General features: G+C 41.0%; 11 protein-coding genes across 12 annotated transcripts in view; 4 read left to right on the top strand and 7 right to left on the bottom strand.

Annotated features, from left to right (window-relative positions):
• Positions 1-5,701, bottom strand: part of LOC141015983 (double C2-like domain-containing protein alpha) — a 22,867-nt gene extending 17,166 nt beyond the window's left edge. The window contains exons 1-3 of the mRNA XM_073490210.1: positions 5,670-5,701; positions 603-952; positions 124-203 (exon numbers count right to left, since the gene is read on the bottom strand). Of these exons, the coding sequence (XP_073346311.1) occupies positions 124-203; positions 603-952; positions 5,670-5,701 (462 nt within the window). The remainder of the gene's footprint in view (positions 1-123; positions 204-602; positions 953-5,669) is intronic.
• An 18,433-nt stretch (positions 5,702-24,134) lies between these two features.
• adprh (ADP-ribosylarginine hydrolase) lies at positions 24,135-32,623 on the top strand. Its single transcript, XM_073489632.1, has 8 exons — positions 24,135-24,379; positions 25,674-25,791; positions 25,960-26,068; positions 26,426-26,524; positions 26,596-26,701; positions 29,528-29,794; positions 30,154-30,368; positions 31,908-32,623. The coding sequence occupies exons 1-8, from the start codon at positions 24,372-24,374 to the stop codon at positions 32,054-32,056; spliced, it is 1,071 nt and encodes a 356-aa protein (XP_073345733.1). The 5' UTR covers positions 24,135-24,371; the 3' UTR covers positions 32,057-32,623.
• A 9-nt stretch (positions 32,624-32,632) lies between these two features.
• Positions 32,633-44,400, bottom strand: LOC141015520 (ataxin-2-like protein). Its single transcript, XM_073489631.1, has 23 exons — positions 43,689-44,400; positions 42,565-42,604; positions 42,058-42,114; positions 41,551-41,622; positions 41,213-41,372; positions 40,726-40,847; positions 40,358-40,449; positions 39,971-40,219; positions 39,261-39,712; positions 39,088-39,174; positions 38,889-39,002; positions 38,659-38,739; positions 38,432-38,493; positions 37,502-37,848; positions 37,340-37,409; positions 36,820-36,954; positions 36,283-36,346; positions 35,831-36,012; positions 35,469-35,610; positions 35,097-35,206; positions 33,801-33,980; positions 33,472-33,643; positions 32,633-33,367 (listed from the first exon to the last, which is right to left on the bottom strand). The coding sequence occupies exons 1-23, from the start codon at positions 43,811-43,813 to the stop codon at positions 33,318-33,320; spliced, it is 3,165 nt and encodes a 1,054-aa protein (XP_073345732.1). The 5' UTR covers positions 43,814-44,400; the 3' UTR covers positions 32,633-33,317.
• A 411-nt stretch (positions 44,401-44,811) lies between these two features.
• mto1 (mitochondrial tRNA translation optimization 1) lies at positions 44,812-49,450 on the top strand. The gene is made up of 13 exons (XM_073490065.1): positions 44,812-44,971; positions 45,709-45,911; positions 46,014-46,213; positions 46,303-46,420; positions 46,762-47,060; positions 47,148-47,260; positions 47,338-47,528; positions 47,621-47,751; positions 48,033-48,237; positions 48,449-48,620; positions 48,707-48,816; positions 48,916-49,073; positions 49,206-49,450. Exons 2-13 carry the CDS (start codon positions 45,722-45,724, stop codon positions 49,365-49,367), a joined length of 2,049 nt encoding a protein of 682 aa, XP_073346166.1. The 5' UTR covers positions 44,812-44,971; positions 45,709-45,721; the 3' UTR covers positions 49,368-49,450.
• On the bottom strand, positions 49,387-53,825 carry LOC141015850 (tectonic-3-like). Its single transcript, XM_073490066.1, has 14 exons — positions 53,246-53,825; positions 52,702-52,816; positions 52,522-52,619; positions 52,215-52,327; positions 52,018-52,126; positions 51,770-51,882; positions 51,637-51,675; positions 51,060-51,134; positions 50,866-50,985; positions 50,685-50,783; positions 50,482-50,585; positions 50,242-50,389; positions 49,927-50,061; positions 49,387-49,820 (listed from the first exon to the last, which is right to left on the bottom strand). The coding sequence occupies exons 1-14, from the start codon at positions 53,559-53,561 to the stop codon at positions 49,575-49,577; spliced, it is 1,830 nt and encodes a 609-aa protein (XP_073346167.1). The 5' UTR covers positions 53,562-53,825; the 3' UTR covers positions 49,387-49,574.
• A 4,419-nt stretch (positions 53,826-58,244) lies between these two features.
• sult1st6 (sulfotransferase family 1, cytosolic sulfotransferase 6) lies at positions 58,245-63,895 on the top strand. The gene is made up of 7 exons (XM_073490028.1): positions 58,245-58,898; positions 59,647-59,775; positions 60,643-60,740; positions 60,902-61,028; positions 61,820-61,914; positions 62,002-62,182; positions 63,546-63,895. Exons 1-7 carry the CDS (start codon positions 58,712-58,714, stop codon positions 63,656-63,658), a joined length of 930 nt encoding a protein of 309 aa, XP_073346129.1. The 5' UTR covers positions 58,245-58,711; the 3' UTR covers positions 63,659-63,895.
• A 4-nt stretch (positions 63,896-63,899) lies between these two features.
• Positions 63,900-75,298, bottom strand: atp2a1l (ATPase sarcoplasmic/endoplasmic reticulum Ca2+ transporting 1, like). 2 transcript variants are annotated; one of them, XM_073490027.1, is made up of 23 exons: positions 74,976-75,298; positions 73,983-74,000; positions 73,580-73,662; positions 72,513-72,617; positions 71,664-71,802; positions 70,925-71,005; positions 70,742-70,827; positions 70,335-70,632; positions 70,083-70,249; positions 69,901-69,989; positions 69,705-69,807; positions 69,476-69,607; positions 69,257-69,373; positions 68,945-69,163; positions 68,734-68,845; positions 68,213-68,436; positions 67,692-68,115; positions 67,516-67,601; positions 67,299-67,432; positions 66,622-66,739; positions 66,375-66,492; positions 66,015-66,060; positions 63,900-64,559 (listed from the first exon to the last, which is right to left on the bottom strand). In XM_073490027.1, the coding sequence occupies exons 1-22, from the start codon at positions 75,091-75,093 to the stop codon at positions 66,056-66,058; spliced, it is 2,976 nt and encodes a 991-aa protein (XP_073346128.1). In that variant the 5' UTR covers positions 75,094-75,298; the 3' UTR covers positions 63,900-64,559; positions 66,015-66,055. The 2 variants fall into 2 exon arrangements, with proteins under 2 accessions (XP_073346128.1, XP_073346127.1); XM_073490026.1 differs by lacking the exon at positions 66,015-66,060 and having other exon boundaries at positions 74,976-75,249.
• An 8,780-nt stretch (positions 75,299-84,078) lies between these two features.
• ppp1cab (protein phosphatase 1, catalytic subunit, alpha isozyme b) lies at positions 84,079-91,413 on the bottom strand. Its single transcript, XM_073489144.1, has 7 exons — positions 90,983-91,413; positions 89,715-89,846; positions 88,771-89,001; positions 87,268-87,372; positions 85,710-85,933; positions 85,049-85,183; positions 84,079-84,929 (listed from the first exon to the last, which is right to left on the bottom strand). The coding sequence occupies exons 1-7, from the start codon at positions 91,035-91,037 to the stop codon at positions 84,834-84,836; spliced, it is 978 nt and encodes a 325-aa protein (XP_073345245.1). The 5' UTR covers positions 91,038-91,413; the 3' UTR covers positions 84,079-84,833.
• A 346-nt stretch (positions 91,414-91,759) lies between these two features.
• Positions 91,760-97,820, top strand: pelo (pelota mRNA surveillance and ribosome rescue factor). The gene is made up of 13 exons (XM_073489143.1): positions 91,760-91,964; positions 92,461-92,553; positions 93,242-93,392; positions 93,890-93,980; positions 94,737-94,900; positions 95,164-95,224; positions 95,506-95,667; positions 95,754-95,800; positions 95,897-95,970; positions 96,083-96,154; positions 96,491-96,565; positions 96,663-96,694; positions 97,296-97,820. The coding sequence occupies exons 1-13, from the start codon at positions 91,924-91,926 to the stop codon at positions 97,388-97,390; spliced, it is 1,158 nt and encodes a 385-aa protein (XP_073345244.1). The 5' UTR covers positions 91,760-91,923; the 3' UTR covers positions 97,391-97,820.
• Positions 97,821-98,259: 439 nt separating this feature from the next.
• paqr4b (progestin and adipoQ receptor family member IVb) lies at positions 98,260-100,668 on the bottom strand. The gene is made up of 3 exons (XM_073490376.1): positions 100,503-100,668; positions 99,426-99,644; positions 98,260-98,693 (listed from the first exon to the last, which is right to left on the bottom strand). Exons 1-3 carry the CDS (start codon positions 100,666-100,668, stop codon positions 98,260-98,262), a joined length of 819 nt encoding a protein of 272 aa, XP_073346477.1.
• A 1,272-nt stretch (positions 100,669-101,940) lies between these two features.
• Positions 101,941-117,151, bottom strand: cmn (calymmin). The gene is made up of 52 exons (XM_073490211.1): positions 117,133-117,151; positions 116,992-117,051; positions 116,800-116,844; positions 116,626-116,709; positions 116,472-116,522; positions 115,269-115,319; positions 115,033-115,086; positions 114,705-114,755; positions 114,225-114,275; positions 113,934-113,984; positions 113,800-113,850; positions 113,621-113,680; positions 113,460-113,531; positions 113,335-113,382; positions 113,161-113,241; positions 113,002-113,052; positions 112,721-112,765; positions 112,381-112,422; positions 112,228-112,269; positions 112,098-112,145; positions 111,323-111,415; positions 111,144-111,200; positions 110,644-111,060; positions 109,263-109,553; positions 108,473-108,529; positions 107,866-107,919; positions 107,542-107,586; positions 107,403-107,453; positions 107,177-107,236; positions 106,958-107,011; positions 106,800-106,838; positions 106,638-106,694; positions 106,418-106,459; positions 106,258-106,308; positions 106,124-106,162; positions 105,912-105,968; positions 105,303-105,371; positions 105,069-105,137; positions 104,815-104,880; positions 104,598-104,654; positions 104,194-104,241; positions 104,005-104,070; positions 103,819-103,890; positions 103,505-103,576; positions 103,337-103,408; positions 103,181-103,249; positions 103,031-103,093; positions 102,913-102,951; positions 102,766-102,804; positions 102,365-102,652; positions 102,149-102,205; positions 101,941-102,067 (listed from the first exon to the last, which is right to left on the bottom strand). The coding sequence occupies exons 1-52, from the start codon at positions 117,149-117,151 to the stop codon at positions 102,063-102,065; spliced, it is 3,672 nt and encodes a 1,223-aa protein (XP_073346312.1). The 3' UTR covers positions 101,941-102,062.
• Positions 117,152-123,382: the final 6,231 nt, after the last annotated feature.

The following is a 123,382-nucleotide window of genomic DNA, read 5'->3' on the forward strand; positions in this document are numbered from 1 at the left end:
GACTGTATAAGACTAAAAATCTACAGCCATGCTCGCAGTGACAATGCTAATGGCTAATGGTACAATTTGGAAACCAGCGCTTTCTATCAACCGACTTCAAGACAGATAACCAGTGTAATTTACCTTTGCTCTCAGGACTGTGCAGTGTAGGGAGCTGGTGGCTCTCTCATACAGTAGGTCGAACTCTAACGTCCCCAAGGAGGCTGTAAGGCAGTGGATAGAAACAATTTAAATGTGACACACACAAATATCGACTATCTGGGAAAAACTGTCGAGACTTCTATTAGAGAAGAGACTGAGATTGTCACTCATTTTGTAGAAAATAACCTTATTCACTTCATTGCTGAGAGTTCGATGAGATAATTGAAGCCACTCTCAAAGACAAAGTCAACAGTCAACAAAGACCCATTGTTTAAAAACAGTTGTAAACTGCACATGTGCTGCTGTGTGCTGTGTGATAACAGAAAGCTGGACGGGCGTAGCACCTTAGCAAAACCTCATTTTGATTTCCCTTCACCCGAATCCACATCTGCGTTGAGTTGATTTTAATTCTGTCGCAAGCAGCTTTAGTGAAACCAAGTCATTACTTTCAGGTGACTCACTGTTATCATCGCTGTCACAGCTGTCGATCTCGATGGAGGTGTCCATGCTGCTCATGGCCGACAGTGAGCCCCCTCCACCTGCCGCCCCTGGTAACAGCGGTGACAACAGGCTGCTATTCACTCCTCCGCCAGCGGCCCCTTCACCTTGACCCGCGCTGCTGGGGCAGAGTGTGGTGGGAGCTGCCACCTGATTGGGTGAGAGCGGCTCGGAGAAGGAGGAAGTGGGTGATAGGCGAGGGAAGTAGGCAGAGATTTGGCGTATTGGGCGGATGGGCCCCGGACATACGTCGATGGCCATGTGCTCCTGGATGGAGATGCCTAAACGTTTTCCTTTTCGCACAGTCATAGGGCTACAGGGAAAGAGTAGAATGACGAAGGAACAGTTAGAAAGTTTTCAGCAATACAACAATATATTCATATTTGGGAATGCATTCATACGGAACAAGAGCGAAGACTTTGATCCACAGATTTGAGTTGTTGTTTTCAATTTCACCTCTGCTTTTCCAAGCGAAACCAGGCGAGCTTAGTACGATGATTGGTGATGAAGAAGATCTATTCCTGTATCTGGCTATCTCTGATATCTCATTTGCTGTAGAGTCAAGAAGAAGAACTTGTGATAGGAAGCGTTTATCTCAATCTGCTCTCACAGTGAAACCTCCTTCAACATAATTAGAACTCTTAGAAAGAAAGACATTACTCATAAGATGACAAAATACAGCAGAGGGTGTGCGCAAATTTGCATTTCAATTGAATACATCTGAATAAACTCAAGCCTATCAGGGAGGATAAAGGATAATAGACAATTGGGGTCTCCCCCGAATCCTAATAATCCTTGATGAGATCGCAGCGTGTGTGAGCCGCCGAGCCACGCATGTTATCTAAAGTGCTTAACAATCCTCCGTAGACAGACAGGTAATTATGAAGCCTTTACAGGCTGGAACGGCTCTCCAGTACAACTCAGACTGGGAGAAGTGTCTTGATGATTATATAAAGTTGTTGGAAGCAGGGAACAGAGTTGACCACAAGGCTGATGTGTCTGCTCTCTTCCCGAAATAAAAACGAGGGGGGTGGATTACAAAAATCTCACAGCTTTTGTTTTCTAAAGACAGCAGGCCTTGAGGGGGCGTTCTGTCCTCAATACTGAACAGATCCCCCCCTTCTGCTCGCTCTGCATTAATCGATTGAAACTGAGAAGTGAGTATTTGCACTGTGAATATTTGCACTTCCTCTGTGATGTCTGTAAGTTGAACGTCTGTGGAGTTTAGAAATATAAAAAATGAGGAGAATCTCTAGTCGGGAATTGAGCTTTGAGTAGATAGTTGGGAATTATGTGCCGTCTTGACTTTATTCTGATGACAGAACGGCAGGAAATGAATCCCCACAAACAGAAGTACATAAGTGGAACATCAAGAATAAGGTATGTGAATGATCTCAAACCTGCACCTGTATTAAAGGGGCAGTTCAGCATGTAGGAATGATGTCCCTCTCAGTGTAGCTGTACCGTTATACCTATACTTATAACTATACTTAGTCTTACCCATGTCACACTGGACAAAAGACACACCAACATCTGGCTATTGTCTTCAATGTGATAGAGGATAATCTGCATTTACTGCGGCGTCAATTGACTCTTCAGTGGTCACGAGTGTTTATCGACTCTGGCTTCAATGTGCTGTGATGAAAAAACAACAACGGGGTGAACACGTTCAGTTTCTCCCCTTGTCAGCCATGATGATATGATGTGTGATGAAGTTACGGAGGCTGGCTTGTTGATACTTTCCCATCAGTCACTGTTAAGGCAACGCTTGAACGTCATTCAGTCAAGACTGAGGCTGAAAGAGAGAAATTAACCACCATGTGGCTGTCAGCTGCTTGATCTGTACTGCACATGTGCAACTCAGAGCAGAGATGAGAAAGGAGCAAGATGTCTGACTCCTTGGCATCTTCTGTTATGAGCTCCAGAAAGAAACGACACGTCTAATTCAGAATTGTATTAATTAAGACTTTTCAAAACAAGTTTTTTGTTATGAAAGTAGTAGAAAGCCAATCTCTCATCTATGAGTCACTGTAAGAAACTGCTCACAACGAGGTGCCTAGATTATCTCGAGTGACGTCATGATTTCTGGCAAGAGACGTTGCTGTTGAGTTTTTTTCAAATGTGTTTTTTGGCGCCATAAGCCGAGTGCCATCTAGTCCCATTATGTGTGAGAGAAGGCAGACACCTCTGCAGCCAATATCTCTAAAACTCTGCAACTCAAATCAAAACAATCTAGATGGATGAATGGTGCTACAGGTAAGAGGAAAAATATGTATTTTTGATTTTGGGGTGAAGGAATAGTTCAACATGCACTCATTTGCTTTGAGAGTTAAATGAGAAGATTGATACTTCATGAATGTCTGACAGGTCATTACAGCCCACTAATTAAGAAAGTTACTGCGCCAGCCAAGAATTACTCCAGAGTCGTCTTTTGACTTTGATGTAACGTGTTAATTAGAGAGATTTAGCCTATTGTTTTCCCATTTCCATTCTGTGTGCTCAGTAAAGATAACTGACCGCTGGTCGTAGCTTGTATAAACCTCACAGATTGCTCAAAATCGAACTCGCTTTTTCATGAATGCAGGTTTTTAATTGATCTCCTCCTCTAAAAACTGTATAAAACTGTAATTATTCCTCATTTCCCTCTTACCTCTGTTTATGTGGTCAAACCTGTAAACAAATTAACTCCGGGCCCTTCAGTCATCAGGATAAAGTCAGTGACCAATGACTCTCTGGCTCTGAAATTGTTGCCTCTGACTGTTGACCTTCAGCAGAATTACAGGAGGCAGTGAGGGTCATTCGTCATGTGTGGTCCAGGCTCTCTGCTGTGAGCACAACAGTGGGTGATACACACCGCAGCTCATCCAGCTTTTTCTTGGCTCCAGATGAAACAAAACTTCTGCAAACATGCAGCAGTGTGCCAGCATGCAAACTTCCTCCACTCATTTGACTGAAAGGACTTTGACAGAGCGCTGGCTCCGGGTTGGAACATGATGGACATTGTGCCTTTTTGAAAATCAGCAGCAGCCATTTTGGTGCCATTGAGGACCACAGTAGCAAAATTAATCACTTCTTACGCACTGAACAACTGGTCAGAGTTCATCACTGCTCAATTAAGGAGCACAGAGATAACCTCAGACTTCAGGAAAAGACACTGTGACTCTTCTTCTTCAAATGTGAGATGGAGTGTTGGTAGAAGATAAACAGCTACTGTGCTGTGAATCACTTCAGTGGCAGAACAATAAAAAAGAAATAATCTGAAATTAAGTGGACTGCGAGACATTAAGGGAAAGGTGAAAACAAGTTAATGAAACTCCCTGTGATGATGAGGATTTGGGCCAGAATTGATTAAAAGATTAATTTACTTGGATGAGCTGATAATAACGATTGTTCCTGTGAATAATACATAATCCTTCAAAACACACACACACACACACACACACACACACACACACACACACACACACACACACACACACACACACACAAACACATCAATACATCCACACAAGCATGCCAGCAAACATACAGATACACTTCCGTCAGATCATTAATTCATCTCTCCGCAGCTGTTGCAGGCTTGTGAGCGACTGTTTGTTGATATAATGTGCGCAGTCAGTCGCCTCCCAGTCCTGGCAGATGTGGCCGTGAGCTGGAGCACCAGCATCATCACCAGCAGCAGCAGTGGCGGTGATTGCACACGTACAGCAGGGCATGGTGGCTTGCAGCTCGTGGGGGGAGCAGAAGCTCCCAGCGAGATCATGATTGATCGCTCTCATGCTGCCAGCTGGAATCTCTCTCTCATCTTCTCTTTTCATCATCATCTCAACGCTCAGAATTGTTGCTGATGCACACTCGAAAAATAACTAGGTGCGGATTTCACTTCACACTTGGCAGATTTTTACGTGCTATCCCTCGTTTACATACATGACTCTTCTTCGCCTTGAAGCACATGGCTGAACAACTTTACATAATTCCTATAAGCCTCAAGACAATGGCACAACTTGTCCACAGCAGCTACACACAGAAGCCCTGCAGCTCTTACTTATGCAACCACATACAGTACAGTATATCCTACATGGCCCCTTTGCACATATATTTGTGAGGTTACATATGTTTCCAGCTTAGAGATGAGAGCATGAAGCTCCCAGAAGCCGGCAGTCAGGAATATCTTTGTGCAACATGCGACCCCCTCCTCCTCCACATCCTCCTCTTTCAGCTCCTTCACTTTAAATTAGAGTCACATCACAGCACGGACGCCGTCTCCCACAATCCCCCTCCTCTACCTTCCCATCTCCACCTTAATAATCCACCATCTCCCCTCTTTATCTCTGTGATTATCACTCCGTCAGTCTTTCCCAGGCACTGTGTTGCTCCACCTGTGGGTATGCGATGCTCTCTCTCTCTTCCTTATCTCTTCCTTGACTGATTCTCTTCTTCTTCTCTTGTGTCCTACATACAATGGGGCCCCTGCGGCGGGCTCCGTTCACCTTTAAATAACAAGCTGCTGGCTGACAGGCAGATGGTATAGTACAGTGGCGCCCACTGTAGCTACTCATTAGAGCTTGACAGTCAGCACGTCATTTATTGCCAGCCACAGTGACAGCGAGCACTTGTCAATTAGAGTCAAGTTATTTTCAGGCAGCCAGGGATGAGTTAACTTCAGTGTCTGTGGCTGTCAGCGTGCATGTGTCTGAAGGTGTGAAAGTAAAGTGAAAGAGCAGGTGAAAAGATCCAAGAACAGACTGACACATGTTGCACCTTCCAGCTGTGTGAGGATGGTGCTGAGTAAATGTGAGCGTCTCGCGCTCTGGCTGCTGCTTCATTAGTTTTTATCTCTCTCATCAAGAAAAAAAACACACAGACAAAGAAAAGTGGAGATAGGGTGAGGGAGAAGGGGAGGAAAGATGTTTTTAAAAAGAAGAGATGTGAAACATAAAAGATGCATTCATGCAGAGAAATCAGTGTGAAAAATACATTCCCAATCTGTCTGCATTTCAGAATAAAAGAATAAATAAATGCGGACTTACCTCAGTGATAGCACAAGTGTGAAACTCCTCATATAAAAAGAGGGGATTCCAGTGCGGAGAGGAGAGGGAGACTAACTAACAGGTGGCGGAGAGAGGAGCAGAAACTAGAGAGAGAGAGAGAGAGAGAGAGAGAGAGAGAGAGAGGAAGGGAGAGAGAGGGGGTGGACAAAGTGAGCTCTATGCATATCATTAAAAATTAAATGCACCAATAGTTCAAGTTGAGATGAAAACGAGGAGCTAGAGGAGAAGAGAGGAGGAGGAGAGCAGCATGCTGGAGGAGGAGGATGGAGGAGGAGGATGGAGGGAGTCTAGAGGAAGAGAGAGAGTGAGGGGGGGATGAGGCAGTGGAGAGTTATTCCTTGACATTCTGTTGTGCATGTGACGCTTCGCCTCCCTCCCCCCCTGAACATCCCCCCACCGTCACCCTACACACACACACACACACACACGTTTTTTAATTTTTTTTTTCACTTCGGAGGACAATGCATCGGCTTCATTCATTCCCCACCCACTTAAACCAACCTTGAAGGATAAGACTGATGATATTTGACATTTTTCTTCATATCAACAAATCCAACCAACCATGGATTTATCCTACGATAAAGTATACAGGTAACACTTAATGATAAGGGTGCAATCATTAAGTCATGCAGTAGTAATAATAAGCACTTAGTAACTGTTAACATTAATTAAAGGTTTACATGTTGATTAAGCGGTATAATATCAGTATTTGGCTGATAAAGATGTTATTTTTCTCTACAACATGTTATTTAGATTTATCGAGATACAGTATACACTTCAACAAAACAAAGACCCACAATCTTAATGACATAATGAAGACAAACAAAGCACAAATAACACACATTTAAACCACACATCAAAGAAATGAGCTCAACTCAACCTCAACATGCCATATCTGGTTATGTGTTACATAAACGTACATCATGTATAACTCAATTTTCTCCATCGTGTCTCCATCTCATTGTGTTTCTTTCACCAACTAAAAATCAACGTGATACAATCCTTTGGTTGGTAAGGATGTTAATTAAAATGTGTGTCATAAGGTCAAGCAGCTGAGTCATTTGTTGTTTTTAAATAAAAACTAATTAATTTTGGCAAAATAATTCATTCCCCACTTCTAGCTAAGAGGTGAGCGAGGTGTAACTTCACCAAGCATGCAGAATTAGACCTATATCTGTCAAAACAAAAAACGTGAAAGGGGCTCTATGTAACAATTTGTTGCTTTTAACACGTATTAATCTATTTTCTTTTGGCCATATTTCAGCGGATTGTAACGTTACGTGAAAAATGAGACCGCCCCTGTCTCTCTCGGTTGCCTATACAAGCCTGTGGATGGTTTGTTTAAGTTGTTTAATGCTGCTGGACTGTGGATTTCTTTGCGAAGGACTCAGATTGGATTTTCTGCGACAGTCCAAAGGATGTGACTTTATGCACGTTCTCGAGTGCCTCTTCTCAGTGCCTCTCTCACCTCCACTTATAGAGAGCAACAGCAGCTGACGTTAGTTTAGAAATGGAGTCCAGAAACATAAACTAACAACCTGCTTACACACACTACACTGAAGCTCCACAGAGCCCCTTTAATGAAACCACAGTTTTAGGCTGAGTCGTGAGCTATATCTATTTCTTGGCAGACAGCAGCTTGGGGGAGTGACTGTGGCCAGTTTCCTGACGGCTTGTTGTCACAATCAAGCTGCTAGTTTTGATACCATTGTGTGTAAAACCTGCGCTCAGCCGTCATATCTGGCATCCTGTGCTATAGCTGAGGCATAAAGGAGCTGAGGGGATGAATAAATTGTTGTTCAAGTCGAGAAGTAGTTCCAGCCCATACCTCCTTTTACAGCCCCAGTGTCCCTTGGAATCCGGCCATAATGGATGAATGTTGCACAGAACATGTAGCAGAGGGTTAGCAGCGTTCAGAATATTAACATCCTTGTCTGGCAATAGGGTAGACAGGTCTTTATGTTACTTACCGTATAACCATAACCCTAATTCTGCAAATTCAACAGTTTATCTTGCATGGACCTGGTTTGTGTCCCTGAGTGAGAGAATTGGATTTGTGTTAATTTAAAGGGTGAAAAAAAAAGACATCTAATTAAATCTCACCATCTTTCTGTCCATGTTCATTCCAAAACTAATACACTGTGTCTAAATCTCTCCCTCTCTGTCTCCCTCTCGCACAGTCTCTTCAGTCTCAGTTCCTCCATATAATTAAGCTAATGGTTCTTGAGTCAGTGATAGACAAGGGGAAACATGCTGTTTCCCCCTTGTGCCTATTGAAGGGACAAAATTGGTGTTCTCTCTGTGTCTCTATCTGTTTATATCTGACTTGACCCTGTCCCTTTTTTCTTCTCTTTTTTTTGGCTTCTTCATTTCAGTGTCAAGTCCACACTCTCTGAAACTCTCTAAACTGTCTATCAACAAGAGGAGCCAGGAGGCTGACACACAGCGCAGGCTGTTGAATAGACTCACTGCTGCTTCTTTTGTGTTTTCTTCAAAACCTCCCCAATGTCTTCGCTCAGTGGTGTTCTTCATGTCTGTCCTCTTTCTTATCTCATGTCCCTTCACCCAGTTCTCTCTCTCTAGTTCTGTCACACACACACACACACACACACACACACACACACACACACACACACACACACACACACACACACACACACACACGTATGTTCTGCTTCCATTAAATTGATTCCATGGCACAGACATGCATGGATGCATTAACACGGCAATATAACGAACACAAGCCTCCAGAGAAAGATGACTCCCACTCCTTCATGCTAACAGCTCATGCCACACACATTTACCAGTGACACACACACACACACACACACACACACACACATACACACACACACACTGCAATTTAAAGCCATCACTCTGCCAACTCTGGCAAAAGACCCTTCAATCCCTATTTCACATTTTTGGGCTTTATTCCACCTCCCTCCCTCTGCCCCTTCTCTTCCTCCTCCTCGTCATATCTCTACTCTCCTGCCTCCTGTTTATGAGAACTGAAAATCCTCCTCATTATAAATGCATAGTCGTTACGTGCTCTCTCCACACCAATTATGTCGGGGGACGGGTGCAAGTGCTTCAGTGAAAACAGCTGACCAGAACAGAGTCCACAATAGCCCTGACAAGAACAAATGACATCAGCCAAGCAGTTGGCCTGGCTACACACAGATGACAAATCCTGACAGGAATGGTTTCTCCAACTAGTCAGACAATGGGAGTCATGTATACTGTACAACTAGACAATATATGCATTCTGTAAAATATAAATATGTATTGCATTGTTTCATATTTTTATTAGATAGCCAATTTCATACAGATTTCATACATACAATTGCATTCCTTTTGCAAGATGTTCTTAAACCAGTGAACAGGCTTAGAAATACAAACATACAATAAGACATTTAAACGACAACAATAGCAAAAACATAACCCAGCATGCTCAAGGTAGCGCACAAATCACAACAGGAAGCAGGAAAACATTGATGCAATATAGTAACTATAACATCCAGTATTTGGCTTAGGTGCAGATTCCAGGGGGGATGCAGGGGACGCAATCTTTTCATGTGCATCTGTACAACCTCAATAAAAACATGAAAAGTAGCAGGGGACTTTTATTTTGACGAACCACTAGACACAACTGAAGTATTTGTACCTAAATATTACAGTACTGATTTGGACTGATGTATTTTCCTTCACATAATAAAAGAGTTTTCCACTATCGATGGTGTACACATTGGTGCATACAATTCACTAGAATAAAGGAAAGTATAATGGTTTAGATCTTATCTTATTTATTTCCAGTTTTATTTTGTAGTTTTTATCCTCATGTGTCATGTTTCGCTTTCCACTTCCTCCCTTTGTCTGTTTCCCCGCCCTTTTTCTGTGTAGACCTGTGTCTCATTAGTTAATCACCCCCTGTGTATTTAAGCCAGTGTTTTCCCCTCACTCTTCATTGGTTCGTCTCGTATTGCCTCTGTGTTTCAGGCGTCTCTCTGTCACATCTTCCCATCTTGTGTTTCCTGCTTTTGCTGCCTGAGTTTGTTCTTTGTTTTGTTTTGTTTTGTTTTGTTTCTAGCTTTTTTATTTATCACAAACTCGCCTTTTTATGTGAACCTGCCTGCCCCTGCGTCTGCCTTTGGGTCCTGTTTTTGTAAAACACTCTTATTTTTTTTTTTTACAAGCACACCATAGAACATGCAGTTTGGCTGGCTGATGAGCTGAGTCAGTTTTAGCTGAAGCTAGTTTAGCCGAACAACTTATTCTTGTTTCCTGTATTTGAAAATTCACTTTTGATTAAAGTCCAGTTGCCTACAATATAGCACTTAGAATCACTGGTAATCTAGTTTCTCACCACCATAAATAAGGCAGTCGCTAAATCTAATAAAGAAGAAATTAACACCAATAAGCTACAGCTATTAAAAGCTAACTAGCCTAGCTTAGCAAAGTAGCGACTGCCTCTCTCTTACCTCTCTCACTCCAGAAGAATTCCACTGATTTTATGTATTTAATTCACATATTTATGTAAATATTAACTTATTAAACTAGCTCATTGTTTCAAATGGAGGATAAAACTGAAACATAAACAATAACATTATTTTGTTAGTAGATACTGCATTTTCTCTGAGCCTTTCTGGTTGTCAAGCAGATTCATTTTAGGGGATTAACTAGTAACTGAACCTCCACTAATAATAAAATAATGCCAAACAGAGCCGAGTCGAATGAAAGAAACGATCGTGGAACTCCAAGGTCCTCTTTTGTCTGACTCGCAGCCATGTACCTACAAGGTCATTGTGTAGCGGATGGAACAAAAGGACTCAAGCTTCTCACTGCACTCTACGACACTGCTCCTTCTGTATTATCACTCCTTGACATGAGCTACCCTGATGTATCGCATGACTCACCGGCCTATGAACGTGTGAAATGGAAATGCTAGCATGCCTTTATGTTAGAAATGAAAAGGCAAGAGCTGAAAGAGACATTAAAGAAAGCTATACAGCCGCTGCTGTGATGCCTGGAGCGCGGGGGAATGGAGAATGACAGTCAGGAGAGAAAACTGCATCCAAACAACAAAGACTAAAGTTGGAGAAGAGGGAAGGAGGACATGGGGATTAAAATCTTGATTCCAGTGCTGTTGTGTTTATGCTTTTGCAGAGCCCATATCTGCAGAAGTAATTAATAAACCTCACGAAAGTGCATCGTTGACAATTCCCGAAAAAATTAAAAACTCATTCAGCCAAACACTTCACAAGAACGTTTTCGCCTGAGTTGATCCAGTCAATATGTAAGAAGATGAGGGAAAAACACCAGGGAAGCAACAATAAACTCTTGGCTACCCAAGGAACTGTCTTTGTTCCTTTCAGCTAATGACTGGGTAGTACATAAAGATCCAGAGGAAGCAACAGCTTGAGGCAAAAGAAATATGAGCACTTTTATTATATTACTTTATAATAGTCAAGAGAGTGTGAAACAATAAATGGAAACAGTGCCACAAATTTTTGCCTAAAGCATGTGCTTGAAAAAGAGCTTTATATCACATTACTGCCTTTACACACTGCATATCATCCTGGGTGCTGCCCCAGTTACCTATTCTATTTTTCCAACTCATCCCCTATAGAGCTTTACATCCAGAGACAAGACAGGCTCTGACTAAGTGAGGCATTATTAGACGTCCACTCATGCAGGTGAAAAAAAATGTTCCGATGCAAGGACAGGAAGAAATGTAAAACGTATCTCAGAGCTGTCTCATTTAAAGTTGTCTTTGTTGGAGTTTTTCTCAAGGAAAACAACATGCGTGGTGACGAACAGAAAGACACTGAAGAGATGTTTGACGCATTCAGCGAGCGGCCTTGGTTGCCAGATGGAGACAAGCAGCTGGAAGAGTCATGGAGGGCAGGGAACAAGTTTACATCAGTGCATGACCGACTGTGACATGTGCAGATGAGTGTGTGCAGCAGCTTATGAACCCCGCAGCCTAACGTGCACATCCACACAACAGGCATGTGTCTGTGGCCATGTGCTTACATTGGCTCATGATAAAGGGATGTGAATATGTGTATGTAGTGTGTGTTCACAGTACGACAACAGCTCCCTCTGCCTCATAATCTCTAATATATACATATATAGTCCACAGGCTGTGACAGATAACGTAACCTTTTAATGGAAAAAGCAGGAATGAATATAACCGCACAGGTTGTTTCAGCTCGCTTATTTTCTTATTGAACTAAATGAGAAAATTACTGAGGAGAGGCAGCCTTTAAAGATTATTGCCTCTGCCCCCGCCTTAGTGGACATTAATGGCTTCTCACCTTCTCTGGATGACTGGAGTTCGAACCATTACATAGTCAGACTCCTACATTCAGACTGTTATCTATCATGTAATGGCGTAAAAACACTGTTAATGCTGAAGTTTGAGACTCACCAACAGGTCACAATAGAGACCTATATAGATAATGGAGACATATATAGATAATGTGCCCTCTATGGTGGCCCAGTGTGCAAGTAAACATTTTGCAGTGCGCTAATCGGAGCCCTTAAAATGGAGAAAACGTAGTGCCCATAGGGAGTCCTCCCAGGGAAGAAAACGTGATGCATTGCTGTGTAGACTGCCCAACATGCTAGAAAAGGATTTGGATTTGTGTCCACCATAAATGCTTCGTGACTTTCTGCTATTTTTTGCCTGCCCCTCAGACAACCTGAGCCAGCCCATTATTTAAAGTGTTTGAGGGTTGCTTGGTGCCCTCTCATAACTCAGGGCCCGGGACGACTGGCCTGGTGTCCCCTTCCTGTCAGCGGCCCTGGAGACCCAGGAGACTCAATAGCTGCTGTTACATGAACCAAATTTCTTCAGACTCATTAAAATCATTCTGATTTTAGTCCAACTTAACTGTTTGCATGGCCTCTACATAAAGTCACCTGACAAGCTGAGCAATTACACCCCCCTAATCTTTTTTGACATGTGCAAAGTGGTTGAGCCAACTGTAAAGCATCTAATCACCTTAAAACATGATGACAACTTATTAAGCAACAATACAACATATACAATACAACTTTGTAGTTGTCATTTTCACTTTCATTCATACATACATACTTAAGCTTGTATCCATGTGATGAGAGTGGAAGCTAGTTAGCAAAGCTCGTCCGGCATCATAGAGAGGAGGGAGTTTAGCTAGCATCAGCTGTGTCTCTACATTTGGGTTCAGTTGTGGTGATGGAATCACATCATGTAAAATATTTTCTTCACTCATAACTTAGACTAGAGAACAAGATTTTTTAACATCTCTCAAACAGTTATTACTATTGTGAGTCACTGGACAGTTACTGTCTTTAAAGCTTTTACACATTTGAATACAACAATGTCAAAATGTAAGATCAATTTGGTTCAGCTGCTAACAACTCATATTAAACCTGTGACAATGGATTATACGGAAATGTAGTTTTGTTTTAATGGGACACAAGCCAAACAGGCAGCTTTATATAAAAGTATTTGTTTTTTTGTTGATTTTTTTTCAACAATTGTTAATTCCAGGTCATCTTCCACCACTAGATGTTTAAAATGCACTTTTAAACTGTAATGGAGTGAGCGTAAATGCACTTAATTGATAAAAATGTTCACTGAACCACCTCTTTATTTCATGTTGGGAGCCTATTTCATTCAAATCATAGATGTTTTATCACAAGTGGCCTCAGGCTGCAGTTGTGGAGGCGTCTGTGTCATGCTTTTTCAATCTGATTTAATCGCTGTTATAATAAATCACTATAAAATTAGTATTTACTGCTTCATATAAGGTATAGAGCATTGTGCAATATTTATTAGAAGTCCTGCATCATTTAAATCTCTGGCAGCTTTGTATGCATTCGCTTACAAAATTCAGGCTGACAAGCTGTTATGTCAGCAACGTCTAAATCTGAGCTAAAGTGTAAAGGGCTGAAATGCTCTCTGCAAACCGGAGCATTCCATCGACTTGGTGTTTCCCCCCCTCAAAAGTGCATACATCCAGCCTCAGGTGAGTGCAGCCAGCCGCATTCAAAACTGAATTCTATTAAAAGTACATTGATATGCAAAAAGGCTTGAAAGGGCATTTGGAAATGAAGATTTTTAAGCCTGATGTTGCACACAAAGTCATTGTACAGTAGGAGCGCTCGGCAAGAAAAGAAAAATGAATGTTTTAATGTTTATTTTATAAAAAAAAGTGGCTTTCTGTCACGGCCAAGCAAGAAACGGTCTGCATTTCAAGCTGTATCATTTCACAGGACACTGAAAAGAGAAAATTGATTCAAAATTTTAAATGAGGTAATCATGGCCAAACACCAGGTTTTATAAATTTTTCAGCAGTACAAGAAATATGTCACTGCAAGTGGCTTTTATATGGTGAGTTTAGTTTGAACCAATTTAATCAACTTTTATCTGCAGATTAAAAAATATGTGAATTGCGATAACAAGTTGGATTTAAAGAGAGTTCAGTTTGAAGCTCTAATCAGAGGGTGATATCTGATGAGATTGATTTTTGCTAATTTTAGATGGTGACAGACAGGCAGCAGAGAAACACGCATGAAACAAGGCTTTAATTATGTCAAACCTGATTAATAAACATAAACAAAATGATATTTTGACATGAGATGTTCTGTTTTTTCATAATTATTTGATTGCCTTATTACACGACACACGCTTGAGGCTGCAATCAGCAAGTCTGTTGAAGTGTTTGAGCGTGTTGGTGAATTATGGATCTGAAAGAGAGGAAAGAACAGAAGAAATAGGAGGCGGCAGAAAGATAAAAAGAGGAGGAAGGAGATGAAAAGATGGGCTGTCAGATAAACGTTTCAGAAGCAGAGAGTCATCACGATCATTTCAGAGAATTTAAATTGTCTTTTTATTATCTCCCGGGTAGAAGAACAAGAGTGTCAAAAAATCATTTCATCTGGAAAATGCATCACTGAGGAGACTGAAGGTATTCCGCTTCTGTTGAGATATTGATTTTACATATCAGGGACACCTCCTTCACTCTCACGATGCTTTTGAAATTCCTCAAGGATTCAGGATTTATTGGAAAAAACATATCAGAGTGATGTGCCTCTGTTGAGGAGAGACAGGTCTTTAATGTGTCAGGTTGTTTACCGCAAAACATTTTGCTTCATGAAGACAACACATGAATATTCCGAACAGCCATACAAACATTTACGATCCCTCCATTCAGAGATTACTTTCCAAATTGCACAATCTGCATTCCTTTGCATCTTCGCCTCACCCTCATCTATTATTAACCCATTGTGAGACGTTAAATAACAGTTTAAGAGGGTAATTTAACAGATTAGAGGTTAGAAAACAAGACAAATGAGAGTAAGTAGAGTATGATAAAGCAAAACACTATCTACATTTTCCAATCTGAATTCTCCAGTCCGTGGTGTAATGGCTCTCCAGAAACAACTATATTAAGTCTGTCAGATTACAACCAAGTCAAGTGATGCCTGGAACATTATATCTTCAAGAGTGACCTTTCATTATCCAGTAGTGCACTTATGCTCTCACAGGAAAAATCTCTGATCCAGGCTGACATAAAGAGCTTCCCTGATAAATTAAAATATTAATATTTATGTCAGAGTACACAGTAAGAAGAAAGTTGGAGGCTCTGAAAACAAAAGTTCTTTGCAGTGTAGATGTGTGTGTTTGACATTTTGGGGTAAAACACTTTTTTGCTTTAAGGCACAGACTCAGTTAAGAAGATTGAATCAACTCTCATATCTGTCTGTTAAATATCAGCTGCAGCCGGTAGCTTTGCTTCGCACAAAGTTTCCAAATTTCTCCAACCAGCATGTCTGAAGTTCGATAATAAACTTCTTATATTGAGTTTGTTTAAATGCACAATATATCATTTGCCACCAGGAGTCTCCCTATCAAAACAAAAGACTTTTGCCAAGTGTTTGTGGGGAGTGCTGGGCAGAGCGGGGCGACATCGCCGCTGCTCAGCTGCGCAGACTGGCCAGCTCTGGAGGAGAGAGTTGGGTGCAGAGCCAGACCTTCTGGAGGAATAAACACCTGGAGTCACATCGGACTCTCCTCCAATCCAGAGCTGTTTACTGACGGGAAAACTCAGAGATTACTTTTTAACTTTTGGGATTAAAAGTGTATTTATCTTCACTCCTGTTTATTAATCTGACTGCAGCAGCCGCCTCCATTGTCGGTTGTTTACGTTCTGTAATGCTGACTGCCGACTGAAGCTGGAGGACAAATGTACTTTACTTCTTTAACATTACAGAGAGGAGAGGGGGAGAGAAGAGAGAGAACTGGAGTCTGTGGTGAGTGCTGAGTTTAGTGAGACTTGACCTGAATTTAAACACACGGACATACACACCCTCAGTGCGTGCCATTGTGTTGCTTGCTAGTTTACAGTCAATGTACAGTAAAGTAATCTGGCTGTTTTGGGCAAACATGCTTTGTTGGATGTGAATACACAATTAAACAACTTAACAATGCTGATGAAAAGCTGTTTCCTGCTGTCTCCTGTCTTTATGCTAAGCTAGGCTAACTGTCTCTCGGCTGTAGCTTCATAAACCAGCGAACAAATATGAGAGCGGTATCAATTTTCTCATCTAATTGTTAAGTATGAACTCAAGCCAGCAGCTGTTAAACTGTCCAAACATTTACAAGACAGACACCTGGTGATATATTCTGTTATCACCACTGGGAGGCAAAGTTTACTGTATACTGCCTGCAGGCGACAAGGGAAACAAGGCACTGATGGCACATCCACACACACTCATGTCAGTCATTACGGATTCACATATTCACACACACACACACACACACACACACACACACACTAGCTCCCTTTGCCCCCGAACACACACAAATGCATGCACACACACACACACGTATGCACACACTGACACCCCCATAAACAGTGTTAAATCTCCACCACGTTCAGCCCCAATTGTAATCCGCCAGCCAGTTGCTAGGCAACACTGGAACTTGTAATAGCACTCGAGTATCATGGCCCGCCACCGGTGGTGTGGGGGTGGGGGTGGGGGTGTGGATGGGAGATGCCGGGGTGAAGAGGTTGCGAGGGTTTTTTTTTTGGAGAGGTACCCTCTGGGGTGGAGGGGGTGACGGTCACTCCAACTGGTGCTTTGATGGAGACTTATTTGCTCCTCCTCAGACCACCCAATCGTCTCTGTAACCGTCATGGGACCCAACAGTCAACACTAATGCTATTTCTGACAAGAGCAGTTTAACAAGAGGGGTTATGATGTTAGATGGAGGGCAGAACAGCAGGGAGATGTGACAAGATGTCTCCTCCGATTATTTTCCCAGTGTGTTCTGACAGAATCAGGGGTGGGTGTAAGGATGGGGGATATTAAAAAGAATAATATCACAAAACTGGGCTGCAACTAACGATTTATTTGATTATTTTATGTAATGTTTTATTCATTTTTAAAATATAAACAGAAATATAGTGGGTTAGAATGACAGCATTAATATCAAAACTGCACTGAAAATAGCACTTACAACAACATTAAATGAATAAAGAGAATGATAACACTTCATTTTACAGGTCCACAAAGTTAATGGTAAGTAGGTGGTAATTATTATGTAACATGAAATTACCACAATAACTACCTTCATAAACTTATCTAAAACTATCAACAGAATGGGAAGACATAACAGGTTTAACATTATGTCTATTTATTGCCAACATTGCACCTTTAAACTGCAACAGTTCACTTTAATTTAGTGGCCTGCTGAGGGGAAGTTGGATTTGACTGCAAAGCTGCATCGCCGATCCTCCTTTCCAACATGTCACACCAGCACCCATGTGATATACCCTCCACTCCATCCCTCATCCCTAAGAGGCAACCTGGGAGCAAGTTTGTCAGGCTTAGTCAAGCTTACTGCACCTTCTGCCTGTCGCCAAGCAGAACCAAACTAACCCCCCCAGTGGAGAAGCAGCGCTGCATACTGGAGCTCAACTATGCCAAAGGGGGCAATTTAAAAAACATTATAATCACATGAGGGGAAATGTCTCTGGCTCGATAATTAGCAGTGGAGAATGGGGGGGATATCTTTGATGCTGTTTGGTTTGGCTACTTTACAACAGCATAATGGTTTCCTTCATTATTCTTTTTTCAGCTGACTCCGGTGCACTCTCTGGAGAAAGGAAATATGTGCATTTATAATTTATGCAGCTTTGGTTAATGGTCTTTTGTGGAGGTTTGAGTGTAAACTGTAATCATCATGGCACTGCTGTGTTTTAGTATACAGCCAAAATAAATCCAATGCATGTTATAAATGACGCATTAGTTGGACGAAGTTTCACAGTTTGGGAAAGACACTTATCTGCTGACCAGACAAGAATGATATGAAAAGATCAATACTTATTCCATATCTATCCATTAAGCATAAGGAAAGAGCCAGTAGCCAGTTGCCTGAACAGAGTAGAGTGCCACCAGTTAACATTTTTGCATGTTCGCGGTTCCCTCATCTCAATCGCCTGAAATAATGTCTGTGATGGACAAATCAAATCAAAAATGTGCGTGTTTATCTTATCTTGCTGTACAAAACATGTAAGAATGATAAACATGTGTTTGCCACAGAACTTATTTTCCGAAATAATCCAAAATCCACCTGAAAAATCCCATAGGCTTTTTGTTGAGGGAACCAGGACAATGCTAATTACCAGGTTAGCCTTGCAGCACACTATAGGGGGGCTCATGTGTATTATGACTATTGAACTAAGGAATATATGAACCTGGGAACACAGATATACCCCCTGCTGGACTATTTCTTGGCCAGGATCAGAGCCTCCACTGGTGGCATGACAGCCTTGAGGTGATGAATCGACAGTCAAAATGTAATCTGACACAGAGCTGGTGTGTGCACGGACTCAACAAAATATATACTGTGTTGACTCTTGAGCTTTAGAGGTGCTGGTATTGATTTCTTTTTACCTGTTGACAGTGCCAGGCAACCCTATTACCCCTGTTACGCTAAGCCTAGCTAACCAGCTGCTGATTGTCACTGAGAATTTATCGGAGAGATATGAGAGTGGTGTCAATCTTCTCATTTAACTCTTAAAAGAGAGAGATTTTCCAATAATGAGTGTTGTTTTCAGCTAATCAATGTGGCTTGTTGGAGCCTAGAGTGAGATTTTTAGTCAGTAGCCAACAGCCTCAGTGTGAGAACTGTTGCTGCTGCAGTCACACATTTACTCATCTGGACTCACACACAAGGTCCCTCAGCTGCAACAATAGTAATAGTGTTGCCCCGCCACTGTTCGCCCAGGCATATCTGCACATGGACCATTTGTTTCACCACTTAAACCACATTGCCTCTCTCCGTCTCTGTTCGCCATCTGCCTTTATGGCCCCTGACAACTCATGTGACAAATAGCCTCCAGGACGCCTCTCTCCTGATACCTCAGCTCCCTCCACAATCTGCACTTTCCTCTTTGATGATAATCATCTGGTAGCGAGGACTGACCATGTGCATCAGCCATTGGGAATCACTGTCTGGCATTAGTATCCACCAGCTGCCACCATCAATCATTGAGTCTGTTTCACAGCCACTGTTTGTGTGATGCAGTGAAACCATGCCACCCTGTGGAGGGAAAATCCTAGAGCCATCTCAAGCTGGATTTGAGAGCTTGATTTTAATGTAATGTAATGCTTTATTGATCCCTGGAGGAGAATTCTCTCTTTGCTTTTCTCCCTCCACCTTTAGGTGAGAGCACTGGCTCGGATACAAAACAGCCGTGTCTCGCTCGAGGACATGTTAGCAGGATGGATGCTTGCTGACACTGCAGCTTGGAGCCGAGTCCTCTGGGGGAACAGCGGTCTTCAAACTAATATGCCACCCTTACTGCAATCCAGATCTGATAGCTTAAATTTCTCCGCCAAACATGCAAAGATCATTCCAGGTGAGTTTTACTATTACTCTGCAGTGGATACAACGTGCACCATGTGTGAAGTCAGAGATGTAGTTTTCAGCTCAATAAATCAGTGATTCTAGGTTGAATACAACTGATTTTCATGAATGTCTGATTTTACAATCAGTGCGATCCCATAATTTAATCCATGGATTTCCTCCATCAAGTTTTTTTGTCTACTTTTCCACACTATTGAGGCACCTGAATGGGTTTAATATGCCAAAACACCCATGTGTGAGGGACCAGTAACTAGGCTAAATTCCTTCTGCACCCCACTTATATAGTAATGGGTCTGACCTACACTGTGTAATGGCTGGCGCAGGGACAAGGCCCACTGGACTCATTGGTAATGAATAACTTCTTCTTCTTCCCTTTTGACCTGCTGGATGAGCAGTGTTTTAGATTCTAGTCTTTAGTTTTAGATTTATGAGGTTAAAATGGACACATAGTTACACATGCAAAAAAACAAATCTTGATTATTCCACTGAGAGGGCTGGAAGGCAGATCTTTTTTTTACTTTGGACAGTCAGGGTAGCTGTTTACCCTTGTTTCCAGTCTTAATGCTAACCTAAGCTATCCTAAGTTGAGAGTGGCATTCATCCTATCATATAACTCTCCTAACTCAGCATAGCACTTTTAATTTACATAACTATAAATTTAACAGTGCTAATTTTAATAGTGCTCGGATTACTCCGATTGTACTGTTTAACTAATCTGTTTCTCTCAATAACAAAACTTGGATCAACTGATATTTGTCACTTTGATCTCAAACATCACATAAATACCTCTTTCCTCTTGGAAAACGTTGTAGTCTTGTTTCAAATACTAACATAGTTTAAATAATGAAAACGATGTCAGCAAGTTAAGTTTTGAATTTTATTGTTTTTTTATTGTTTTTACTATTATTATTATTATTATTATTAGTAGTAGTAGTAGTAGTAGTAGTAGTAGTAGTAGTAGTAGTATTATTATTATTAGTAGTAGTAGTATTACTATTATTATTATTAGTAGTAATAGTAGTAGTAGTATTACTATTATTATTATTATTAGTAGTAGTAGTAGTAGTAGTAGTAGTATTACTATTGTTGTTGTTGTTGTTGATTAAGGTTCTCTGTCATCCAGGTCATGGTAATTCTAAGTGCTGTATCATAGGCAACTGGACTTGTTTCAGTTTTCTTGAAAACCTTCATCAGCATCAACGAATACACTTTTTAGATTTCCACGCAATGTCTCCGATTGTGGGAGGAAGCCGGAGCACCCGGAGAGAACCCACGGCGGCACGGGGAGAACATGCAAACTCTGCACAGAAAGGCCCTGCCCGGTCCTTCTTGCTGTGGGGCAACAGCACTAACCTAACATAAACCGCCGTATCAGGACCGCAAGAGAAGCAGACATTACCAGCAACACTGTGGTCAGGTCGGGTTTTGCGAGGCACTGCTGCATAATAATGCAGCATACTAGGGTTGTCCGCTCAGAATCAATCCCGTGTCTCAGTGTAAAAGTCAGTCGTCACTGATTGTGTCTCACTTTAACGTCTCTGTCTTTTGCTGCCTCTCCCTTCCTCTCTGTCGTCCCTTTTCCTAGACCTCTTTCTACCTGGCTGTGGGTCTTCCTCCTCCACCTGCTGGCTATCTTCCTTGTCAGTCTCTTCCACAGCACCCTCATCTTCAGTCAGATCAATAATACAACTACTCTGAGCAAGATTGTGTCCAGTTGTGTCCGTATCCGTGTCAGAGTCACTGTCGGCAAACTCATAACACTGTTTTAATTTTTTGCTGCTGCTAGCCTTATCTTCATCTTCGTCATGCTCTCTTGACCTTTTCCTGGATGGACCAGGCAGAGGGTCCTCTTCAGCAGCCTCAGCACTAGCACCTGCATGTTCTACTGCCGTGTTTCCAGTATTCTTGTCAGTGTTGTTATGGTCACTGCAAATGCTGCCAGTGTCGCTGCCTGATGAGCAGTCATCCTCGTCCCACCAACTGAATCTTTTCCTACTTCTCTCTTCATCGTCCTGTTCATCCTCCTCTCTGGACCTCTGCATTGATCTTCCAGGCAGGAGGTCATGCTCTTCTACATCCTGACTGACTCCAACAGCAACCTCAGCACTGGCAACAGCATCATTATTGTTGTCATCGTTGTCAACATTGTGATTGTCAATGTTGTCAATGTCAACATTGACATTGTCAAGGTCGTCAGCATTGTAATGGTTTTCGTTGTTGTCATGGTTTTCGTTGTTTTCATTATTGGCTGGATTTTCATTGTTTTCATTATTGGCTGGATTTTCATTGTTTTCATTGTTGTTGGCATGAATTTGGAGGAACCTTATAACCAGAGCCACGCCCCCAATGCCATATTCATCCAGGATTAACTCCAGCCAGTCAATAAAATCATCTGTAAAGTCACCGGCTGCTTCCTCATGGTTCCTAACCCTTAAACGCGGCTGGATTCGTGGGCCTGTAAGATAAGAAACATAATTATGTTACCATTACCATAAATAAAAACTGTAAATCAGTATCCTGTAAATAGCTTTTGGAAAGACTCTGTAAAATGAAGAACCAAGTACTTACGATTTTCACCGTTGTGATCTGCGTCTCCTTTGTCGGCCATTTGACTAAATAGATCAACCAAAGCAATCAGGTTATCTCTTCTTCTTTTTTTCTGGTGTGGTAGTATACGAGACTAAATATAACTTTCAAGAAATGCACTTTTTAGTCACAGCGCTTCAATGGGTTTACACTATGCCAATGTTGGCTGTTAGTCTACACCACTATTTAAAATTTGCCTCTAATCCTAAAACAAATTTGATCTGTGTTGTGTTGTACTGAGTGCGGAATTCTGTGCACACATTGTAACATCTTCATTCTACGGTGACATGTAAAGTTCTAGAACTCCACAGTGCTGCCTTGATCTTGACTTTGATCTTAGCTTCCAACACAGACAATAAATCATTAATGAATGAATGAATGAATGAATGAATTACTCTGTGCTGTTGTTCTCCATTGTTGTCCAGAAACTATTATATACACATCAATAATACACATGTTGCACTGTTCGACCTGTGCCCTCACCTGGATGAACATTGGCACTTATTTTGAGTCAATCCCACATTCACCTTCCTACAGAAGCATATACATACATTCACGTTGCAGCAGATAAACAGTGGTCCGCAGCATTTGGCTGCAGCCACAAAGGTCATCACAGATCAAGTGTGTCAATAAACATTAACTTTAACTGGTGGATTCACCTGTGGTTGATTCGGGTCCTTTAATGAGATTTATAGACAATAGAATATCACCTGCCTTTTTGTTCAGCACAGCACACACAGGAAATCACTGCGCAAAGCCAAGAAATTGTCCCTAGTTTGGCACCAATCTTCAGTAATACCCAAATGTTTTGTTGTTATTTTCACACTTTTGTTTTGTATTAATTAAACAAATGAGATACAACATGTTCATTCAGTGTGAAGCTGGCAGGCAGATCTTTTTAAACCTTTGGATGTGGCAGGCTAGCTGTTACTCCCTTGTTTCTAATCTATAATGTGAAGATAAACTTAACTCTCCTGGCTCTAACTCCATATTTATCATAAAGACACGAGAGTGGTATTGATCTTATCATCTAACTCTTGACAAGAAAATGAACATAAGTATATCTCCCATGTCAAACTATTCTTGCAACAGGGTTTGTGTTCATTCCTTGAAGACAGCAATCTTCTTTTGGATAAAAATTCTATGATGAACTTTATTTAGAAATGATTGGGTTTAACTGTGTGAACTGATCTGAACTGGCTTTGACTGTGACAATGCCAGCGGCGGAAAGCAGAGGAGGGACTCAGGCTGTGATCTGCCTGGATTATTATGGGTTACACAGTGTTCAGGTTCAACATGTGGTCAGAATAACAACAGAGATACAGCTGAGAAAACTAAATGAGAGAAACGGAAAGAAGAGCTTAATGCTTGAATCTCAGATGAAATGTGAGAGATGCACCATGCGTTCACCAACTCATGGACACAGAGGGAATTACTGCAGAAATCTGATTTTACTGAAGGTAAAATAAGCAGTTTCATAGACACGTGTTGTAGAGAGTGTTTCATTTGATGTAGGCTACATCTCTCAGTTTTATGAGTTTGTTTGTTTGTTTTTTAATAGAAATGTCAGAAGATAACTGTTTATAAAAAGTAGTTCTTTGGTGCTTCATTTGTAATTTAAATAAATATAAATAAATATCTATATGATACATTTATATATACATACATATACATATACATACATATATATATATATATATATATATATATATATATATATATATATATATATATATATATATATATATATATATATACATACACACACACACACATATGATACACATATCATATATACATGATACATTTTTTTTGAAAATATTTGCCAAGTTTGTTGTGTTTTGCCATGTCTCCATCCAGCCAGCTGGAGGACAGGGATCTAAAATTGGTTTGCCGTTTTTAGCCTCCACGTTTGTCCAGCCTGCTGCTTCGGGTTTGACGCTTGTGCAGAAGCAGAAGCAGAAGCAGAAGCAGAAGCATAACTTTAGTGAACGGACGCTGGTGTTTGCTACAGGCCCATCTGAACCCGATCTGAACTGGGACCGAGCTCATTTCTGCAACAGAGCAGGAAGCAGTCGGTGTGTGCAGCGCCTCGGTTTGCAGCCCCGGTGTCAACTTCAGCGTGCGGCCGCCTGGTGAGACTCGAGGACGGGGGACGACGCGCTGCAATGGACCGGTGAGACTGCGACTGCATGGAGGAGCAAAAGCACCATTTAACCTCAGTTATTCCCAAATCAACCTGATGTTTCAAGTAGACTTGTTTGTCTGCTTGAACAATGTTTGAATTGATGGCGACACGCGGTCAGAAAATGTTGGGATTACTTTACTAATCCGCAGATAAAATGGCCATTTAAAATATACCTTAACATAAGAATATGCCTGAACGTACACAGCTGTTTATATTTAACTATATATTGCCATACTTTGATTTATACTCAGATCACAAGATCATACTTAGTGCAGTTCCCACATCCAGCAGTAGAGGAAGTACTCAGATCTTTTACTTGAGTAAAAGTACCAATACCACAGTATAGAAATACTCTAAGTATAAGCATCAAGATATACTATACATGTACCCAAAGTATAAGTAGTCATTATGCAGTATCCTCACTCCCTGGAATTAAATAAAATAAATGTAATGGAGTGAAAAGTATAATAATTCACTACAGTACTTTTTTTGTTTGTTTGTTTTTGTTTTTGTAGGTCTGATACCAAATAATCAAGGAAACCGGTTATCAATATTTTGAACTGATATACATTTGCTTTAAAACCAAAAGTCTTGGTGTCTGAATTTAGAATAACCAGTGATGGGATGTAACTAAATACAGATTATTCAAGTACTGTACTTCACATGAGTATTTCCATTTCCTGCTCCTTTATACTTCCATTCAACATTTATTTGATAACTTAGGTTACTAGTTAACCTGCAGATTCAGATTATTCAGGTTTGATAGACTCTTACCTGTGACAGCACCAATCCAGGATTTTAGACTCCGTTGTAACACAGTGTCCTTTCATCTAATTATGAGCAATACTTAAATATAACATTAGAGGTGTTACAAATAAAACAAACACATTTTAAATGGGCTTACATTTATGTGTAGAGTAGTAATTAGGGGTTGTTGATGATTAGTAATTAATTGCCTTTAAGAATTTAACTGATTAAAACTGTATTAACCGGCATTCAGAGATGGGCACAGATGCATCAAAAAGTATCTTGTTACAAATGACAAAAACTTGCTTGTCAAATATATTAACATAAAAGACAAAATACTGGTATAAGAAAATGTATTTAATTGAACTACAAATAATTTAAAAAATACTAATTTGTATACAAACTGATCTTAATACATTTAGTAGTCTCGATTATCCGATGATCAATTGTTAAGGCAGCCGACCATCAATTAGAGAGATTGCTTAAACTTTGCATCCCTAGCAGTAATATTGACGTTGTGCCTTTTTTGTCCCAGCGGATCTGCTACACTGGAGCAGTATAAGGCAGCCATGTTGCTGAGTGGCGTTGGTGATGCTCTGGGATACAGGAATCAGCTGTGGGAGTACAACGAGTCCGGACCAGCTATTCATCAGGTGAGTGCAAGACGAACGGGGAAAGAGAAGTCACACTACAGCAGAGCTCACAGAGTTTAACTGTAGAAGGATTCGTGTTGTGATCGTAGCTTTTATAGACAAAGACAATGATCCTGTGTTCATTATACTAAATAATAACTGACAGGCGTCATCTTTTCTGTTCTGCAGGAGCTGAAGGAGCTCGGCGGTCTGAAGAACATCAGGGCAGAGCTCCCTGATTGGCCCGTGAGCGACGACACAGTTCTGCATCTGGCAACAGCTGAAGGGCTGGCAACTGGTGAGCTCATAAATGACAGTGAACCCATTCACTTCCTCCGGTTTCTCCTTCTGCTCATTTCGTCTCAAACAAGGAATTGATTGGATTGATCTGATCGTCGGTGGCGCTCTGATGAGACCTCATCATGACACGCAGAGCACCTCCCATCTCATGAGCCCCGACTAAAGGTTAAATCTAATTTCCAGTCTTGCCTTGATTTGCTGCTCAATTACAGCTCTGCACACGTGGAAGGGAGATGGTAGAAATTCCACTTGACCTTTACTGTGAAAAGGCAAACACGCAGGCTTGTTAAGAGATCTGGTACATCTTTATAAACCTTGATATGGACAGTTTGAACAAGTTGTCTCCCCCTCCTAGGGAAGGGTGGAGAGGAGCTCCTGCACGAGGTGGCTGCTCGATACGTGGAGGGGATGAAAGACATGGACGGAAGGAAGCCAGGGCCTTCAAGCATTCTGGGTGAGACTTTAAAATCATATCACATCTATTTGTAGCAATGGCAGAGATCTGACTTTCATTTGCTCTTTTAGGAGTCTCCCAGCTGAAGCCTGGGGAGGACGGGGGCTACAGAGTGCCCTATAACCCAGAGGGGACAGGCTGTGGAGCGGCCATGAGGTCCATGTGCATTGGCCTCAGGTAAAACACTTGTATAAACACATAATAACTCCAATCCTCATCTCACTTTAGATGATCTGCCTCTCGCCTGAACCCGCCATGGGTTTGCTTATTATTATGTAATTATCAACGACCTTGGAGTATCGCTTTCCTGAGCAGCTTCAGGGCATCTTAATGAGTGACAAAGGGATACACATACACATGTTATGAACTGATTTCAATTGATGTTGCAAATATTGGCACCAGCTTCAATTCATATCTCTACTGGCACGTGTTTCAGCAGATGAAGGCACCTCTCTGTTGTGTAGATACGTAAGTCCTTTAAGTCTTTTTATGTTTTTGAAAGTGATAAAGGCTTGACCTTCTTATGTTACAGACGTGACCCTCAAGAGTTAAGGTCAGAGTCCAAAATAACTCCTGACCGACTCACTGTGTTTAAGAGACAGTGTGAACACATTCCTTCACTCTGGTTTCTAGCAGTGTTGTAGTCAAGACCGCCTAAACTGAGACCAAGTCATGAAAATAGACCAGTGTGAGTCCCCCCAATGCATGAAACACAATAAAATGTGGATTGTGCTAATCATAGGCACTGCTAACATGAATCTGATCTACATTCATGTAAAAACCCATAGAAAACAAATGAAGATTCCTCTTCATTCACCTCTTTTATTGCAATTTATGTGTGATATATATGTGTGTATGTATCAGTGTACCCTGAGACTTCATTCAGCACTCCTTTTCCATGTTTTACCATCGACCTAACACAATGAAAAAAGTCATGCAAGCATCAGGTTTTTGGGGTGAGGTTTATCTGCCCATAGAAAGCATCATTAAGTATTCAATACAGTGCAGCTGTGGTCTTGACTGGTCTTGAAATAAAATCCATAGTCCTCTTTGTCTGAGACGGAGACAAGATCAAATAAAAATGTGGTCGATTCCGAGGTGAGGTGAGGCCTTCAGAAGGTCCTTAAAACACTACAAAAATAATTTATGTTTTAAATGTTTATTCGTATAGGGACAAGAATGGAGCATAAACTGATGCCACACACCTCAGTATTTATAGCCTAAGCTAGATGAAGAAGCTCCCCAGATGGGTATTTGAAATACATAAACATAAAACTCAACAGCAAATATACAAGAGACAATACAAACTCAACTATAAATTACGGACAAGAAAATACCTACAGAACAAAGTAAGACACACTGATCAGGATCCAGTTTGAGGTCTGCAGGTAAAGAAATCCACATATTTACCCCTCCGATCACAAAATGCTGTTTGTCCGAATGAGTATTTTTTTTAAAGGCACCTTACAATTACTGTTGGATGCTCCGAATGTTACTGGGCCTGAAACTGTGAGTGGAATATCGCTCTTGTGTTTCCATTATTGATTAATCTTTGGATTATTTTCTTGATTGCTTCACAAAATGTAAGAAGAAATGTCCATCCCATTTTCCAGATCCAAGGTGACATCTTCTAATGGCTTGTTTTGTTCGAACAATAGCCCAAAACACAAATATACTCAGTTTGCAAGAGTATGTTACTGATAAAATAAGCAAATCTTCAGGTCGGAGAAGCTGGAATCAGAAAAACACTTTTGTTTGAAACATGATTTAAACCTAGAACAATTTTTGGAGTGTCTGACTCTCCTTTATTTATTTTGTTTTGGCTAGCCTTCAGTCTGGCTCATTTAAATTCCCAATTTTATATTTGTTCTGTCTGAGAATTGATGAATCACCAGAATAAAAAAGAAGAAAAGAAACGCCACTCAAAACTCAAACTTGTTTTTGTTGTTTTGTTTCTTTTTTAAAACAGGTCACTTTTTTAGAAAATATATGTTTGGATGAATTATCTACATCTTACCTTTCCTAAGCAAGTTACAGCCTCTTATTATACTATTTATTAATACTATCTTAGACGTTGAGGAGAGGTTATTAAATCATAACAGAGAACAATGAAGCAAAGGTGATTTTTTAACAACAAAAGTAGCTTGGCTACAACCATCCCCCTTTGGCCCTGAGGAAGAAACTACATGGGTTTCCTTCCCGTATCCATGCTGCAGAACGTGATGCTGTGATCACCACTGAAAGCCTGAGAATCTCCGCTTTACATTACTTTACTTTACATACAGTTTTCAAAGAATATGGATCGATGGATTAGTGGTTCAAAAGTTAATTAACATTTTAGAAGAATAGCACTTTTAAGAAAACAGCGGCTGCCTGGGTCTTTGAGGGCTGAACGACTAATCAATAAACAAAATAATTGCAATTAATTTTCTGCCGATTGGCTAATTGATTCATCCACTAATCATTTCAGCTCTAAACTCATCACATTTGGTTGCATTCATCAGGAACTGACTGGATGGAATTAATCCCTTTTTTAATTGTGGGAAAAAAGAAACATCCAGTCGTGTTATCTTCGTCTTCATTTAGGTTAATGAGGCGCATTGAAGTGAAGTGGCAATGTTAAAAATGCACCGTGCATGTTGGTCACCCAGTGACATCTCGAAAAGCATAATTTCACAGTTAGATTTACAGTCGAGGCGCGCGGCTGCTGCTCTTATCCGAAGTTGTTTATAATGAATGCAACAGTGGAAAACATTCTTTGATCACAAAGCAGAAAATAACCACTAAATAAAAAGAGTTCCAGTGTTAAAACATTAGCCGGAAGCAGTTAAAACATCATGTGGACTCATTAAAGCATGAAAAGTAGTAATTACTTTAAACATAATTTATATCCAAACAGAGTACTTACACAGAGAAACAGATTTCTCTTCTGATTGATGGAGCACAGCAGGTTTATGGAGAAAACTGTGGAGTAAATGAGGACTAATGCTTCGCCCTCACCAGATATCCAAAGCCTGACCAGCTCTTGTCGTTGGTGGCGGTTGCCGTGGAGACAGGCCGGATGACCCACCCTCACCCCACCGGTTTCCTGGGCGCGGTAGCATCGGCCCTTTTCACAGCGTACGCCGTCCAGCACAGGCCGATCACGACGTGGGGTCTGGGCCTGATCAACGAGGCCTGTCCGATAGCAAAGTGCTTCGTTCAGGGTCGAGGCTTCGCCGTGGAGGAGACCGAGAGAGACTGGGGCTACTTCTGTGACAAGTGGCAGTGGTAAGAGCAGCTGAAATCAGGCTTTGGTGTTCATTGCGGCTTCCAGCATCAGTAACTTTCTGTTGACCTATTTCAGTCTCTAGGTTAATAGATGATGGCAGGAGGCTTGAAGTAAAATGTCACCGGTCACATTCAGTTCAGAAGCACAAAGATCATTTTATTACAGTATTGCTCCTGATTTATTACTTTTCTACTTTACTACTACTACTGTGTGTGTGTGTATGTATATGTGTATATATATATATATATATATATATATATATATATATATATATATATATAATTAATTACCACTGACATAAACAGCCATTTCCACATCAGATACAGTGAAAACGATGACCAGGATGTCTTCTCCACAGGTATCTGGATCAGAGGGGCATCTCTAATGGGAAGGGCCCTGCGATGTGGCCCTCCGCCTACGGCCCAGCTGAGAGAGACGAAACCTACAAGAGCTTCAGCCTGTCGGGCTGGGCGGGACGCAGTGGCCACGATGCTCCCATGATAGCGCTGGACGCCCTGCTGGGGGCGGGTTCGGACTGGGAGGAGCTGATGAGCAGAGCGGGCTTTCATGGAGGTCAGAGATTCAAAGAAGAAAAATGTCTGTTTTTTGGGGGGGGTCTTATAGGCTGATAGAAAAGTCTCGATCCCACTAAACCTATCTTATTTCAGCCTAAACTGAAGTAGTTTCAACTATAGACCTAATCTTCATCAATCCCAAGCCTTTTTCATGAATATAGCCAGTTTTAATGTTAAGCCTTATGGCACTTCTACTCATAACCCCGCTGGACTTTATTTCACATCTTTTAGCATATTTCACACCGCCCAGGCCTCTTGGTTCAAACAGAGATGTTTTCCGAACGACTGCTTATCCAATCAGGGCACTTTTGTTCGGAGAGAACATGCGGACTAGTGGTTGAAACTCTAATTGGTCGTCATCTGTCATTGTGTTGAGGACAGAAGCAGCTTCGTCAAGGAAGCACAAATTAAGCATAAAGGGAACTTCTTTTTTACAGCGACTGAACAAGACGTCTTTAACACTAAGACTGACATTAAAGATGTTCCAATGTAGCTTTACTGTCAGAGCGGTCCATGGGTCAAGTTATTGTGATTAATAGACCTCTCTTTTTGCCAGCATATATAATTCCTAAAAAAAAAACATAAAAACAGTGTGTCCATTAACAGTTCTTTCAGCGCAACAGCTAAGTCTGAGACTCCGACACGTAGGCTATCGAGCATCCTCTGTTTCTGTGATAATATTAGAAGGCGAAGGAAAGTTTAACTTCCCAACATCATGCAGTGATGTGTGATAGACAACAACTTAAAATGTGAATTTCCTAATTTAAAAACGCAAGACAAATGATGAGGTATTTGATTTCCCAACACAGCAGCCCTGTGGTGATCTGCTCAATAATTGTCAACAAACCTAAAGCTTCAGTGTAAAGTAGATGTAGTGTATCGTGTGTGTTTAGGCTACATGACAAAACATATTTTTTATCTAGTTGAAGACAATAAATGACGTGTGTTAAAGTGAGCAAAGGAGAGTTTAACTGCATCCAGTTGTCTAGCATAGATACGGAGAAACATTAGCATTCTTTGAGTTGTATTTCTGGCCATCTGACGGATGGTAAGTCCAATTTTCACTCTTTTAACTTTGTTTCGAGTCCGAAGTCATCAAATCCCAAGGCCAATATCTGACCCTGTAGCTGCTAAATCCTCTTCTTCTTTTCACCCCTTAACCTTAGTGAAAAACTTCAATGTGATACATGAAGCTAAATCTTCCACTGTATTCACCACCTGCTAGGTGCTAATTTTGTCTGATGTGTGGTGCTGGGCAGGGAGCAAAGAGCGGTAGTGAGACTGAACTAAAGCGGTGGGCAGGAAAACCAGAACAATAAACCCAAAGACGTTGAAAAGCTCTGCAGAGTCGGTGATAATCCTTGGTGGGATTTTCATCACGAGAGACGTCTTTAATGTTACACAGTCATTAATGTTCTCTTGTTAGTAAAACATATTGATTATTGCAGCTTTAAAGCCAGCAAAGAGCTGTATCAATTAAAAACAGACACTTGCTTCATCACATCACTAATGTTAATCTCCTCTCCCTCCCGTCCAGGCGACAGTGACAGCACGGCTGTGATTGCCTGCTGCTGCTGGGGTCTCCTCTATGGCACCCAGGGGGTCCCTGAAGGAAACTACACCAATCTGGAGTACCGGGACCGACTGGAGCGCAGTGCAGAGCAGCTCTACGCCCTGTCACACTGAGACGGCCGCCACAGCCTGCTGCACTGACACTGACGAGTTTACCAGCAGCCTGCACTGAGCGAAAACTAGGCCACACGCTCCGACACATTGACGCAGAGCCGGTTGGCGCGCTCGGTAGTACATCAATCCAGAGTGCTGTCACATAAACAAAGTGTGGTGTCATACTTGCCTGAAGGTGAAGCAGAGTGCCCCACTAACCCAGAGAAGAGTCATTCTGCCACATCAAGGACTCATGATATTGGCTCTGAGGCTGGTGTATTAAGAGGTCTCCCCCTAGTGACTGTTTTAAATTAACATTCAGAGTTGTAGCACCAAGTGGAACAAATCCAAACTAATGAGAATGTGAAGAGGATACAAAAAGTCCCCTAGGAGGTAATTATTTTGTTTTGTCAGGCTGACATAATAGCAAATGCTTAGCGAGCTTCAAATTAAATGCACTCTTGTTATCGTCTAATGAAAAATACATTTCTGTGTGTCATTACAGTTAACGGTTACTTCACGCAGTGGGGAGCAAAACTGTAACAGCAGACAAGCACAATTAATGATACAATAAATTAAACAAACAAAGCTTTGTAGTTGAGTTGAAAACTTTATTTTTTGGTCATTGTTGTTTTAATATTTTTTTTGTCTTGTCCATTTCTTTTTTTTTATTAATTATACTTTTCTACTGGAGAGAAGAAGGGCAAAGGGGTGGTTTGAACTACTGGATTGAGTTAAAAAAAAATTATTTGCTAAAAATCTCCATCCTCTTCAAATCCCTCCGTTCATGCTGTATTCATGAGAATTCCCGCGACAGTCTGTGTTTCCATTTGAGTCATGGTCCTTACAAAACCCCACAAGGCTAAAACACATTGCTGGAAGATAAAGTGTCTGCTGCTGTTTTTCATCTGCGTCGTCTCCTCTCCGACTGGTCCGCCCTGCGAGGTGCCTCACGTCTCTGAAAGGGGAAGGAGTTGGAGAGATGAGCAGGATGGCAGCAGGGGTCGGACGCTGCTGCTGTCGTCTGCCACCTTCATCATTAGCATTAAAAAGGTCCTCCTTGTCGGGTTGACACTGAGGTTTGTAGCGATGAAGAACAATACAGCAGAAGCATAAGGTGCTGTGAGACTTTTTGTCCTCTTCTCTCCTCTGCGCTCCTGTCAGTTTGTTTTTTTATGAGTCGCGTTCAGTCTGGGCCTCACATCCAGCAGGCAGCGGGGATGTTGGGGCTCATTCCTGGGAACAGTCTGGGAGGTAACGGGGTGAAGGGACCAGGTGGGGTTTAGTTTCCAGGCTGATGGAAGGGAGCAGGGTGTGTTTGTACCTGCATTGCTGTGGGAAGTAAACGAAAAAACAACAACGAGATCAATGAACGCTACATTTCAAACCAAAGAGAAAGAATCTGAATCATCTTTAGTTGGCACTATGTCTCGTACCTTGTGGATGTCCTATGTAAAAATGTTGGTGTGCTCCTTGCTGAGGTCCGTGCTGGGGGTGCTGGGGCACTGAGCCGGGGCCCTGCTGAGGGGGCGGCTGCAACATCACTAACTGGGGCTGACCATGTCCTCCCGAGTGGTGGGGACCTGACATGGGTCCCTGTACGTGGGCCTGCGGGGCCAGGAGATTGATAAATTAAGTTCAAAATGAAGCAACACTTGCAGAAATTCTCACATTTTCCTGCTGACTTTGTGTTTAATCAACAAATTTCATTCATTTGGAACAATAACGATGCAGTAGAGGAAGTATCAGCACCGTGGATCCATACCTGTGCTAACTGTCCCAGGGGATATGTTGGTGGGATGCCCTGGTGGCTGTGGATGCTGTAGCCCTGGATGGGGTAAGAGCCCTGTGGAGACGTGTGGCCTGGCGGCATGTTGGGTGGGGTGGGTGCTGACAGCGGACCTGAGTGGTACAAGGACTGGGGCTGTGGGCCTGACTGGGCGTTCTGAAAGGAGAGTTCACAAAATCAAAATGTTAAGAGATAATAAATTAAAGCAACATTATGTAAAATTGGCATTTTGTGCGATTTGGCGCCCCCCACAGTTTCTGACTAAAACACCACCGTCATAAATACAAATCCCAGGTCTGTAACAATTTGTCAGATGTAATGTAGGTGCAAACTACAAACAAAGCTCATTACGTCATCACAATTATGTGTTGAAAACTTGTATCTTGAAGTAAATATGTATGTAATGCTGTGATCCTACCCTCTCACTGATGTTACATACATAGGGGGCAGAGTGGCTGTGACAGAGACACCATTCACCCTATTACAAGACACCGTACTATCAAAATGATTTTGAAGCTGTTATTTTGAGGTAAAAAAGTTACATAATGTTGCTTTAATCACAACAGCTGCTTCCAAGAGGCTGGATCCTCTTATGGATTTGGCCCATGGAAGCAAGTCTTTCAGAGGACCTGAAGGCTGGGCTAATCAGGCACTTCCCACACATGTTTTTGCACTCCTCTTGACCTTATAAAGTCTTATAATATCTCTATAAAGTTCATCACCAGGAGGATACTGTAAAACTACAATACCAGCTATAAATACCACTGCCAAACTGGGGTAACTGACCGGTAAATCGTAAATATCCATTTGACTTCCATTTATCTGTGCTTACATTACCAACATCCAGGCTACCAACACGACCAACAGTGGCATTTATTAGGGTGGAGCAAGTACTTGGCTAAAACAATTATCCGGTACAGATAATGTACTTTTTACAAGAACGAGTATCATTCTAATAAAATGTGTCATTAACTGAACTCATGATGAAGGATAAACTTCATTCAATAGTAGACTGAAGTTTATTCATGCAAGTTTATAAAAAAACTTGTTCTGTAAATTGTTCTCTTACACTTGTGATTAAGAATATTGATCTAAAGCTCGATTCTGAGGCTGTTCTGTAAATAGTTTTGTAATAAATAATAAATATAAATCCACTTAAGACCTGCCCATTCAAAGTACAAATAGAAATTTGGATAATGTAGTTGGTTGAACAGATTCCAATGCAGATAATGGTGTACTCTCTCATCCCTAGAGTTTAGGGAGGTATCTCACCTGTCCAGGGCTAGGTGCAGCATGCTGAGGAGGGGGCTGGTTGCCTGTCGGGGTACTGGAAGGTTGGGGCTGATGAACTGGACCTGAGTGGTGGGAGAATGACTGTGGAGCTACAAAGAAAAATAGATAATTAGTTTTAAGATGATGCTTAAAATTGTTGTTTTACAGTTGATATATTCAGGCTTTTTTAGGAAGTACTGAATTTACTAGCAATGATATGGTTTCTATCAATAACTGATAAACTGTTGGGATTTCAAGGTTTTCATCCGGCCTTCTTAAGCACAATTCATGTCGAAGAATTGAAAATGGGAACAGTATGACTGAAAATTCATAACATTGGACCAATCACTGTTCAGGTTTGATTCTACTCACCATAGATGCCTTGCTGTGGTCCCTGAGGTCCGTCTCCCTGTGTAGGGAACTGGGGGCCTCCTGGAGGTCCCAGGGCTTGTGGGTGGGGACCCCCGCCTTGACCTATCATCCTGGCTCCACCCTGCAGCATGGAGTACATTGGCTGGAGAGGGGGAGAGAAGAGAGGAACAAATAACAATGTTAAATGTTTAAATATGGCGGCAGGATATACCTGAGAGCTTTAAGATGTTATTAACCTTGAATGATAGCTCTCAGAATCAGATAATCCTCTTACATTAACTGTAATGCTACTGGAAACATCCTGCTGACCATTTAAAAGTCGAATTATAAAAAGGGGCTAGACTAGATGGTAGAAGTCCTACCTGTCCAGGGTAGGGTGTCATAGCCTGGATGACCTGCTGCTGGCCGTACTGCTGTGGGTTGTACTGCAGGTAGGACTGAGCGTAAGGGGACGCTACCAGTGGGGCCCCGGCGGCTGACGCTGCGGCTTGCAACATGGGTGGTGCTGAAGTGCCATGGTCGGAGCGCTGAGCCACTACTGAGCCTGGTGGAGGCAAAGAATTATTTTGTTAAGTAAGTGCCACAAGGTTGTTGGTTCGCATGTTACAGCAATCTGAAAACTTGTAATATGACACCAATGTAATACACAACATCTCTCCATTCAGAAACATTTATAAAAGCATAATTTAAGGTTAAAATTGAAGGCTACAGTGTCGGCTTTGACAAGAGCTAACGGAAAATGCATTTTAAAGGAAAATGTCAAAATATTTTATATAAGTCATACAACTCTAGAGGGAAATAACATTGTGTTTACCTTTGGTCCTGGGGTATTTTCCCTGGCTGACTGTAGACATGGTGTACTGGTACATTTGAGGGGGCTGAAAGACAGAAGGGATCAAAACATCAACACAAGATTAAATGTTGGCATACATTTTGACCACTAACTTATCATTTCTTTTTCTTTGATAGGCAAAACGCCAAAAAACCTCAGAGGTCAGACTCTCAAGTGTTAATATTTACAGATTTTTTGGTATTCTATTGTAGTAAAGGGAAATTTTCAACCGTTCAGCAAAACAAGATATTTGAATATGTCACTCAGGTAAACTGATGGGCATTTATATACACTGAAAATCAGAGTAATAGATAATGGAAATTATTATTGCAGCCCCAAATAATGACACTGGATGTAAATTTTGAGTCTAAAACCATGTACCCAAATGACAACATGTCAGTATGAAAAGAGAGATTGCTTCATGTTTATATTTGTTCCTTCCAAACATTTTGTACAAAGTCTTAAATGTCTTTGATAATAAACACAGCAGCGCCGATGAAAGCTTTTTGGCTCATGTACCTGCACAGAGTGGATCTGTGACACATAGGAGAGGTAGGGGGTGTTGTAGAGTGGCCCCTGTCCGCCTGGGTGCTGAAGGACCACTGGGCTTGGAGGAGTTGGCCGAGGTGGGGTGGGCGCAGTGTTGGGCTTCGTCTGTGCGATAACACAACCAGAGGTGAATGAGTCTGCATTTAAGTAATTAGGCAACCACAACACATCCCCCCCCCCAATATATAGGACAATTTCCTCCATAGACCTCAAAAAGTGAAATCCTAGCATCGTGCCAACAGGTCTTTGACTAGCAAAAATATGCCGAACTCCCCTTAACTTAACTGCTATTATACACTCCCTAATCTGTACAACAGATTATTAAAATGCTCTCTGTACATTACTCTAGCTTTAGCCAAGATAGTAATTTTTCACACTTTAAGATAAGGGAAATTGTTGCACAGCAGCTTCATTACAAAGTAGAAGGAGTGTAAATAAAAATAACAACTAAAGTGCATTATCAGGACTTAACAGTATAACATTGGCTTACCATAGGCATTTGAGGTTTGATAGGGTTGAACTCTTTAGCGTTTGGATTTAAGGTTGATTTCTTCACTTGGCTAGAAGATGGAATAAAAAAAAAAATGTGTTACAAATGGCAAAATAAAAGAAATGTTATCATGAGAAATCTGTCATTCTTTTTGAAACTCACTCTGCCACGCCCTCCGTCCGCTCGGACGTCTCCTCGCTTCCAGGGGTCCTTGCTGGCTGCGGAGTGGCTGGTGAATGCCTGTCTGAAACGGGTGCTGTGGGGGCTGCTGTTGTTGCACCAGGTGTAGATGTGGAGTCCTTGGAGGGGTCCTCCGCAGGGGCAGGTGAGGGCTGAGGCTGGGGCTGGGAAGGACTTGGAGCTAGAGGCTGAGGTTTGGCCTCTGAAGCAGGGTGAGCGTCTGATGGCGAGGGTTTGGCTGCGCTGGGTGGTGCGCCCTCACTGACGGCAGGAGGGGTGGCGGCTGCCGGGGAGCTGGGAGAGCTCGAGCTGCCTCCACTTGCCTGGAGCTAAAAAAGCGAGGAGGATGAGGATTGAGTCAACAGGAGAGATGTAGATATCCAGTAAAACTTTAAACTGCAACATCCAAGCCTTCCTCAAAAGTAACACGTTTCAATAAATATGTTGCACCTATGAAGGCTTTTCGTGGGTAAAAAATGTCAAGACATAAGAGACATGTTTGAACTTCCACCAGGGTGAAAGAAAAAATATTGGTAGTATTAATGATATATAAAAGGACTTGTTTTGTGATAGCTCCAAATTAAAATGAATAGTAAAAAATAAAAAATATATTGGAACTACAGTAAATAGCCAAACACTGCAATTATATAACTGCATTATAGCAACTTGAGTCCCAAATATACAGCTAATTTTACAATGACAAAAGAAAATATACCTTCAGTAGCATACTGTCCTGAATGATCTTCACAGCAGTAAACTAGCATTTAATGTCATGTGAAACAAGTAATTGGTCACAACCAAGTGATGTTTTGGTGAAGTCAACGAACATCAGTGATGTCTCAGGTCGAAGCCTCTTGATTGGTCACAGATTTTCTAATTTCACGCTTCATGTAAAGCAGACTGAACTCTTACCCTGAACTCCTTGCCAAATTTCCGCAGCTCCTCAATCTGCGACCTTTGCTGGACCGAGGGAGCTGGTTGAGGACAGAGGAAACAAAAGGTTAATGAATATGTGAAATTTGAAAAGTGCAAACTGCTGTCAAAAACAAACCCAGGGCATACAGCTGGGCACAAGTGGATCATATGTCCTCTGATGAAGGTGTCCAAATTAAAACTTATTTCTAGTCTTGCACACAAACCTTTACTACTCTTGCTTTCCTCTGTGCTGCTGGGGCTCTCGGCCGAGCGTTCTTTTGCTGCAGCGCCAAGGATCTCATTCACTGTGAAGACAAGACAAACGGCAAATTAATTAGTTTCAGGTGACTGTCTCATTAAGGCAGATGAAGCTCACGTCATTCCAGAAAAAAATGGTTTTGACTTTGAGTTTAAACTCCTAACGATGAAACAAAAACAGGAGGTGAGAAAGTACCATCGACAGGGAAGAGAGGGGCGGGGCCAGATGTCTTCTGGGCAGGCAGGGAGACAGACGATGTGTCCAAATAAGGCGGGTCCTGGGAAGAGCCGGATTTAGGAGAGCGGGTAGCTGCAAGGACGAGACAGGACAAATTAAGTTTTAGGCAAAATCCATCAATACTACAGAAGAGGATTTTGTAGTTGACTGGATGTACCTGTGGACTGAGCATGTGAGTTTGCAGCTCGGCCTGTTCTACTCGACTGTGGAGGTCTTTGGGCTTTAGGAGATGTTCTGGTAGAGACTGAAAGGCACAAAAAAAATGTCATCCATTAAAATCTCATCCACAGATGCGGTTAAACACTTTCTGACATACGTTCTTACACTCACCTCCATTAACAGGCCTGCCAGCTTCAGACAGCGAGTGTGGGAGTGAGTGGGAATGAGGGACTGTGTGTCCGTGTGAGGCAGGGGGGCTGGCTGGGGATGGAGCAGCGGAAGCGGAGGCTGATGTCGGTGCTGGTCCTCCTGCGGAGGCGGATGTGTACGGGCTGGCAGGACCAGATCCAGGGCCTGGGCTTGGACTTCCCTGGGGGTGGTGGGAAGCATAGGCCCCGCCTCGGCCTGACAGAGGGCTGTTTCTTTCTGAGGAGGAGGCGCCAGACTGTGGCCCGGCAGCAGAGGGCAGTGGGGGTCTGGGGGATGAAGAGGATGGAGGGTTGGAGCGATAACCTCCACTTAGACGGTTGTGGGGTGGAGGCCCACCAGGACCTCTCTCAGCACGCTCCCTCTCCCGATTCATCTCTCTCTGGCGCTGAGGTAATGGAATGTACTTGCCCTCCCTGAAAGAGAAAGATGATACATCATCATCATCATCATCACACAGAGACAACTGACAGGTGATACAAGATATATTAAACTCTCTAAACTGACAGGAAACAAACATAATGAAAACTATTGAGTTTATTTTTGACATTGGGAACAGCGGTTGACAAAACAATGTCACCTCAGAGTCCACTTAGTAGCAGTTCTGGAGCTTTTTGCAGACGCATAAACTCTATAGTCAGACAAAAACTTCAATAATGAGCGCCCCCCCTCACCTGTTGCCGGCTCCAGGACTGTCTCGGCCCCTCTCGCGCTCCCTGTCACGGGGGCTCTCACGGCCCCTCTCACGATCGCCAGCATCCCGTACCACAGCACTGAACTTGTCCTCCTCACTTTTGCCCTCGTCATTTTCCAGGTTGACCCGGTGGCGATACTGGGGGCTTGACTCAATCTCACTGGCCAGGCGGGCAGCGCGTGCCTCCCTCTGCCGGAAGACCTCGGAGTTGCCCTTCTCCAGTGGCACACTGGACAGCAGGTGAGAAGTGTGGCAGTGGTGTTAAGACTTATGACAGAATATCAGTTTATTAGCAGTTTTTTTTTTATCCTATCAATAATAATTCAGCAATTATTCCTGAGGGCAATGAAACCATATGGAAACTTACGTATACATGGAAAGGCTGGCATCATATGTTGATGTGATTCCATATTTTACTTCATTGTAACGGAACATCTCGTTGGCATCCCAGCCATTGGACTGAAGAAAAACAAACAAAAAATAATCAGTACTTTATAATAAAGCTTAATTAGTAGAGCATCTTTAAAATGATTGATTCATCATGGCATATCATCAGTAAGCAACTTGTTTCAAAAGAAAAAGTGTGAATAGTCAACTAAAGTGTGAATAGTCAACTAAAAGAGAAATGTATTTATGACAGAGGGTGCATATCATTATACCATTTACGAGGTCAGAGCACATTTATATCATTAGTTAGTTTGTGTTTCTGTGTGTTAAAGAGACAGGGCAACTCACTGCATCATTTTCCAGATCGTAACTCTCTCCGTTGCTGTCTCCTCCCTCCCATCTCTGCAAAACCTTCTCCTTGTGTTCTCCATTGACACGGGTGGAGCTGATGGCTGTGTCTGTGAAGGTGTCTGAAAGAAAAGACAAAAAAATAGATGAAACATCCTTTGGTTTCCTTTGGCAACATTTATCTACGGCCTAAATTTGGCTCCAATTCAAACTATTGAATTACGTAACTTCAAATCAATTATTTTTTCTTCCCTTGTCTAAGATCAAGAGGCAATTCAAAACAGTCTAACACACAGTTGACAGACACTCAGCACTTGAAAAGCCATTAACTATAACTCAAGGATGCTCTTAACATGGACACAAACCTATGCTTACATCACACAAAGCCATCTTCTCATTAGGAGGAGGAACTATGTCTTTCTATGCTCTTATTGTTTTACTTCCTTCCTGCTACACATGCCCCCAGTATATGTGCGCACGTTCGTACCTCTGGTGGCATAGTTGAGGTCAACATCTCTGCAGATCATGGTCACCAGGTCTGAGGGGCTGAAGATCATAGTGTCAGTGATGTCCTCCCTCCGTGGTGGAGCTGACGTTGAGCCCTCTTCCTCGCCATGTTTATGTACAGCGTCCACAGCCAACTCACACTAAGGGACAAACATTAGGAAGGCAGCAGAAATTTGAGGACTGTGTGAAACTGAAGTTAAAACAACGACAGAAAAGGCTATTTTTTTCCCTCAACACAAGTTTATCATTATAGGCACAGGATTGCTTGCAGTGCTTCATTAAAATGTCAGAGAAAAGTGCTCAACATGAGCTTCTTACCCGAGAGCTTAGAGTCTTGAATATGCCTTCAAATACACTGCCATTCTTCACTCTTATGTCACAGGTGGAACCCTGAGAGAGAGAGAGATAGAGATTCGTTAAGAACCTTATTTAACCATAATTTAGATCCGGCAATACATCGAAATCTGGAACAGCATTTGTGGATTAGTTAAATATTTTGCACATTCCACACACACTCCTCTGTACTCTGTGCAAACAATAACTTATAACAAAGGTAGCCAATGGATGTACAATCGCCCCTTCACCAACAAATGAAAAAAAATATCTCGCAACCTTCTGATAGCTGCTGTAATCCTTCACTAACTGCAACAGACACAGCTGATCATGAAATAAAAGGTCGCTTTACATTCGGTGAGTTACATGATGTCTCTAACTATTACTATTTTAACTATCTACATGTCACAGGGGGTGATGCAAGCTGGTTTTTTTTCTGGAATAATCATCCCAGTCTGAAAAAGAGCATTGACAACAAGACAAATGACTTACCACAACAGCTGTGAGGAAATGAAGCATTCTGGCATTGTTGTACACACCCTCGAACACCTGTAGATGGGACAAGGACAAGTGTCCATCAAGCAAAGTTTCACCAAGACATGACAAAATAAAACATCACATAGTGTTATATTTAAAAAAACAAGAAGAAATTTAACTCACATTTGATTCATATATGTATATTCATGTATTTCTGGTCGTCACACATTACTTTCTGTTTCTATAAAACGTGTTTCATATGAATGATGTTTGTAAACACAGAAGCAAAGTCTTTTATTTTAAAGTATGATCATTTGAAAAACACAAAATGCTGATTTCCCATCTATTCAAAATCTATTTCAAATATGTGCATTATTACACCTAAAATATAGAGTCAAAAAGTGATGGATTGTGACTTGAACAGAAGACATTTCTTCAGTATTGCCTCTAATGTTTTAAAAAATGTGCACAACATATTGTGTGTTCGTCTGCTGCCCAGCTGTTCTGGATCTGGATACTCACAGGAGATGACTGGAATGATGGCTTTGCAGAAGTTCGATTCCTGGGGAAAACAACACAGTTACAACGTGTTTGTCTGCGAGGAAGTTGAAGGAGTGTAAGTTTTCAAGCCTGTCACGGCAGTGTCGCATTCTACATTTCACATATACAGCATATGGCTAGTGGAGGAGAAGTTGACAAACTTATAGCCCTGACAAGATCCCAAACCAGCAATCCTACAGCACTTAACATGGCTATCTATAGTGCATACTTTGGCTCTAGAATCACTTTAAATTAATCTATATTTTACAGACTTTACTGTCAACCTTTCTTGTGTTAGGTGCTAGGCTTTCCCTTTCCACCTTTGTGGCATAGAGCAAAACACTGACATCTGAATATGTTTTCCAGGGAGTTAATGTGTAGTATTATTTTCAATCTTAAAGAAAACGTCAATGCTGAAGAACATGTCAAAATAATGCATTTTAAAATGGATCACACAAAGAAAAACTAACAGCTACATCATGTAAATCAAACAATTCACAAAACACACGACTTAGAGCAATACTTTCATCTACATACATTCAATCAAGGTATTGATATCAATCTGGACACTAAACACACCGCCATAAAGAATGTGCACATTGGCTGATGTCACTGCTGGTCACATTCACGGTTACAAAACAAAGACTGAGGAAACAGTTCAGTAAACACACACTCATCTCAATGATGTAGACCACTTATGACCTTGTGCTGGCCACAAAATATCTTCATTGCTAATCATAACTTTCCTACTTCACGTTTTTCTAACCTACAAAGACGTGTTATTGTAAATTTAACATGTTTCAACCACCACCGTCCCTTCTCTGGCACTGACAGGCCAGATAAACTTTGCATCGCTTGTATGCTGATTTGCTACTCCTCGCTTTCACCAAACTTGAACCCACCTCACTTAGTTGTCTTTGGTTCAATTTGAGCATTCTGATTGGCTCACATACGCTGTCAATCTAACATGGACTAATCTCATTGGCCTGGAGAGAAGCTCTATGTCCGAGACACACCCACTGAGCACACAGCGCTTTAACCGGTAGGCCTCTGAGTCACAGGACAATCCCCGGACTGTCCTGACACGAACCCCGCCACTCGCTTACCTCCCGGCCGTTGTCCTGTTGCCGCTGTTGATGCCGCTGACTGGGGAAGACATACCACCGGGGCCCGAGGTTCCGTTAGACGCTTTTCTCCCGCCTGAGCCGGGTTGCTGCTGTTGTTTCAGCATTGCGAAGCACAAGGCTAAGACAGTACCAAGTGTATGCTAACTTATAAACACTGATACCTCTCGATGTGAAGTTGCTTTGAAAGCGAAATATCTTTAGCAATATCACCTGTCCTGAGGAGCGCAGAGCCGGTGTTACCTCAATAAGACCGGCTATTGTAGCTAATCTTGCTAAGTGACTACCACTCGCCTGTGGCCTAAAATGTAAAGCCAAAACACCTCACTGTTTTAATTAAATGTAACATATAACTTAACAAATTCCCCCCAACTATCTACTTTGTAACCACAGTGGTTATGTCAAAGCAAGCGGCTAATAAAATGACACGAGTTTCCGTATGATTATTTAGCAATGCTAGCTGAGTTAGCATTAGCTCTGATCCTCAAGCTCACTTCGGGCGCTTTCCCTCCTGGATTTACTTTCTTCTCTCTGTCGCGTCGCCCTTAATCCCGGCACCGCTGACCCTTCCGTTAAAAATTAAGGTCTTAGCGTTACTGTCAGTTGCCTTAGGAAGTTTGATTTTTCAGGTTTCTTGCTGAAAACCTGCTGCGGTCGGTCAACACCACCTCTCGGTAGGTTCACTTGACTCAATCCGCGCGCGGCTGACTGGAAACCGGCTGGAAGGGGGAGGGGGCGTTGACGTGCGCGTGCGCCTTTGACCTACTAGTGAGCGCGCGTACGTGGACTGGCGTGTGCATTGAATCGATATCAGATTGATTGATCGATCATTTATCTCCGATATAAACAAGAATGGATGGTTTTTTACTGTACACGTGGCAATCAGCACACAAAACATCAAAGTTGTTTTTGTTTGTTTTGTACCACCTCGATATTTATTCAACCTTCACACGCCACCTTTTTATGTCAGAGTCGCTGTCCCTCGCTTCATTTAGTCATTTATTCATTAATCCATTTACACTTTATAAGGACAGGTACTGTCAAGGCAAATCGGCTTGACCTGGCTTTAACAACTTTGTCAGTGCGTCTATACACCCGTTATTACGACTGTAGGCTACACACAGCATGGCGGCCTCCATAAAGAGCGTCTGCGTCACATAGGAACAGTTTTATAATGTTGCCGAGGACATTTCTGTAAATCTCGCTCTTTTCTGCCAGCACCCTTGAATTTAAACACAAGACCTCCTCCGTCAGCTGCCGGAATCGTAAGTAACGTTACCTTTTGTAATACTCTTAAGTAATATGTTACTTGCGACGTACACACACATGCGTTCAAATGGATGCAAGTTAAATGTTCTTGTGAAATAAGTTTCCTTCTGTCCGATGTAATGTAAAGAAAGACTAAAGGACTAAGACTAAAAACTAAAGCTGCGGTGGTTTGTGTGGACGTGTTACACAGACAACAAAACATACACAGAAATGATTTGGTCCAAATTTCATAGTGCTGCTACATTGATAATCTGTTTCAGTATCAAGTCCATACTATGGATCAAGCTTCAGTAATGCTTAAGCCTACATCTCCCATAATTCATCCAGATGTGTCTTTCTTTTGACTCCTGATGGCATCACTAGGATCAATTTCAATTAAATATCATTTGACGTTTGGAAAGTGTCACATAAATATGACACAGTAGTTTTTACAGTAGTAGTTTTGATGAACAAACTGCACTAAAATCTGCGGAGTGCCCCTTTAAATCTTAATATTTCCTTTCAATTGTAGTGATTGATTCATATCTCAATGAATCACTAAGCCTCAGACCACCATACAACCAACTGCATTAGTTGTTTTCCTTTTCATTACTTTGCCCTTCAGCAGCAGCATGTAAAGCAATGAGAGCAGCGCAAATATCAAAATATGGAGTCATATCCCATCGTACTATCAAGTCATTTCTATTAAAGTAAATATTAAAGCCGTTTTTACTCTGTAACCCTCCCTCTCCAGGTGTGCGTCTCACATGTTGTCAAAGAAGCTTCCCACCCTGCAGAGTTTCCTGGTACAGGTTTCCAGACGTGCCAGTCACTTTGCTCGACAGCAGTATGATGTCATTGTTGTGGGTGGGGGTCACGCGGGGACCGAGGCGGCGGCAGCAGCAGCCAGGGTGGGAGCTGAGACGCTCCTGGTCACACAGAAAATACACACCATCGGTAAGAGGAAGGGCTTCAATGAAGAGCCTGCATACTGTCCATCTAGTTAGTTTTTGTGCCAGGTTTTGGTGAATTTAACCGATGACTTATTTTTCTTTCTAGGCGCTCTGTCCTGTAACCCCTCTCTGGGAGGAGTGGGGAAGGGCCAGCTGGTGAAGGAGGTAGATGCCCTGGATGGGCTGTGTGGTCGAGCAGGAGACTGGGCTGGGATCCATTTCTCCATCCTGAATCGTAGAAAAGGCCCTGCTGTGTGGGGCCCGAGGGCCCAGCTGGACCGCCGGCTCTACCGTGAATTCATCCAGGTACACAGATGTAAAAGGTTTCCTTTTTCTCTGTGAATGATTCAGAAAATGTTGTCAACTATGTTCATGCCTTTCTGTTTCTTATTCAGTCTGAGCTGCTGTCCACTCCGAGGCTGACAGTGTTGGAGGGCTCAGTGGAGGAGCTGCTGGTGACAGAACCAAACCCAGAGGAGCCGGGACACCACAGAGTCACTGGGATATGTTTGGGTATGGGCTGATTAGCCAGTATTTAGCTTTTTATCCTGTTGTTATGATTAGAGGATTAAATTAAACTATTCAACCAAGAAATTCTCATTAATCATGGCTATGTTGTCTTTGTTTATTAGTCAGTCTAGTAGGAAACCAACCTGTACGTTCATGACTGTCAGTAGATGAAATTGTGTCTTCACTAAATTCGGAATATCAGGCTGGAGTTTGAAATCTGATATCGATCTCAGCCAGACTTACATTATTGCAAAATGCACACATTTTCCAATATATGCTGACAATTAGAAGAAAAAGTAAGCTAATCAGTTTATGATTTTCCATTTCTGTTGACGTCTTCTCAGCAAATGGAAGCCAACCAATCTCAGCCAGCTCCGTGGTTCTCACTACCGGTACGTTCCTGTCTGGCTCCCTCTTCATGGGCCAAACCTCGTCGCCAGGGGGTCGGATTGGAGAAGCCCCGTCGAGTGCTGGGCTGTCCCAGACACTGAGGGAGAGGCTGGGGCTGAGGATCGGCAGGCTGAGGACCGGTACCCCTCCCAGGATTGTGAAGGACTCAGTTGACCTTTCCCTGGCTGCAGAATTGCCCTCTGACAGTACACCGACTCCATTCAGCTTCCTTAATACACACACGCGCTGCAAGGTAGAGTTTATATAAAATGCTTCAGTTTGTTTGTTTGTTTGTTTCACGATTAATTAATTAGTTTGTCTAAACTAAACTCATCTTAAGCCTGAAGACCAGCTTTCCTGCCACCTGACCCATACGACTCCTGGTGTAGAGAGAGTGGTGATGGAGAGTCTTCATCTCAACTGTCACATACAGGAAGACGCCAAGGGTCCCAGGTAAACCCACACACAAACGTGTTAATGTCAAACATTGTACACAGTGTGTTCTGAACTCTAGTTATCGGTTCTCACAGGTACTGCCCCTCCATTGAGTCCCGAGTGCTTCGCTTTCCGGGCCGTCGACACCAGGTGTGGCTAGAGCCTGAGGGGTTGACCTCTGACCTTTTGTACCCTCAGGGTCTCTCCATGACCATGCCCCCTGACGTGCAGCTCCGCCTCATCAGAGAAATCCCCGCCATGCACAGAGCAGAGATCCACACACCCGGTACACCTCCTGAGTCCTGTTTAAGTGCCTGCTGTCACAGATCTGACACTAAAGTGTTCCCTGAATGTTTCTTGTGTTTTGGGCTCTTCCAGGTTACGGCGTGCAGTACGACTTTGTGTGTCCCACTCAGCTGAGTCCTGCCCTCCAGGTGAAAAACACCCAGGGTCTCTTTCTGGCCGGTCAGATTAACGGAACAACGGGGTACGAGGAGGCCGCTGCACAGGTAGCTTCCACACTCCATCACATAGGTGGACACACATGTGCACACAGCTGGAAGCACAGATCATCCTGTATACTCACATGAGCAAATGAGCTTGTTGAACCTCTTGATCAAATTCTAAATAAACAGCAGGTGTAATCTGAGGAACTTTCTGTCTAACAGGTATTACTTGTTGCTGATTGTATCAGTTGGAGGTGTGGAGGGTGGATCCTTCCTCCTCATGGAAAATGTTGGGGATCTAGTTTGTGTAGTATTTAGGAACACACGACATCTTGTTTGTACAGGGCCTGTGGGCGGGGGTGAACGCTGCCCGCTGGGCGCTTTCCATGCCAGCAGTGATGTTGTCTCGTACAGAGAGTTACATCGGCGTTCTCATTGATGATCTGGTGAGTCGAGGCGTCACAGAGCCCTACCGCATGTTCACCAGCCGGGCTGAGTTCAGAGCCTCGCTAAGGCCGGACAACGCTGACCTCCGTCTTACTCTGAAAGGTAGGCACAGTCCATGCTTGGTGATTATTTCTGATTTTATTTTTAATTTCCATATTGGTTTCCAATAATTACTACAACAAGATAATCAAGATGAAACGATTGAGCTGAATTGTTTTTGCAATGATGCTCTCGTTTGGTCTTGTTATAAATCCAGTGCACTTCTGACCTTCCCTAAAAGCCCAAACTCATTCCAAACCTTTTCCTCCCTCAGGGTTTGAGGAGGTGGGATGTGTGTCCTCTTTACGCTACCAGGAGGCCGTGAGAGTGCGGGACAGTCTGCAGGATGCACTGGAAGCCCTTCAGGCTCTCACTATGTCCACCCCCACCTGGAGAGAAAAGCTGCCCAACATCTATATAAGTGAGACTAAGAACACCACCCTGACGTGAGTGACGAAGATTTTAAAACGTATAAGTATAACCTGTGGTCGATTTTTGGTCCTGACTGTTAATTCGTGGCTCCTTCCTTCAGTGGTATGAACATGCTGCAGTACAATGATGTCACATTTGAGATGTTGGCATCTGCCTTCCCGGAGTGCCTTTCACCTTTCATGGAGTTCTCACAAAGACTCAAGATAGAGGGTAATTATAATAGTTGGCTCAGTTATACCTCTGCATTGACCCTAAATGTTGCCACAACAGTTAATTCCCTGTCAATAAAACATTTCTCCTGTTGCTCAGCCGTGTACCAGCCACACTGTAAACTACAGAGGTTAGAGATTGAGAGAATCCAGAAGGAGGAGAACATGTCTCTGCCACAGGACATAGACTATTTCTCTCTGCCGGTGTCACTTTCCAACGAAGTCAGAGAGATTTTGGACAGAGTTCGACCCAGCACTGTGAGTCTGCACATTCAGTGTATAGTGTATTTATTACTTTCCAAAATCATTCTTTCTACCTGCAGAAGAGCCAATATGTCTGTCAACTCTGTCAAAATTTATATGCAACTAATACCGTGTTTTATCCTCCAGCTGGGTGCTGCCACACGTTTGCAAGGCATCACTCCAGCTGCAATCGTCCATCTCCTCAACTACGTACGCCACACAGAACAAAAGAGGAGAGGAAAACAATCGTACCAAAAGGAGGAGAGAGGAGGGGAGCTGTGTGCAAGAAATGCGTCTTTACCTCAGTGAAATAAGGCCACGTAAAAAATCTTGTAAAAATGTATTTATTCCTGCAAATGTACAAAAGAATAAATTAAGGTGTTTTGTTCAAATGGATAACTCTTTATTTTGTAAAAAATCACGCAGTGAAAATAGTTTCTTTACAACGTTTTCCTCAAGATAAGAAACCCTCAAAACTTTAGAAATTCTCTAGCTGCTTCTCTGTAACAATCCCGACTACCTGGTGAAGAATTCTAATCCTGTTAGTAACATTATTGTGAACAGCATTAAACTCCATGTGACCTTCTCAGCATCACTGCTGTTAACAATAAAGTGCCCGTCCAGCTCAGCTGTGCCTCTGGTGAAGAAACCAAATGGAAACTTCCAGTTAGGCTGAGGGGAGCCCCTGGGGGGTTCTGGGTAAACTGTAATGTCGACAAATGTCACTTCAGTGGTTAGAGCGATAGGGGATGTCATAGGACACTGAAAAAAGAAAAACAAGAGGAGAGTGTTTGGACACTTTTCATAGAGGAGAACTACATGTGTGTGTATGATCCTGGCTTCACAATAACAGAGTATGTGTGCCTACCTTAAATTTTTGACACTTAAAAAGGTATTTGCCCCCCAGGATGTATTTCTGGGGAAGGTCTAGGAGACCCTGGCGAGCCCACAGCATTTGGATGGAGAGAGAGTTGGGGAGGATGCAGCCTGATTCACATGTTTCCTGAGAAAGGGAACAAAATACATGACTGTGAATAGGAGAAACACAAGATCATAGATTCAAACCACTGCTCCGTTTATACAACTACATCCAAGATAGTAGAGCCAAACAGCTGTAAAGGACTTCTCATTCAAGTGTAATGATCTGCAAGACTGTTTTTCTTCATTCCTGATGAAGTTGTACCTGCATGCTGACAGGACACTCCTGAGTGATGACTCTTGTCCAGTCCGGCTGGGAGCCCCAGTTCATGGCGATCACTTCGGGCGTAGCAAGTCCCTGCAAGATCCCGTAAATCTGGGATCGCAGCTCTGAGCAGTCACCAGTTGAGGACCTCAACAGCGCATGGAAATGACAAGATGGAATACAATTCAATCTTGCACCTCTACCCTTTATGTAAGACACATAAGTTAAAACTAGACTCACCTGAATGTGCAACCAGTGATGGTGTTGTGTGTGAAGAGGATGGGTGCTCGCCTGCTGGGGTCAGAGGAACACTCCCCACTCTGTGACACCCCCAATGTCCTCAGCTAACTCGCTGTCAAGGAACTGCGATGCATTAAATGGCTCTAAGCTTCGTGGATAAATGAAACGTTAAGAGCAGTTCATGATGTTATTTGTGAGGATACAGGCTTCACTTCTCCAGCAAAGCCACCAATGACAGGAGATCCAGCTCTGAGTCCGACTGCAGGAATCGGTCCCCTTGAGGATGGACTGGATGTCACCAGCTGGAGGAGAGAAATGGCATTAATCAGAATGTTCGAATCTGTAGCTCATTTAATGGTGAAATCTGGGGCTTTAACAGGCTACCTTGAACAGTACAGAGTGTGTTTGCAACAGCAACTGATTTGGATCCACATCAGCTAAGACCATGTTCACTGTTGCATTCATGAGCTCCCCTCTGCCATTGTATCCTATGATAAACTCCACCTGTAGGAGACAATTTGTGATTTATGAGACAAATGTGGGAGGGGAAAAAAACCCACAAATTCTTTCCTACGCACCTTTTTCACCACATTGACACAAGAGTTGTTTTCTCTGCTTGGTTCAGGCCACTCAGACAGCGGGGTAACTGGGACCTGAAACGAGTGAATAAAGCTCCTTACATTCGAAGAAAAAACAGCTTTAAATAGAATTAACTCTTAATAAAGAAGCCAATTAAGTGTGTATGATTGTAAAAATTTTAAAATAAACATAATACAGACAGAGAATTGAGGAAAAAGTTCCTAAAAATATCAGGAAACGATGCAATAAAGAAATTTATATTCACAAAATCCATCCAAGTCGCTCATTTTACACAAACTTCTTGCAGTCATGGCATTAACTATTTGGGTTAATTGTACAGTTTATCAGTTGTTCTGACTTGTTATCATACATAGAATAAAAAATGAAATATCAATGAGCGTGTCAGCTTACTGAATGAGCAAAAAATTGTGCTTTATGAAAATTTTTGCCTCAAGACATGCAGGAGAAACGTTCTGTGTTGACTGACTGTTGATCAACTTGTGCACAGTGCAAATTTACAGCCTTTCTGCTATTATCATGCGTGGCTTTGAGCTGTATGTACAGTCGGTGACTTACCAGAAAGTCTGACACTAGTGCTGTCTCCACTACTGGAACCTGTAATTAAAAAAATGCTGATGTTAGCATCTGCTCTGAGATTATTACAGTAATCATCTACATAAAAGCGTTTAGTGCTGGCAGACTAGCTGACCTTGATCAGACTCAGGTCGGAGAAGTAGGAGCGGGCGTTGAGACTTGGGTCTGTGGTGCATGACTGAGGAGTTAACATGCGGGCACAAGACAGAGATACAGACCTCATGAACTCTGCAAGCAGAGAAAAACAGAAAGCATTTAGAAATAAGAGTTACAGTGCTTAATATGGTTGTGATATACAGGCACAACATTATGCACAGTATTATATGTGTTTTGTCCCTTTAACATCATTTGGTGTGAACTTACTTGCAGGGTTGCGATTGACACAGAATGCAGCAGCAGCCCCTGGAGATGGCTGACGAAGGAGGCCCCGTACAGACGAGCTGGAGAAGTACGTCTGGATGACATCATCGACCTACAAAAAATACCCACAGTACACTAGCACCCTTACATCGCAAGAGTTTATTACTATCAGAACTTAAAAGAAAATCACTATCGTTTACCCTGTAGAAACCTCTGCTGTGTCTGATGCTTGTAGGTGCTGGAGGTGAGAAATGGTATGAGTCCCCTAAGGCTGGATACTGAGGTAGAGCTGGCAGTGACCGGGGTGCTTTTTCTGTTGGGAGAAGTTTTTAAAAAATGGAGATTTTTTAACAGCATTAGTGGAGGACACTTATATGTCGCTCTTATAGCATTTGCTGTAATATAATCAGTGATTCCCCTGGTGATAGCCCTGATTAATGTTAATTAATTTAAATATAAACTATAGAATGTCTTTTAAATTATTATATTCTCGTTGCATCTATGTACCTTCAGTTCGGACGCAAAACAAAGAATCGGTCACGGTGATGAGAGACGAATCCACGTTGGCCCTGAACATCAACCATTTCTCAATGCAGACTCCTGATCTGTAAAATAAAATGGTTTCTTTAAAGGCAAATGATCTGCCTCTAATGTGCTTTAACATCAGAGCGTGTGCAGAAGACTTACATGTATTTCTGTGGACATCCGGTGAAGACGGTGCTCAAGTTCGTGATACCACAATCAACTTTGTCACAACAGCAGCCGATGTCACAGAAATCAGGGGTTAAATCACAGAGACAACCTGGACGACAACAGAAAAGACTTGTGTTAGTCAAGTGTGTTACCAGGTTCACTGATTTAAATGCACAGTATGTAATTTCGGCCACTAGGGGACTCTGAACCAGAACAAAAGATGTAGCAGTGTGGGATCATGGGAGTTGTTGTCTTCATTGATAAGCAACCAACATTGTCAGTGTACATTTATCCGATGTTACTCAGACAGACATGTTCACAGATGAGGTAATGTTTTAATGATTTATTCACATTACATTAAGTGATGCCAACTTTCTTCCTCACTCTTTGACTTGAACAGTGGGGGGGGGGGCAGTTTGATGGATCATATAGTACATTGGAGACACTTTGCCTAAACAAAGGACTTGTTGCAGAATAAAAACAAAGGCAGCTGGACTGACAGTTTCACTCAATAACATGAAGAAGAGATGTAAGGTACCCTCTGAAGTCACCAGAGGTTGGGCAGTGGTTGCAGGGGGCTCTTCGGTGGCCACAGCGGGAGCTTCAGACACAGTCAGCGTCGTGTTTGGAGAGTCCTGAGTGAAGTTGAGGGTAGCTGCCTCAGTGGTGCCAACACTGGCCGAGTCCACGGCCTCGGTACCGCCCGGAGCAGGGGTTGGTGAGCTGAAAGACTCCCCGGCGGTAGGGGTCGAGTTAACGGTTGAAGTGACCCCTGACTCTGTGGCTGCGTTTGCCAAACGACCACACAAGACGAGAAATATCTGAACGGCACGACACCACTGGCGGGAATTCATTTCGTCAAAGAGACATGTTGCTGTCAACAGCAAAGTAAAGTAACGTTACGGCGAGCTGATTAGCATTAGCTACATAGCTTATGTTAACTTGACAGTTAGCTCGTATTATATCTCCTACGTCGCTTGTTACAACTTAATTTCCATCACTGTATCTAAAGAAAATGCCTCTAATAAATTAAAACAACTTTAAAACGACATAAGCCAATCAGAAACATCTTTCCATGGGTGCGTTTAGCTACATGCTATAAATAAATACTCCGCAGAGCAAGCTTCTCGTTGCCAAGGAAGTCGTCACGGCGACTTCCGGTTCTGGGATATATCTACCGTAAAACCTGTAAAAGAGAAGAAAGACATTTTCCCCAACTTCTTGAATTTATATAATCAATCAGCAAATGGGCCTACACAAGTTAATCGAACAATTAAAAAGAAGAGGACAACAAAGAAATGAATTGAAAAGGGCGATTAACACATCAGATTTTTTTTAATAGAAATATAAAGTCATAATTAAAATCAAGAGGACATCTAAACCTAATGAAGACATGTATTTTATTTGTAAAATATTGTTTAATCCAATAAATAGACTCTTTTTACATGTTGACCACACTCCATGTTTGTGGTAACAGAGATACTTTGCCCCTGATAAAGCTGAACTAGTTTTTAAATGAACTAGTCATTTTAAATGTAATATTTAAAAGAACATTTTCTTTATGAAAATGTTAAAATCTGGACTGGCATCTGTCATGGCAGAAAACTGAATTGGTGACAAAGAAGGCGACACAACCACTTCTTCAGAGTGGATAAGACACTTAATCTGGGAGGAAGGATTGTCATCTGGACAATTTATTGAAAGATGTTGGCTTCAAATTCAGATTTCAGAGATTGTTGTCTGAAAAACCAGAGGGAATGAAGAGGCGCTTGCATACATCTGCAGTCCTTCCCTAGAAATTTGCTCCCAACTGACCATCCTCTCAATTATGCATATCAGTTCGAGGTTATGCTTCAGTATACGCATGCTATTGCAGTTACTGGCTTCTGACTTTGTAAAATACTCAAAGTATATGGTTAATAAATATGATTTTATCTGAGGTAATGACTGTTTCTCACCTCAGTACCATTTTACTCAGTCTCCAGAATATCAACTTTAAATGCAGTCTACAAGCATGTCTTGCTAAAATTCCTAACATAATTTGTGCCTCGTAACCCACATGCATCATCCAACAAAGTCCGATGTATCAGAACATTAAAAAAATCCAGTTCCTGCAATGGTTAAGCTATTAAACCATAAACATCTCCCTAAGCACCAAGATGCATCACTTACATCATCATCTTTTATTTCTCTCTGAAAAAAAAATAGGTCAAAGCAGTTATTCACTGAAAAGCTGCTGCAAATGCATAGTTTGAAAAATGGTGATTAAAGAGTGTGTGTGTTTGTGACCTTGTTTCAACCCCTTCAGTATATACAGAAATGTAAGCCCTTAAGGTCTTAATCTTATGAACAAAATGGTGATTTGTATAAGTCTCACAATACAATGACAAAAACAAATGTCTTATCAGATTACCTGTTCTCTGTATTGTGTGTGCCTTCATCTCTGCCACCTGATAATGTGTAAAAGATATCTACGTGGCACACAATGCCAGAGACAACCTGTTGAGCCACTTTGATTCTGAAAATCTGAAGTTCATGTGAAGAGGGTGTAAGTACATTAAATAACACTCCTTAGTGAAAGCTTACCTTCGATCACTTATAATTAATCACACAAAGATTCTAGTAGGAGACTCTGGGATCCATAACACAATGAAAAAATAAGTTGAATTCTTGACTTAACTGTTTTTCCTCATGACGAGATACTTAGTAGTCTATGCTTCAGTGGCCATGATGAGATTAGCAGCACCCTGCAGGCTGCAGACTGCACTGAATGCCAATCAGAGGTGAACAAAAATGTTCCTTGAGATCTACACCAACAACAAAACATTTTTAGTTGTATTCTGTGGTTTTGTTCCTGCTCATTTATGAGGTGAGCCATATTTTCAATCAGAACTATGTATTTTGTTTCACAGTCTGGATAACTGGGCCCCACACCAAAACTTTCTAATGACTTGTTATGAAAGTAAAGAAAGTTCAGGAGGTCTCAAATATAGTTCAGGTTTTTTTAAAAAGTAGTTTTGACAGAAGTATTTTTTGACACAGTGAAAAGTGATACACGTAAAAAGAGAGACTGTTCATGAGAGATGTTCAAATCAAATGTAAAGTAAGCTAAACTACCCTATCATGACTTATACATATTCACTTCCCTACAACTTTCAAACTTCATGCTTCAAGTTTATGATGAAGGTTTCCTGCCAAAAAATTCTGTTTCTCAAGCCTGACTGGAGCTCCCCCAAGCCACGGAGAAAAAACTGTTTCAACAGACTGAGTAGAAGTAACCATGACGAGTAAACTGACCTGGATGTGTACAAAAAAAATTGGAGAACTGAAATCTAGTTTTGAACTGAGTCATCTAACTGTCACAGCTTTTACCTAATTGTTACAGCAAACTGGTATTTTTTTTATTGTAAAGCTTTGTCAAACCAATTACACAGTTTGTATTAGTAAAAATTACTGAGTACAGGTAAACCTTTTCAGCTGTGCCCCCTGGTGGATGCATGACCACCAGAAATTAACCTTTAGTATTTCACATGTTATGAAATAATTGACCGGTTTTAATATACAGGTAAACAGTCATGAATGTGTAGTGTTTAGTCAATCAGATTAATAATAAATATTTTTAGCAAGTCTTGCATTCTATTTCCTTAGATTTACTAAATAGTGTGTCAAACAGACCAGGCTGTCAGTGATGTTTACTGTATGCAGGATTAACAGTGTGTGACAGGTGAGGGTGATGACTGTGAACTCGCCTGCACCCTCACTGCTCCCTTCACCGTCTGTGGCTGTGGAAAAATAAACAAACTCTGACCTTAAGTTCATTCGCTAATACTTTCTGTGACTCTGTTTTATTAATGGGTCTCATTTGAGAAATGCTTGTGTGCTGGTGGAGCCAGAGATAAAAACACTGAGCTCCAGATGTGAACGTGTGGAGCTGCACAGATTTAAATCAGGATGACAACAAAAAATGTAAAATAGAGGGTCAAAATTACTATTATAGTTATCAATTGAATTGAATAATCAGTAATGATTATCATAACATTCTTGATCCACCTCTGGAAAACATCCTGGTCGTCTGCAGGCTCAAAGATTCAAGTGTGTGGTCTCAGACAGGAGGCTTGTGTTTGTATTCAGGTTTTTTTCAAAAGTTGAAGTTGCCCGACTGTTGGAGCAGCTGAACACTGCACAGGTTTTTCCTGATTTCCTACACATTGTTGTCAAAAGCCACATTATGTAGGAAGTAAAGATAAAAGTAGATCATTGTTTACTCTTTAGCACAAGTGTCTATTATTGAGATTAATGATGATTTGTCTACTTTCTGTACTTCCCTGGATTCGTGTATAGACATTTTTACATCAAAGCGCCCTTCAGAAGAAGTCTGTTTTTATTTCATGATGGCATTTTTTCCACCTTTTAAGCCAATCACAAGCTTAAAGGTGCACTCAATGCCAAAGGAAACTACATAAATAAACAAACTCTTTGTTTTCATGACTGAATAAACAAACTGAACTTAAAGGACAACACAGTTTCATACTGTTTATATTTGGCGGACCCTGCCACCTTTCTAGCTTCAAACAGTGTTCTGGGGACCTTATTTTCCTCTGAGAACAGCTTGTTTATTCAGTTACAGAAAAAATAAGTATTTCTGAGTTTGTATTATTACCTCATTAATATTGTAAATATTAAAACTCTGAGTTTGAATTTCTTATCTAAAACTACACAGGGCCCCCATTAACTAATACATGCTTCTATTGTTGCCAATTAGCTCGTGTTAGCTAAAGCCAGTCATTTTGAATTAATCATTAACCCAAAGAGGCTGTTGTAAATGTGGGTAAACATATAGCTTTTGTACTATAATTTAAAACATATGGAGCATGAATTCAGTGAAAGAGACCTTTCCATTCATCAGTTACAGCTGTTTCTGTTTTAGCAAAAGTCTATCCACATGGGGACACTGTGGCCTGTAATTTAATCTAAATGTTAACGTCCTGCTTTCATTTAACATGTATCCAAATTCAAGCGTTATCCTTGAGGTTGCTTTACATTTATCTTCATTGAATTTATCCCTGTGGGTTTCTGCACTTTAAAAGACAGTCATTCACAAGCAGTCTTTTGAATTGTAAAGAGGACTCTGTATGTTGCCAAATGTTTCAGGCAACTGAGCCTATTTTCTGAGAAAATATTGTTCTACCTTTGGCAGGATATTGACTGTGGAAATCCTGGAATGTCAATTTCAGCTGCTTCTGGCTGAACTGAGAATAGCAAAACTTTATCTTTCACTGCCATTAAGTTTGACCTGAATGTTTGAGTCCAAAGGTATGTTTCATCTGTAGTAAACACAAGTGGCATGAGTGAAATCACATGGTGATAACATCATTATTTCTTGTTCTGTCAGGTTAAGTGTTTGCCTCTGTCGTGTATAGAGCCCTTTTAGGACCCGCCCTGGTCACTTCCTCAGATTACAGGGGGAAGCAGTCAAGACAAGTTGTGAGCAAAAGTGGAATTCATGCGTAACTGGGAATGTTACATAAGGGCACTTTAGTGTAGGTCTGCTTGTGCAAGTTCCTGGTGGCAGACAGACAAGAACCTGGTACAAGCACTCAGACAGCCAGGTTACAAAGATAGAAAGGGAGGAGAAAAACAGTCAGACCTCAGCTGGGAGCTCAGGAGGGATTGTTTTTGGAGTCAGATGGAGAGGATTTAGGTTGAAAACCAGAAGAATTCAAGAGAGGAACCAATAGGACGAGGAGATAATGAAAGTGTAAAGAGGTTGTGCGTGCAGTAATTGCTTAACAACCAAACAGGGAGGGGCTCGCTGGAATTTATTGTCTACAAAAACAAATCAACTGTGAATGTTTGACAAAGGACCTAAAGCCAGCTGAGAGAGGAGCTGCAGAGGACAGGACTTCAGTGACAAACCACCGGACCAGCCTCGCTTGAGCCATTTCACAGTGGATTATCAGCTTGTTTCTTGATTTCTTGGAGTTAACTTTTGACAGTGTGAATCATGTCAGAGAAGGAAGAGATGTCCTATAGCGACGCCATCCAGAAGGCCAGCGCCTCCATTACTCGCTTCCCTCTCATCCCTGTCAGAGGAGTTCCTCTCATGAGCTGCATCGCCCAGAACTGGGACCCTATCTGGGCTTTCCGTCCTGACCCCTCTGACCTCCTCATCGCCACCTACCCCAAAGCAGGTACTCATATACAGTAATTCTCTTAGTAGGGTTTCAGTTTGGTTAGCTCTACCTTGACAAACTACAACAGAAACAATGCTGCTTACACATTATGCAACATTAATAATTATCCTATCATATAATATACAACAGTATAACACTCACATGAGTCATTTTTCTGGATCAAGAGTAAATTTACGAGACATTCTTGTTGTCTTTAAAGTGCATTTTTCTCCACAGAACATAATGAACCCATCATAGAGTGAAGCTGACAAAACTGTCAGAAAATCAGAAAAAAGTACATAAACTAAAGGAATTCAAGCAACATATAGTCAGTCTAAACTAATCATCTTCAAGACTATCATTTAAATTGATATGGATTTCTTTCTGAGGCCACCTGACGAGATTACACAGATTCAATTCAACATAGATTAGATTCAACTTTATAATCACTGAACAGAGCAGAAGTGCTGAGAAAATGAAATACAGTTTGGCATCGCAAAGCAGTAAAATGCAGAGTAATGCATGTATGTATTGTGGTAATACCTTTGGTAACCGAATAACCAGTGAGGGGTGGATATGGATATGCTAAAATATATACAGTATTTACAGTAAAACCATGTGCAGCAAAAGACACGTTCAATGTGTTGGTTAATGTAGTCTGTGTGTGTAATATTGTGTCTCCACAAACTGGTGAGATTTACCACGTGGAAAGTGTCCAATTCATTCAACTCAGTGTTAATTCATTCATTCATTTTTGGCACATAAGGGACCACGTGGACCCAGGAGATAGTCGACCTGCTTATTCACAACGGAGATGCTGAGGCCTGCAAACGAGCCCCCACACCCGTCCGCAGTCCTTTCCTCGAGATCAACTCCCCACCACCCATCCCCTCAGGTGTTTATTTGTGCGGTTATGTTTGTATGCGTGTGACTGCATTTACAAGTTTTGATCAAGTGCAATATTCAAGACTTGTAAATGGGTGACTTACTAGCCTACTAGCAAGAAATGGCTTCTTCAGAAATGAAACAACTCAAGCTTCCAAAATTAATGTGCAGTGTGTATCTGACCACCTGATGTACAAACACTTGTTCCACCATGTCCTGCGTTGCTTCTTTGCTCGATGCTTGACTCTTTAGCCAGTTAGCTAGTTGCTACCTTTGTATTTCTGCTGTTTGGTGCAAGGTGGTGTGCGGTAGGTTTATAAGAGTTATTTTGCTAGAAATTACTGGCTATTGGGTTAATGGGAGCGACTTAGACTTCTAGAAATACTATGAACTTTTGGGAAATTGTTATTTTTACTTGTCTGTGAAGCTACAGCCAGCAACCAGTTAGCTTAGCTTAGCTTGAATATCATAAAGAAAACTGGAAGCAGGGTTACCACCAAGCCTAACTCTGTTTAAATGTATAAAAGACAAAAAGTTGCCATTTCATGAATTCTTGGCTGAACTAATGACTCCTGGAGTCTTGCAGTCACAATGAGGTAAACCTCTTAGTGAGCTTTAGAGGTTTTGGTACAAAGATGTTGTTACATTTGGACAGAGTCAAGCTAGCTGTAGCTAAGCTAACTTGCTGCCAGATGTGGCTTCTTCATATCAGAGGCTAAAGGGAGATATTTGCTCTTAGAAAGTGGCTAAAATGGTGCTGGAGCATTGTAAAGTCAGTCATCTCAGTGAATTAGAGTGAGACTTACATATGCACAACATGGAATCTGCATTTCAACTCTTTCACGTACGTATTCTTTTCCCTGAACTTATGATTCAGGTCTTGATCTTCTGAAGACTATGGATCCACCTAGAGTTATAAAGACACATCTTCCTTTTCAGTTGGTGCCTCCTGGATTTTGGGAAAACAAGTGCAAGGTAAGACTCAATCTGTTCGATTCAACTGAGCAATTTTATTGCGCTCTAAACAGTAAATGCATGCTAATGGGGTGAAAGGTTCATGATACGTTGCACGCAATTGGATTGAGAGGTGAACAACTGTACTGTTGTTGTAAATCCCTTTTTATGTCCCGCTTAAGGCTATCTACGTGGCACGCAATGCCAAAGACAACCTGGTGAGCTACTACCACTTTGATTGTATGAATAAGACCCAGCCCGAGCCAGGGCCCTGGGACGGCTACATTCACAAGTTCATGCGAGGAGAATGTAAGTAGATTATCACATTCCCGAGTGTCATCTTAGCCTCGGTATAACAGGTTAATTCTGCTGGCACAAAGCCTCTTACCAGTCATGGCTGGCACACGTACCTACTCCAACAGCCAGAGGTTCTTGTGTAATTTGAAAAGGTTGGATGGGCAAAAGTGGTTGGTGACTGCTGTGATCCATGACAGTTAGTTTCTTACCTCACAGTTTTTCCCCCATGAGAAACTTAGTATGCCTCAGTGACCATGACGAGATTAGAGTGAAGGTCAACAGAAGAAAATGTTCTTTCAGATCCACAAAATCATTTCAACTGATATATTTTTATACTTAAAGGTCAATTCAACCAAGTTTACATATTAATAAGTGTGTTTGCAGGTCCAACTTATTAAACGCTGATACATATGGCGTATATTAGGATGACAATTAAACATTATAAACGGCATTTTACCTGCCAAACGCTAGTGGTGGCATCATCCTGTCCAGCAGTTCCCTCTCTGCCCTGCCTGTGTGTGTGAATATCAGCCGCGCCCTCGGTCAAACAGACAAGCAGACCTGCAGCTCTTTATGATCTCGAATACAGCAAAATACTATGAAAATAAATTACCACCAGAGGGCAGGGTCACTGCAGATAAAGACACCACCACACACTTCTAGGAGGTCATACGTGATTATTGACAGAGATTACTTTTCTGTGAGATTTTCTGGTCAATCTATGCTCTGTAGTCACATAAACCTTTAACTGGAGTGGGAGTGACCTTTTCATGACGGCTGCTCATTGAATTCTGTTTCTACAGTGTCGTGGGGCTCCTGGTATGACCATGTGAAAGGTTACTGGGTGGAGAGAGAGAAGAGAAACATCCTCTACCTCTTCTATGAGGACATGAAGGAGGTAATAAGAACCAGTTTCAAGAACATAAAGACCCAGTATTACCGAAGCATGTTGTACAAACTCCCACTATCATATTTCCTCCCCCAGAATCCTCGGCGTGAAGTGGAGCGCATCATGAGGTACCTGGACATGTTGGTCTCTGATGAGGTCGTCAGCAAGATTGTGGAGCTCACGTCCTTCAAGAACATGAAGGAGAACCCGATGGCCAACTACTCCTGCGTCCCAGCACCTGTTTTTGATCATTCCGTCTCTCCGTTCATGAGAAAAGGTGCATCACTCTGCTCTTAGTCTTGTTCAGAAGAACGATGTTGATCCACATAATCAAAGGTGCAACATGTAAGAATTTGCCACCTGTTGAATTCATACTCAAAACAATTAGGGGAGAGCATATCACCAGAGTAACTAACTGCTGCTAACTGTAGCTGCATCAGAACCAGGCTCACCGGCCTCACAGTCAACACAGGACTGGGACTGAACACAAGACTGATGGAGGCCAGTTTGACGCCAGTGAATACAGTACTGAGCTGATTTACAGCGGCTCTGATGAGAAGTCTGACTCAAGGGATGATGAAGGCAGGAAACAGGAGAGACGTTAAGCAGCAGAGGAGCGAGAGGGAGGTCGGGCATCAGTCAGCGGCCGCCTCCGCAGGCCTGAGCTATACTATCGGACTATCGCCTCTTGAGGTACAAAGTGGTATTAAGAGACAAGACAGGTCAGGAGTAGCTGGTTAGCATGCTAACTTCATTACACTGTAAAAGTTGACTTAAAAAAAGTCAGGAAACTGTTGACCTCAGAATTACCAAGTGAAGTAGTCTATTTAAATAAATTTAAGTCGTGCGAGCTAAAACATTTTAACAACTTATAATTATTAGTCTACTTTACCTGGTAATGTTGAGGTAGTCGGTTTCCTCAATACTTAGATATCTTTGACATCAAGTCAAAACTGTCATTTCTTCACATTGTGTAGAAAGGTTTAGTTAGTTTTGAATGTTTTAAACAGAAATTCTTACATATTGCACCTTTAAACCTCCAGGTTTTGTATTGGGTGAATACAGCATCATGATTACCTCATCCTACTCTCATAAACACACAGGGAACCCTAACCCTGCCAACCGCTCAACAAGAAGCTCAACGGTATACGCTTCACAAAGAGAGAACTACTAATCTGTTATTGTATTGATTATATTGTATTACTATATATTTCGTCTGGGCCCTCGACTTCAAATTGTACAGTGCAGTGGCGCAACCTAGAGGTTCCTGTAATTCTTGCTTTTGCTTCTGTTGTTTTTATAAACCATGAGAACCTTGAGCCCAATATAGCTAAAACATTAGTTGATTAACTGATTAGTCTATCGGCAGAAAATAAATCTGTGACTATTTTAATAATTGCATTATTTAAAATATAGTATTTTGTCGATGTTGGATTGGGCTCTTGGAAAACATGATTGACATTTCTCTGACATTTGAAAAACCAAACAATTAACTGAGAAAATAACTGGCGGATTAATTCATAAGGAAAATAATCATTAGGTGCAGCAACTTAATTCGTAGTTATTCACTAACTACAACATATTATTATTGATTTATGTATTTAACCCTGCTTTATTCTCTTCTGCATCCATCTTTGCAGGTGAAGTAGGTGATTGGAAGAACCATTTCACACCCGAGCAATCAAAGATGTTTGATGAAGATTATGAAAAGCAAATGAAGGACGCCAACATACCATTCAGGACTCTCATCTAACGGATTTGGGCTTTAACAAAAACGATGCAGCTCTGCAAGCCAAAGACCAATGAACTGTCACTGTTAAGCACTAAAAGGCAGAAATACTGTAGAATATTTGACACGAGCTAAAAACCAAAACAATGAATGAATAAAACTAAAATTGTTTGTCTCACATCTCAAACCTGGATGTTAAACACTGTATACACCAAATGTACGTTTAAAAGATGAATAAAAATGTGCGCCACAATGCAAGTACATGAGTTTGTAATCATCACTTTATTTCAGCTTATCACGTAAACAATATATAAGACCAAAAGTGTTGTGACTGAGTGGACATGCCCATTTAATGTCATGAGACCTCCAACAGAGTCTGCTGACTGCATGGAGCCTATAGAGAGCGCTGGCAGCTGAAGGCATGAGGTTTTTCTGCCCATATGAAGTCATTTTGCAACCCTACACCACACTGTACAGAGCCCAGCCAAAAAAGCAGGGAGGCTGCCTGCGACACGAGCAACAAAGACTAGAATAAAAATAATGAGCTGGAAAGTCAATCATATGAAAATGGACAGAGGACACAAAAACACAACGGCTGAGAATATCCAAGTTTAACAAAAAATCACTTTTAATACATACTTTAGTTCTTAGAATAAAATCTTAAATATGTTAATACTTTATCGGCAGGGAAACGTCCCTCGTTTTAATTCAATCTCCTTCCCTATATAGAGGCTATGTTTATGTAGATTTTTTTGTGTTTTATTGTTTTTTATGATACATTTTCCTGTATTTTCTCCTCTCTCTTCTATTGGTTGGCTCACAATGGTTCCCATCTTCAGTTGTGATCTTCCTCTCTCTCTTCTCCGCCTCTTTCTCTCCAACCCTTAAGATCCTCTTCTTCTACATCTCTATACAACATTTCCACCTGGGAAAGAGAAAATGGATAAATCAGAGAGGGAGAGGACTCTTGGATGCATGATGTGGTCAACAATGGAAACCGACACAATGACCCTTTCAGCAAATGAAACAGAGCGACACTAAGTATCTTTGCAGGCAAACTCATGATCATTGCGTGTTGGAACTAATTTTACTAAACGTGATGTAATATATAATATTTTCTCACTTTTGAATTTTTTTTTTTACATCAAATCTAATGAAAGCAGCGAAGCAAACTACGTCGGTGTCAGTAGCACGACAGTGAGCACAAGTTATTTTGCTTTTGTCTATCTTCTACTCGTACAGCAGAGGAACATGTAAAGAGATCAGGCCTGGGTCAAACTGGTTTAAAACATTTCAAAGTCGAAGCTCCAGGTGATTTCATTTTCAGTAAATGTAATCTTTTCGGATGCAGACATTAATGGGATAGACTTTTTTAAATGAGACAAAATGTAACAACCTGGCCCTTAAAGCCAAATGGCAAATTTTATGTTGTGAAATAGGAAAAATTAGACGCAAATGTAGTTTGACCTGGCCTGGATGATAAGCACAGCGTTAGCTCTACATTGAGGCAATATTCTAGGAAGGAAAGCATATTTTTCGAGAACTAATGGATTTTCCCAACGAGGACAACATGAACAGCATGGCCATCAAATGAAAAATTCCCAATTTCTTTTGGTAACATTTCACTTCAACTCCCCTTATCATTTCTAAGCAGAAGGTAAACATATAAAAGACCGTTTATAACATTATAGAGTAGTTATGAGCACATAGAATGACATTTTTAAATGTTAAATAATGGAAACTATTCCTATCAAGACGTATCACTTAAAAAAATTACAGCTGTGTTATATTGTTATTACAAACAAAAATCCTGTTATGTTTGCTTTACAGGTTAAAGATAAACCTATTGATTAAATCTACATCAATAAACACTAAAAGCTTTTATCTGCTTACATTGAAGTCTGCTATAAAAAAACAGTTATGTTTATGTTTTGCCCATAAATGCTAAATTTGAGGGTTGAAATAAAATGTTGCCAAAAGGTTTTTGGGGACTCGAGTGATATCAAGCCTTTTTACAAAAGTGGAGACATCCTACTACTGCAGACAGAAACAACTCAACATATGTGCTGTAACGCTGACAGCAGCAGCTCAGAGGTGACGAACTTGCCTTGTGATGAACAAGCATCTCATCACATCAGAAATAACAGGAAACAGAGAGCTCAGAGATGGACATCGGACACAGATCGCAGCACTGAGATATCACCCCATTTGTTAGTCATCAAGCCACCTTGTCAGTTTGTGGCAGATGTTTTTCAGTCTTGTTAAGTATTAGGGAGAACCCTCAGTTCTACATCAACAGGAGACTGATAATATATACAAGACAGATACACAACCATATCTACACACAAACTATAGATACACAGTGATCGGCATAGAATACCTTGCTTTAGTTACAAGCTAATGGTGGTTGGTTGACTGAATTTAGTCTGGAAATCAAAAAGGGTTAAGTGAGTTAATGAGGAATGGAGAGAGGAGAGAGTTATGAGAAAGATCAGGAGGATGACAACAGGTATGATGGATTTGTAGATTAATGAAGGGATGATGTGATAAAGTGAAATGACAGTACAATTTGAAGAAGGATTACACTTTTAAAAAAATTAATTAATAATCAACAAAAAAAGATGACAGTATAAATAAATTAAAAATATATTAAGATGAACAGAGATCAGAACTGTTAATTCAGGAAATAAGGTAAATCTTTTTTTCATTGTTAGAGGGAAAAAGATTCAAGGGTACTTACACTCAACGTAGTTGCGGGCGACAAACTTCAGCACCTCATCAATGAGGATGACGGGGAAGGAAAGCTTCAGGACCATGAGCCACTGTTCTGTGCTCAGATGGGTCAACTTGAAGATCATCTGGGGGACGGGACAAAAGAGTGGGAGTCAGAAACGACACTGGAAAGCAACTGCAGCAAAAACTACAACACTTCAATATAATTCCAAAAACTGGCGAAGGGACTAAATCAAACTGTAGGGAGCACTTACGGGCAGAGGGTCAACATAGATGATCATGAAGTGAAGGGACATGGAGAGGGTCATGGCAGAAATCAGCCAGAAGTTGCTCCATGGGGGCATGCGCAACAGAGACTGGTTCTCAGACAAGCTTTAAATAATAAAAATAAAAGGAATTATGAGAATAGTAGTGCATTCACAAGGTGTTGGAATAATTGGAAACATTAGTTCCTGACTGGGGAAATGAACGTGAACGCCCCCCTCAAGTCAGAACAACAGCTCGGAAAGTCATATAAGCAGAGACATGGTGGACGAATGTAAATGTGTGGTTGATGATTGGAAACTTTTTCTTAATTTATGTATTGCACATACATTTTTTGCTCACATGTAAGTAGTAATATGGTTAAGGTTATAAATGGAAGTTGCTGTCCACAGTGAGTGACCTAGATTAATTAGAGAAGTTACAATACAATACAATATCACAGGTCTTCTTTATAGCATCTATGTTGCTTCGATATGATACAATGCAATATACTTTATTGTCTGTAGGGAACTTTGTGTTGGACTCAGATGTTGTGCACATACTGTATAGCCGCCTCCAAAGTAGTCATAAAAGATGTTCTCATTTTGACTTAAAAGCTCATTAACACACTGAAGTTGGATGTGTTGCTGACAAAATGTGTTTTCCTTTGCAACACGTGTAATATTACCTGTTGAGAGCATTGCACATCTCAATGGTGACCAGCACAGACAGGGCCATGGTCATGGGAGGAGCGGCCTCAAAGATCTCGCAGTCCAGGCCGGCGAACTCCTCATTTTCATCGCAGCACTGCATGAAGTGGGACTGCACAGAGGAGAGGTGAGGTCACTCAGTGTTTGCGTGTAAGCGTTTGTCTGAGACAACATGTAAGACAGACAGGTTCTTACCAGCTGGTAGTAGGTGACACCGGGGCCAGTGCTATCGTACAGGAACCACCAGGCAGCACCACCAACAGTGGCAGCACCGACGTATCCTGTTAGGGAGAAGTAACAGCGTCAGTGTAGGTAAGTGTTTGTCCTGCATTCAGACAAAACCCAAACACACAAAATCAACTGCTACTTACCACCAATAGCCATGTATCTGAAGAACAGCCAGCCAGAGATCAGGGGCTCCTTGGGGGAACGTGGGGGCTTGCCCATGATGTCCAGATCAGGGGGGTTGAAGCCCAGGGCGGTGGCGGGCAGACCGTCAGTCACCAGGTTGACCCACAGCAGCTGGACGGGGATCAGAGCCTCAGGCAGACCCAGAGCAGCAGTCAGGAAGATACAGACGACCTCACCGACGTTGGAGGAGATGAGGTAACGGATGAACTGCTTCATGTTGTTGTAGATAGCTCTGCCCTCCTCAACAGCAGCCACAATGGAAGAGAAGTTGTCGTCAGCCAGGACCATCTCAGAGGCAGACTTGGCAACGGCAGTGCCAGAGCCCATGGCGATGCCGATCTCGGCCTTCTTCAGGGCAGGGGCATCGTTCACACCATCACCAGTCTGGAGGGGGAGAGGAGAAAGTTCAGCTACTTCAACTACACACATGCACAGTACTACAGTACTACATGTGCTACATCCTACGCTGCTGAGCTCTTACCATAGCAGTAATGTCATCATAACCCTGCAGGAACTCAACAATCTTGGACTTGTGGGATGGCTCCACACGGGCAAAGCAGCAAGCTCTGCGCACAGCCTCGGCTTGCTCATGGAGGGGAAGGTCGTCAAACTCACGTCCGGTGTAGGCTCTGCCAGAAACATCCTCTTCCTCAGAGAAGATGCCAATGCGACGGCAGATTGCGATGGCAGTTCCCTTGTTGTCACCTGAAATTTTGAGGTGAAGAAGTCAATAAAAAGACTGATGCTGCTGAGGTGTAAAGCACAAATTTAGCACCACAAGAGAGCAGATAGGGTTGTTTTAAATTGTGTATACTGTAGATTCAAATGGTACAGCAGATGGTTTTATACACGATCCAAAATTAAGAATGGTATCATGACAGGGGCAATTCTGGAGTGTAAGATATGCTCAGATCTAAGATACATACCTCTGTGTAAATGATGATATATGAGTACTTTGTTTACAATTCTGTATAGCTAATTCATCCCATCTATAACACTAACCAGTGATCATGATGACACGGATTCCAGCTTCCCTGCACAGCTGAATGGAGACAGTGACCTCCTTACGAGGGGGATCCAGCATACCCACGCAGCCAACAAAGGTCAGGTCAGTCTGAGGAGAGAGGCGTGAATGGAGACGTTCAATCCATGTTTGTACATGTCTTCACAAGCGTATTCACACATTTCATCGTCAAGTCCACCAAATTCTCACCTCGTAGTCGGCGAACTTGGTGGAGTCCTCGAAGTTCATCTCGTCCAACTTCAGTGGGGTGTCACGGGTGGCCAGGGCCAGGCAACGCAGGGTGTCACGGCCGGTACCCCAGTCTCTGATGACAGACATGATCTTCTCCTTGATAGCATTGGTCAGGGGAACACGGGTGGTGCCAACACGCACATATGCGCACCTGTCAATCACACCCTCGGGGGCACCCTGTGGAGAGGATGATTGTTTTGTGTTATGCTGAGTGATTCACAGTGTCTGATGTGAGAAGGGATGAGGAAAAAAAGACATAAAGACACTAGCCTTCACAAACATCTTGGCGCCACCATCACCCTTAGCGGGGGTGCAGTACACAGACATGGACTTCCTGTCACGGGAGAACTCCAGGGTGACGTTCTTCTTCATGAGCTGCTTGACGACCTGTTGGAAGACACAGAGATAAAAGGTTTATCACAATTAGCTGTATTAACATTAAACGTGGATTATCCTAAACTTCTCGCAAATAGCAGTTGGAAAACTTACGGAGCAGCAGGCGTTGGCTCTCTCAATCCTGGACAGGTTCTTCACGTTGGAGTTGAACACATTCATCTTCTCAACCAGGCAGGACAGGGCGGTCTCAGTAGCCTCACCGACCTTCTCATAGATCTTCTTGGACTGGAGACAAGGAGGGTGATGAAGAGAAATGGTTAAATTGCAGAAGGTCATGGGGTAACAGCGCTGCAAAATATGCTGCAGGAATCTATAAATTTACCTCGTTGTAGTCAAGAGAGGAGTCGTTGCACAGGGCGCAGATGGTAGCCAGCTCAACAAGGCCATCGTATTGGCTGCAGTTGGTCTTGGCACCTCCCTGGGAACTGAAAGAGAGAATTGCAAATAAATAAGAGAAGGTTCGTGCGCACTTAATTGTATGACGGATGCTGAGTTTGAATGAGGACAAAACAACTTACACCTCGCCCTCGGGGGTGTACTTGGAGCCAGAGATATCGAAGGCATCAAGGTCAACATGGTCGCCATCAACATTCTTGATAATGAACATCTGAGGTGGAGGAAGGACAGAAAGATTTAATTATGTCCAGAATTATTCTTTGGACAAATTGTCACAATTTCCTTTTTCGAGTGTAGTACCAACCTTGGTCACACACATCTGGTTGGTGGTGAGGGTGCCAGTCTTGTCGGAGCAGATGACAGAGGTGCAGCCCAGGGTCTCCACAGAGGGCAGGCTTCTGACGATGGCGTTCTTCTTGGCCATACGGCGGGTACCAAGGGCAAGGCAGGTGGTGATGACAGCGGGCAGACCTGAGAGATGTTGGCGAAAACTGTGAGCATGATGAACGAACAGCGTGGGAACAAACAGTCACTTTCTGGTTTGTGCTTCCCTTACCCTCAGGGATGGCAGCCACAGCCAGAGCGACAGCGATCTTGAAGTAGTAGACAGCACCACGGATCCATGAGCCACCGTGGACGGGGTCGTTGAAGTGGCCAATGTTGATGGCCCAGACAGCAACGCAGATCAGGGAGATAACCTTGGACAGCTGCTCGCCGAACTCATCCAGCTTAGCCTGCAGAGGGGTCTTCTCCTGCTCAGTGGCAGCCATCTGGTCACGGATCTTGCCGATCTCAGTGGAGACTCCGGTGGCCACAGCAACACCAATGGCCTTGCCAGCAGCGATGTTAGTGCCCTACAGGAAGAGAAGAAGAGTTAGATGTAGGGAAATGACATGAAGAGTAACAGAAAAAAAAATGGCTGCAACAGCGCAGATGAAATATTGATGTTGGTGAGGCACTTACAGAGAAAAGCATGTTCTTCTTGTCCTGGTTGACAGCTCTGAGGTCGGGGACAGCCTCATTGTGCTTGATCACACTGACAGACTCACCTGAGAGAGAAAATAAAAAAAAATAACTCAAAACTGCAAATGCAGACAAGAAAGAAAAACATGTATTAGACAGATTTGAGGTTTCTTGAAAGCTTACCAGTAAGGATGGACTGGTCAACACGCAGGGTGGTGGACTTGATGGTAACAATCCTGATGTCAGCTGGGACTTTGTCACCAACTGTGGGAATAACAGAGAAGCCATCATGAAAATGAATTCTTTCCTTTCTTATTTACATTAAACATAAAATAAATGTAGCTGTGGTGGCTGTGTATATTTGTGGACTACTTTCTCACTTACTTTTAATTACTTTTGCGACACCTCAACATTTAAGTGACTGTAAAAGTGGTAGCTAGCATACTATAAAGTCCCTAACTGAAATATAAATAAACAAATATCTAAAAAACATGGTAGAATTTATTCCAAATTTAAAGCCAAATCCCCAGATTAACTTTCTATACTTAATCAATGGCTTTTATAATGAGACAGAACCTAATGAGGCCCAATGAGAATGAACCACGCATGGTTGGGGGTGGGGGATAGCCAGCTAGAGAGCCAACAGGTGTACACTGACGAATGAACAGAAGTGGGCCATGGCAGGGAGGGGAGAAGAGGTGCGGCAGGTGCTAGTGAGGGTATTTATACTCCTGATTTTGCTTTCCTTCAGTCAGCATGTTTTCACAGCGCTACTCCATCCTGTCTCGCTTACATTGCCTTAAAAAGGCACGAGGCTTTGCCATCAGACACATATATCCTGAGTTTGTGTATGTCTTTCTTTCCCTCAACAGAAATGTAAGTCACTTTAAAAAATAAAACAGACAATCTTGACATTGCTTACCGGACACCTCCACAATGTCTCCGGGGACAATTTCTCTGGCCTTAATCATCTGCACACTCTTTCTGTCAGAACGGTAAACTTTGCCCATCTCAGGCTCGTACTCCTTGAGAGCCTCGATGGCATCTTCAGCGTTACGCTCCTGTGGCACACACAGACAAAAAGACAGAAATGATCAGTAAAAAGTCACAATGAGTAAAGGGGGTCAGCTAAAATTACAACAGAGGAGCACAAATATTGATCCTGAACTGAGAAAAAGTGTTATAGTGTATGGATCTGTGTTTGAGGGACTCTGCAACAGGAAATGTACATGCTGTGTTCAGAGATAATATTTGGAGTGATAAAATTTGATCTAATAGTAGGTTGCCAAAGTCGGTTTTGTTTCTCGATGAGAAAAACAGGAACGAAGCAGCTGAGTTTGACACTTGGCGATGATGTGATAACAACAATGTTCCCATAGTGGCTGACGCCTGACAGCAGTGCCAATTACTTATTTGCATGCATGAGAAACAGCATGACTTGCATAATGTTAATCATCCATGCCCTGCTGCATTGCAGTCAAAACATAAACAGGACATGGAGTCTTCAAATAAACTCTAAAATAGTAACAAATGTATTTCTTTTCTTGAGTTGAAGTAAATAATATTTTTTATTTAAGATTTACTCTATGTTGTAACATCAGCTTTAGAGCACATGCTAACTATCTGGGGCTTCAAAGCTGTAAAAGTGATAATGTTACGGTTGTGCAAGCACGTGTGGGTTTGTGGCTGAAAGTAACTGGAACCTGTGTACTTTCTGTCATCGCTGCAATGGATACGTCTCATTGCTCAACGTGCCGGGCCTCTCACTGACCTGCCACACTCCAACAACGGCGTTAGCGATGAGGATAAGAAGGATGACAAAGGGTTCCACAAAGGCGGTGACGGTCTCCTCACCTTCCTCAAACCAGGCCAGCACCTTAGGTTATAGTAGGAGAGAAGAAATCAATGACAGTGGGCCCTAGAAACATGTCAGACCTACTTTAAATGGACATTTAACTTTGTTTGCATTGTGTCTTTTTTTATAAACTTGTATATAATGCAATAATCAGAGACATTTTTAGGTGTTCAGGAGGCTGCCATGGGCCTTTTTTGTATGCATTTAGCATGATTTCACATGGCGTACAGTGTACAATAGCATGCAGAAAAAATGTGAAATAAATGGCAAATGTATGATGACTTTATACACATGATAATGGCTGTAATTTTGTCATAATATTGATATTAATTTGATCTCAATGTCCCATAACTCCTTGCTCCTCCTCTCTCGATGGAGGGAGGCCCTTCGTTCCTTCCTTCAAGCCTGACCTTTCCCGAAGGATTCAGTTTCTCTCCTCAGCTTGGGGCTTTCTTAAAATAAACCCTTACCCTTCAGCCCCCCTATACTTCCCTGACCCCCTGTCTCTCACTGGCTCCTCAATATTCGCCTTCTAAGGCCATCATGACAGCTGCCCCGAAGGGGTGAAAGCTGGGCATAGGAATTAATACACCTCCTAGCAAGCCCTTGCAATCTGTCTCCCTCCTCTCAAGTTGTCGTCCTCAAAAATACATAGAGGGGTGGAGGGGACAAAGTTATCTTCATAAACTAACCAGAAATGAATGATGCATGCTCACTGGAAGAGTTTCTGTAATGGGATTTAAAGTAAAATGCAATTAATTACAAGTTTTAAAGTGGCAATCAAGAATGTTAAAAGGGCTGGAGAAATGTATATGTGAGAAAACTTGTTTGAGTTCAAGACAAGTGTCTGATCCCACGTGGTGTCAGTGTCTTGTGAAATCTGTTGCTACTATTATGTCTAGTGCAAACTCTACTGCTGCTCCTTGAGTTTCAAATAACCCCAGTTTAAAATGACTGACGTGATTTCAAAAAAGAAAACTTACAAAAGAGATGCAGGCGGCCAGCAGCAGGATCCTGACAAGCAGGTCCTCAAACTGCTCAGCAATCAGCTCCCAGATGCTCTTACCTGAGCGAGAGAACGAGATACAGACAAAGAGGAAAATTAATGTAAATCAATGGATAATTATCACAATATATAAATGTAATAAAAGGAAAGTGTTTATAATATCGATTTGTGATCTTTGTTGCTGAAGATGATGGTCAAAATTTGGTCTAAATAGCCAGCAGACAGTCATTAATTAACATGTGGGCATCACACAATCAAACTGCGAGGATGAGGGGTAGTTTGAAGTATTAGTGATGGCCTCTCATCTGGGTCAAATCAGGTGTCTGGAAGTTTATTCTAGATCTAGATATTTTTGTAATTGTGGCTGCTTAAACACTCACCCTCCTCAGCAGGCAGCTCTGGAGTAGGAAACAAAGGTAATGGAGGAGAAAGCGTGTGGAGACAGAAAGACAAGAAAACAGATGGTTAGAAAAAACAATCAGAAAAAGAAAGATGGCGGTCACTAGGAAAAACATGTGGGAGAGAACTTTTACTTCTTGGTATAAGATGATGAATGTGACCTAAAGATCTTTGTTTTCTAAAACTTCTACCTTTTCAAAAGACCCCTGTGTGGTTTACACTCTGTGACTGTAATCACTGTACCAGATGGCTGAAATAAAAAAAGCTGTTGTTCTGTATTCATTAATTTGATACTGAATTCCTTTGACTGCTAAACTATGCCTAATGAAAACCTCACTGCAGTTCAAAAATTAGTTTTTAAACAAAATAAACCATTGTGTTTAATGGCAGCTCACTAAAATGTTCCAAGGCAACAAAGACATCACTGTGAAAACAGCTTTTGAGCTATATTACCATATTACAGCTCTCTAATGTATCCATTCCACTGGTTATTGATTAGCAACAACATTACAAATCATTTAGCCATAAGCCATCTAAGGACCTCCCCCTTTATACCCGGCCTAAAATTATCCGTCTCTCCTGTTAACGCCCGCCCCCTATATCACCCAGGAAGCTTCTTGAGCCATCACCTGTCTCTCTCGCTCTCCAGCCATCTTCTTTGGCTATCTTTAAATAGCTCTTCAAAGCCCTCAAAGTCTCTGCTTCTCAATGTCTCTGCATTTCTACCAGCTGTTGCAACTCCTCTCTAAAAAAGCATCACATGCAAAAAACTCAACCCAGCCCCAACCCTACGAGTATCTCTGGAAACTCCACTGGTGTAGACTCAGGAAACACTTGGAGAAACTCTAGTAAAAGTACTTGGTGAAATATTTAAAATGCAAACACTCAGATCTTTCTTTTCTTTTGGTGTGGCCTAGTTGCCAAACTTCTTTCAGTAGGCCCCCCATCCCATTGCCGATGCCCCAATCTCTCACCATTGTAGCCATACTTGTCCAGGTTCTTCTTGAACTGGTCGGGAGTGAGGCCAGTGTTCTCGTTCACCCCGAAGTAAGCCAGGCAGTCTACCGGCCCCTTTGCGTGTGCGTTCTCCATCCTTTCAGGATAGACAAGGGATTGCCCGTCTATGCGTGCCTATCCGTGCTCTTTTAACTTCTTGCTGTTCTCTGCAGCTTTTACCCTTGTCCACCACCCTCACCTAGAAGTGTGGCACCCTCCAATTCAGGAGTGCTGGTCTGACAGAAAGAGCGAATAAGTGCTAACACGCTCAGGGTTTTATACTACCAAAAGGCTCGGGATTGGTAGACACCCCGCTGACACACGCCTCCAAATTCCAGCATGGGAGGACATGGTGGGGTGGGATGGAGGAGGGGTGCGGGTGGGGCTCGAGGTGGAGCAATGGGGAGGTGAGATGGTGGACTTGGACAGGAACTGGGTACATGGCTTGGATTTGGAAAGGAGGTAATGCAGGAGTGTGGTGGTGCAGGGTGCTCGAGGGGGGGTTGGGGGTCGCACCGTGGATGAAAATGAGATCTGTTTTTGGAACATGCATGGTCAGTGGAATAAGACGAAGGGAGAAGGTGAGAGAGTGAGAGAGGAGATCATCCAGAGGGGAGGAAGGGGGGGTCGACACTGAGTGACGGCTCAACTGGTTTCTGCTGAGGAAGGTGGCTGAGCCAGAGAGAGGACTGAAGAAGGGACATGGTGAAGCAATAATTCAGTGCAAGAATTAGCTGGCATTTTTACAAGGACAATGTAAGTTAGACCTGTTGGCACATTGACACCAGAAATTAGAACTTTGGGCATCAGTGCCGCATCATCTACTATCATCAACATGTGTACATCTATCTAAAGCCCTGCAGAGTTCATAAACACTCATACTTACAGACAGCAGACATGATGATAAACCAAGTTAAGTAAGACATGGGAATGATAAAGGAAAGAAGAAAGTGAGCGTGTAGTAGAGGAGTGATCGCAGGGGGACAGGAATGCCAAGAGGACAGCCAAAGTGTCACACTATCGCACCATAGAGGAAAAGCCCGGGCTGCAGATACAGGAGGATCAAGTTTTATCCCTCCTTTTTTATGAGGAAGAGGAGGCAGCGGGGGAGATATGGTACGGCTTAAGTAGATGCACGACAGATAATACCGGTCACAAATTGCTATTGAGTGAGACACAATGGCCTCTTGTGGTGGATTCAGAGCACTGAATTTGTTATTGGCAAGCAAGAAAACACATGACTTAACAGAGAAAATAACATGTTTCTTTTTATATGGTTGGGTCCATTAGTTTACTCGGTCTTTGTAATTTTTATTCCTATAACTGTAAGATGACTTAAGATTCAAGGGACTTATTATTTGCATGGATAATTCTCGTCTCTAACAACAATACATCAGAGAGTCCACATAGTGAAAATTTCAGTATAAAACCGACCAGTATGATGTCGAACACAGGCTGTGTTGATTTACAATTTGTTTTTGCAGCAGTAAACGACAGTAAACAGGCTGCTGGGTGGTGCAGAGTCCTCCGTAGTCAGGAATTCAAGTTGCTGTTGCTAATCAATAAACTGACAGGTGTTCCTGTAGGAACAGCAGTGGTCACTGCTCGTCACATTTGACAGCTACAGGACACATTTTTGCTGCAATCTATTTATTAGTGTCACCATGCGATTTGTTTTGTGTGAGACAGGCTTTAATCTAAAAAATGTTCTGCAAAGTTTATTTTTGGTCGAACTGCTCCTAGAAATCTTTTGAGCTCACAGTGTCGGCCATCTGTAAGTTGGTGATTGGTTTTGCTGTGTCATGTTTCATTTGGGTGCCACTGTCACTTGAAGTGTGGCCGTCAGGGGCGGACTGGATAGTCAGCACATTCAAACAACTTGGGTCAAACAAAATGTGCTTGAGGGAAACAGAAAAAACTGCTATGTAAGATTGAGATAGTATATTCACCTACATACGTAGGGCACCACACTTCTTTCTTCTTTTACATTTTGTAGTTGACCAGCACAGCAGCTTTGTATTGAAGGAATTATTATTCACTTAGAATTCATACCATCTCAAACTTTAGCTCAAGTGATGATTTTCACAACTTTCTTTTGACCGTAGTGATTTACATGACCTCGCTGACTCACATCATGATGTGAACGATCATATAGTTAGCTTCAGGCCTCACAACTAGCCTGTCAAACGGACAAAAAAAGAAGAAGTGGTAAGATGTTCCCAATTCTACGGCTTTAAATTCAACATTGTTTGAATTGATAGTTAATTTTTGATTTGATATGTGACATATTTTTTTAAAATCAGATTTAAAATAATTTTCATTTAGTTCAGATTTGGATGTACTGTTATTGATACAGTATATACAGTAAGATGCAATAAATAAATATATACTGAATAAGTAAATAAAAGCAGCCTTGAAACAGATTCACTGACTTGCTCAACGACAGTCAGGCAGGTCGGATGCCTCGAGTAAACTAAGGTTGTCGGACTGACGTTGAATGAACTCTCTAGTCATAGGGACTGACCGTAAGTCAATGTTAATTCTGGTGGCAATAAAAAACATATATTTCGTTTGGTTTTGTTTGTGAATTTCTTTCTAAATAAATGAGATAAATATCTATATAATACATTTAAAAAATAAATTATAAATTAATAAATTATTAATAAATATTTATAATTTTTTTAAACATTTCATGGATCTAAACCTTGGATATTTGCAGTACTTGTGAAGCAACTTACTGTTCATATACTACATACCTTTGTGGGCATATTTACAGTATATACATTATTAAGCTATTTGTAACCCAAACATGAGCGTCTGCTGCTCCTCCACAGAGAATTTCTAAAATAGGAAGTTGTTTTGTGGCAGCTTTCAAATTTCCAATCAGCTGCTGGTAGCCAACTGACACAACCCTTCAGCCTGCTGGTGAGGGGCAATTCCTTTCCCAAATGGTACAGTTCATTATTCATTATGTACAAAGCAGAAAGCTCTTAGTTTCATGCATATTGTGTTCAGAGCTAAATTCAGAGGAATCGAAACAGCCATTCTCTTTTGAAAAGCTGAGTACAAAGCTGCACAGTGCATGCATCTATAGAAGCACTTAAGTTGCAAATATATTTAGATTATACATTTTGTATTATCATTCAGGAAATGTGTTGAATTTAATTTTGTGTACGTCTATTATCATTTTGTTTGATTTCACTGGCTTTTTCCAAAAGGTATGAGAATGATTAGTGTGATGACGAGTGGGCAAACTCCACACGAGGTAGTGAAATATCTACACCCCACCCACATGTATAGGTAAACTGAACTGTAACATCCATAAATAAAGTAAACTAACATTTGGCTCTTTATGAACTTTTTGTTCCCAGACATGTTGCTAAAACATTTTATTCTTATTCTGTTCTGTCAGTGTCCCCATCTCTGTTTCACCCAGCCGTTCTCTAGGCCTCAGCTGTTGTGCAGCCGTTGACCTCTGAGATTTGGGGGCTGTGATAGGGGTCGGCCTGTCAGTGTCTCCCTCAGGGCAGAGCAGTGACATTTAACTCAATATCCCAGAAGGATAAGGTTTCTCCCTCGCTCCTCTCCATCTTCCACCTCTGTCTATCTCAGTAGCCTGTGGGTGCAGGGACTACTATAGCGTAAACCCCTTCAAGCTGGGACACCCATCACCTCCGACTCCCACTGCGGCGCTAACATGCCACGCCCTCGAGCCAGTCTGAGGGATCGCCGTGTGCCGCCTTCCCTCCCTCCGCTGGTGAACTCTATCCGTGTTCCCAGATCAGTACAAGTGTTAAGTGTTGCAGTGATGCAGCTGTACACACGCCTATCTTACGCAACTAAGTCTGTCTCTGCTGACTTGCACGGCACAAGCCAAGTGAGAGGGACAAGGCGACATTTGTCACTTAAAGACATGGAGCCAGGAAAGACTGGCATATTTCCGAAAGAAGGTTATTGTCATTAACAGCCCATTCTGGGAGTTGCACGCTATCCAGCTGATCTTTATCATCCATTTGTGGTTCAAGTATCCCTCATGTGCTGTAACTGGTAGTCATAAACACACTTTCATTCATCTAGGCTTACAAAAAACAGCCTTAACTCAGCAAGTAACAACTGGAACATTGATTTTTGTTTTAAATAACACAAGTTAACACTGTGGCAGCATCATTTAAACTGCACTTAGTCTAACTTGAGTCAATAATCTGCAGGGTTGTTATGATCTTTAAAGGAACAGTTCACCCAAAAATGTAATTTTTAACTCGCCCCAATACGGATAGAAAGTTGGGTAAAGTGGTCCGTAGTTCATAGTCCCCAAAACATCTCTGTGTTGCAGCATTCTACAGATTAGTTGAAGTAGATGAGGACAGAAATCCAGAATTAAATCAAAAAGATGTTATTTACACCCTTTTTTAAAATGAAATCTTCACTTTAGCTGCTAAGCTGCTTCAGCTGCTAAGGGCTCCGCCACACGTTGGCGGTGTGAGTAACATCTTTTCAAATCAATTTGGAATATCTGGCCTTGGATTAAATCAGACACGCTGTATAGAGCCACTTTATGTTTTTTTTGTTTTTTTTGGTTGTTTTAAAAGTCCCCAGCTTCTTCAGCTATGCTGTTTTGCTTCCACTTTCCATCGGCACGGGGATGAGAAGATAATGACAGAATTTTCATTTTTGGGTGAACTGTTCCTTTAACTTTAGCACACGTGCAAAGGAAATTAGGGCGCCGAAAGGCTCGCTGACCAACAACATTAAATTAAATTAAATAATGTGCAGTATTGACAGTGAGGACATAATTAGTACCGGGCAATAAGGCAATGGATAAAGGAGCTACAGTGTCAGAGTTAGCTGGGCACTTGTTACGGCATTAGCTAATAGTAATAATAGAAGTGGCAGCTGAGTCTCTGAATCCAGAATTCCTCGCGAGATATAAATAGAGCAGGTGACACTGTGCTGCTGGGCATGGCACCACGGCAGCTTTGCGGCTTTTTTATGAAAAGAATACTGGACCTTAAGTTCGGGCTCGTAAGTCTAACTTTCATCTATTGGGAGAAAATAAGGTAGGATGCTCGAGGGCACATTTGACTCCAGTGTCATCAGTATGTGGTACATTGGGCCCCAAAGAGTTCCTGGTTGTTCACACCATTCCACACACTTAGGGCTGTACTATATAAGCCACGGGGGAGCCGACAGGAAAGTGAGCCCGTTGATCAAAAGTGGCTTTCATTTTACTGATGGGGTGTCATTTTATCGTTGGCTGGCTTTAGATTTTTAGAGGCCAGTGTTTTTAATTTACTGGCAAAGACACTTTATTGGAGAACTTAAGATCTGCAGAATCAAGCGCAGCATCCTGTTAGACTCACTGGCTGAGATTAGTTCAGATTTGACTTGCAGCTGCCTCAAGTCGATCAATATACAGTGACTTTAAGAGACAATCACAGTTTGTTTTTTGCTGTAGAGTCTACATACGATTCAGCTTTTACAATTAGCAAATGCTATATTCAAATTGCAGAGTTTGATCTACTATAGCAAAGATGACCAAGTTTTTTCCCTTGGAGGGCCCAAACCGAAACTTGGGTGGACCTCGGGGACAAACGCAAACAGCTGTTGTGTTAAGGTGCAAAGTTTTACTAAATGGAAGCCCAGAGAGGAAAAACAAAAATTCCGGTGATCCATTTTCTGAGTCTGATCTAAATTGTTTTCTCTTCTGCTTTTATGACTTAAGAAATATGTGACAAACATGTTTTTTGCCAGGATAACCTTTCAAGGTTCCTTAATTTCTTTCCCCAGTTTTCCATTCCAAGTTCTTGAATCGCCTGCAAAAAAGTGTAACTCTGCCTGCCTTGATCAGATGCATATTTAAATAGAATTTTGAGCTCACAAAAAATATTGTATGATTCATGTTAACTCAAAACATCATGTGGGCCAGATCGACCCTTATGGTGGGCTAACTTTGGTCTGCAGGCCCCACTTTGAGCAGCTCTGTACTAAAGTATAAACTACAGACGTGGGTAGCATACGCTGAACAAATTTAAGAGCTCAAATAGTTGTAATGCAGCACACTTCTTACTCTTACTCATGTATTATTTCTTTAAATGGTGTTAATGTAGCCATGGGAATTTTGTAATCACACTTGAAAGAAAAAGGGTGGGGAATTCATCATGGTGTACATCTGAACAGCCATCTAATCAGGAGATTATTATGTGATATAAATGTATATTAAATTGTTCACGATTATTTTGTGGACTAAGTTTACTTCCACTTGATTCCTTGTTTTTAGGAAGTAAAAATACTTAAATACTCCATTTGAGGATTTGAGGGGTCTTTTTCCTATCTACAAGTACAGCAGGCCAAACTGTCAGCATTACAATACATTTTCTGGCAGAGTTTCACCTGTTAATTGGAATTTATTTCACAAATAGAAAACATACTGTTCACACTGTTGAAAAAGTATGTTTCCAAAATAGCAGGCTGAACAGATTTGATTTCTTTGGATGTCTACACATGAATAATATCTGGAGTGTCATAATAGCAGTCATAAATTAAACGGCTTAGTATTTCAGGCCAGCTTAGATGTGTGAGCTAGTATGTACAGTATTTGGTATCATCTGAAAGATGAACTCTTCTACTACATCTTCAACGTCTTGTCTATTTCAAGTACTCTTATCTAACCAAGACACTATTTTTGGGTTGATAGCTATGACGGATAAGGCATGTTGGACTGGACCCTGTCATCTATAAAACAATTTTTTTTAACAATATTGAAGACAGCAAACCTGCAAAGTCGGATTTGAATCTTCAAGCAACAGGAAATGTTAAAACATAATCCTACAGAAGAGCTGCAGTAAGAATCTGAGACTATAGCTGGTGACCAATCGTGATGGCTTAGTGCGACTTTCAGTCTTAAAGTCTATCGTCCTGCCAAAATGTAGAGAGGATTGTATTCCTGAAGGAGAATGAGAGGTTGGGGAAGGTGTCAGAGTAGTTTTGCAGTGAGAATGTAGTTTCTGTCAGACACAGCGCAAAGTTACAATCGACTGTAAGTCTTCTACACAGAGATTCATGAAGAGTAACAATTGATTCTGCATCAGAAAATGAATAGATAACATTTTCATGATTATTTTGGAATTCCTAAGAAACTTACTTTAAGAAAACACACAGCAGAGCAGGGGCTTCACCTTTCTGGGGGAGAATTATTCATACCAAGCTACAGAAAATCGATTTTCATTTAAAAAAAGTTGCACTTTTAAAATCCAAATCCACCCCCCTCAGCTATACCCTTCACCTTTCACCTCAATGGTCCTGTAAAAGGAAGGCAAAATGACGGACAGAGCGCCTTGAAGAAGGGTGTTGATGACAGGAAGACGAATGAATGCAAAAAGAGCCAGAGAAATGCCGAAGAAAGAAACAGGATCCTTTTTTGATAAATATAGAATGAGGAACGTTAAAGAGCAGTGCAGAGTTTTCAGCTCAGCCACTGCATAGATACAGGAGGGGAATTTTATCTTAATAAAAAAAAATGGCACTAACTTGTGGAGATAGGATTGTCTTCACAATGTTGCGAATTATGCAAAAAATGTGCCCCTATAGTTAATTCTAGGCCCACACACACAACACTTATGATATGTTAACCTTCTGCTAGGAAACTTAACGCAATAAGCATTTTGTTAACCTAATATCTGTTTGTCTCACAGTTGCGTGGATCCTCTGACTGGAGGAGTCAAAAGAGCTCAACAGTGCTCTCTTGTGGACGACAGCTGGACTTGTCCAGACATAGTGTACATTATCATAAATTCATATCATTTGTATGAGCTGAAAAGTAATTATCAAATTTGAATACCTTCTATTTCAATAAGCTTTGATTCAGTCCCGGCTAAATCTGGGTTTTTGCCTTTGACCTTTAAGCCTCGATCAAGACAGAAATGATTTGTTGCTTTTTAAGGGATTTTTTTTGGAAAGGGAGTTATAAGCCACCAATGAAAAGATTTTTGTGAAATTATTTTTTCCCAGTAAATCAACTATGACCCTAACAAATCTTGACTTATTGATCAAAATACTTATTGCCATGGACATAGTTTATTAAAAAACATTTTAAATCATTTTATTTTACTTTGAGTCAAGTTATGACATTGTCTGACCCCTTTAAGTGCACAACATTGACAAAAATACAGTATCAAAATATACAATGTAACCATGACGAATTCTGAGATAACCTAGAGTTGAAATGATCAATTAGTTGAGAGACGGAAAAATAACTGCCAACTATTTTGCCATTTGTTAAAATCACAACTCAAATAATGATGACAAGCATGCTTGTTCCTGCTTCTCAAATGTCAGAATTTGCTTTTCTTTGTCTTATGTGAAACCCAAAGATTTTGGGAAATTGGACTCGCAAAACAATCAGTTGATAACATCATCTTGGACTAAATAATTGATTAATCAAGAATATACTGACTAATCAATAACAGATCTTTTTTTAAAAACTGTCATAAAAAGACAGAATGAAAACATCTGAATTTGAACAATAAACCCATTCATTGTTACAACTCATAAATATTTTTTGTATGATTTTTTATTTATCCATTAAATATAGAATAGTTTGGGTCTCCATATTACTGGCATCCTCAGCAGAAAGTGATAAACAGCACAGGAAACCCCTAGTACTGTGAGGTAACAAGATATTAGAGATGTTTCCATACTGTTTATTCCTTCCTGATACAGATACCTGAACTTTGTTTGTATAAATCAATCCATCCATTTATGATTATTCTTATTTTTGACAGCTATACTACTAACCCTGTATGGATTTTGTTATGGATGTGCCTGAAGATACAGAAGTCACTTGCTGTTAATGGCTACTGGCTTTTGTGCAAAAAACTGCTAAGTTACATACAGGTACAGGTACAAGTAGCACAACCCTGTTTATAATAATCATGTGGTATCAGATTGCTGTATAGACTTCCAATGCTGCTATCTGTATTGAAACAATCTTACCAAACATCCATTTGCAGATCATGCATTACAAATACAAATGTTGATATCATACAGCAGATAGAGGATCACAATAAAAATGACTAGCAGACATTTTAGCTCAGATTCTCGCTTTATTGGTCAACTTGATGAAAGACTACAAAACGAATTCACAAAAAATCTCTTTCAAGTAATCAAATCTGTACAAACCTAAACTGTATGGGGTTTTTACAGCTCTGGCTCATATGAATCTGAAGAGTCATACGCATGTGTGTGTGTGGGTAAGCATGTGGCTTGCTCCTGTGAGACAAGGTGACATCCTCCTTCTTGTTCAAGGATACGCCACACTCAAGACACAGCATGCACACACACACACACGCACACACACATCTGTGTTTGAGATTTTACAGTACAGAGGACAGGGAAAACAAAATACTTCCCCCCTCCACAAGTACACACACATCACCTGCTGGCAGGGGTTTGCTGCTAAATTCATCATGTCAGCAATTTCCCACTGTCTCCCAAACCCTGCATTTCAGTCAAAATTACTGTACAGACAGACACTGTGGTTACAACCTTTCCACGGGAAGAGTGGCAAGAGAGAGGGGAAAGTATAAATCTCTAATACTCTCACACAAAATGTACACGTGCACACATGATTTTAATGCTCACCGGCAGACGCGTTTGTCGCCTGCGCACGCACGCACTCACTCAGACAATCCGTAACATTAAATGTTTTAAGAAGTACAGATAAAAAAGGAAAAAGCCCTGGGTATAGGTTTGATTTCTGGCTGTTTGGTGAAAGAAAGGAGAAGAGAGGTAGAGAGGGCAGGAGGGATGGGTTGGAGGTCGAGGGCAAACTACTGGTGTCATTTCTTAGCTTTCCTTGGGGGAGTGACTGGGCGACCAGAGCCCATGCCTCCTCCACCACCATAGAACAGCTTCTTGTCTGCAGGTTTGAGAATCTGTAAAAGAGACAATGACATCAAGACTCATGAGAACACAATTTTTTTTTTTTTTTATGATGGAGGTGATTTTATAGGAATTTGAATCTTCTTTAAGGTCTGGTTGATGTATTGCTTACCTGGAATGAGCACATGAGGGTCTCATCTACGCTCATCATGGCTCCGGCATTGTCGAACTCACCGCAGTAGTTTGGGGCCGAGAACAGCGTCACCAGCTGCCTCTTTGCAAAGAACTCATATCCGTCCTCAACCACCTAAAGACAGATTGACGACAGGTTAACAACTTGAAATTACACACTCCACACCTGTACATAATGAATCCGGCACAAAAAGAAAACCAGATTGTAATTCATTTTAGAGCATTTTATGAACAAGGAGCCTACAACAAGACATAAATCAATTGCTATCACTCACAATGCCTACCTTGTTATCAGTAAAACTGTGCTGAAATCCAACTGTGCTGAAGCGGCCATGGGCTAACGAAGTATTTCAGAAGTTCCACCTGACTTTTCTTCACATGCTCCCTAACAGCTGGACATGCTTGCTAACCTTGTGTTAACTTCAAAGGGAGTTTACGTAAACACAGGGAGGAAAGACTCACAACACAAAAGAATACGTAGAATAAAACCAGAACAAGAAGACCTAGTAAGCATCCAACCTCTTCAACATTAGTACAGAGGAAGGGTTGCCTACCTCCTTATTTATTCACTTGTTTTATTTACTACCTTTCATTCCTAATGCAAGAAGATCTTTAACTTTGGATTAAGGTTGTGTAATTACCTGGTGGGCCCGACAAATTAGGTCCATGTCGTGTTTGTGGAGGAACTTTGTGACCACGTCAGCGCCAAAAGTGAAGGAGACACCACGGTCGTTCTCACCCCAGCCCAGCACATCTTTGTCCGGGTCAGCCCACAGCAGGTCGCACAGGAGGCCCTGGTCAGGCACATCAGTGGGGCGCATGACCCTTCGGACCTGCTCCATAGACTGGAGGTCTGGGGATAGGCCTGGAAGAGTTCAATGGGGGATAATTAAATGTTTGACAGCAGAAAAACTTGATTCAGTGTATGTTATGTTTGGATGTCTTAAAGTCTGGGTTTTGGCTTTACTGCAAGCTATAAATACAATTATGATCCTGAGAAGCACACAACCAAAATGTGGTACATTTTCTCAAATCAAGACCTGCAATAACACTGAATTCTGATGAACAGTCCTTATCATACCAAGATCACATTACTGGTTTACTTGTGCAGTTTGTAAAAATAAAAGGGAATCAAGACTGTACAATCATTTTAAGAGCTGAAACAGTTGAACTGATTAGTTGAACAGCAAATTAATCAGCAACCATGTTAAAAAAATATTTTTTTAAGTAAAAACACCAAACATTCCCCATTTTCAGATTCTCAAATGTGAAGACTTGCTGCCACTTTGTCATCTTATGATTGTAAACGGAATCTCTTTGGATTTTGGATTGTTGGCCGATGAATAAAACATTTGAGGATGTTATATTGGTTTCAGAGACATTTAAGGATTCATACTTAACATTAATATGATCGAAAAAAGTACTGTGGCTTTAACTGCCATTTGCTCAACAGATTAAAAAAAACTTGTATGCAAACATACAATATCCTGTCTGTGTGTTTCTCTTATGTAACTTTATATGTTGGAAGAGGGAGGCGGTGTTTACCCTCATGATTATCAGTGCCTGTTTACATATTTTGTGTAGCGGGTCTCAGACACGAGATAGCTGCGGCTGGCTGTTGGTGTCACGTTGTCTGGGCCCTTAGGTTCATTTTATTATGTAATTTTTTATACCATGAATGGTAGCAAAAATATATAACAGTATCTGTTATTACAGCGGTCTATCTTTCATTGTTTTTTTAATCAAATGTTCTTGTTTATTCTGCTGTTACATATTTCGTTAGCGACTGCTGCGGTGCAGTGGTTCTTTGAAGTGTCGTTGTTGTTTAAGACCATTACCAGCTCACATATATTAGCAGATTTCTGATTAGAAACCACAAAATGAATTACACAGAGGTAGTACTTAGACATTTAGTCCAGCAATATCCCACTCATAAACACAATCTGCCAAAGTTGTAACAGTATATCAAACTATTTCTGCTAGTTACCCAAAGATGTGATTAGAAATAAGAAGTAAATAATAATGTATAGCTATGACTGCTGAACAGGGCAAGGATACATAAATATTTTCCATCAAGAAATTAAGATCCCACACAGTCCAGCAGGTTTGACTATTATGTTGACAGTAACAATAGTGCAGAGGCGAGTTTGTGTGTGTGCGCTCTGGATAGAAGCCAAATGAACTGTTTGATGAGGCTACCTCCATGGCAACAGAAGATCTTCTCATCAACAATGGCTGCAACAGGCAAACAGTTGAAGCAGTCGGTGAAGGTCTTCCACAGCTTTATGTTGTATCGCCTCTTACCTGTGGGTAGAAACCACAATTACTTGGTCACAATCTAATCTTGAAACCAATAAAACCTCAGCAGCTGCACCTATTGCATCACATTAGTAACAACATTTTACATAATCCTGGCTCTGTGAATAGCAGAAAGGCATGTGATTAATCACTAGTGCCTGATCATGCTCCTTAGCCTGAAGCCTGGTGTACTGAGAGGTTATATGTGTTGTGGCTTTTGCTACTGTAATAAGTCAGTTTCCTTGTCAGATTTCTATGATTTTTATCAAAAAAAATTTGCACTGCTTTTTTAAAACACACTTAATCATTACAGACGGGTGACTAATTACAGCCTTAATGGCATGAGGAAAAGGTCTAAGTGACTTTAAAAGAGGTTCATTGTTTGGGTAAGGATGCCAGGAGCTTCGGTCACAAAGACTTCTCAACTGGCCAGCATCAAAACAGGGACTAAAGTGACATCTGCATTTAGATCTATGGGGAAAGCATCAGCAAATAGGGTCAGAAATTGTGGTCAACAACAAACATTTGATGGCTGTAATGTTCGTATATTAGTGCGACATGTAAGGAAAAACAGAAGAGCTACACTTCCTCATGACGTGATCAGACTGTCAGTAAGAACAGCCTGTTGGCAATTACATAGAAAGGGATATTATACTAGGTTTGCAGTGCATAAACCCTTCATTACAAAGATGAATGCACATTTGAGAGTTCAGTGGTGCAAACACCATAGACACCAGTTTACAGAGATGTGGAAAAAAGGATATGGTTAGATAAGTCATCCTTCACAATCACCTCAAAAAGAGGGCAAGTGCACGTGACGTACACCACGAGAGCAGTACAGGTCTGTATGCTTGAGCACTATAGAGAGGGAAAGAGGTTGCTATAAGGTGGAAAGTTAATGCGGTTCAATCTTTGCTCAACAGTAACTGTGTGACCTTCTGACTGTCTTTAGATGTAGAAGGCAGAATAGATGATTAATGAAAATGTTATGTGACCTTTGTCATCTACCAGCTGTGTAGTCTGTATATAAAAAGTGATGCGTATATGTCTTCACTCAAAAACCATGTTGCAAAACACATCAAGATGATTATTATGAGACACGGTGAAACAACTATTACTTTTTCCAAAACAGACATTACATTTGTCATAAAATAACTAGGGTCCTCAAAGCAAAAGTGCTGTACACTTGGAGGTTACTTCAAAACAGATAACACCAATACAATTTCTTATTTTTGTCTACTAATTATTCTTATTTCTTTAACTGTCTTAACATTTGAGACAAACGTCTTTAGGCTTGACTTACATTTTTAGAAAACTGCTGGTAACCATACATAGTGATGTTAAGAATAATGTCTGTTTGTATATATATATATATATATATATATGCATGCCATGACAACTTACACTCATCGTAGAAGCCATATATTCTGTTAATGGAGGCGCACTCGTGGTTTCCTCTCAGCAGAAAGAAATTTTCTGGGTATTTGATCTTGTAAGCCAGCAACAGGCAGATGGTCTCCAGGGACTGCTTGCCTCTGTCTACATAGTCACCCAGGAACAGGTAGTTGCTCTCTGGTGGAAAGCCCCCATATTCAAACAGCCTCAGCAGATCATAGTACTGCCCATGAACATCACCTGGTAAGACAAGCAGAAAGAGAGTGGAAACATCAATGTTGGCCAAAGGTGTGATTATCATGCCGTGTGTATGTGCACAACAAAAGGTAAGGGACTTGCATAGAGGTACAACAACACTTGGCACCCTGCAAATTACCAACAACAATTGACAACACTTCAAACCACGATTGGCTGTGTATTATTGTAAATTAACACTCTGCTTTTCTGGCGTTGTTTTGCTTGTTTTATCTGATCATGAGACAACTAAAATAATGTGCAAGCTAGCATTTGGTGTGAAGATGCTGGTGATTCTCATTGTAGGGCGAGATTAACGAGTTCCTGAGATTTGCAGACTGTTCCTTTAGAGAAGTGTTATGCCATTAAGTGGCACCAGCAGTGTGACACAGGAGGGCAACTCCAGGGAGACTTCAAGTGCAAAACACCACTGCACTGGCAAGCCAGTATTATCAGTTTATCCCTCTAGTTCTGTTATTATGTGGCAAGGTCACGGTCACGCTTTAAACTATTTTCTTTTTTAAATACATTGTTTTGATCAACTATCTTGTGAAGAGCCTTTAGCATGCGGTAATAAGATGCATAGCATAATGTGAATGTAATTTTTCTCCTAATAGTCCGGCACTGTAATCTGCAACAGCCATCTAAGCCTGTTTGTAAACGCTATGTGACCACACTAGTGAACTCCCTTGACTCTAAAGAACACAACTAAGCCTCACCACAAATCTTGAGGGGCGCCTCAAGTTCGAGCAGGATTGGCTGGCTGAGGAAGATCTCCCGGGATTTGAGGCAGAGACCACGGATTTCATTCTCTGTCAGCTGAACATTTTTGCCGGGTCTGGAGCCTTTCACTGCAAGAGAAAAATGCAACAACAGTGAAAAATAGCACACAGAAAACAAAGAACAATAAACACAGTGGTCTACTATTCATACTTATTTGTCACAAGGCATAAATAGACAAACCCTGCTATTCAAAAATACTGCGTAAAAATATGAGGATTTAAAATGAGATGTTGCATTTTATTTCTATGTTCTGAACAAAACAGGGCAGACTGCCATGGACAGTTGGCACATGTTAATATGTAGTGTTCACGCCGTTTAGTATTCAATCATAACCTCCATCATCGGAGCCATCATAACCAACAAAATGATCCTTATTCGTGCAATTTGCACGTTCTTTTGTTCCCTTTCTTAAACTTACACTTTTTGTAACTTCAAAATATTATTTGTTAAATCATATCTTTTTAAATTCAGCCAAAGAGCAGAAAAACAGAGTCTAGGTTTAGAGAAAAATCTTGGAGCTGCCCCATAAATGGTGCAAAGTCGCTTATGACTTACTGATACCACCCAGGGAACTTTCACTTGATACAAGCATTTTCTAAATTACATTTCTGAGCCCGCCATGTAAATACAACTCTTTTAGATGGAGAATATCAAGCAAAAATACTACTGCAGACCAACTCAAAGAATGCCACCTGATGACATGCATTGATAAATATAAGCTATGTGCCCAATATGAGTTGGAAATGTATTCGTATTTTAACCTTACAGCTCAAAGGCGCTCAGCTCTCAAAACAAGTACATCCTGTCCAACGATCATTTAAACGTTATGGACACATTAGCAAACGTATGTAATGTCCCGTTGCTCCTGTTACATAATTGTTCAAGTGATAAGGTTTACAACACTACCTCTCATAATGCCTAACGTTAATGTGCGACTATTTTCTCGGGCAAAGTACAACATAAATATAAAACGTTTACTTAGTATTAAAGGCAGACAAACAAACAAAAGGGTAATTTGCAACGAGAAGGATGCAAATGAACAAACATAACTGATGGGCAATTCAAATCCAGTGTTTCGTTAGCAAGAAGCAAAGGCTGAAGTTAACCGGCTAACATAGCATAGGTGGCTATCGTTGTCTAGCCTGTTAGCTAAAATGGCTACCTCGGTGAATAAATATCGAGCGAAAAAACGTTACTGTCTTACCTTCCAGCAGACGTTGTATAATGGAGTCGATGTTCAGCTTGTCGGCTTCTGCCATGCTATTTTTCAATTCCGATCGTTTTCAATTAACTCCGACGAATTTAAAGCGTAGTAACTGTTAACTGGCTACCGTGTTACCGTTAGCTCAACTAGTTTAGCGTTAATCGGCTATCGTTAGCTCGCTAGCTAGCTAACCTTGGGGCAGAATTGGCAACCTCAAAATTTGAGGCTGGACGCTGAATTGTTAAAGATGTGATGGCTGTCATGTACTTCAGAAATCCGCCGTAGTCAACTATTTTCCATTAGATGTCCGAATTCACTTTAAGCATTCGTATTCTCTCGTGACAACGGTGTTTTCTGCCGTAGCTATTACTAGCACCATGCCATCGACAAAAAAAAGGCTAGACGAGCGTTAGCTCAAAGCGAGGTTGAACGGAAGGGGGCAGGCAATTCACGCCCTCCTATTGGGCAGCTTTGCCAAAAGGCGGGGTTTGAGAGAGCCAATCTTCTCTCTGATTGGCTGCTTTGAACGTCGGTCAGTATGTACTTATCTCAAACCACAATGTAAAAAGGGCAATCTTTCTCGGATATATCTCACGTTTTACTGGCTGTAAATGGAATATTTTATCAAACAATGCAATATAAACCGAGTTTGTCCACATTTACGCAAACATTCGCCTTTGTATCGCTCTGTATGTGTTGCGCAGTAAAGCGACACCCACGGAAGTGACCAAGATGGGAAGAATTGACGACGTATTTTGGCATGACGCAATGTCCTAGCGCCTGGCAACACGCACCGAGTGATTCATTCCGAAGTTGAGAGATGGCTTAGCTAGCTAGTTTGCTAATTCACTAAAAACAAACATGACTCTAACTCGGAAAGACGTTAACCTATCCACTATACGCTAATAATTCTGTTGTTTGTATCATACAACCGTCCGACCATGAAGTTGCTCCACAAAGACATTGAAAAAGATAATGCCGGGTGAGTGATTGACGATAGCTGATGTTAGCAAGCTAACCAGCATGCTAGTTTACAGCTGACTGTACATGTGCCAACTTGATCCAAAATGTCCATATTGATTTACATTCACCTGTACCAACAGAGAAACGGAGGGTTTTGATTAATGCGAAATAGTCCCTTTTGTAATTAACGTGTACCAACAAAGGACACTAAATATAACCATTTGTGAATAGACTGTAGCACCCAGAGTTTGTGGACATAGCTTTCGCTCTGATGAGTGAGCATACTACGCCTCAGGTAGTAAACAAAACGACCCTCGATTGTGTTACTGATTGACACGCCATTATTCCTGTAACAGCTTGGATCGTCTGCGTCATTGCACCATCTATGTCGAAATAGCTTTAAGAGCATAACTGCAGTGTCATTTTTTGATAAGCGAAACCACACCTGACCTAGTATTACTAACACGACTGTCACCATGTCAGAAGCTGACTTTTTGATTGGTACATTTCTTCAGTCAGGTGACTCTGATGCCGGAGGAGGCAGAGGATATGTGGCACACCTACAACCTGCTGCAAGTGGGGGACAGCTTGAGAGCATCCACTATCAGGTAAACACGAACGTCTTTCATGAAAGGTGACAGCTGAAGCCCATGAAGTTCATCTGACAGTTTCCCAGCCCCATGGAGAAAGAGATCCATTAGCTGACAATGATTCACATCTGTAACTGTGTCACTGTATGCATTTGTATTGTATTGAGGCTAGGTTTTGTTTCCATTCATCTTCATAACAATCATTGGTCAGACTTCATACACACCCAAAGCAGTCAATGCAGCCAGCTACACTGGTTGACTTTGTAGTAACTTCAGGGATGTCACTGTGGAAAGACAGCGCCAATGTACATTTATGGAGTTAGTAAACAATATATTTATGTATTAATTCTTGTCTAACTTTCACAACGTACTCAATAGCAAAAGACACAGTTTTGTTTAAAAAAAAAAAAAAAAAGCTCTCAAGCACTCTTGATTTAGTTGAAGCTCAAATGTAGCCCATACCGCAACAATAAATCAAGTGTGGAGTGTTTCCAATATCTCAGTGAAGCTCTTACGCAGGCCGGTGTCCAGTTTAGCTTTACTAAAGCTTTGTTTATAAAAGCAACTCTGTGTTTGTAAATGATTTTGCCTGTTTTTTAGGTTTCCAACCTTTTTGCTCAGTCTTTCCGACTGTTTATCACTCAGTGTTTTGGCCTCAAAAACACACAGAAGTTGCAACTAACGTCACTTTCCCCTCTTCCCACAGGAAGGTGCAGACAGAGTCCAATACTGGAAGTGTGGGAAGCTCCAGAATTCGGACTACTTTGACTTTGTGTGTGGAGACTATCGACTTTGACTCCCAGGCCTGCCAGCTGAGAGTAAAGGGCACTAACTTAGAGGAGAACCAGTATGTCAAGGTCTGAGTTGCAGTCATGTTACATTTTTTGGGGATTGACGTTTTAAAGTGGAGCAAAGGGACTAGAGTAATAAAATAAATAAGTAAATAAGTAAAGTAAAGATAAAAGTTAAGGTTTTAGGAGTAATTAGAGATAATTACACATGTAGGTTGTGTCTGATAAGGTGTCTGATTTATTCTCCAGTTGTAAAGTTACACTAACCAAAACACATAACTAGTTTTTTTTAGGTGTTAGTATTTTTAGTCAAGATACATAAAGTGCTTTTATCTGGGCCGGTGATTGTGGAAAGTTAGCATTAACTATAAATTGACTTTATCTGTGTATTTAACATAAGCAGAATCGCATTTTAAGAATAACAGCTGTGTGATTTATTCTTTTCCCTGCACAAATTTTCTTATGCTGCAGCTTTCTGTCACTGGCCACCATTCAGTTTGTCTTAATGTTTACTCCTGTTCTGATTGATTGTAGTTGATTATGTCCTGTTCTTCACTCATCAGATGGGGGCTTACCACACTATTGAGCTTGAGCTCAACAGAAAATTCACGCTGGCTAAAAAGAGCTGGGACAGCATCGTGCTGGATAGAATCGGTAAGCAGGTGCTACTCTGTACATTTTACTGAGATTTCGATTTGTTCTACTCAGATATTCGGAACAATCACAGCTGAAAATATCACTTAGTCTCATTCTTGTGTTTGGCTCATTTAAGCTCACACTTCCCACTTGCACGCCAACCAGGACTTGTAAACAGTAATCAAATGGACTCACAAGAACTTTGTTTACCAGACAGAATTTCATGGGCTTTAGCAACTGCACTCTCAGCTGCCAGATCTCAGAATCCTTGTCCTTATACCCGTAAAACTGCATGTAATTTCTTGTATTTGCTCACACTCCTAACAGATGACCAGCAGTTCTCTTGAACACAGTTACTTGATGAACACCCAAGTGTGAATAACATTTTTCTCTTCAGACCAAATGAACTTAACCATAGAAACAAGTTCAAACAAAGGGATTACAAAAGTTAAAAATTGCTTACAGATGTTCAGGAGTTAAGATCACGTTAAAGGTTAACAGCTGTTTTGAGAAGTTTACATACATGTTACATAAAATGCAGACAGCTTGGTTATGTATTTACAATACCTACAAAGAGAGACTGTTGCCATGGGAACACTCTAGGGAGAAACAGGAGAGAAGTTCCTAGCTGACAGATGGGGTTCATGCATTTGAGTCATTGCTGCTATAATTTTCACCACAATAATTCAAATTTAAAAGGCAAGGCTTTAGCAATGGCCAAACCAACAACAGGCATTAAGTAAAATGTAAAAACATTTATTGTCTCCCCTTTAGAGCAGGCATGTGATGCAACCCAGAAGGCAGATGTTGCAGCTGTGGTAATGCAGGAGGGTCTGGCCAACGTGGTGCTGGTGACCCCCGCCATGACTCTGCTGCGTGCAAAAGTGGAGGTCACCATTCCTCGCAAGAGGAGGGGAAGCTGCACTCAGCACGAGAAGGTAGGTCAGCTTTCTGTGACTGCACATCTGTAACGACGGTGCTGAGTGGATGATGGACAAACTGCAGTATACCCTTCATGTATAATTTTGGAAACATTTTCTTAGGCCTTCTTCTGACCTGGTATCATCTGTCTTGGCCAGATCTGAACAGGGCCTTATGTTCAGCAAATACAGTAACAGCATGTCAGAGTCCCTCAGTATTGGGACCTGGAGTATTTGTCATACAGGCCAATTCATCAGACTATCTTTGTCTCTGTTCACAGGCACTGGAGAGGTTCTATGAGGCCGTAATGCAGGCAATTCTCCGTCACATCAATTTTGACGGTAGTGCTTCTTTATAGACACTGATACACACACACCACACACACTTACACATCCATAGACCTACAGTGTGTTCCTGCTTTGTGTCACATGCTTCTCCCTTTTTATTTTGTTGTTCCTTTGTGAGCCTCTCATCTACTGCACTGTATGTCATTTTAATGGAACCACTGTGGTTAATTATCACAGCCACATAATCTTTGCTTGTTCTCATCTTTTGGTTTCTGTTAAAATAAATTAAACATTAGTAAAGTAGATATTGATTTCTCTTCCTTGCCTCCTTCTAGTGGTGAAGTGCATCTTGGTTGCCAGTCCAGGCTTTGTGAAGGACCAGTTCATCACCTACCTCTATAAAGAGGCAGTGCGACAGGACAACAAGATCCTGCTGGAGAATCGACCCAAATTCATGCTGGTCCACTCATCATCAGGTCACAAGTACTCACTCAAAGGTACGATCTGGTAGGCTCAGTGAACAAAACAATCGTCTCACCACATCAAGGTCAAAACTCAGGGAAAATGCTTGTTGTTTTTGCAGAAATCCTTTCTGATCCCACTGTGACAAGTAGACTGTCTGATACCAAGGTGACTATGCATCCTTGTTTGTATTCATCATCTTGTAAACAAATGTTCTCAAGTTAAAAAAAAAGTGACTTTCTGGCATTTATGTGTCACTTTCAGGCAGCAGGAGAGGTGAAAGCCCTTGAAGATTTCTATAAGATGCTCCAGCATGAGCCTGACAGAGCCTTCTATGGGTGAGTGATGATGGACATCAGCAGCCAGGCAGCCAGGAGTCCTCATTTATTCAAACTGATAGCCAATTCACACTAATAAACCAACAACCTTTGTATCTTTGCTTTCTCACAGAGTGGCTCATGTGGAGAAGGCTGCCGACGCCCTCGCCATCGACACCTTGTTGATAAGCGATAAGCTATTCAGGTACATACTGACATGCACTGTCTGTTTCTGGCACAGATCTCTAGGTTATCTACTGTATTTCAAATTCACAGTGCAGGTGACAGTTTGTTTTTACAGAAAGAATCACTGGGTAAACTGCTGCTGAAATTAATGTATCACAACCTACTAACATTTTCATCAATGTTCTCCTTGATTGTCTTAACTTTTATATGAGCTAAAACTCAAAAACTGCCATCAGAATACTTTAAAAAGACATGAGAATCTCTTTAAAGGAATTGCTAGTGACGTAAACACACAGTCAAGAACAATCGAATCTGCCCCTTAGTGCATGTTTTTCGTCTCCACTTGTACGTCCAGACATCAGGATGTCCCCACGAGGAGTCGCTACGTTCGGTTGGTCGACAACGTGAGAGACAATGGCGGCAATGTCAGGTACCAGTCATCTTTTTAAAAAGACTGACAGTGTTTACATTTATAAAGATCTGGCAGAATATCTGATGAGATTTTTTTCTTTCCTTTTTTCATGCAGAATATTTTCAAGCCTGCATGTGTCTGGTGAACGTAAGTTATAAAACCACTCATATTTTTATTAATTCTACACTAAAAAGACAAATGGAAGTTTTTTTATAAACATGTATGTATCTGTAGTATTTATTTGACAACATCATTAAATAGAGGATTATTGATTAATGGTACTCAAATGTAAAAATATTTAAATTCAGTGTTCCTGTTTATTCTGTCTAAACCTGGTTATTTCTGCACAGTTGTGGATATAGATAAAGTAGGCTATATCAAATATTGCTCCATGGTACTACTAGTAGTTAAAAACTCCACAGGGTGTCTTTACATCAGTGCAACTCTGTAGGGTTTGCTGTATAATTCTGCCGAACCTGTAATGACCGCTATAAGTAAAATAAGGTCAACATACTTCCAGTTCTGCTCTGTAAATGTTTGACTGTGACTGTAAGAGGAATTCATTGGTGTAGTTTGAGCCCACTCACCACACATTGACCTTCCCTTTTTAGATGACTTCCTCACTTTACAAGGTTGAGAATGGACAGAAACAGTTCCTCTACTACTAGTGTGCTTCTAGCACTTCTGTAATCAGCCTGAAGTACTGACTTGTGTACTGTCACTTTTTGATTTATCCTTGACTCGTCAGAGCTGACGCAGCTGAGCGGAGTGGCTGCCGTCTTGCGGTTTCCCATTGCTGACCTATCAGATGCTGAGGAGGAGAGCAGCTCGGACGAAGACTGATCCACAGAAAAGGACTAGAGGAGCGTCGCCCGGTGTTGCAGATTACAAAAGAATGCATTGACTCAGTGCGTTGTAAAACAATAACTCTGCTGGTATTCCACCTCTGCAACATCCACACCTCCTTTCAAGTCTAATCTACACACCTGCTTTCTTTAAGTGGACATCATTTCAAGTAATCTGATGCAGTTTTTGGAGCTTTGATGCTTTTGGTTTGAAGGTGACAGTGTCTTTGAAAGGTGCAGGGGAAGTTAATGCTAGAAAGCACCAAGTTCATGTGATTGCCAATGAAAAGGAATGTACCATTTGTTGCCAAGTCCAAATGAAAACAGTTAAAATTTTCACTGACATTTAGCAATAACATAAAACAGTGACTTTTCTTTCCAATTGTATATACAATATAGTTTTCTTGCAATTAAATAGAAGCACTCAACCACTTGCGTCGCGTCACTTTGTCACATGAGCTGTTTTCATCGCGCATGAATGAAACACAAGTCTGAGCGAGATATAAAAATATATAATTTATTACATACAGTAATAGAACTACTTTAGTAGTGGGTAGTATGGCCCAAAACTATTGCATTTCAACAAACTAAAAATCAAGTATGCTCAGGATTTTTAATTTAATATAGTGATATCTGAGTTCCACAGTTACAACACTGTAAGTTCCTCTTAATTCTGCTCTGGCAAAATGTCACATTGCAAACTTCCCTTTGCAAAGCATTTAGCAGCTAGATCTAAAGTGCATTTTCAAACATCTCTTCTCTTTATACTTGTATACCCCTCCTGCCCCATCAAATCCTAAATCTCATCTCTATCAGCAATCGGCACAGCCTTCAGTACATCCATGTTTGTACCAGATACACTTTTCATCACTCGGTAGGACACTGGTAGCTCTTAATCCAGGCTAAATCCTCCAGTGTGCCCCAATGCAAGTAGATAATTGCACATATAACCATGACATGCATTATCTGGTGGCTGTTGCCCCAGTTGTCGAACAGGCCCGGGGAGAAGCGCTCAGGAATCTGTATGATGTTGACCACCCCTCCCAGGACAGCTAGTGAGTCCATGATGACGAAGAGGCGCAGGGAGTTTGGGCTGCCCACCCCGCTGCCGTATACCCGGAACAGGAAGAGGCTGAAGCGGAACAGGGCCTGCCAGGCGAAAGCCCGCAGGCGCAGGACATTGGTACGGGCTGTGGTTGCAGAGTAGATACCGTAGGCTGACAGGAGGATGTAGGCCAGCAAGGCAATCGTTCGCACGACTGGGTAGCAAAGAAGGGTGATGTGGATGATGGGAAGTGCTCCTAGTAACAGGAGAGAAGAGATGGCAATTAATGGCAGCGTCACTAAAACTAATATGTTATTGACTTAGTTTGTGGTGGAGACTTGAGATTTCTACTGGAGTCTGTGAGGCTGTACTTGGGCTTGACTGTTATGAGATGTTACTAAGACTTGACTCCCTAAAGACAAAAACATTAATATAATCACTAAGCCTTCAGTTTTGGCCTTGTAGAATCTAAGAACAATAACATTGTTGCCAAAAACAAGGCTACAGTCAGCAGCCAGTTATCTTAGCTTAGCATAAAGACTGGAATTGAGCAACAGCTAGCATTAGTCTGTCCCAAATTTAAAAAAAATTATAAGAATAAGCACTTTTCCCAAAGTGTCAAATCAGTCCCTTAAGATAGCTTTGAATGTCCAAATGTCATTTTCATGGTGAGCATTTGAGAGACGAGAAAGATTTGTAGGCTAATTTGCTCATGAAACCCTGAGACTTTTACTTGGACCTGACCCAAAGACTTAAAACCTTTTGACCTTAACTCAAGGTTATTAGCGCTTTTAAAGCTTTTTATTTTATCATGTAATGAAAACTGAGCCAACTCCATATGTTAATGGAGACTTTAAAGTCCAGAAAAAGTTTGTAAGTGGACCTTAAGTGAAGTTGTTATAAGATTCGAATTTAAAATTTTGCTCTTAGTGAGAAATGGAAGAAGTCAGCAAGAAGACAGCAGAGCCAGTCGACATCCACAACCTACCCAGGGTGTTAACTAGGCAGACCCCGAACATGTCCAGGGAGAGCAGGTTGTCGTACATATGTTCTCCTCCCACGTGGTTCATGAATACATGGTAGACCACTGAGCCCACGGTGGGGCAGAGGCAGGCCAGGTAGTGGACCACACAGATCCACATGCTGTCCACCTCCATCCAGGGGATACTAAAAGGCAGCAGCACCAAGAAAAGGAAAAAAGGGATGCCTGAAGTGACCGGAAGATTAGGAGTTGGAAGGAGGGAAAGGATAGAAGAGACATGTATTATGTAGGTTAGTGACATCTGTTTTCATGGTGAGCAGATGCAATTAAGAGCAAAACGAGGAATCTAGTGTTCTATGAGTGGTTCCTCTGTTTTGTTTACTGGAACTACGTGAAACATATGGCTTCATGTGTGCAGAAACCGGAGCAACACGTTAAAGCTAATACCCTTCACTTCCCCTGAGTAAGAGTGTTAGTCCTAATGAACTTATAGCCAAGGTGAAGAAGAAGATGCCCTCAGAAGTTCAAAGCTGTGTGTGCTTTAGGTCATGCACAGTTACATTTACATGTTTACTCATGTTTGCACAACTTAAGTCAGGCTTGCATTTCTAATTCTTTCACAAATATACAATTGTTATTTATAAATACGTTGACATATTTGCATAATTCTGCACTGGATCTATGCAGGATGCTTTCCCCATGATATATATGGGCATTTACAGCTGAAAAGTGTCATCAAGCAGACACCTTTAAAGACCTTGTTAACAGCAGGATATTTCCAGGACAGGGATTCCCAGGGCAGATTACAGATAATACCCCATATCCTCATTACACACTTGCCAAGTTTGCTTGTAACTGGCCATAAGTGAGAGTCATTGACATCTGTCTCCTGTTTTGTTTGTACGCCCTCCCTATTGATACAAAGTGGGAAACATGTGCTCTGTGTAATTAAATGTAAAGATATATTTTAATGCAGTTAAAAACCTTTTATTTACATTTTTACATGACATTTTTACTTCTTCTTGCAAGATGAAGAATAGCAGTTAAAAGCAGATGCAATGCACAGTTAATTTCTGGACTTACCATGGGTGTAAATGTTCCCCAGCTCATTGTGCATGTAGAAGAGGCTCCTGATGCACTCCTGAGCAGTGGACACCGGCCGGTAGCCTGTCAGGACATATTTGTTGAACTGAAGGTGTGTAGGAGTCTTTGCCAAGTCCAACAGCCGCGGTCCTTCGTAAAGCACCATCACAACTGCCTGCAGCCAATGCCCTTACATTTAGTTAGTTGACAGAGCAGGTTCCTCACCATTTACATCCTACATGAGGCCACACTCATGACTCTGAGGCACAGTCATGGCCACAACCAGCCGGAAATTCTGGTACTTGAACCCATCATCGGACAGGTGTAATTCCAAGCAAGCAACCTGTTGAGCTGGCAAAGTGGCATGCTTTCAGTCGGGCCAATCAGCAAAGGGTTCTTATCCCTAAGCTGGGGTAATCCCTCACAAAAAGCCATGTGCACTACAGCAGCTGCTCCTTGTCATGGCTCATAACTGACTCACACCTCAACTTCGTGTCGAACATGCATCAATTCTATTTCCTTTATTACAGACCTCACACACGTTCCTATTCCACATGCTCTTAGGTTACAGTGCTGCAGTCAGGATGGTCTGGGGATTAAATCACTTCAATAAAATTGATTCTCTGGTGCTAATAATTCATGTACATTTAAACATTAAAGGGCAACTCCACCAATTTTACACATTAAAGTGTGTTCACAGGTGTTGGGGAAGTGCTACTGCATATTTGAAAAAAGTAGTATAAATCCTTTTGTGGCTCCCGAGGAAGCTGCATGTAATCTGATAAACAGCCTCCAGTGATTTCAGTTGAGAAGTTGCATTGTGGGTGATGTAGTCACACGATTTTGTTCTGCCATATCGATTTTGATCATTTGTTTTTAAACTATCCATCATGAGTCCAGTAGTATTACAGGAGTGTAATGTTTGATCAGTGGATTACTTCTCAAAACCTGGAGCCTATATTACCTACAATGCAACGTAGCCACTGAGCAACATCACTGGAGGCTATTTATCAGATCACATGCAGCCTCCTCTGGAGCCACAAAAAGCTTTAACTAAACATGTCTTTAAAGTGTTAAAATTGGTGGAGTTTCCCTTTAATGAGTTTCGCCTATTTTGTAATCTACTGAATGTATAGAAACACACATACACATTTGGTATTCATTGGTGGTTTTAATCAATCGAACACTGTACAATACTGTAAAAAAACATTTCCCATGAAAAATAAATTAGACTGATTGACCTTTTACAGGGTTATTTTGAGTTGATAACATCCAAACAAAACACAAACTCCATTTCTCCAGCAATCGATTCTTTGCATGTACAGTAAGTGCAGGACAAAAAAGGTGATGCAGGATGCATAAAAAATACACATAATCAGAAAACCTAACATCTCAAAATGTTTAAATGTTGTTTTTTATATCTAGACTTACAAACCAACACAAAAATAGCAGGACTATTCAACAGACAGAAGAAAATAATAATAAATGTACACTTAGGAGACAATCAAAAATAATATACAACGGCAGAAAAAGAGATTATACTTGTCGTTGTCAGCAGGGTTAACCTGTGTGGGGAAGTGCAAAGATGAGTGGGATGTTTGAGCAACAAACTGAATATAATTATTTTTTCATTTATCTGTTCTTACCTTGATAGCCACTGTTCCCAAAGAAGCCATTCAAATCATATTTGCCATTCTTTGCTCCTAAGGACAAAGAAAAGAAACAATGCAGACTGTTATGCAAAGGTTATACTTTCATATCCTTTATACCAGAAGAGGACGGTGTGCTGCTTATATACAGGAGTGCACATACAACCTCAGGCATTGTAAAGTTAAAGGAATAGTTTGACATGAAGGACTTGCCTTGGTGGTGAAAATGCAGTTTGAGGTGCTGCTGAATGTGTATCTGACGTGGCAGCTGCTGTTGAGGCACGTCGTCAGGTTGTTCAGGCACCTGGACCACGCCCTGTGTTTCTGTAGCGGGCGCTGAGTCGAGGGTGAGGTCGTCAGTGCCCGCTGGGTAGGGCAGGTCCTCAACACCCGCCCCAGGCACCACGTCGGGTGTGAAGGAGGACTCCACGGGCAGATATGACGGGACAGAGGGGTAGGCCAGGGTGGGGCCGGAGGTGGGAGCTGCAGGGAATGCAACAACTAAGAAGGGAGAGCAGACAAGGTGAACAGGATAGAGAAAGAAAGAGATGTTTCCATGTTGTTTATGCACTTTGATCATACATTTTGAAGTGAAAGTAGTGTCTCAGTTTTACCTTCTGGCTGCACTTGTCCATTTATATAGCCCACATCATCTGAAAGTGACAAACAGTTAAACATTACCTGAATGCAGCGGAGACACAAGAGACAAACATGCAGAAATACACGATGCTCACCATATCTATCAATGGACATCCCCTCACCTTCGACTGCAATCGCTGGAGTCGGCACATCTCCCTTCACTGAGAGATCAGAGGGAAAAAACAGATAAGAGATTGGGGTCTACAGTATATTTGTGCTGTGAATCTTTCTCTGACGCACCGTAGGATTTTACAGCTGATTCTGGCTCAATAGGCAGTGGCTCATAAGGTAAGCCAGCTGTATCTGTTTAAAGCAAAAAAAGAGATGAATGCACACTTATTTTATTTGTATTTCTAACTCAAGCAATTTGTAACAATAACGACAAAATACCATATTCTGCACCAGGTCCGCCTTCAGCTGCAGATTCAAGGGGCTGTGACTGGTATGGTCCCTGATTATCTGTTCATAGATTGATGTGAAACTGTTTAGTAAACATGATGAAATGCAGAGGAAAAGCATACTTAGTATAAAAGAACTTGATTGTACCATATTTTCCAGAAGATTTTGCTTCACTTCCAAAACCAATAGGTTGTGGTGCATAGGGAGTTTCACCGTTAGCTGAGCGGTTGGCAAACACACAGAGTTGACAAGTTAAACCAAATAAATGAACAATTGGGCAGTTAGAGGGTAGTTGTGATGTTTGTTGAATCTCACCATATTGGCCTGTTAATTTTCCACTCTGTCCAAGTCCAAGATGCTCAGGCTGATATGGCGAGCCAGCCAGACCTGAAAGAATATATATGCTTAATTAAGTTAAACGACAAAATAAAATGATATTTAATGATACTAGATATTACGTGTTAATTAGTGAACTTTAGAGGGGCTGATCGATGGATTTTGTCATCTGTGGACAGAGCCAGGCTGTTTCCAGTCTTTTATTAGCTTTCTTAGATGGTAAATATTAAGCTGCCACCAGCAACCAGCTAACTTAGCTAATCATAGAGTATTTCCCAAATCCTAGTTTTTACCATAATTCCCAGTAGATTTGGTTTCAGGGCTCAGTCCAGCTGGTTGAGCTTCATAAGGCATTCTTCCATAACCTGTAGAAGAGACGGAGAATCAGAGGAAGAAGAGAAACAATAAAAGGTTAAAGGGGGAACTGTTTGTAGGAAATAATAAACAATAAACAAGAGATACCAAAGCTAATGATTTACCGTATTTGCCAGCTGTATTTCCGTTACTGCCAAGAAGCTGTCCACCATTGGGTAGCCCCCCATATCCTGAACAGAGATGAAAACAGTATGAAATGATCACATGACCTCTCAGAATGGATGCTAATAGGAAGCATTTTCACAGTCAACTGTTAGCCACAACAAAACCCTTTTTCATCCCGTCACACTGACCATAATTTCCAGCTGCAGGATCCCCTCCCATGCTGGCACCAAGACCACCTGAAAGTATTTTGAATGAACACCATCATTAATCTCTCAAGCTAGATCTTTGTAGGTCAGTGTCTCAACTTGACAGGGTTAATTTGGTTGTTTACCACTTGTGCTTCCTGCAAGCACTAAAAATGTACTCATGATAGTCAGTCAGTGATTTGTTAATTTTTAACAGGGGAGATGGCCCAATGATAACACACTCTGCTGCCACCCAGGATGACAATACAGTATAGATTGAGTATTTATAGCATATCATTTAGAGAATCCAAGAATTCCCCATCAAACTTTGTACTCATGGTGCTGCACATTACTGTGAAATGAAACATACTACTTGTTGATATGACTGCCAAAGACAAATAACTCACCATATCTTCCAGATGATTTGCCATCACCAGCAGGCCAGTAGGGGCTTGGACCATATCCTGGATGGAGTTGAGATAAACAGTTTGGACTCACTGGACTGACCACGCATGCTTGTATTGATTCAAACAGGACCATAGTCACGAAATAATTGCAGTTTTGATTAAGATCTATATGTGAAACAGACTGAAAGCTAAACATAATATCATAACATAGACATACCATAAGGTCCTGCACCGTTATTCCCTGTATTAAGGGGCTGTCCACCAAACTGTAACCCACCAATGCCTAAATCAGAGTGAGCAGACAACAAGTCGGTTAGTACATGAATAATGAGACACGAACTTGCTTTAAAAGGTTTCAGATTTATATTTCTGCACATCAAGTTGCTTTAAACTCATGAAGCCACGCACATAACATTAATTATTTTCCTTTCCAAGCTACCTCACAGTGGAGTGATGCCAACAAACACTCACCGTACTTGGTGTTGGATTTCTCTGCACCCATTCCCAGAGACTGACCACCAAAAGGCAAGCCGCCCATTCCTGTAACATGGGAGGAAGTTTTGGCTCTGGTGTGATAAACATTTCTTCAGTTCAAGTGAATGTGTTCAATATTTCTTATTGAGGTGATTTTGTGAGCATGGCTCTCCTAAAATGAAGGTTTTCTTGTGTTAATAAAGATTTGACAGAAATAAACCTTATACATACCACCATACATGCTTCCCAATTTTCCATTTGGACCAAGGCCAGCGGACTGAGGCTCAAACTGGCTCATGCCTGCACGAGTATACAGGAAATGTTTGTGCATTGCATCTATCAACTTTTACAGCTTGAGATGAATATGCTGCGAACATGCACACAGCATTCAGACCAAGGCTGTTTCTGAAATCACCGTACTGCTGAGGGCAGGGAATAATCAGATTACTTGCGAATGTAAGCACACTTCTAGACCACCTGCTCGATAACTGGAGATATGGAGATGGTGTGGCGCCGAACTGTGTGAGTGTGAGTGAAAAAAGCTTTTACCGGTGCTTTAGGTGCATAAAAATAGACTGACATGATTCAGTGCTGCCAGAGAAACTGCACCGGGCTCAAAACGTGTTGCATATCAGCCTTTTGGATTCCAGCCACTCTTATTTTTACTTTTCATTTTCTTATTCTGCTCGTTTCACACTGCAGTCCGTGTTTGCACATGAGTAAGCCAATATCAGTAATATTGTTATCTGTATTTTCACTGTGGATTATTCTGCTCACTGTAGAGATTGTACTGTTCACACATGCTTAAATTATATTTGCATAAAGATGGTGAGGTCTTACCATCTAGTCCAGCAGGAACCACTGGGGCTCCATTGTAAGGCATCTGTTTGGCGCCACCTGTAGCATCAGCAGTAAATTGGAAAATAATGGATTCATTTTCTGTTTCACAATCCATGTCTTCTTGATCGAATTTATTGAACCAATATGTTAAATATGTCAATATATCTTTAACTGTGCCCTCACTGCCACCACTACCAATATCAATATCATACCTGATTTGCCGTTAGCAGCAGGTACACCGTGACCAAGGCCTGGAAAAAAGAGGAAATGTTGACTTTTGTTGTAATCCACACAAAATGGTTGCAAAACATATTTTCTCAACTAAATTTCACATGGAGGTTCTTACTTGCATAGTCAGGCTGTACACCAGCACTATAGCCATTTCCATTTCCATACCCTGCAAAAAAGACATATACTATTATGTACTTATCTACCAATTCACAGACACATTTATCCATTTATGGATACAGTACTTCAGCAAAGATATTGGAAACATTGAAGCCTACCTGACTTGGACTTCTGATTGGTTTTACCCTGACCTGCATTTCCTGAGGAAAATAGCAGAATGTAAATAATACTCAGACTTCATACTAGAGCTAATACTAATACTGGTCTTGGGTGGTCCAAATCTATCCCGAATTCATAAAGCTACTGTAGGCTTAAGGCATCATCGGCTTACAAGTTGAATTAAATACAATGTTTCAAGCTTATCCTTTTAAAATTCACCTCCGTATGAATTTCCGTTTCCATATCCGGCTCCGAGGTACGCTCCTTGTCCGTAAACTGAGAGAATACAGAGCAATTATTAAAACACAATTAAAACACTTAAAACAATTATTGACTTCATATAAGCATCATATTCTCTATGAGGTTGAAAAAAACACTCACCAGGTTGCTGAGGTTTCCCTGCATATGGATATCCAAGTCCTGCAAACATGAAACGAAAAAGTATTGTGAAAAATCACATTTGAATTTCCTTGGAAGTGAAAGGGGAACAAAAAACAAATAATATCAAATAAGATGTTTATATTGACAATAAACATTACCAGCTCCATATCCATTACTGAGTCCAGGCACAGTGTAGCCTCCTGCTCCGTAACCTTTGGATAAACAAAACTTCATTAACGTCTTTACCTTTATAACACGGGAAAGAAAACAAGTAGAAGTACAGAGTTACAACTGTTGAGATCGTCATATGTTTCACCCAAAGCTCTCAGCAGTGTGTTTGATGACACAATAGGAAAACTGCTCAATTAATCAATCACCTGGTGTGTTTGCTTTAGCTCCTCCTCCGTTTGAGTGTCCCCCTGCGCTGGCACCGTATCCTACACAGTGACACAATATATCACCGCCATCAGGTCTACAGTCATTTGTCCATGTTCATAATGATCAAATCTGCAGTAGGCATCAATCATCATCTACATAATGCTCCACTGTGAACATTTCACACACACACACGGATATTGAGAATGAAGAATAAAGTAGATTCACCGTTGGGTTTAGCACCATATCCGTTTGGAACACCAGCTCCTGCTCCGTGACCTCAAAACAAAAAGAATCAACAATAAGTATTCTTGTATCTAAAATACACAGTGTTACGCACTGAACTGAGTCACTGTTGTACAAGTACCTTTTGTGTTTGTGCCAGAAGATGCTCCAGCACCTGCATTATAGCCTTAAATGATAAGACAGAACAATGTCAGCACTTAGTTTTCATCACCTGCTTTGACTCGGTGAGTTTATGTTGTGTTTTTTCTGCTTCTGATATGTGACAAAACTATTTTTAAACAATCTCAATTCCTTTAAAATACATTATGCATGCAGTAAAGGAAAAAAACACACTTTAGCATGCATGTACTATTAGACTACTGGAACTATGGTAATCATTTTGGCTGTTGAGAGCTTTGCATTTTAGTTTTGAAATACACAGAATACTGTAATACTCTCAGTTTACCAGGTCTTGGTATTTTCATCCATTGTCCATTTGGCACTCCTGATGGTCCACAGTCTAGAAAATCAATGTAAACATGTAATTTCAGCACGTCATGCTTTCAAAGTTAAACAAACAGAGATACAACCAGCTGCATTAAGTTATTGATGTATCTGCACTGTGTAGATGTTTTTACATTCTGGATGATTAGGCCCACACAAATTAGTTGCATTAGCACACTATCAAAACCCTGTGGGAGGTGTCGAATGCTAACAAAATAATTGAAATGTAATCTTTGTTGCCATGCCAGTGTGTTAAAGTTGAATATTACATTATTGTGTTCTTCCAAGAAATATTGATGGAAAAGTCCACAAACAAGACCTTAAGCTCAGTGGTGTTTTGGGCTAAATGAGTATCATCAGTAGGCTAAACACAATTTAATCATAAATGAAAGCATTGGATAAATTACAACTGTGAGCTGATGATGGCGCTACATGAAAAGTTGTGGGATCACCAAAGTTGTCAAAGTTCATCCTGACGGGGACGTATATGTATTTATGTATGTATGTACCATATTTTGTCAACATTGCTTGCAGATTATTGTTTAAAGAAAAGAAACAAATGTTTTTACCAGGTTTGGCCGGTTTAGCTCCTTGTCCCTTAGAGATCGTAGCTCCTCCTCCGTTCTCTGAAAAAATCAGAGGGACACACTGACAGATCAGGGCTGGGCAAGAAATGATCGATGTACAGTATCTTCTTCAAGTGTTACATGTGCAACATAATTACACTACAGTGGTAATTAAAAAGAAAACAGTGGGTTAAACTTCAATTTTTACCTCATGCACCAAATTAATATGACAAGGATTAAGATAATGTACAGGACCAACACAACAAAGTGACACACTTCCTTCACACACAGTCCAGAAATGGACGTATTGTGAATTGGTTAATTCTCAAACTGCAAAGTTGGGTGAAGGGTCTGAACAAAAAACATTAGCGATAAACACACAAGTGAAACACAAGTTATTGGTATTTTTGAGACAACTCTGAAGACATCATGCGACACAGAAACAAACACAACAGGAAATACACACAAAAAACCCCGTAGAGCTACAACTAATATAACAGTGAGCACTAGCTAGGATTCATTCTTATTTTAATAAGTGTACATGTATTTAAACCTGCAAAATTTAAACAATCTTGACCTTAATGGGTCTAGATAGTCTGTAAATAATGCCAAAGTATTACAGGCAAGTTAGACTGAATCCTAGCCATGAAAACGACACAAATCTTGCAGAGTGAGACAATTAGAGTGATCATAATGTCCACAAGTCCGTAACAGACTTAGAGTTAGGACAAACGCATGCCTTAACACTGCATCAACGCATGCAGTCCAACACTATTAGACACATTTAGTTTACCAGTTGCCCCAGTTTCTCCTGCAGGAAGACCTTTGCCCCCGAGCCTGTCAGGTCCTGCCACAGGCTGACTTTTGATGTTTGCCTCTTCTGGTGTAACCTCAGGCACACCCACAGCCAGAGCTTCTTCAGGGGTGATGCTCCCCGTACTTATAGCTGCCACTGTTTCAGGAACAGCTTTGGTTTTCAGTGGTTTGGCGCTCTCAGGGGCAGCATCCCCTTCACCGGTGCTGTCTACCCCAAAAAGAACATCTGCCTCTTTTTGCTCAGGCACAGCACTTCCAGTCACATAACCTAGAGGCCATACACTTCATCAACGTTCATGTACACACATTATATTACAGATCGTTACTGCTAATGTCCACATGCATCATAAAACACAACATGACAAACCTCCAAATTAAATGCCTTTTTTTGTGCATTTACACTATGTTTATACAATCAAACCACATAATTCAAATTCATAAGCGACATATAAAAAAACATCACATTGACATATATTCAAACCAATGCCTTGATAGGCTACTTGAGAATTACAATGCAAGTGACTGAAAACTGAACAATTTTCACTTGATTTTTGAGGGATTCCAACACTACGATAGCAATAACATGATTTTTAGTTATTCTGAGTAAAAATCTGTTCCAAAAACGTGAATTTGAGAGTTCAATTACAAGAGAACAGCCTCTATCTATGATCTGTGCATAATAATACCATGAAAATTACCCAAGCATTATAAAGGAAAGATTGGCTTTTATCTTCTTGGGACATTACCTTCAGCAGCGGATCAGAGTCATCAACGTGCTTTCTTACAATATATATATCAATCAATACACAATGTATGTTTGATCCCACCAGGTGTACACAATGGTTAATGTCTAACTGAGTACACAGCTAAGCAGCAACCAGAGTCAGACGATGTTTGCAAATGTACTGTACGCATTTTTACATTTTAATACATATGACAATTATCAGACAAAATATCACGATATTGACATGCATTTCGGCAGTTGATTTACTGTGTGGACTTGTGAATTCATTTGTGGTTTCACAGGCAACAAAGATTTTGTTTTTCCTATATTTCTCTTTTTTAAAATGTTTTAAAATTTATTTAATATATCATAAATACAGTATGTGGCTCTCCAGAGCATCTGTATGTGACACTTTAGGGAGTCAGTGACTCGAAGAAATGTCAATCTAAAAATGATTTTCAATTTATTTGACTTTGTTGTTGTTGACAATTAGGTCAAACACCTCCAACTCAACTAATCCTAATACACTAATGCCAGAAAGTGGAATCAGTGATCCATAAATTGTAGAGGTGGCGTTTTCAGATTCTGCTCTGGCTGTAAAAGTACTGTACAGATTCAGTTTTAGGGTACTTGCCTTGAGGAAGATCCTCTGCTGGCTCAGGTGCTGGGTTGGTCTGGAGAACCACTGGTGCAGGTGTGGCTGCCGGTTCAGGTGTGGGCTCAGGCGCAGGCTTTGGGTATTTGCCTTGAGGAATCACTGGTGCTGGTTCTGGTGTAGCCTGAGGGATCAGTGGTGTCTGTTTGTAGCTTTTTCCTTGTGTCACTGGTGAAGGCAGCTTTTGATATTTCTCTCGTGTCACCATAACGAGGAGACCACTCGTCGGCTCAGGGGCAACAGGTGCTGCATCTTCGGCTATCGCTTGTTGAGGTGTAAAAACCTCCACTGGTGCTGCACTCGGCTGCTCAGGAGGGAGAACTCCACCTTTTAGGCCCTTTCCATTGGACGCACCTGCTCCCTTTATACCCTTCCCATTTGGCACCATGCCGTAACCTGAGGACCGTAAAAAAAATACTAAGAACACAATGACATATGACAGAGATAAAGCTGACACATGCATATACACATGTGTTTACCTGTATTTGCTGCTTTTGTTGACTGTCCATTAGGTAAACCAGCAGGGCCACCGTAGCCTGTGAGATACACAACATTTTCATAAACAAATTCATGAATACGATAGCATCATTATACTCTTCGCCTTCTTCCTTTCTTTTCACAAACACTGTATGTGATATATATTATGCAGAATTCTTACCATTGCTGAGTGATTTAGCGCCTTCACTGGGTGACACTGCTCCAACTCCTTTGGTAGTTTGAGGGTTTGAGCCTCTGCTCGGCCCTCCGTACCCTGCAAACAGCGGTTAGAAAATTATGAATTACATTACGGGATAAACTGATCATCACAATAGCCTCACAAGACATTTAATAGCTGGAATTTATCACTTGATTTATCACATCAAAACAAAGATATAAAGTAAAATACAATACTCATTGTTACATGTATTTCCTTTTTATGGATGCATTTACTGTGATTTAATTACATGAAAACCATACGTTAAAAGGACAATTATTAAACCTAATCTTTAGCCATGAATTTTCCATCCCAAATTAAAATTAAATCACAGTACTGAAAAATGAAGAGATGTTTTGCAGGGTAGGTCGTCCAATACTAAATGCAAAGCGCTCACATTATTTTTCATGAAAAGATTCAGAGAAGACATTTCTTTTTCGAAATGGAAACACACATGCAAAAAATGAAGAATGAAAATGTAATTATTATGTCATTGATTGAATGTCTTTGACTAAAAACTGTATGTTTATCATGATTCATATTCTGTAAGGTCGTTACCATTGGGTTTGGCTCCATAACCTTTGGGAACACCAGCTCCAGCTCCAGCTCCAGCTGCAGCTCCATAACCTCGGGTCAAACATAACATTAAATATATAAACCAACTGAAGCAGAAAGAACATTTTTCTTACATCAGGAACATTAAAGTTATAACAACTAAACACTGATTCTGATCCGTTACCATTGGGTTTAGCTCCATATCCATTGGGAGCAGCTCCATTCCCATAACCTTGAGATAAACAAATCATTACAAAAACATCCATATCATGAGTTTAGAACATTTTGGGACATGTTTAAAATAACAGTATTACCTGGTTGGGGTCTCATTGCACCTCCTCTGGTGGCTCCATATCCTGTAACACGTTAAGGAAAGTGAATTAGTTAATATAAAAAATCAAGATGCCATTAAAATACAATTTATTTTTAATCATAAAAAGATTTTAAAAAGAAGTGACCCGTCTTACCGTTGGGTTTGGCACCGTACCCATTTGGAATATTGCCATACCCTAAAAAAACAAACAAACAAACAAATACATAGTAAATGAAATCAGCATTGTGCTGATAACACAACAAAAAAGAGATTTGACCTAAAGTTTTGTACTGTTATTGAAAATGATGAGCTTTGTAACAATTCCCTCAAAATTATGTCACAACTTTGAGCAAGAGATGGATATTTTTCTTTAAACATTCTTTCAAAATAATGATAAAAACCAAAGGTGACCTGGCTAAGAATCTTGTCATAATACAGATCTTGATTTGCAAACATTACATCTATCTTGTATGTAATTTTGACCTCACATTTACCTGGTTTTGCTGGTTTGGTGGCTCCACCACTGGGGTATCCATAACCTTGAGAGTTTCACAAACCACAAGAATAATTAAATTCATACTGTCAATTGAATAAGAATGAGAATAATAACATTTCTCGGATGCTGACTCACCATTTGGCAAGGCTCCATTCCCATTAGGGGCTCTGGCTCCAGCATAACCTTTGTATTTTACAAAACAATCATTTTAAATATAGAGACATGTCATATTTCTTAGTGAACATGATATATTTTATTAGATGTTATTTAGAAACTCACCATTGGTTTTTGCACCCTGCCCATTGGGTACACCAGCTGCAGCACCATAGCCTGAAATTTGAACAAAAGTCAGACGGATTCAGGCAGTTTATTAATCTAAAAACATGAAAATAACTAAATTCAGAGCTAATTTTCACTTGATAGGAGAAATGTTCCTACCTGGCTTTGGTCCCTTCATTCCTCCATTTCCATACCGAGGTCCGAGACCCAAACCTGCACGGCCATAACCACCATTGTTACCTATAAATACAGCATGTTACCAAAAATATCATTATATTTTTACTCATCATCCTATAAGTAAAGTCTGTATGGACTGACTTGTGTATGACTCACCTCCCATGGGTCGAGCTCCATAGCCATTATAACCATTACCACCATATGCTGGAAGAACAGAGAAAGACATTGTTACTGGTGAATTAGAGTGGTGGCCTCATTACTGTGGCATGGTCGTCACTCACATTGGGCCCTTTGGTTCTTGGCAAGCTGAGGTACACCCAGTCCTCTGGAGGGTCCCATCCCCATACCTGGACCTTTAACCACAGATGTACACGTGTATCAATGTTGTGTCAACGTGAGTATTATGATCACATGGACAACAAGGTGGAAGAAGATGAGTTACCTGCCCCAAAAGGTGGTCGGCCATAACCTTTCACAGATTTACTTCCAGCTCCCCCCTGTCCTGTTAAATACACAGACATGTTAAGTTACATTAACAAACAGATGGACGTGTTTTGTTGTTGCAAAAACTCAAAAAGTATAATGCTGCCAATTCTAATCTATCCCTTCTCCATCTCTTACCATATGGTCTTGCCCCATTGCCGCTGGATGGGCCGGCTGCAGCTCCTTGACCTGAAAGAATAATTATTATATTCAAAGATGTGATCACGTTAACATTTATTCATCTAAACAGGTGTTGTTTATGCGGACGTTACCATTGGTTTTAGCCCCATTTCCATTAGGAACACCAGATCCAGCACCATAGCCTAACATAAAAAGGAATATTATAAATCAACATATCAAACTCAACTCCAAATCTACTCCAGTAAATCATCATATCTACAATACCCCTTGCCTTTATTTGTTTGTCCACCATATCCACCAGCTTGTGCACCGTAGCCTGCCACATACAGAACATTAAAGTTGAACAGTGTTGTTTTTTTTCTCAGTGTATGTGTTTGTGTGAGAGTGTGTACGTGTCCTCAATTAGAAGGCGTGATTCATACCGTTGCCTTTCACTGGCTGTCCATTGGTCGGGCCGGCTTGAACACCATATCCTGAAACAAAGACACATTACATTGTAGCAAATATTGAGTTAAATTAGATTTATTTGTACAATAGAGACAAACTAGTGGAGCGTTTAACATCTACCATTAGATTTAGCTCCATTTCCGTTGGGTTGAACTGAAGGATATCCTCCTAGGTTAGAAAATATACATATATAAATGAGAGGGAAGTTAGTGGAAAAAGTGATTCTGCACAGTTTTAACACTGAGTAAAATGTGTTACAGTGCAGTCAAAGAGTCGAAGAGCTTCCTTAGTCCATCATCAGTGCAACTCATTTAGTAATGGTTCTTCCCACACCACCATGTACAAGTATGTATATGAATGTGTGTATACTTTCAGAATAAACAACCAGATTATATAAATTTCATCCAATCAATAAACATAGAAACTTTATAATAGAGTTGTAGGAACTGCCTTACCGTTGCCTTTTGTTACAGGTCCATTATGTGCAGCAGCTGCAGCACCATTACCTACAAATAGATACAACACAAAAAGGTTTTCCATCTCTATTCATCATAATTTCTTTTATGACAGTATAATGACAGAAATGTCATCAGCGGTCGCTCACCATTGGATTTAGCACCATTTCCACCTGGAACACCAGCTGCAGCAGCACCATAACCCAAAAGACATTTAGAGAAACAAGCAACAAGGACCTTAAACAGATTCACTACATTTCCAGCATTAATATAATGCACATACAGAAGACTGTCTGTATTCATAACATTATTAAAACAATGGACTTACCATTGTAGTGGCCTCCATTTCCATTTGGTGCTGCAGCAGCAGGAACTCCATAACCTGGAGAAAAACATGACCATTTTTAGCACATAATATTCTCATGACCGCAACAATTGTAGTTAATTAAGTGTAATTGTTATACACCTTAGGTAAGACAAACTTTTGAACTACCTGTAAACTATTACCAGGAACATGGAGTAAATCTAAAATGACTTATATATGTTAGAAATCATCAGCAGTACCATTGCCTTTAGTTGCTTGTCCACCATATCCACCAGCTTGTGCACCATAACCTGTCACATAAAGAACATTTACATTGAACAGTGTTGTTGTTTACGGAAGCCCTAAAGGGCCATGCATTCATACATTTTATTTCCTCCGTTTTCTCGTGATAACGAGATAATTTCATTTGTTTTCTCGAGATCTCGAGTTATTATCTCGAAATAACAACTGCCGTTTTTCCGTGATAACGAGATAATTTCATTTGTTTTCATTTGTTTTCGATCTTGAGTTATTATCTCGAAATAACAACTGCCGTTTTCCCGTGATAACGAGTTAATTTAATTTGTTTTCTCGAGATCTGGAGTTATTATCTCGAAATAACAACTGCCGTTTTCCCGTGATAACGAGATAATTTCATTTGTTTTCTCGAGATCTCGAGTTATTATCTCGAAATAACAACTGCTGTTTTCCCGTAATAACGAGATAATTTTCTCGAGATCTCGAGATAACGAAACTTTGTTTTCCCGAGATAACGATATAATTATTTCGAGATCTCGAGATAACAAAACTTTGTTTTCCCTAGATAATGATATAATTATTTCGAGATCTCGAGATAATGACTGTGATATGATAGGTCTGATATTATGGAGACGCCCGGGACCTCGTAGCTGGTCAGCTATGTAGTTAACGACAACATCAGGCTCACTTAGATTGCTCCGCCGATATAGCTGAAGCCTTGCTAACCGTCTTTTTAGATTACGCACACTAATGTGTATATTATCTGTAATAGCAAGGCATAATGCTATTTCAGCCTGTGTCAGGCCTTGATTGAAAAGATATGTGACACAGTGATCGATATGCTCCTGCTCCTCTGACATTGCTACACTGAATGATGTTTCCTGCAATGATTTAATATACTACACTATCGTTTTGTTTTCTCAAGATCTCGAATTAATTATATCGTTATCTCAGGAAAACAAAGTTTTGTTATCTCGAGATCTCGAAAAAATTATCCTGTTATCTCAGGAAAACGGCAGTTGTTATTTCGAGATAATAACTCCAGATCTCGAGTAAACAAATGAAATTAACTCGTTATCACGGGAAAACGGAGGAAATAAAATGTATGAATGCATGGCCCTTTAGGGCTTCCGTAGTTGTTGCTCAGTGTGTGTGATGATTGTTAGAGTGTGTATGTTTCCTCAATCAGAAGACAGGATTCGTACCATTGCCTTTCATTGGTTGTCCGTTGGTCGGGCCGGCTGGAACACCATATCCTGCAACAAATATCACAGTGTATTATATATTAAGTTCAACTGGACTTTACTGTACCACAGGTGCAAATGATGGAGATGATGGAGAGATGCATGCTACATCTACCATTAGATTTAGCTCCATTTCCATTGGGTAAAACTGCTGGATTGCCGCCTTGTCCATTGGTTACACCAGCTGCTGCTCCATAGCCTTAAAAACAAGATGGGAAACATGACCCAAAAGATCTGCCATAGTTTTTACACCCTTTAACTAAAGATTTTAACACTAATACGAACTTACCTTTTGTCCCTCCTCCATTGGTCACACCAGCAGCTGCACCGTAGCCTTAAAATGATTAGACACATGGTGAGACAAAGTTGTTTGTAGTTAGGATAAGCTCTAAATTTGCACTAGATTTTGCTCCATTTGCACTTGATACAGCAGTATTAGGAACATTTATTTGTAAAAATCAGATCAATCTGTCATGCTCACCTATTCCTTTTGTGGGGTATCCACCGTATCCATTTTGTGCACCCATTGCCTGACCCACACCTTAGAAAAAACATTATTAATGTTAAAATTGTCTCAGAAACAGGGGAATGTATGTCTGGAGAAACTGTGCTTTTACTTTACCTTTTGATGGCATCAGCATTCTTCCTACACCTCCGCCGTTCTGAGGTTTCCTCCCTAGAAAAATCACCATGAGACAGCTGTGATCAAAAGCTTTGGCTTGTGTAAAAATCCCACAAATGTAATGATTTTTATGTTTCATGAAGACAGAAAGTGTTCAGATTGTGATGGGTTTACCATGAGTTTGTGGTCCCTGTCCATTTGGTACTCCAGATACAGCACCGTAACCTTAAAGACAGCACATTTAATGTAAAAGTACTGTTATACTACTGTGAAGTAACAGAAGAAGAAAAAAAAAACATGTAGCTTTGCAACATATCCATATCTTAAGAGTTCAGTTCTTACTCCGTGGAGAATTAAAGGACATAATGCATTTCTTGCTTTTACTTTAGGAAGTGATTTCTGTCTGACTTTTTGGAAGAACAGGAGAGAGTCTTATTTATATATTTTCATCACAAATTTATATTACATCATTAACTTGTTTAATTATTATTTTTATGTGGAATCCGCAGGTTGGGCAGAAATATTAAGGTGCTCCAGTTGATAACTGTTTATTTAGAAGCTCTTGAGAGGCAGTTATTGTGACATTTTATAATTCCTCTAATGTCCGCAGTGCTGTCTATAGTGAAAACATATTATATCATATTATACAATATTATTATATTGCGTGCACATATTAAGGTTTTTCATTCTTCTTTGTTTACCTTTTGCTGTTAAATGTACTGCACCAATGCAATCATATATGAACATTTGTTTGTTTTTTCTAAATCATGGAAAGGGTCCAAAGAAAACAAAAAAATAATGCTTGGGACTGTCTTGCTTTTTAGGATGTATCCCCTCTCCCTACCCTGATAACTTTCTTACAGTCACTAAATTCTAATAAAACAATCAGCTTTTAAAAATTTAAATCCAGTCTCCTGGTGAGTCAGTACTCCGACCAACGTTTTTGGGAAGCAGCGAGTGCAGACTGCACAGAAGTCAATGGAGTGACTGTGTACAAGCAGTAAAACTATTCTCTTCCCTCGTCACAGATGGATGTTAAATTTAGACTGCTGCTGCCACCGAAGCCGAGCTGCCTTTGATTTCTCAAACTGAGCCCGCTGGTAAAGAGAAAAGAATATATAGTTGCTTCGCATCATCACAAGAAAAGTTGGTAGAGGGCCGAGCACAGATACGAGCTGCGTTGCTAAGATTTCAGTTTAACATGATCGTTTGAAATTTGACAGGCAAACCCGAGCACCTGAGAGACATCCGTCTCATCTCTGTTTCATCTCTGAGGGACTCTCAGCAGGTTGTACTGCAGAGACTGGAGCATGCAGCATTTTAACACAGTTTGGGAGAACTCTTTAAAGAATTCAAACAAAATAACAACAACAACAACAACATGCAGAATATACAAACAAGTACACTGTATGTGTGAAGAGCTTGTGAAAAACATTCATCTTTGTGATTTCTGTTCAAATCATGTATGTTATCTTAAATTCTGGCCCTTGTATTTTAAATTGCATAATTAATATCTGTTATTAGAGTAGATTTTGTTTGTAAATCTCGATCTTAAAGAATGAAAAATACAACATTTCAGACACGCAACGGGCCGGTCATTAAAAGACGGATCTAGTACAGAAATGGTGCAGATAGTACACAGTTGATTTGGATGTTGCACTTCAATACAATGGAAACAGTCTGTATATAATAGTCTTCATAAACACATACAGTACTGCAGTTGGTAAAATAAAGGATGGAAAACTACTGTCATGAAATTAACTGCCATGACAGATTCGAGTTATAAGAGGAAGACGTTGAATTAAAGCAACATCGGGGATAAAAAGTTCTGTATTTTAGTTCATTTTCTGACATAGTGACCGGCAATGTCTGAGTTATGTCTGAGACAGAGAGCAGTTCTTCAGCGCTGGCTAACAGAAATCATCATCATCATCCTTGGCCATATGTCAGCTCATGACTCACAAGCCAAGTGTTTCACCAGACACTTGCTGCTTTTACAATTACAGCAAATTGAACAATTTAACTTTTGTTCTACTGATTGGATCAACAATCACTGTGAAGGTGAGACTTTGGCCTCTTGGTGACTGTGACGACACGTCTCACTATTTTCTGAATTATTTTCAGTACATTAGTCCATAATAAAAACCGTCACATAGAAATTTATCATATCATGGTCGTACTATAAAGGCAGTCCTATACAAAATAGTTAAGAATTAGCTGCTTACACATTAATGCATGAGTAATAATAATCTAATGATATAATATATAATAGTCTAACAGTCACAGGGGCCATTTTTATGCTTTGTGTGCTTTTACTTTTAACACTTGAAGTACTGTTTCCTTATTAAATGTACATACTTTTACTTTTGTAACACTTTCAATACAGTTTTACCTGTAAAGTGTAACTACTTTCACAGTGTGATATGAGTAGTTTTACTTAAGTAACAGATCTGGATACTTCTACTCTATGACTGTCTCCCCATATGGGCCTTCACTCTGCGCTTCACTCACCCGTTGTGTGTGCTGTCTGCACCAGCCAAAGGATCACTGCACTCTGAAGAAGTAGTCGTCCCAACATAGTGGACCTGGAGGGAGGAAAAAAAAGCCCAAAATGTTTCAGAGTCGGCCGGATGAGGAGGGTAAAACAGCAGATGATCTGGAGTGGGTATGGTACCCTGATTGTGAGGGTTTAATATACACTCTGGTCTGAGGGGCCCCTCCTTCTGCTTCTAGATGCTCCTGTTCTCCATATCCTCCCCCCACTTGTTGGGAGAGACACCCGAGGCGTACGCACACTAACTAAATAATTGGTCACTTAAAGTACATTAACACTTAAGAGAGAGATAGAGAGGCAAAGAGAGGGAGGTCACCAGATTGGACACTGACTGATGAACTCTGGACGGTGCAGCATTGTCACAGTTTGAGTTGTTAGGAACCACTTTCTCATAATTTCCTGTATTACTCTTTAAAGCAAACTTTTTTTTTCAACTTCATTATATCACTCATCAATTGTGACATATAACATGAATACATAATACAGATAACAAACCCAGCACGACTCTCCTCTCAATAAGACAATACACAACAACGAAAGGCAACAGGACAGATTGTAATTGTTATATAATAAGAAGAAATAATTTGCATAAACAAGGATAATAATGGAAAATATTAAAGGCGCAATATGTAAGAAATGGCCACCTGAAATTTATTTACGGGCTGAGGCTAGCTGGTAAATAAGCTGACTTATGTAGATACTCTTCAATGCAGTACATTGATGTTATAGTGTTGATAATTTGTTATTTTTTTTAATGTTTTCTTATATATTGGACCTTTAAAATTACATTTGTCTGAAAAGTTCTTGCAGCATACTTACTGTGTCAGCACATTTCTTATATTTTATATTTGGATAGACTCGACGTATTTCTAAAATGCGATCCTGAAGGGTTCAAATGATGAGCGAGACCTAGTATTACATCCTTGGCTTCCAAATTAACTAAATAATGGGTTTAAGTGTCAAGACAGTCTTCTATTTTCTTTCTACATTCACAAAACAGATATAGTTGTTTCTTCTTTTTACAAAACTCACATTTGTTAAAGCAAATTTACCTTTGCAGTATTTTGGATCAAGCTGATGTCTTCACTTCCTAATGTAAGCTGCAAAGCATAAATAAACACCTTCCCCTGGAAACAGAGTGCCATTTAAAATAATTCAATGAACTGTAGTGAAGTCATATATAGCATGTGGAAGACGACAGAAGTCAACAAACAGCAAAGCATAAAAAGAAATGAGACTCATCTGAACTGTCCAAACATGGAAACGTATATACTGCAGACATGCTAAGCTAAACACTAACACACATTAATCACTCTAGATGACTGAGAACACAACAACATTAAAATTGTACATGCAATGATGTGAATAGGCAGCAGTTTAGTCCAATATTAACATGCAACCTATGTGGACTTATTTGTGAATGGACTTTATGACAGAAATGACATCACTTTAAAGAGACAGATGATGGAAACTGTGCGTGAGCTCCTCTCAGTCTCCATGGTCCCAGCCAACACACACAGTCAGTAAGAGTGGCCCCTTGTACATTTAAAGAAAAAAGCGAGTAAAAAGAGGAAGATATCTCACCTTTCACATAGATTCCTCACTCAAAGTCCAAATCCTCTTCTTATGGGGTCAAGGAGAGGTTAACGTTTCACCCCAGAGCCCACCCAGACCTCTCACATACTTGGCTTCTCTACAAACACCCTCACCACCCCTGCTGCCACGGACAAACCATCAGTCTGACTTTCACCACCTGGAAACAATTGTGTCTTTTGATTTCCTGTCAGATCCTTCAAAAGCTCATGTTTCAAATAAAGTTCTGTCATGATTGTTTCTTAAAGAGTTTTAACTTAATAATTATACTAAGTTTTACTCAACGATAAGTTTTAAATCAGCTGCATGCAGTCAAATCCAACAAGTTTTAGCCATGTTAGCAGCGTGGTCCACCAAACATTCATGTCCCTCTTGGAATTAATTGTAAAAGCCATACGTTTTTATCCAACACATGGTTTATGACCAAATACTTTTGTGTTTAGTGCTAAGCAGCAAACATTAGCATGCTAACACGCAAAACTAACATGCAGAACATGGTAAATGTCATACAGGCTTAACATTAGCATGTTAGCATTATCATTGTGAGCATGTTAGTCACGCTGACATTAGAATTTAGCTCAAAGCCCTATATTGCATTCAAGTGGTGTCGGAATAATAGGAAAAACTAGCTATTGGGTTTAACCATTAGTTGCTGATAAAGTAAAGGCAATATTTTAGTAGTTTTAGGAACTTGCAGCAACAACTCTGAGACAAAATCACTTAGTACACCAAAACATCTTTGAAGCTTCCATATTGTTTCCACATTATGGCTAAAAGCTAATGGAGACATTGAAGTTGGAAGAAAAACTTCCCAACTCTAAAAATGTGACAATCCCATAAGCGCTTGGAGGCACTACAGCCTCACAGAGCAGCTGGAGTAGCCGATGACTGTAGTCTTGTTTAAAGATGATCTTTCTGGGAACAGCTTTTATAGGTGTGTGGTTCCTGTAGCTGACAGCTGTGCCGAGTGGAAAATGTATGTCTGTACTAAACTGTTGAAGGGTGGAGAGGTCATCACACTTTAAAGCCCCACGCAATTTATATATTTACCTACAAATCTTTAAAGAAGACACAATCACACTGATATCACATGCAAAAAAAAAGAGACTGAAGACAAATTATCAGTGTTGTCTTGTGCACCTGTAATATCAGTTTCAAGCCAAATTAAGCATCAAAACAAACATTTTTAAAACACAGATGACATGAATCTCCAAACTATCAGTTAAGGTCATCAGAACACTATTGCTGAAGCTGACTGACGGGTTTGGTTTTGAGTTGGTGGTCAGGATGTTAGTGTGTCGCTCTGTGTACCGGAAAAAAACTTTGGCTCGAGACCACAGTGCTACCACTGTTCGACAAGGACTCTCTGACTCCACACAGTCGTGTCTGCAGTGTGCATTCCTGTCCAGATGTGTGCAGCTGTTGGAGGCAGGCTGGCCCAACAAGGATCTGACTCAGTGCCTGGTCGACAGCCAGCGGACACAGCCAACTGTGGAAATACAACTTCACTTGACAACGTTGCTTTAAGCCGACTGCAAACAAACCCAGACTGAGCTGTAAGCACAATGAGACCAGCAGCATCAAGTGATTAATATTTTGTTGTGATTTTACACTTTTAAAAACACAAACTATTAGATTTCTAGAGTACTCCTTAAAATTGTGACAATCCAGGGTTTGTCTGTTTTTGAAAAATTACAACATGTTCAGGGATATTTAAACAGGCCTTCTACTTTGAGTATAAACAATGTTGACATGACACAGCAGAGGGGTAACAAGCAGACATACAGACCAGGAGAGCCATAATGTAGATATATACATTACGTTATTGTTAAAGGACTTCAGACTCATGACATATTCAAAGCTTTTGCCTCCAATCATTAAACACAAATTAGTAAATGGCCACTTAAGTGTAGTGATGTTAGAAAAAGATTTGGTTCCCCTCATAAGATGTCACACTTGAATTACATCTGGAAAGCACCTCATTTAGTACATTACCAGTCCTCACCTTCAGACCGGCTCAGCTTCAAGCACCCCTCATCAGGACACAGTTCATGCCAAATGTCTGCAAAATTCAGACTATAACCAGTATTTTAACACTTCAGC

The sequence above is a fragment of the Pagrus major genome, chromosome 20 (genome assembly GCF_040436345.1).
Source record: "Pagrus major chromosome 20, Pma_NU_1.0".
Taxonomy (NCBI): domain Eukaryota; kingdom Metazoa; phylum Chordata; class Actinopteri; order Spariformes; family Sparidae; genus Pagrus; species Pagrus major.

Excerpts from the sequence above, each read along its gene's own strand:
- mto1 (XM_073490065.1), top strand. The coding sequence starts at position 45,722 with ATGTTGTCAAAGAAGCTTCCCACCCTGCAGAGTTTCCTGGTACAGGTT. Across the intron at positions 48,621-48,706 it reads ACTAAGAACACCACCCTGAC|TGGTATGAACATGCTGCAGT; the intron begins GTGAGTGACGAA and ends TCCTTCCTTCAG. Across the intron at positions 49,074-49,205 it reads ACAGAGTTCGACCCAGCACT|CTGGGTGCTGCCACACGTTT; the intron begins GTGAGTCTGCAC and ends TTTATCCTCCAG.
- ppp1cab (XM_073489144.1), bottom strand. The coding sequence starts at position 91,037 with ATGGCAGAAGCCGACAAGCTGAACATCGACTCCATTATACAACGTCTG. Across the intron at positions 85,934-87,267 it reads GATCTTCTGTTGCCATGGAG|GCCTATCCCCAGACCTCCAG; the intron begins GTAGCCTCATCA and ends GAACTCTTCCAG. Across the intron at positions 84,930-85,048 it reads CCCTCATGTGCTCATTCCAG|ATTCTCAAACCTGCAGACAA; the intron begins GTAAGCAATACA and ends TCTCTTTTACAG.
- cmn (XM_073490211.1), bottom strand. Across the intron at positions 113,681-113,799 it reads CAATGGGGCAAGACCATATG|GACAGGGGGGAGCTGGAAGT; the intron begins GTAAGAGATGGA and ends TGTATTTAACAG. Across the intron at positions 113,383-113,459 it reads CAAGAACCAAAGGGCCCAAT|CATATGGTGGTAATGGTTAT; the intron begins GTGAGTGACGAC and ends CTGTTCTTCCAG.
- adprh (XM_073489632.1), top strand. Across the intron at positions 26,702-29,527 it reads TCCATGTGCATTGGCCTCAG|ATATCCAAAGCCTGACCAGC; the intron begins GTAAAACACTTG and ends CGCCCTCACCAG. Across the intron at positions 29,795-30,153 it reads TTCTGTGACAAGTGGCAGTG|GTATCTGGATCAGAGGGGCA; the intron begins GTAAGAGCAGCT and ends TCTTCTCCACAG.
- paqr4b (XM_073490376.1), bottom strand. The coding sequence starts at position 100,668 with ATGGTGCTTTACGAAGGACCGCGGCTGTTGGACTTGGCAAAGACTCCT. Across the intron at positions 99,645-100,502 it reads GGGGAACATTTACACCCATG|GCATCCCTTTTTTCCTTTTC; the intron begins GTAAGTCCAGAA and ends CGGTCACTTCAG. Across the intron at positions 98,694-99,425 it reads CTGCCTAGTTAACACCCTGG|GAGCACTTCCCATCATCCAC; the intron begins GTAGGTTGTGGA and ends TCCTGTTACTAG.
- LOC141015520 (XM_073489631.1), bottom strand. The coding sequence starts at position 43,813 with ATGCTGAAACAACAGCAGCAACCCGGCTCAGGCGGGAGAAAAGCGTCT. Across the intron at positions 39,003-39,087 it reads CTCACATGCTCAGTCCACAG|CTACCCGCTCTCCTAAATCC; the intron begins GTACATCCAGTC and ends TCGTCCTTGCAG. Across the intron at positions 35,611-35,830 it reads TGACACCCTACCCTGGACAG|CCAATGTACTCCATGCTGCA; the intron begins GTAGGACTTCTA and ends CCCCCTCTCCAG.
- sult1st6 (XM_073490028.1), top strand. The coding sequence starts at position 58,712 with ATGTCAGAGAAGGAAGAGATGTCCTATAGCGACGCCATCCAGAAGGCC. Across the intron at positions 61,029-61,819 it reads CAAGTTCATGCGAGGAGAAT|TGTCGTGGGGCTCCTGGTAT; the intron begins GTAAGTAGATTA and ends CTGTTTCTACAG. Across the intron at positions 62,183-63,545 it reads CTCTCCGTTCATGAGAAAAG|GTGAAGTAGGTGATTGGAAG; the intron begins GTGCATCACTCT and ends CCATCTTTGCAG.
- atp2a1l (XM_073490026.1), bottom strand. The coding sequence starts at position 75,093 with ATGGAGAACGCACACGCAAAGGGGCCGGTAGACTGCCTGGCTTACTTC. Across the intron at positions 70,250-70,334 it reads TGTGGCTGCCATCCCTGAGG|GTCTGCCCGCTGTCATCACC; the intron begins GTAAGGGAAGCA and ends AACATCTCTCAG. Across the intron at positions 69,808-69,900 it reads TACACCCCCGAGGGCGAGGT|TTCCCAGGGAGGTGCCAAGA; the intron begins GTAAGTTGTTTT and ends TCTCTCTTTCAG.
- pelo (XM_073489143.1), top strand. The coding sequence starts at position 91,924 with ATGAAGTTGCTCCACAAAGACATTGAAAAAGATAATGCCGG. Across the intron at positions 94,901-95,163 it reads GCTGCACTCAGCACGAGAAG|GCACTGGAGAGGTTCTATGA; the intron begins GTAGGTCAGCTT and ends CTCTGTTCACAG. Across the intron at positions 96,155-96,490 it reads ATAAGCGATAAGCTATTCAG|ACATCAGGATGTCCCCACGA; the intron begins GTACATACTGAC and ends TTGTACGTCCAG.
- LOC141015850 (XM_073490066.1), bottom strand. The coding sequence starts at position 53,561 with ATGAATTCCCGCCAGTGGTGTCGTGCCGTTCAGATATTTCTCGTCTTG. Across the intron at positions 52,127-52,214 it reads ACAGCAGAGGTTTCTACAGG|GTCGATGATGTCATCCAGAC; the intron begins GTAAACGATAGT and ends TATTTTTTGTAG. Across the intron at positions 50,062-50,241 it reads AGTGTCCTGTCAGCATGCAG|GAAACATGTGAATCAGGCTG; the intron begins GTACAACTTCAT and ends TCCCTTTCTCAG.